Source organism: Microtus oregoni, unplaced genomic scaffold (assembly GCF_018167655.1).
Source record: "Microtus oregoni isolate MIOR12 unplaced genomic scaffold, Mior012 000037F_ref0000500, whole genome shotgun sequence".
In the NCBI taxonomy this organism is placed as follows: Eukaryota; Metazoa; Chordata; class Mammalia; order Rodentia; family Cricetidae; genus Microtus; species Microtus oregoni.
This window is the reverse complement of record NW_024543096.1, coordinates 4,705,316-4,849,494: the sequence shown is the minus strand read 5'-3', so window position 1 is coordinate 4,849,494 and position 144,179 is coordinate 4,705,316.

Genomic DNA, 144,179 nt, shown 5'->3' with positions numbered 1-144,179 from the left:
AATTCACTGACATATGAATCCACAAGTTTTGGAAACAGTTATTAATATTGATGAATGCACCAAATTAATCAGGTCAGTGTTTATTTTTGCTAAAGGCCATTTAACTCCAGTATGTGAATTAATGAGATTTTGTGACTGAACCTTTCAAAGACAGTTTCTGCAAGTGAACCTATAGTCTCCACTGCTATGAGAATAGCACATTTCATAAATAAGTGTTTTAGTATTCAAAGGACACAGGAAGCATCAGGATACAACTCATCACTCCTGCCTGCTGAGTCTCCTGTCATCTGGGAATGAGCCTAAGAGAGGGTGAGCAGGGGGCGGGGGGGGGGGAGAATACACCAAAGTGAAGCCATACCCACCAGAAGAGCAAATTTCAGGACTTTTTAAGTTTTTATTCCTATTTTTCCTTTATGATTTCAGTTTTAAAAACATTATAAAGCTCTGTATATGATAAGTGTCTGGAGCTCTGATGTCAAACCTCTTTTTCCTGCCCAGGTAGCCAGTTCTGTCAGACTCAGAAATGGCTCTCCCAGCTTCCTGAGAGGATGAGTGACATAATTTGTGAATATGATCACCAAAGGTTGCTTAGTTATCTAATTGTAAGAATAAAGTAACCATCATAGCTAATATATTTTCTCCTCTTTACCCTCCTGTGGGAGAAAGTGATTTGACATTTGATCTTAGTTTTTAAAACAGGAAGTTGAAAGTTTACCCATGGGCTATTCTAGGACTGCCATGAAAATTCCAGGCCGTGGATAACTGAAATAGATGTTTTGTTTCTTCCAGTCCTGGAGGGTGGAAATTCAAGGGAAGGATGCCAGGAGACTTAGTCTTCTGCAAGATATGAGAGATCTCTTGCTAGCTGGCAGGCATATGGCTGGAGAGAACAAGAGAATAAGAACATGAGAACAAAGAGAATGGTGCGTATGTGAGAGAGAGAGGGGGAGGTGGGAATGACAAATACTTTTTAAATTTAATTTATTTTATTTTTTTTTAAAGAAAAGAAACTATCTTTTTTCATTTTACATACCAATTCTAGTTCCGTCTCTCTCCCCTCCTCCCATTCCCTCCACCTATTTCCTCCATCCCACTCTCATCCACTTCTCAGAGAGGGTAAGGCACATTGCTTTGAGGAAGGTTCAATGCCCTTCCTATTATATCTAGTTGAGCAAGGTATCCATCCAAAGAGAATAGGTTCCCTAAAAGCCAGTACAAATAGTAGGTATAAGTCCTGGTGCCACTGCCGGTGGCCCAGCCATCTGCCCCAGCTGTCACCCATATTCAGAGGGCCTAGTTTGGTACTATACTGGTTCCTTCCCTGTCAGGTCAGAGTTGGTGAGCTCCCATTAGCTCAGGTAGACTGTTTCAATGGGTGTCCCCATCATGGTCTTGACCTCTTCGCTCATATTCTCACTCCTCGCAATCTTCAACTGGACTTTGGTAGCTCAGCCCAGTGCTCCGATGTGAGTCTCTACCTCTGTTTCCATCAGTTGCTAGATGAAGTTTCTATGATGATTTTTAAGATATTCATCAAGCTGAATACAGAACAAGGCCAGTTCGGGCACCCTCTCCTCTATTGCTTAGGGTCTTAGCTGGGGTCATCCTTGTGGTTTCCTGGGAATTTCTCTAGGGTCAGGTTTCTTGCTAGTCCCATAATGGCTCCCTCAATCACAGTATCTCCTTCCTTGCTCTCATCCCTGTCTTTTTTCCATCTTGACTATCCCATTCCCTCAAGTTCTCATCAACCCTCCCCTTCTCCCCTCCTCTTCCCCTATCACCCTCCTTTCTCCACCAATCCCCATGCTACCAGTTTTGTCAGGCGATCATGTCTATTTCCCCATTCCAGGTAGATTTATGTATGTTTTTCTTAGGGTTCACCTTGTTACTTGGCTTCCAGCTAGTGGATACCATGTTCATCTTTTTTTTTTTGGCCTAATATCTTTTTCATTACAGCTAGTGGATACCATGTTCATCTTTTTTGTTGTCTAGTTCCATCCATTCACATGCAAATTTCAAGATGTTATTGATTTTACCACTCAGTAGTACTTCAATGTGTAAATGTTTTTTTTATCCATTCTTCAGACGAGGGGCATCTAGGTTGTTTCCAGTTTCTGGCTACTGTAAATAATGTTTCTATGAACATAGTTGAACAGATGTATTTGTACTATGATTGAGCATCTTTTGGGTATATTCCCAAGAGTGGTATTTCTGGGTCCTGAGGTAAGTTGATTCCCAATTTTCAGAGAAACCACCATACTGATTTCCAGAGTGGTTGCACAAGATTACACTCCCACCAGCAATGGAGGAGTGGAAAACAACATCTTATAATAGGATTACTTTTATTATGAGAGTCATATTTTCACAACCTAAACCCAATATAATTATTTTCTATGAGTGCCAGATCCTGATATAATCAGGATCTGGGGTAATGGCTAAAGTTTCATTATTTTCAGAAACAAAAGCATATTGTCCATAATATGCATTTAGTTCGAGGAGGAACTCAGGTGGAAAGACTGTAGGTCTTCTAAACTGAGTACAGTTGGAGGAAGGTAGTATACCTCATTAGAGCCAATCTGGAGAAATGGGACAGTAAAATGAATGTTTACTCCATTTAAAAGTGAGGAGCAGCAACATATAAGGAAGGTTTAAGCTTCACTTCTTGGATTGTTTCATCCCCACAATACTGGATGGGAGTTTGCTGCGGTAAACATCAAGGCCAAAAGCCACTTGTGAAGAAAAGGATTTATTTGACTTATATTACAGTCTATCACTGGGGGGAGTCAGGGCAGTAGAAACTCAAGGCAGGTCCTGAAGTCAGGAACTGAAACAGACCATGGAGGAACAATTGCTTAACAGGGCTTGCTCAGCCTGCTTTTATATTCAACTTAGAGCCACATGCTGAGGATGGCCTCAGCTGCAGTGGGAGAAGCCCTTCTAACTCAGAAATTATTAATCCAGAAATTGGCCTACAGACTCACCTGCCAACCATTCTGATGGAGTTAATCCATCCATAATGATCATCTCTTAACAGAAGCACCTGGATGATGTCAAGTTGACAACAAACCTAATCAATAAAATAGGAAACCCCGGGAACTTCTTGACTTCAACTCTCAGTTTTCTTGTCTGTAAAAAGGAGGCAATTTAACATCCTTCTTAGACTACTGTTAGGAGAATGACATGAACATGTATAAATTATTTAGAACAATGATAATAGATTAGTAACTCTTTGATAAATGGAGTGATTATTTTTATTCTGACATTTCTCCTTCCTGTCTCATTACAGCCATGTTTGCTTCAGCGGTACAAAAATAATTATTTTTATTCAAATTAAGCATAGCTTAACATCTATGCTTAATGGTGTGTAGCATAAGAGCTGTTATACATATTATTAAGTATGTGTCTGATTGACTTTGTAATAATTTTAATTGCAACATGAAATTCCTTTCATGCGTCCTCAGTCATCAAAGCCCCCTGCTTATGACACGTGGTTGGCTGCTTTCAAACTGAAAGGATTACAGAGACCATTGGCCAAATATAGTATAACTAATGGACCTGAGGCAAGCAGGACATCAAAGAAAAAAAACATGAGGTTAGGGATCATGTCGATCTCAGACTGAAAGGCTGTAGTTCCATTACCACAACTTACTCAACCTTCCAAAAGCTTTCCTGTATAGAACAAGGCTAGTAATAGCTAGGACCAAGGGTTTTATGAGGAATAAAAATGCAACCAAAAAAAGATGATTAATGCCAATCTGGGACTAGAAGTAGAGGGATATAGTAGACAGACAGTTAAGCCAGTTATTTCTATTTCATCATTGTATACTTTTTCTTGAAATCTATTGCATTGACCACCCCAGTTTTGCTTATAAAATGTTATCCTCTCCTCTTCTCTAAATTTCTACAAAGGCAGATCAATAAACAGCATCCCAGCCTGGCTGGTATTGTGCACTTCGTAGACGAAGGAGAGCTGAGGCTGTAGCTGTCGCTCCACCTCTTTCTTACCTTTCTGTTTCACTCTGCAGTTGGTAGAATGTCCAAAGTTACACATTCCGGTAGAGTTGAAGTCACTAGTGCTTTCTCAAAGAAAGAAAGCGCTTTTGAGACAAGAGGAAATGAGACTGTCAAGTAGGAAAAGAGCTCAAAGAATAGACAGTCATTCTGTGTTGTATAATAAATATGTCAAAGGCCAAATAAGAATGTTTTCTTTTTGAAACTTTTATAATCTGTGTCTGAGTCTGTGCTACACTTCCAACAGGGAAACTGAGGCTTCTCCTCTTCAATTAGAACATATTTTCTCCTAGTTTGACTATCACATTTTCAAAACTGTGAGTATATATTATGCTAGCCTGTGCACAGTTAGATTGGGTGGTATGAGTTATGAAGATGCTGACTCTAAACTGTCATCGAGGGAGAAACTCCTCACTAGGATGGCTGACCTTGCAGGAGTAAGCCTGTCTAGGAGCAGTCAAATACTTCTCAAGAGGCAAAGGCTTCCAGTTTGCACCTTGTCTCAGAGCCTCTAACTGTGTGTGTATTTGACCACTGTTTGTTTTCCTGCTCATCTTGACCAACTCTTCTCTCTGAGATCTTTGAAATAGTGTAATATGATAGTTTAAATCTCAACAAATCTAGTTGCTTAGATGAATGACCAAGAGTACCAGTGAGATATTTTTAAAGATTTATTCATTATATGCATATGATAAACTATATCTTCTTGTATGTTTATGTGTATCACATGGCAGAAACCAGGAGAGGGTGCTAGATCTCATTATAAGAGGTTGCAATCTCTCAGATATAGGTGCAAGAAACTGAACCTATGTCCTCTGCAAGAGCTGCAAACACTCTTAACCCCCGAGCCATCTCCCTAGCTCTGCCAATGGAATATTGCTATCTTTCATAGCTGTGACTAACACTTCTTACATAACACAGTGAGAAAAGTTGCTAATGACCTCTAAGATTGTTTTTTTTAATGTATTTCCTTATGCCATTTCTGTTTCTATAATAGAGCACTGGGGCTTGATTATTTATAATTTATGTGGGTGTGTTTGTTTAGCTCACGTTTTAAGAGCATGTGATCACATTTTGTGAGAGCATAGTGAAATATTACAACGTGCTGAAGAAGCAGGTAGCCAAGTGTATACATTCCAAAGAGACAAAGCACTAGGTGTTGACTAGTTGCTTTATAACACGGAGTGGAGCCGGGGGAGGAGAGGGAAATGGGAGGCGGGGAGAAGGCAGAAATTTCTTCAATAAAATAAATAAATAAATAAATAATAATAAAAAAGGATGTTCTCTGGAGATAAAATTCACACTCATGAAAGAGTTGAAAATTCATCTTAGTTAGCAAATCACTTTTTAAATCTTAAATCTTCTAAACACTCAACTGTACAATAATACCAATCATATTTCAACAAGTTTTCAAGAGACAAACCTTATTTATATCATAGGAAGCGTAGTTGAACTATTGGACTGAAAGATTTAGGGTCATGTGTAAGTGTAAATGATGTGAGCCAAAAAAACATGTTTCTTGGGGACCATCAGTGTTTGTTGCAGTGGTGTTCAACTTGAATACCAACAGATAACAGAATAACCTGTTTAGATTAAAATCACCTGAGGGCAAATGCTTTTATACACTCACAAATTCCACTGCAGCATCCATGTTAGTGTTTGGCCAAAAGAGGAGGAATTGTAAAACTCAACAGATGCAATTGTTATGAAAATGCCAAAGGCTGAGAACAAATCTTGGGGCAGAAGGAATTGTTTTCCCAACCCTTTACTCTTGAGTAGATGTGTTGTGGTTGAGGTGTGTTTCTTGTAAACAGCAGAATGTTGGATCATGATTTCGTATCCAATCTCTTAGCCTGTGCCTTTCTATAGGTGAATTGAGTCCATTGATATTAAGTGATATTAATGACCAGTGGTTGTTAACACCGGTTATTTATTTATTTATTTATTTATTTATTTATTTATTTATTTTTGGTAGTAGAGTTTGTGTGTTTCCCTTTTTTGAGTTGTGCTGGTGACCGGTCACTAGATGTCTGAGTTATTGTGGGCATTGTTGGACTCCTTGGTTTGTGATTTTCTTTCTATTACTTTTTGTATGGTTGTATTTGTGGCTACGTATTGTTTAAATTTGTTTTTATCCTGGAATATTTTGTTTTCTTCATTGATGGTGAACTAAAGCTTGGCTGTGTAAAGCAGTCTGGGCTTGCATTCCTAATCTCTTAATTTCTGCAGAACACAAGACAAGGTAGGAGAATTCTTTAAAATTCCTGCTTCACAGAAAAGTCTGTCTGAAATTCAAAGCCTGTAGGCCAAGGATGAATGCCCCAATGTTGCAGAAAAACCTTGGGTGACTGTCCAGTCAGCTGGATATCTCTGCCATTTCTTAATTTGGTAAGTTGCTTGTTCTGTACTTCCTGATTTTTCAGGTAATATTGTATCCTTTTCAGGTCTGGGTTGGAGTGAAAGACAAGATTGTTATAATTACAGTTTTTCTTCTTACCGAATTTGTGGTAAAAAAATCTGACAAAAGAGGTATAAAGATTATAAGGTTGAAAAACATAAAAGTTTAAGTTGTTTATCTAAGAAGATGTTTTAAAATTTAGAAAGATATTTTTAGGATGGTATCAAAAGTTATGATAGAAATTGGTTCAGGTATAAAACTTTGGACTCACTAAAATAGGTTAGATAATATATAGTATTTCTTCCAAATTTGCCCAATACAAATGTATTGGACATTGAGAATGTAATTCTTACCTGATAATTTTTCTATTATATACAAGTTTACTATGTTAGAATTAAAAGCTTTCCCTTTTATTTAGACAAAAGAGGGAAATGTTGTAGGAAATATGTACATTGTGAGAATATATATTGTTGTGACTGGTTTAATAAAAAGCAGAACAGCCACTAGCTAGTCAAGAAGTATAGGAGAGACTTACAGGCAGAGAGAGAAAAAAGAGGAGGAATCTAAGCACTCAGGAGGTGAGACACAAGGAGAAAACAGGATGGGCAGTCTGGAGATAAGGTTAAAAGCCATGAGGTAAAACATAGATTAATTAATATAAATTGGTTAATTTAAGTTATAAGAGCTAGTGGGACAAGCCCAAGCTAAGGCTAAGCTTTCATAATTAATAATAAATCTTCATGTTATTATTTGTGAACTGGCTAGCAGGATGGAGGATAATTCATTATAGATAAATCTAAAGCCTTTGAGCATTCCAACAGTCAGGATACTTAGAACTCTAAATATCTTTTCTTGCTTGGGCATGTCCATTTTTGCTCTATGAAGACCTTCACCCAGTGGGAATGGACAGTGACATTTTGAATGAAATTGAAGTTAATCTAATGTGTAGAAAACCTCTCTCATATACTCCTGCAGAATAATGTTTGACAAATAGCTGGACGCTGTGTCTTAGCCAAGTTGACCTCTGAAATTAGCTCTCTCAGAGTCTTACCTGATTTAAACTGTAAGGTGAAGTAATTTGTAGAATGCAAATGGGAGCCTCTAAAGAAGAGATGAGAGGTTAAATATGCAGCTCTTCTGAACTGAAAATCATGTTTTGTTTTCCAAGAGCTTTTAGCGCTCTTAAGTATAAATATAATTCTAATAATAAGTACAATAAAAAGGTCCATGTAAAAAGAAAATGAGGGTGGAACACCAGTACAACAGTGTTAGTCCAGGAGACAACAGGTGATCCTTTTTAGCTGGCAAAATGGTGATATTCATCTCCTCACTGATGGGTACCCTTTGTGCCTCTTCTTCCCCAGTGAGTAGAGCTGCTGAATTATGTGTGATGCTCCATTCATGACTGTTCTACACCTGCTTGCCTATCCTGACAAGACTACAGTAAGGTAGGGGTTGGTTTGCCTGTGTCTGCAAACTGGTAGTACCTTCCATAGCATAGGAGGTGGCTAAAATCACTTTGAAGTTCTGGGTTTCCTCCCATGACTATTGCAGACCATCCTGGCTCCATATTGTGTTGTTAAACTGGCTGCAGTGAGTTATAATGATGCATTCATTTTTCTACCACTAACTACAGTTCAAAGTCATAATGGTAAAACATAATAATTGTAATCAGCAAAGACAATTGCTTACTTACCCATCTTCCTGGGGTTCTTCATTTTCTCTATCTATCATCAATCAGAAACTGAAATTGGATGAAATTTGGAGAGCCTCCAGACTTCTGTACCCTGGAGAGTTTTGCCTTAGACAAAGAGGGACATCTGTTGAACACGTTCATCTCCTTCACTACCATGTTCCTCACTCCTGCCAATTTAAATACATGCATAGAATAAATGAAACAGAACTCATCAGAGGATTAGAGTGATAGTTCAATGGTCTAGTACTTGCTAAGGATGTGCAAAAGGTTGGTTTCAAACCTACCTATTGAGGATGAGGGACAATTACACAACTTTTCAAGATCTACTTATCAACATTCACATAAAACTTCTATGCAGACACATTAAGTTATTGACTTTTGTCAGCATATATTATGCATCATGGAAAATGAATATGGAATTAGATGTCACATCAAGATCAGTAGGGTTTTCTTCCTTTTATAAAAAAAATGATTTAGTTATATCTATGAGAAAATTCAAGGATGCTTTAGAACAATTTCTGCTTGCACTTCTTTAATGCCCTCCTGTAAGTACTTTAGTGATAAGAAACATGCATACATTTTGTGCTATATAAAATTAATTAACCAGCTGAATTTCTCAATAAAAGTAGTTAATTTAACTAATGGATTCTCTCTTAACTAATGGATTCTCTCTTAACTAATGCACCAAAGCAGCCTTGTTTAATGTACTTACATTTATTCTTCTATTCCCAAAGCTGATTGCATTTTAATCTCCTTTTTATCTTACCAACTTGTATTAATGAGTATATTTAAATACACAAGACATTAAGTTAGAAAAAATATTATCACACAGATAGTTATTCATAATTATCTAGCCATAGTTTAACTACCATCCTTTGTCTGTTTAACTGACCCTTTTATTAACACAAGGAAGTTTTTGCAAGGTGAGTACAAAGATGGATATTTCCCCTATTAACAGACTTTTATTTTACTGAAAGATTTCCACACACAATTTGATTGTGTGTATGTGTAGTGTGTGTGTTGTATGTTGTGCCGGTGTCATTAAGATTCAAGTGGATAGTACAAGTAGCATCCTAAGGGATGTTGATTCTGAAATACAGACTGGAAAACAGATATTATTAGGGAGACTTTATGACTGTTTTTTAGTAGAAACATGGAAGAAACAAAATTGCCCTTGACTGGTACTCTCTCAAACCCCAGGCAATTTCCAGTGATGATTCGTTCACAAGTTAAAAATAACAGACAAGTATAGAAGAGACTTTCAAATATTAAAGATTCAGTATCATGGTTTCCCTTTGTTTATTTTAGATTTTGTGCAAATAAAATTCTATTTAAATTCTTAGTGCCCTTTCCAATGTTCCGACTTCATCTATTTATTTTGGGCATATATTTAGATGACACTAATAGAGAAGCTGTCTGAACATCCTGAAATCCGAAACCCAACTATTTAAGTGACAAAAATGATGATATAACAGTCTGTATAATCTTCAAATAATCTTTGTATGAATTTTACTCAACAGCCTATGATTTTGCACATATTTCTTTTCCAGTTGATCAAAACATGCTACTGAGTAAATTTGATGATATATTTCAATATGATTTATGCATTAAACTATAATATTAATATTTCTGAGTAACAAATTTAATTATGAGTTTTTAATAACTGTTAGTTAGAATACAATTATGCCACTTCCCTTTTACTTTTTACATTCTTGCCACTCCCATATCTCCTTCCTCCAATTTCTTCCATGTCCTTCCACACTCTTAGATTGATAGCCTCTTTTCTTTGATTATTATTGTTACATATATACATATGTATGTGTACATGCACAAATATATAAAGATTGATTTCATTTTGTTGTTTATATGTATATGGCTGCAAAGCTGTATTAGATAAACAATAAAGGGGCTAATTCCTAAGAGGTGATAAAAATTTTCCCAGCTGTCATTAGTTGCCTGTAGTCATTTGTCTAGTGTTGGGGCACTGTGAAATTTCCCCCTATCATGTTTGCAGTCATATTGATATTGCCCTTGTTCAGGTCTTATCTTTTCAGCCATTTCTAGGAGAAACTGTTTCACTGCAAAGTCCCTGGTATTTTGGTTCTTTCCCTTCCTCTTTAAAATAAAATTTAAAACAATCTTATTTTACATACCAATCCCAGTTCCTTTTCCCTCCCATTTTCCCACTCCCCCACCTCCCCCTACCTTGCCCTCAGTTTACTTCTCAGAGAGGGTGAGGTCCCCATGGGGGAGTGAAAGTGAGTGGAGAGAGTCAAACAGGATTATTTAGAAAGAGGAAAGGAAGGGAGAACTGTTTTAACTAAATTACAATCTCAAAAAAAAAATGTTAAAACTTGTTTAGAAAAAGATGATATATTTTAAATACATTTACTTGAACAGTACTTAAAATATATATTTCCACTCAAATCTAACACATTTTCTCAATTATATAAAGTTTTGAAATTAGAATAGCAAAAAGATTTATACTTTTATCTTCTCATTGGACAAAACAGGTGCTTCTGCCTTGCCGAGGGTGAACAATCAGGAGAAATTAAGTAAAGGATTGTTACAGTAGAATAAAAATAACTTTATATAAGTAAACTTCTATAAAGGGAGTTTCCATATGTCTATTGATAATACTTATCTAACACTCAGTCATGACTGAGACTATGTTAAATTGTTGAAATTATCAACACAGTTAAAATTAAAATCAATTTAGTATATTGGTAAAAAATATGGGCAAAAAGGACACCGACAGACTATCAGTGTTGGAATTAGAATACAGGACCTGTCTTTGCCTTTGAGAGGCATCAGGTAATATTATGTACTGGAAATAATAGTGGAGTTGTATTTTTCTGGATAAGAATCAAACTGTCCCAGAAAGAGGAGAATGGAGATTTCATCCTAAATCACAGTATGCATCAGCAAACACTACTAAGGATAATCTTATGCAAATCAAACAATAAGCACTATTTTTAGATCAACTTCTAAAAAATGCCTATTTTATGTCATCTAAAGACTAATCTTGTAATCTGTATTACAATTATAATATTTGTTATATTTTCCTCACTTTGATGTTGTCTCTCCTTTGTTGGAAGTAAGTAATTTTTCTCCAGTCAACATTTTTAGACATCTTCTTTGTGAATACTCCACTCAATAATTTACCTTTTTTTTATTTTTTGTATGTACTAGTTTCAATTAATTTTCCATTAGCAGAATCAGTTCATTAAATGTTTCTTGCTTAAAGATGAACTGTTTATACATATATTGATCTATACTTTCCCAATATCAAAAATAATATTTTGTCTTAATAATTGTAAAAGTTTTACTAATATTTCAAGGGTAATCTCAATCTCTATTAGGTATTATGTTACCATAGTGTACATTATTATTTTTTTTTTTGTCATAAAGGAAACCATTTAATTGGGGTGGCTTACAGTTCAGAGGTTTAGTCCATTATCATGGTAGGACATGGCGGCACATGGCAGCATGCAGGCAGATGTGATGCTGGAGAAGGAGCTGAGAGTTCCACATCTTTTTTTTTTAATTAATTTATTTATTAAAGATTTCTGCCTCCTCCCCGCCACCCCCTCCCATTTCCCTCCCCCTCCCCCCATAAATCCCCCCTCCCTCATCAGCTTGAAGAGCAATCAGGGTTCCCTGACCTGTGGGAAGTCCAAGGACCGCCCACCTCCATCCAGGTTTAGTAAGGTGAGCATCCAAACTGCCTAGGCTCCCCCAAAGCCAGTATGTGCAGTAGGATCAAAAACCCACTGCCATTGTTCTTGAGTTCTCAGTAGTCCTCATTGTCCGCTATGTTCAGCGAGTCCGGTTTTATCCCGGGTTTTTTCAGACCCAGGCCAGCTGGCCTTGGTGAGTTCCCGATAGAACATCCCCATTGTCTTAGTGTGAGGGTGCACCCCTCGTGGTCCTGAGTTCCTTGCTGGTGCTCCCTCTCCTTCTGCTCCTGATTTGGACCTTGAGATTTCTGTCCGGTGCTCCAATGTGGGTCTCTGTCTCTGTCTCCTTTCATCGCCTGATGAAGGTTAATATTCAGGGGAATGCCTATATGTTTGCCTTTGGACTCACCTTCTTATTTAGTTTCTCTAGAATCGTGAATTATAAGCTCAATGTCCTTTATTTATGGCTAGAAACCAAATATGAGTGAGTACATCCCATGTTCCTCTTTTTGGGTCTGGCTTACCTCACTCAGGATAGTGTTTTCTATTTCCATCCATTTGTATGCAAAATTCAAGTAGTCCTTGTTTTTTACTGCTGAGTAATACTTAATATGTACATAGTGTACATTATTATAGGTAACACAACACTTAGTCACTTATATTAATAAGTAAAAGGGATATATTTATTCAAGTGTGCCATGAGCCAGTTTTTGCCAATGATGGAAATGTGGTTCCTATTGAATTTGTAAGTAAAGATACATAAATAAGTATGTTAACATGTTATTTAAATTCAGATCAGTACATAGAAAAATAAGTGACTGAAATTAAACACATGAAGATACTGAAAAATCATGGAATGAGATAAAGTTAACCACTTCGTTATCAAAACAGAAAGAAAGAAAGAGAAAAAGAAAGAAAAACAGAAGATAAAAACCATTGCAGTACTGACACTTCCCAATTGAATTTATTATTTTCATGGTTTACTTAAATAATTTACCTTCTATGCCAAATTCAGTTACTATCAGAATTTACAGAGCAGAAGTTTAGAATATCTTTTGCTATCTGCATATAACCTTGAAAGTAAGAGAAGTTCAACTTATTCTGAAGATGTTAACTACGCATTGATTCAAAGCCTCTGGATGATAAAACTTGAAATCATCCTTATGCAAGTACTAACAATGTGTTGCATGAAACTTTAAGAAATCAGATTTCAGAACTATGTATATCTGAGTGGTGCAGTTTTGTGTGTGCATGTTTGTGTGTGTGTGTGTGTGTGTGTGTACATACCTGTGTTTATATTAAACTCAATAACATTACAAATAATGTGTGCTAGCTTTGGTATTTGTAACAAATCTTTTGAAGCACAGTTACATGAATTGGGGTGGCCTAAAGGTTCAGAAAACCAGAAACTATGAAATGAAGTTCAAGCAAGTGCAATCTTTCTTGGCTGGCAGAAGAACAAATATAGTGGGTAGTTTGGTCATCATTTTCAACAAACATTTTAAAAATCTTATCTCTATATAAGCATTTTAGTACTGAACTGTTGTGAATAGTGAAAACTAGGTGTCTCAGCCATCATACACACACACACACACACACACACACACACACACACGTGTATATATCTATCATGGGGATAAAAATCACCCAGTTATTGAATATGTTTGCTAACGTTACTGCCAATTTGAAATGGATTAATAATTGATGTAGACTGGATTTACTACCTTTCTTTGCAAATACCTTTGCACATTATACCAGGATTATGGGTTCAGAAATGAAGTACGTATAAAGCACATTTCAAAAATCCATCCTATCATACGTTATTCCAAATCTTCATGTGCATTTCTTTTCAAAAGTTTAATTCAATCATGGAAATAAGACTGAAAATAAATCTATCTAAATTACTCTTCTATTATTTGTTCTGTGATTCTTACAGGTTTTTTGTTGCTGTTTTGGAAGTAAAAGTTTAAAATCAAATCCTTTGAGTCAAATTATATCTTAATTAGAGCTAAGGAAAAATTCTTTTGTATTACCTGTCATTCAACAAAAGTATTTTGACATATTATTGCTGTGGTATGATGGTCTTTTATCCTGTCACTTGTATTATTTTTAATAAAATGCTGATTGGCCAGTAGCCAGGCAGGAAGTAGAGGTGGGGCAATGAGAACAGGAGAATTCTGGAAAGGGGAAAACAGTCAGTATGCAGTCATCACCCAGACAAAGAGCAAGCAAGATGTTACTGCTTTGTCAACAAAGGTACCAAGCCACGTGGCTAACACAGACAAGAATTATGGGTTAATATAAGTTATTAGAGTTAATAAAAAGCCTGAGTTTTATTGCCGAACAAAAAGCAGGAAGTTGTTTGGAAAGAACTATGCCCAAATTCCTAAATATTGTTTATAAATGTTTGTTTACATTTAAAGGGGATATACTATAGAGATAAATACTTTGCATTGGTATGAATCATGGTTTATTGATATAAATTTAAGGTCAATTTTGCTATATGTATAATTCTGCTCTTTATTAAGGTATTATGTTTGGACAGTTCATTTAAAAATGTAACATATAATTAAGACATACAGGTTAATAGATAGTCATCTATAATAGTCAAGCTTGTAGACATGTTAGTTAGGTTTTCTAGTTATATAGAGATATATTTCAGTTAGATAAATAATCTACAAACCTTTCAAAGACTAACAGAATATGGTATTTAAGATATTTTAAGAACTTAGGACTTTTTATGACAATAAGGCACATCTGCTCCTAGCAGCACCAAATACCTCAAGAGAAAGAAAGGCATCAAAGAGGCTCCTTATGGAGTTTGTTAGCCATTTGGACAAGAAACTGTTCTTGTCTGAACTGCTTGATGTTATTCTGTATGAACTGGACATATGGCACCCACAAAACATTGACTGCTGAACTTGCCTAAAGGTGAGATGGTCCTTTGGGGTTCCTGTTTCATGAAAGAGTATACCCGTAATTCTGCAGGTCACCGAAGAAAGTGATGGACAAACTGTCAATATAGGCAGTCTGTCTTTGAAATTTCCTGCTTCATGAAAAAGCCTGCCAGATATTGTAGGCCTATAGGCTGAAGATGGATGCCCCAATGCTACAAAAGAACTTTGGATGACTGTCGATGCAGAAAGATGTGTCTGTCAATTCTAGAGTTTTGGAAGGTGCTTACAATGTATTTCCTGTTAACTTACATAATATTCTATTCTTCTGGAATCTTTGATAGAGTTTAAGAATAGATAGTTACAGTTTTCCTTAGTTATATAATATAAAATGAAGTAAATATAAATAATATAACTATAACTCTTGCCTTATAACTGGTTTGTCATATGTAATTTTACTATATTAAAATTAAAACCTTTCTTTTTATTTCATCAAAAATGGGAGATGATGTGGGACTCCCCTCTGTATTCTGTGAGTGTAATTTATAGCCCTGTGCCAAAATGTTGGAGACAAGTCATCATTCAGAAAAGTTTTTCCTCTAATTGCACATGCTGTGAATGTAGATGTCATTTTAAAATATCATTGTTTTCCTTTTTGATTTTAAGTGTTCTATCTTCAAGTATCTGATAACCTGTTTGTGATAATCCAAAAGAAACCAGAGAACAAAGCTCTGGAATAGCGTGTGGGAAATCCAAACCCCTTCTTTGAAAAAGAAAAAACAAAAGGCCTTAGAACAAACAACAGGTGTGACCATGCCACAGGGGGCCTATGGAAATTCCCACATTGGCTTTTAGGTGTGAAAACCTAGGAAGAATTAAAATTTTGTGTGTGTAATAAAATCAAAGGTCTTTAAAGTGCACAAAACCATTCCTTTATGTTTTTTGGAATTTTAAAGACTAAATAATGTATTTAGGATAAGGGAAAGAAATAAATAACATAATGGGAGACGTGGAGAGAACTTCAAAATGTTTCGGCAACTCAGGACAGTGAATTCGTATTTTTTTTTTTTGTGTGTGTGTGTGTGTGTGTGTGTGTGTGTGTGTGTCTGTGGAATATTGGGAGAAGGCAGGTGAGCACAGACCACAGATTTCCTACGTGTGAGATATGTGTGAGGTCCAGACTGCTGTAGGAAGCAGCAATTCAAAGAAGAGAGATGTTAACTACACACAAATGAGGACACCGATATTGACAAAATGAAAGGGATCTCAGGAAATGTAGACAACATTTCCAAATTTTTTTTTCATGTTAACTTAATTGATTTACTTTGTTCCCCAGTAGATGTTTTACCTTTACAGTTGTTTGCCCAGGGCTATACCACCCTGAAGTGGGATCTTTTCAAGATTTGTAGATTGAGAAAAGCTTATTCCAAAGGTAGGTTGCCTGGGGAGAAAAAGACCACCTAGGAGAACTGGGCATGGATTCACTTATCAGCAACATAACTAATGCAATAAGAAAGACAATGAAGAGCATACAGATAGGAAAGAGAAAGTCCAAAAGGGGGAAGGGAGGAAGGGAGGAGGGAGGAAGAGAGGGAGAAAGAGAGAGAGAGAACAAACCAAAATAATGAAGTGGCCCAAGAATACTAGCATAGTTAGAGAGAAGAAAGTTGGAGAATTGGTTAATAGGACTTAACTGATGAAACACTATTATATTTAGATAGTTAGACTGTTAGGAGTCTGATGACTTTAGAATAATATACAAGTTGTTTTGGGTTGTGTAATTAAGTGAGTGTGCTCCTGAAAAGCCAGCATTTAGACAGAATGTTTTGAAAATTATTTGGTACTCTGAAGAGATGATGAGTCTTTCTAATTGCAAGGGCATGAAGACCTCACGATTTATGCTAGTCTCCACTTTATCTAAAATTCTTCCCACAATTTCATCATGTTACCAGCTCTGACTGTGAATGAATGAGTTTGCAGAGTTACAGAGAATATTGCTGTGCCATTGATCAGGTGCGATCTTCAAAATATCATAAATTCTAGTGATCAATGCCAAGTCTCATTTGGAAGACTTGGGGACGACACCCATGGATCAACTTGACAGAGACAAATAAAAAGCTAAACAGGGATGTGATAGTCTTGTCAGAGGTGATAGTGACTGCTAGATTTTCAAATGTGTCATTCGTAAAAGATGGTAAATAATTTAAAATTCCACATGTCTATCATTTGTGATTCCTTGTGCTTCAAAACGAAATTTTGTGTCATTCCTAGTAGATTTTTATTTACTTTGGATTGAAGCCCCCAGTATTATTGCTCAAATAGTTATTATTCAAAGCATATGTTATTTCTGCCTAAGCTTTGAATGAATTAGAATTAAGAGCACTACCAAATATGTACAACTAATTTCTTTCTTATGGTTTCTCAATTTTACTTAGACATTCAATGAAATGATGAAAATGATTCAAATCACATTTTTCCTGACAAGACAATTCTTTTGATAACTGAAAAGTTAACATTTAAAAACAATGGGAATTAAAAACATATCTGACTTTAATATTGTTATCATAATATTACAAATTTTATGGATATTTAAATAAACATTTAAAATGCACTTAATTCAGTCATAGACTAAAAATCTGTGGCAGATGTCATGTAACTTACCATGCTTTTTCGTGTGTCAGTCATCACTTGGTAAAGAACATAGAAGTTCCTAATTATGTCTAAGATGATACCCAAATGAAAAGTAGTCTATTTGTATGAGATTCAAAAATGAAAGTCAGAGAATACTACAAACCTTCAGAATGAAATTTGTGGGTTTCTAATACAAGTTTACAAGCTGTTTTGGATCACACCTGCTTCTAAGCACCTCCAAATAGTCATACCTGTTCTTGGATAAGTGATTTCTAAGAAGAATTGAGAGCAATCTCAGAGTTTTAGCAACCTCTAAGTGGGTATTGTGTAGAAGTTCACCCTGAATTAGTTTGGAGTTTTATATCTGATATTCACTCATTTGCCTGGTTCAGTACAAAAAAGATTTTTTCCCTATTACCTTCCAAAACAAGGGAGAGAGTCGTAACTATACAAGAAAACATTCTGGTGAATGATATCCTCAATGAAAAAAAAAAACTACTGAGGACCTGACAATGTTGTTAAAAGCAGTAAAACCTAACCAATCTACCAATATTTATTTTTATTGTTACTATATTTTTAATGACTCAAAACAACTTTTTAAATTTAAATGTATTTTGGTCATATTCTTTCCCTACCTCCAAGTCCTTCCAGATCCCCTACCCCTCCAAAAAACCCAAATTCCCCCTACTCGAAAGCCTAATACAACAAACAAGCCCCCAAAACTCAAGAAAACGATACTTAAACATAAAAACAACCATGAATCCCCACCAACTTGTGACAAAACAAAAACCCACCAAATAAAAACATGCGGGTACGCGCGCGCGCACACACACAAACTGTTGAGTCTATTATATGCTGATTATCTACTGAGCATGATGCCTTTATTGTAGAATATTATTTTAATATGTGTTACATTTGTTAATGCTGTGGAACATTTGTTTAATGATGTCAAGATGGGTTGAATTTTTTTATGTTGCTTTTGGTTAACTCTGTGAAGCTGTGTTACTTTGCTCATTAAAACACTTGATTGGTTTAATAAATGGCAGAATGGTCAACAGAGAAAGAGTATGTGAAGTTGACAGGCAGAAAGAATAAGGAGAAAGAAGAGAGAAAGGATCAAAGAGCAAGAAAACCAGGAGAGAAGGACACTATGGACCAACCACACAGTCAACCATGAAATAAGAGTAAAAGTAAAAAAGACAGAAATAAGAAAAGGAGAAAGCCCAGAGGCAAAAGGTAGGTGAAATAATTTAATAAAAACTGATTAAACAAGCCCTTCAATTGAAGACTGGTTAAAGAATATATGGTACATTTACACAACGGAGTATTACTCAGCAGTAAAAAATAATGATATCAGGGGCTGAGAGATGGCTCAGAGATTAAGAGCACTGACTGTTCCTCCAGTGGTCCTGAGTTCAATTCCCAGGAACCACACGGTGGCTCACAAACATCTATAACGGGATCTAGTGCCCTCTAGTGGCCTGCAAGGATACATGCAGGCAGATGCTGTATAAATAATAAACAAACAAACAAATTAATTAATTAATAATATCTTGAAATTTGCAGGCAAATGGATGGAACTAGAAAAAACTACCCTGAGTGAGGTAAAGCAAACCCAATAGGACAAGCACAATATGTACTCACTCCTAAGTGGATATTAGACCTAAAGCAAAGGATAACCAGGCTACAATCCACAACTCCAGAGAAACTAGGTAATAAGGAAGACCACAAGAGGGAAACACATGGAGGGCCCCACGAAGAGGAAGTAGTTAAGATTTCCTGAGAGGCCAGCAGAAGAGAGAGGGTGGGGGATGGATGGGAACATGAGGGATCCAGAAGACAAAGTTGGGGGAATAACAGAGAGGGAGAACAATGAAAAACATATATTGATAGAGGGAGCCATTATGGGGTTAGTAAGAAACCTGGTGCTAGGGAATTTTTCAGGAATTCACAAGATGATCCCTGCTGAGACTCCTTGTTGGAGAAGGTTCTGTAGTAATTAGGGGCGGCGGGCTGCATCCCCAGCACCCCAGCCGCCTGCTCGGCTAGCTAATGCCCCGAAATAATTATACGGACACTGTTTTCTTTTAGACACTGCTTAGCCCTTTAGCTCTAGCCCTTACTGGCTAATTCTGATATCCCGACTCCACAGGTCTCCTCTCGGGAGCAGACGCCTGAGAGAGATGCCATGCTCCGCTCTCCCGGGCAGAGGCACGCGATGAAGCAAGCCACCAGGTTAGACATGCTGAATCTTTCCCGGTAAGACCGGTGCTCACAGATTATTAAAGATGGGTTGATCGGGATATCAGAATTAGCCAGTAAGGGCTAGAGCTAAAGGGCCAAGCAGTGTCTAAAAGAATACAGTGTCCGTGTAATTATTTCGGGGCATAAGCTAGCCAAACAGGCGGCTGGGGTGCTGGGGATGCAGCCCGCTGACCCTAATTACTATAAGGTTCCTGAACAGGTCTTCCCCTAAGATAAGATTAGTGATTACCCTAATAGGCATTATAGAACCTAGATCCAGTAACTAATGGAAGCAGATTCAGTGACCCACAGCCAAGGGTTAAGCTCCTAGAGTTCAGCTGAAAAGAGGGTGGAGGCATCATATGAGCAACGGGAGCAGTCAAGATCATGATTGAGAAAACCACAGAGACATCTGACTCGTGCTAGCTCGAGCTAGTGGTAGCTCAAACTCTGGACTGACAGCTGGAAAAACTGCATCTCAATGAACTAAGATCCTATTAATATGAGTTTTGGGCAGGGGGTTGGGCAGGGGGTTCCTGGCAGTGGGACCAGTACTTATCCCGGTACATGAAGTAGGTTTTTGAAGCCCATTCCCTATAATGGGATACCTTGCTCAGCCTTGATACAGGGGGAAGGGCCTTAGTCCTGACTCAGTTTGGTATGCTAGACTTTATTGAGTCCCCCAAAACTTACCCCCTCTGAGGAGGGAAGTTGGGAGGTGGGGGGAGTGGGATAAAAGGAGGAAAGGGGATCTGGGGTTTGTATGTAAAATGAAAAAAAGTAAATTAAAAAATAACTCTAAAAACATGCTGGCGAGAAAGAAGGCTGGGCATTTATAATAACAATAAAGATTCTTGGGCAGCTGAGGAGAGGGAGCCTGAAATGGCCCTATCCTATAGCCATACTGATGAATATCTTGCATATCATCATAGAAACTTCATCTGGCGATGGATGAAGCTAGAGACAGAGACCCACATTGGAACACTGGACTGAGCTCCTAAGGTCCAAATGAGGAGCAAAAGGAGGGAGAACATGAGCAAGGAAGTTCGACCTCGAGGGGTGCCACCCACTGAGATGGTGGGGCTGATCTAATGGGAGGTCACCAAGGCCAGCTGGATGATGGAGCATGTGATCAAACCGGACTCCCTGAATGAGGCTGACAAGGAGGGCTGACTGAGAAGCCAAGGACAATGGCACTGGGTTTTGAATCTACTGCATGTGAAGTAATATGGGCGGCAGCGGGGCTGCGTCCCCAACACCCCAGCCGCCTGCTCGGCTAGCTTATGCCCCGAAATAACAACACACAAACTGTATTCATTTAAACACTGCTTGGCCCATTCTCTTCTAGGCTAATTCTCACATATTAATTTAGCCCATTTCTAATCATCTGTGTGTAGCACCCCAAGGTGCGCTTACCGGGGAGATTCTAGCCTAGTCCATCCTGGGTCGGAGCTTCATCCCGGGAGCGGGGCATGGCGTTTCTCTCTGGCGTCTGCTCCCGAGAGGAGAGCTGTTGAGACTCTGAGCTCACTTCCTCTTCCTCCCAGCATTCTGTTCTGTTTACTCCTCCCACCTATTCTTTAACCAATAAAATGGGCCAGGGCAGTTCCTTTATTAGCCAATGACCTTCCTCCATCATGCATGTAATGACTTTGTGGGAGCCTAGTCTGTTTGGATGCTCACTTCCTAGACCTGGATGGAGTAGGGAGGACCTTGGACTTCCCACAGGGCAAAGAACCCTGACTGCTCTTCAGACTGAACAGGCAGGGGAAGGGGAATGCGGGAAGCGGGAGGGAAATGGGAGGAGGGGAAGAGGTGGAACTTTTTAATTAAATAATAAAAAAATAAAAGAAAAAATCATTATGTGTATTTTCTTGGGAGCTGGGTGATGGGCCCCTCAAAACAGCCAAGAGTAAAGGGTAAAAGAAAACAGCAACAGGATTATCCTGGAGTGTTTAATAGACTGGGTGTCACTCATTTGGAGAAAATTAATTTTTTCCTCTCCCAGCTGGTATAAATGATAGCTCAGTTGTTAACAATTTCCCTAGTGGTTAGGTTTTCATTAATTTATTCTTTTTTAAAAAATAAACTATATTATAATAAAATAAAAGGAAAAAAAACTATCATATGAAATTTTGACAAAACAAACCAAGAGAAGGAAAACAGCTCAAGAGAAGGCACAAGAATCAGAGACCCACTTGTTTGTTTATTCAGGAATCCCATAAAAATATTAAAGTGGAAGTAGATTCTGATTCAGTCCCTGTACAATCATAAGAGCTTTGCTCATGTTGATTTAGAGGATTTTGTTTCCTTGGTGTCCTCCATCCCTTCTGTAGCTTAGTCTCTTTCTGCCTTGTCTCTGGGGTCTTCTGAGCTCTGTGTGTAGAGATTGCATGGGAAAATCCCATATATGGCTAAGAGTTCCAAAGTCTCTAACTGTCTGTGTAAAGTCTGGGTGTGGTTCTCTGTATTTGTTCCCATGTGCTGAGGAGGAAACTTCTCTACTGATGGCTTAGCAAGAAATTGACCTGTGAGTATAGTAGAATATCATTAGGAGTCATTTTATAACTACTTTTTCAATTTTTTTTCTTTTTTAGGCCAGTATTATTTGGTTCTACCATAGGTGCCTGGGATATTTAGTTTCTGTTTCTTGATTATCCAAGGGTATCACATATGTATTCTGTCTATGGAGTTTGCCTTAACTTGTGTAACCATTGTCCTAACATCTTGCAGGCAGTAAACTACAGATGAAGCATGTGTCTGATTTTGTGTTTGCATTTCTCTTTTTCAATCTACCTGGTTTTTTTATGATTTAGAACCTTTATATTCTTTATGTCAAACTTCTGACCACCACCTTGACCAACCTTATTTTTAGTATTATATGTGTACACCAAGTACAATTTGTTGGGAACAAAGGTGGATACAAATTCCATCATATATGTCGCCATGTTCATCTCAAATCATATTCATTTTGTTCCTGTATGGCTCAAATCTCTATTTTATAACATGTCACCTGAAGAACAAATTTTTGAACAATGTAGGTTATAAATAAAATCTCTCTGAGAAGATATGATAGAAGAGTTTTTAATTAGTCCTGCTTTGAGAAAACTTCACCTGGAATTTCAGAAGAGGCAAAGTTCAGAACTCCTGCACAGTGGTCTTGAACTGTAACTGCATGAACGGATCCTTTCAGAGAAGTCCAGTGTACTTGCAACAAGGAGGTGTATTTCATGAAGGTCTAGTGTCTACCAAAGTACCAACATGACAATTTGCTTATCTTGTGTTTTCAGGTGAGGCTTGCCATTGTTTTTCTGTCCTGAAGCTCACAGCAGTGATGTGGACAGTCAGATACTAGAAACAACCTTTGCCTTTGCCTACGTATTTGTCAGAACAGAGACCAAGAAGTCTTATTTCTCATCTTATAAAATTTTTCCCACTTAAAAATCTGAGGATCATTTGCCTTCCAATAGTGTGTGTCCTGAAAAGAATCAATATTCTTTATTCAATCAAATTAGGGTATGAAGAGACATCATGACCATGGTAACTGTTTTAAAGGAAAAATATTTACTTGTGAGTGTGTGCAAGTACCTGAGTATCCTAAATCTTTACTTTCAGGCAACAGGAAGTGGTCTGAGATACTGGGCACAGCTTGAACATATATGAGATCCTGAAGCCTGCCTCCACAGTGACACACTTCCTCCAATAAGGCTGTACTACTCCAACAAGAATAATCCTCCTAATAGTGCCATTCCCTTTGGGGGACATTATCTTTCAAACTATTGCAACAAACTTAATGCTGGGAGCACAACACGAAGGTCCATGATTCCATAGAACTCTAGGAAAACCAGGAATATTAAGTGAACAGTGTTGTACTTTCTAAGGAATGAGCATAAAACCTGTTCTTCCATTAAGAAAGCTAGAAATAGAGGTGATTAATAGTCACATGTTCTGCACTATATATGGGCCAGGCCAAATCAAGTTCGTACAACCAGGACTGTAGGTAGCTAGTAATCTAAATCATTCTTACATTAACTGAATAGCTGGGGACTCCTTCAAGCTTCCACAGCCAGGACCAGACATAACTAATAGCCCAAATGACGTATCTACTATCTGTGTGCCAAGACAAGACCATATTCTTCTTTGGGCAGTTAAGCTAATACAAATTGCCTATCTCTAGAACTGATCTTCTTGGATTATATGGCGGACACCATCGGTTGAGTTTCAACGTATTTCTGCTTCCTTTTGCACTGGGGATTGTATTGCACCAGGAAATTTTTTCCACATTATACCATGTTTAAATACACTGGCAACAAAGCCTGTGGCTTCAGACTATCTCAAAGTTTTGATCCAGATTGACAAAGTCAATCTGAACTGAGTTTTCATTTTCACTTCTTCACGTTTCATTTCTCTGCCTACACCTGCAGGGTCCCCATCAACCTAGATTTAGCATTGGCTTTTCTGGGAAGTACACTGATGTAAACTACATGGAAGATTAATCAAAAGAGTCAGGTCGTAATAGCCACGCTTTATACTCAAGTTTTGAATTCCAATTATGAGCTATACAAAGTGGTTATTATAACTACCTAATAGATTTATTATGAGGTTTAATCAATATGTCAAGGACAAAAGTTGCTAAATATATAAATTGTTTTCAATATTCGTCTTTATTAATTTGATAGGTGTCTTGAGTCAGGAACAGATTTAGTAGTTATTATTTAACTCCATACAGCAAGCATGCGGCATGCTTCTGCCTTGTTTTGTTAATTATTATCAAGAATATATGCTGAGGGTCAATGGAAATTCTTGTCACATGAGTGGTTTAAAATCAAATAGGAAGTGTGTGAAGATAATTTTTATATACTAATGAGAAGATGTGAGAAAGTTGTCTCCTGAACCCCAAAAAGATTTCTTGAAATGTAAAAAGATAGCAATTCTGGTTTTCATTTGACATTGTTTCTGACAAATGCTTTGAATGCATATGTTTTAGTTTTAATTTGGCATCTGTTATTTTTTTCAGGGAAACGTGTGTCCAGTTTTCCTAATATTTTAAATTTATAAATAGAAAATATTTAATTGTCTGAATATCATGGCACAATTTTTCCCTCTGTACCATCCCATTTAACTCTGTTTTTTTGTAAAAGATAAAATGGAAGTTTTAATAGCTGGCAGTGTACAACAGGCCGTGGTTTGTAGCCTTGGCACAGGGATGTCTCTGCAGGGAATATTCCTCTGAATCTGACTAAAAAGACGTAGAGCATGAAAACTCCTTTTCTAGATGAGATGAAACCCATCAAAAAAAAAAAAAAGCAAATAAACAAACCACTCCAATTGTTGGCCTCCTTAAATTCCCAGAGAACAGAGAACACCAGTCAGGAGGCCGTGGTCTTCCTAGTTATCTCTAAATTGTAAATGGCAGCTTGTTTTCTCCATCACAGAATAGTTCTCTAAATAGATCTTTCCTGATTTTTGCTTCTGTCTGAGGGTTTGATTGCTTCAGTAGAAAGAACTTGCAGTTGTGAACTAGCTCCCTGACCAGAAGGGAGGATTGCGTTTTGGTTATTACAAGGTGAAAACCTGACATGTATTAACAGTTCCATTCCCTGTAATTGCTGTCCCTCTCTAGAAGTGTAATAAATCCTATGTATGTGCCACCAGACAAAATTCTGGCTTATCATAGTATATAAAATGGCTTTCCTTCCTGAAAAATCTTGCAATCCTTCGATGTTTTCTTCCTAGATGGGATCTCACAAAATAGCCTTGGAGAGCCTGGTCTCATTCACTATCTAGGCTAGGTTGGCCTCACTCTTGCTGAAATCACACTGCCTCTGTCTCCTGTGTTAGATATATGCCAGCACACCTGGCTGGAATCTTGGGTACGATTTCTATCTTAGATTATATTAATAGGGTTTAGAAATATTTTGTAAGCATTTGAGATAAAATATTCATTATTAGTCAACTAAAACCATCAGTATATTTTTATGCTATTTTAATAACTGCATTTATTTGTAGTAATAGGAGCGGCAGGGCTGCGTTCCCAGCACCCCAGCCGCCTGCTCGGCTAGCCTATGCCCTGAAATAATTACACGGACACTGTATCCTTTTAATCACTGCTTGGCCCTTTAGCTCTAGCACTTACAGGCTAATTCTCACATCCCGATCAACCCATCTCTAATAATCTGTGATAACCGGTCTTACCGAGAAGATTCTAGCCTATGTCCATCCTGGGTCGGAGCTTCATCCCGGGAGCGGAGCATGGCGTCTCTCTCAGGCATCTGCTCCCCAGAGGAGAGCTGTCGAGACTCTGAGCTCACTTCCTCTTCCTCCCAGCATTTTGTTCTGTTTACTCCTCCCACCTATCCTCTAACCAATAAAATGGGCCAGGGCAGTGCCTTTATTAGCCAATGACCTTCCTCCATCATTTCCCCTTTTTTGGTTTAAACAAAAAAAAGGCTTTAACAGCAAAATTACATATAACAAAACAGTTATCAAGTAAAAGTTACAATAATCTTTATCATAACTAAGAAAAACTATAACTATAACTAACTATTCTTAACTCCATCAAAGACTCCAGAAAGATATAATATTACCTAAGTAAACAAGAACTAAGAAACTTCAAACTCTAGAAATGACAAAGACATCTCGCTGCCTGGACAGTCACCCAAAGTTCTTTTGTACCGTTGGGGCATCCATCTTCAGCCTTCAGGCCCATGGTATCCAGCAGACATTTCCACAAAGCAGGAAAATTCAAAGTCAGTTCAGTCACTATCTGTTGTGTCCTGCAGAATGTCTCGCAGACTCTTTCAAAATGAATCAGGAACCCCGAAAGATCATCTCACCTTAGGCAAGTTCAGTAGTCCTCTCTCTGCGGGTTCTCTGTGTCCAGTTTATGCAATAGTCCAGGCAAGAGCAGTTTCTTGCCCAAATGGCTATCAAACTCCATAAGGTGCCTCTTCGATGCCCATCTTCCTCTTGAAGTAGATTGGTGCTGCCAGGAGCAGAGTGTCTCATTGTCATGAAAAGTCCTAAATTATTAAAACATTTAAAATGCCATATTCTATAATCTTTGAAAAATATGAAGAATGCCTATCTAAAATATATCTATGTACATCTAGAAAATCTTAACTAACATGACTACAAACTTGACTATTATGATTATCTATTAACAATCTATATTTCTAATTATACATTACATTTTTAAATGAACTACACAATCACAGTTCCTTAATCAAGATCAGAAACACATATACATATAACAAAATTGACCTTAAATCACTAAAACAAAATCCATATCAATGTAAATTATTCACACCTATATCATTTCCCCCTTTAAATGTAAAAGAACATTTATAAACATTTTTTGGGAATATGGGCGCAGTTATTTCTCTCCAAACTGCTTCCTGCTGAATGGGGGCGTCGTTAATTAGGTCTTTCATGGTATAACCTGTGTACTAGTTTCATCTCAATTGGCAGTTGAGCGAAGCAATTTTCTGAAGATGTTCACTGCAACCCTTCAGGAGGGCGTGGTCCATCATACCACATTGGAATAGAAGAAATGAACAGCATCTCATCCTCTGTGAAAACAAAATAAGAAACTCCTCTCCAAAGTATCATATCCTTATATCCAAATTCAAAATATCTATGTTGGGTTAGTTCAGCAGCATTTATAAATAAATATCTTTTAGCAGCTGTTGCTCCTTCCTCAGCATTCAAATAATTTAAAGAGAGCATAATAGCATACAGTATCAAAATTCTCTGTTTATTTTCCATCTTTGTACGCTTTATTTTAACCTCTATTTTGTTTATTTTTACTTTTAACTTTTTGCTTTTTGAGACAGGTTCTCTGTATCTTTGACCTGAAGTAACTCTGTAGACCAGGCTGTCTTTGGACTCTCAGAGATCTGCCTGTCTCTGCCTCCCAGGCATTCGGGATTAAAGGTGTACACTATTACACCTTGAACTCACAGAGATCTGTTTGTCTCTGCCTTCTAGGCACTGGGATTAAAGGCGTGTGCTACCACACACAACAACTCTCTTCCTTTTTTTGTTTTTTACTTTAAGAACTTCAACTTTTAGTTTGCATATATTTTTAACACATTTAAAACCATTTAGAAATTTTCTTTGTCTTTGAATCTCTCTTTACTGTATATCTCTTTTTCTGACCACAAGAGTCTTTCATTTACCAAGCAATATCAGTAGGATTAAAGGTGTGGCTTTGCCAGCTAGATCCAGTCCATTCCTTAGCTTTCCAGCCTCATGGCGATTATACAGGCTGTAGCCATGTTTACTTCAACAACTGTATGGCATTTCAAGGTCCCTGCCAGCAAGTGAGCTACAACAGACAACACTCAAGTCCTCTCGGTAGCAGGCCCTCCTGCCTCAAACAGTCAGAGTTTGCCCTGGCAGGATGGCCCAGAAAGCTGGCATTTTTAAACGGCGCAGCTTTTTTCCTGCTATGGCTGAAAACCGAAAAGCATGCGTTCAGCTTTTCGTCAACACCGTTTAAGTGTTTCGTGGCAGGACCTCTTAATGAGCTGCAGGCTTTGCAGCTAAAGCTGAGTCAGGAAGCCTCTCTTAGATGAGGCGCTTGCTTGCCTCTGGCAAGCAGAGCAGACCCGAGAACACAGCGAGTCTAGTTGCCATCAAACAAATCATAGCACTTTACTCCAAATGCTCTATTCAAAAGCTCTGTCTCCGGCAGGAGCCAGACAAAGATCGCAATGGTGGCACAGCCCCAGGAAGTCACGCTTTAAAATGACACAGCATTTTTTCTGCTACTGTTGCCAAATCAGGAAATCTCTCTACAGCACGCCACCAACAAACAGCAAAAATCTGTGTTAAACTCTCTCTCCCTTATTTTTAAGCCTTCTCAGGTTTTTTAAATGGGTTTTAGTTGTCCACACGTCTGGGCGCCAACTGTAGTAATAGGAGCGGCGGGGCCCCAGCACCCCAGCCGCCTGCTCGGCTAGCCTATGCCCCGAAATAATTACACGGACACTGTATCCTTTTAATCACTGCTTGGCCCTTTAGCTCTAGCACTTACAGGCTAATTCTCACATCCCGATCAACCCATCTCTAATAATCTGTGATAACCGGTCTTACCGAGAAGATTCTAGCCTATGTCCATCCTGGGTCGGAGCTTCATCCCGGGAGCGGAGCATGGCGTTTCTCTCAGGCGTCTGCTCCCCAGAGGAGAGCTGTCGAGACTCTGAGCTCACTTCCTCTTCCTCCCAGCATTTTGTTCTGTTTACTCCTCCCACCTATCCTCTAACCAATAAAATGGGCCAGGGCAGTGCCTTTATTAGCCAATGACCTTCCTCCATCATTTATTAGTTTCAGAGAATTGTCAAGATTTTTCCTTAGCAAACTTTGATATTGAAATAACAATAACTTTTTATTTTGCTAAATGTATGTCTCAAAATGAGACTTCTGTTTTTTTACTTAAAAAAAAGATATGACTTTTTAAGTATTGACAGTGAAATGTGTTTTCAGCTGTAAGATACAAATTTCAGGTAATTTCCATAGAATTTTTAATTTAGATTGTAGCACAAATAAATTCCTTGCACTTTTATTCATTTAGCTTTATATTTACAGTGTTTGATTTTTTTTCAATTTGTATTTCTTTGGGGGGGCAGGGTTCCTTCCATATATGTCTGTGAATTGCATGAATGTAGTGCCCACATAGGCCAGAGGAGAGTGTTGGATTCTCTAAGACTTGTGTTACAGACAGTTGTAAACTGTGACATGTCAGCTCTTTTAGAAGAATTGACAGCACTGTGAATCATGTAGCCATCTCTCTTGCTTTTGATCTTATTCCTAACATTGCTTAGGAATAAGCACTTCTTCTCTGTTTGTGGTCATAATATAAAACCATTATTATGATCTTAATTAAAGTATTATGACCATAATTCAGGATACTACTGAATTACTTATAATTCTCTAGGGATATAAGTCATCTACATTTCTATCTAAAATATATTTTTCAAAATGTTTATGTTCTAAATAATATCATAAGTCATTATGTCAGATGCTACTGGTAGATAATGTTCTACATCCCAGCTATTGAGATGTTGGAAAAATTGGGCCGTGTAAAGGGGCTGTCTTAACCCTACATCTCCCCCTTTTGTCTAAATAAGGCAGAACTAAACCAAATATAACTATAAATGATAATAACAAGTGATAAATATAACAAACAATATTGAGAACAAAAGTTTTGCTAGAGAGTAACTACAATTAAATAATCTTCAACTCCATCAAAGATCTGAGAAGGGAGTAAATATTACTTAACAAATGAGAGATATCCAAAATGTGCAACAAATGACAGAGACAACTGACTACCTGGGCAATCACCCAAAATCTCGTTTGCAATGTTGAGTCAACCAACTTTGGCTAAGGCCTAACATAACTGACATACCATTATCAAATGCAAGGAACTTTCTTAGAATTATCCTACCCTGTCTTGGCAAGATAAGACAATCCTGTTTCATATTTTAGTCAGTAGTTGAGGTATGGGCTTTTCTTAACCCAAAGGCCAGTTCTGCCAAGAAGACAAGCTCCCAGTGGAGTGTCTTTGGTGCTCAGCGTTCTCTCGGGAGTAGAGTGGTATTGCCAGGAGTAATTGTGTCTCATTGGCACAGAATTCTAGGTTAGATTAAAGGCCATTTTCTACAGCTCTTCAAAGAGGCTGAAGATTATACTATTTATACTAAAAGGAATCTCTATGTATTTAAAAGGTCTGATTATCCTAAGAATAAATATGACAAACATATAATTCTCAATACCTACCTATTTTGAAACTAAGAGAATAAACAACTGTGCAATATATGAAGACAATTATCTTCACCTGTAAACAATGTCATTACTTATCGAATGTAAACAATGTTATTACATAAATAGTACCAGAGGTAGAAATGTACATTGTGATATGATAGATGTATCCATACAATATAAGCATACTCTTATACAAAAGTAGAGGTAGGAACACTCATATTCAATATATCAATATACAAAAAACAGCACCAATATAATTTTCTAAAAACAGTAAATCACCAATACCAATCATCCCATCAAACAAGTTAATCCCCCTCTTTTTTTTAATATACCCCTAATTCCATACAATATCTCCCCATCCCCTCAACCCTAAACCAACCACTAAAAGATGTCCCTAACCCTGTGGGCAAACTCTGTTGGGAGAGGGGACGTCGTCCTCTTAGATTGCTTCCAGCTGACATGGGGGCGACGTTCCTCTTAGGGCCCCCTGTGAAGGCAAATGATGGTAAAATTCCCAAATTAACCTTTGACTTAAGAAAATTATAACTAGTCTCTGAGTGTTTTGAGAAGGTCCGGTCAGAGCGTTGTCAAAAATGTGCATCATACGAAATTGTCTCTTGCAGTTGGTACCAAAAAACAGGTCTAAAATTAGTGCTTAAAAAAAAAAATTCATGATGTCATAAAAACCAGATTGAGTTGATGTTGTGGGGCCCCATCTTCATCCTGGAAACTTCAAAGATTACTGTAGGAAAGTATGTTGCTTGTTATGGGAAATTTAAACATTAACAACAAGGACATATACCGACATATAAAGAAAGACAAAGATATGAGGAAAGGCAAAGAAAGCTTATAAAGTATCAAAATATTCTTATTCTGTCCCATGTCATGGCTCCTGACCTGAGACAGAAACTCTGAAATATCCCTTATTAACAGGCTTGGAATTGAAGAGGGACTGAGCCATAGTCCAACTCCAAAACCAGCTCTACACATTTATAAAGAAGTGTTCAATAAAACATATAAATATATATAAAAAAATCAATACTTACAATATGTATAGAATTTTCTTGTTGATGTTTAGTGGGTCGTAACTATTTTCCATCCATCAGTAATTAAATATTCAGGGTCCTTTAAATTCTTTGAAGATGAATATTTTCCTGTGGAGATAAGAAAAGAACCCTGCCCCCATTCTATCAGTAATCCTTACCATCTGAATGCCGGTCATCCTTGTGAATGAATTGTTATCTATCTTTTCCAAGTGACTTCTCTTCCTCAAACCGAACCTTTATTAATTTTGACGGTATCCACAATTTTTCCTCACCTGTGGAGATAAGAGCAAAACCCCTTCCCCAACGCAGCACATCTCCTGGCTTCCATTGTGAGGTCAGCACATCCTTGAAATAAACTGGTTGATTTAGTTCAGCAGACTTTTCCATTATCCAATGTCTTTCTGCAGCTGTCGTTCCCTTCTCATTAGCATTGAGAAAATTCAAGGTTAACAAAGCATTATGTAACCTATTTCTGGGGGTGTTTTCCACCCCTTTCTGTTTGTTCAACATATCCTTTATAGTTCGATTAGATCTTTCTATGACTGCTTGACCTGTAGGATTGTATGGTATACCTGTAACATGCTTGATATTGTAATAATCAAAATACCGTTTCATTTTTCTAGAGACATAAGCAGGACCATTATCTGTCTTTATTTGTGTAGGTATACCCATGATAGCCATGACTTCTAATAAATGAATGATTACTGAATCAGCTTTTTCTGAACTTAAAGCAGTTGCCCACTGAAAGCCTGAATAAGTGTCGATGGTGTGATGAACATACTTCAATTTGCCAAATTCTGCAAAGTGGAACACATCCATCAGCCAGATTTCATTTCAATGGGTGCCCTTTGGATTAGCCCCTGCTGGCAGTGGCGTTTGGTTATAGAAAGAGCAGGTAGGGCATTTCTTCACAATCTCCTTAGCTTGTTGCCACGTAATAGAAAACTCTTTCTTCAAACCTTTGTTATTAACATGATGTTTTTTATGAAATTCAGAGGCTTGTAGCACACTACCAATCAATAATTGATCAATTTCTGCATTACCTTGTGCTAGAGGACCTGGCAGACCCGTATGGGATCGGATGTGTGTTATGTACATAGGGCAAAGCCTGTTCCTGATCAAATCTTGAACCTGGATAAACAATGAGGTTAGTTCTGTATCATCAGGTATAAATTCAGCAGTTTCAATATGTAAAATAACTCGTTCTGCATATTGTGAATCAGTAACTATATTAATAGGTTCTTTAAAATCTCTTAGTACCATAAGAATGGCATATAATTCTGCCTTCTGGACAGAATCATAAGGACTTTGTTCCACCTTACCCAAGTCTTCTGATTTGTAGCCTGCCTTCCCCGATTTATTGGCATCAGTATAGAATGTACGGGCTCCAGTTATTGGAGCATCACGGACGATTCGAGGAAGGATCCAAGAAGTTCTCTTTATGAAGTTGAGCCGCTTGCTTTTTGGATAGTTGTTATTAATGTCTCCCAAAAAATTAGCACAAGCTCTTTGCCATGGTTCATTATCTTCCCATAATTTCTTTAGTTCATCAGCAGTGAAAGGCACTATAATTTCTGCTGGGTCTATGCCTGCTAGTTGACGAAGTCTCAGCTTGCCTTTTATAATTAACTCAGAGACTTTTTCCACATAAGTTTTCAGTTTCTTACTTGGTTTATGTGGTAAAAAGATCCATTCCAAGATAATATCATCTCTCTGCATTAAAATTCCTGTAGGAGAAATTTTTGATGGTAATATGACAAGAATACAATCGAGCTCTGGATTCACTCTGTCCACATGTGCCTGTTGTAATTTCTCCTCAATCATTGTCAGTTCCTTTTCTGCTTCAGCTGTTAATTCTCTGGGACTGTTCAAATCTTTATCACCATCCAAGGTTTTGTTCAAATGAATTATTAGATCAGGTGTTATCCCAATAGCTGGTCGTAAACTGGAAATATCTCCTAACAGTCTTTGAAAGTCATTAAGAGTCCGTAGGCGATCGATCCGAATTTGTGCCTTCTGTGTCTTAATTTTTTGCAAACCTATTTTATAACCTAAATAATTAACAGAATCTCCCTTCTGAATCTTTTCAGGAGCAATTTGCAATCCCCATTTAGGTAACAGTATCTGTATTTCTTCAAACAGTCTGTTCAAGGTATCTATGTTTGAATCAGATAACAATATGTCGTCCATGTAATGGTATACTATAGATTTGGGAAATTTCTTGCGTATTATTTGCAATGGTTTGTTCACAAAATATTGGCACAGGGAGGGGCTATTTAACATACCCTGGGGGAGGACGGTCCAGTGGTACCTCCTTGAAGGTTGAGAATTGTTATAAGTAGGCACTGTGAAGGCAAATTTTTCTCTATCTTCTTTTTGCAAAGGTATAGTGAAAAAACAATCCTTTAAATCAATAACTATGAGAGGCCATCCTTTTGGTAATAAAGAGGGCAAAGGAATTCCAGATTGCAGAGGGCCCATAGGTTGAATAACCTTGTTGATGGCCCTGAGATCTGTCACCATTCTCCATTTACCTGATTTTTTCTTAACCACAAATACAGGGGAATTCCAAGGGCTGGTAGATTCTTCTATATGTCCAGCATCTAGTTGTTCTTGTACCAGCTGTTCTAAAGCCTGTAACTTTTCCTCAGCTAAAGGCCATTGCTTTATCCATATTGGTTTCTCAGTCAACCATTTTAGAGGCAAGGCTGTTGGTATTTCTGAAGGGACATCAATTGCTTGTTCTTGCACAGCCTTAATGGCCGGTTTTCTCCGTTTGTAATGACTTTTAATATTATTTTCAGAAATATGGGCTCTGGAAGTAGCAGGAATGTTAATTTGGGTATTCCATTGTTGTAATAGGTCACGACCCCATAAATTCATTGCAATATTGACTACATATGGCCTTAATTTTCCTATTTGTCCCTCAGGCCCTATACATTCAACCCATCTCATGCTCTGCCTTACTCGAGATAGGGTTCCAATTCCCAGGAGCTGAACATTTACATTCTGAAGAGGCCAATATGGATGCCAAGATTCTGGGGCAATGATACTTACATCAGCACCTGTGTCCAGCAGGCCAGTAATAAAAATGCCATTTACACACACTCTCAGCTTAGGTCTTTGATCATTTATAGAAGTTTGCCAAAACACACGTAACTCATCTTTGTGATTACTATTGCTTGTAACAGTAGGCGTGTGGCTTTCTAATTGTCCTGACGAGGCATGTTCTCTGCAGAAACTGGAAATGACTGAACCATGTTTGCCATGGGGGCCTGAGAGGCCCCCCCTCTCACGTTTCCCGTCTGTATCAGGTTGCCTTGTCTATCTCTTGTAGACCTGCATTCATTCGTCCAGTGTCTGCCCTTTCCACATCTTCTACATAAACCTGAAGGCTGAGTCCTTCTATTCCTGTTATTTCTAGAAGATGCATTATTATTATTTCTGAAAACCCGTTGTTTACATTTCCTTTTCATATGACCCATTTTGCCACAATTAAAACATTTGGTATTCTGGTGTCTCCTTTTACCATTGGAAATTGCTTCTTCTACCCATGCTTCAGTGCCATAGTCAAATGTGTCAACATTTAGTGTATGCAAAACCCATTCTTCCAAGGACGCTGATCTGAACTTTAAAGGCCCCAAGATCTTTTTGCATTCCACATTAGCATTTTCGTAAGCCAAAGACTCTATTATTATACGTCTTGCTTCTGGGTCAGATATCCCTATTTGTACAGCCTTAGTTAATCTTTGTAAAAAGTCACTAAAGGGTTCTCTCTGACCCTGTTTAACTGCGACAAATGATTCCATTCTCTGTCCTGGGTCTTGTACTCTGTCCCAAGCCCTTAAGGCTGCTGTAGTACACATGGAGAGTATGTTTTCATCCAAATTAGCTTGTTCCTGAGGGTCGGAAAAGAGCCCTTCACCTAGAATTTTATCTAGGGAAACGTCAATTCCATTCACCTTTTCCTGCTGTTCTAAAAGTCTAGCCTCTTGCCTGAATAAGCATTTCCATTTTAATTGCGGTCCACTCTTAAGGACCGCGGAGCTCAGCTGGAGCCAGTCCGAGGGGGTTGCTCTGCTTGTTGTGGCCCAAGATTTTAGCATCTCTTTAACAAAAGAGGCGTGCATCCCAAAAGTCATGACGGCCTGTTTAATTTCTTTGAGATCATTCATACGGACAGGCTCCCATGTATCTTCCTTGATGACCCTAGGGTTTCTGGAACCAATCACCTTTTCTGTTGTTATTACAGGAAAGGCATGTAGAGCTGTAGGTAGAGCTTTGTGGAAATTGTCCCGGAGTGGTTTATCCACAGATGTAGTTAAAATTCGCCTTTCTACCCTTTGCTCTTCTTCATCAGAATTTAGAAATTCCTCAATCTTTTCAATCCTATTCACCATTGCTTTTTGTAATGTCTGAATCTCCTGCCCAGAATTATGTTCTAAAGCTTTCATTGAGGATTGTAAAGTATGAAATTTGTCCAGTAGAGATAACTTGTCATCTTTGGACATAATTTTTATGGCATAAACCGTGCCTTCTTGTATTGACAATCTTTCCGCCAATCTGTCATAAGCTTTAGACAAAATCTGATTGTCACATTCAGCAGTTTTGATTCTCTCAGTTAATGTTTCAGTTCCTACAGAAAGGGACTGCTGGAACTTATGATCTAATTCAGCTGTTCCTTCTTCCATCGTAATGAGTTTCTCCTTAACATCAGCCTGTACCTTTTCTAGATTTTGCTCAGTTAACCGAGTCATGTTAAACAAAGATTTGTTTTCTTCCTGGAGAACTTCAAACTGATTCTTGAGAAGATTGTTGTCATTCTCAATAGTTCTTAAACGTTCAACCTCTGCCTTAAGAGATTTGATCATTTTCCTATTATCAAACCAAATAGTGCTAAGGAAAATTAAAAATCCCAGGAATATCCATAGGTGTGGGGTGGTAGACACCTCTTGTAAGATCTCCCAAATGGTGCATTCAAAAAAACTGTTGAAATTCGAAATTGTCACGTTGTCAGACATTATTTATAAAAGAAAAAAATTCTCTTACCTGTAATGACTGGTTCCTGCCAGTGGTGGCGAAAGAGTCCAGTGGAATCTACGTGTCCTAAATCTGAAATGAAATGACTCAAAAACAAAATTGAAACAGACACCAGGCTGATAAGTAGCAATTGGGCCAGAAAGGGAATAAAGAAAAGTCAGCAAAGTAAACAAATCAAAGGGATGCTGGCGTTTTTGTGCCGGGGCTTGCAGGCCGCTGTCATGTGACCCGAGCGCAGGTGGAGGTGGGAGGTGAACGGAGATTTAGGCGGTGTTAAAAAGGCTCTGTAGATTTTAAACCTGCTGCTTGATTCTCTAGCAAGCAGCAGGGAAAATCGAGTTGCTCAGAATCTCAGCTGCTTCCATGCACGCCCAGAGAAACCGCCGCAGTGGCCCGGGGTGCAAGAGACTCCGATTTTGGGCCGGTTCTCGGCAAAGCCCCCCCCCCCCCCCCCCCCCCCCCCCCCCCCCCCCCCCCCCCCCCCCCCCCCCCGGGGAGGGCGCCAATTGCCTTTAATTCTAGCATTAGGGAGGCAGAGGCAGGTGGATCTCTGTGAGTTCAAGACTACCCTGGTCTACAGGGTAATATTGCTGCTATGCTTAAACTTTGTGAGTTCAAGGCTATCCTGGTCTACAGAGCTACTTCTAAGACAGCTGAGGCTACACAAATAAAACCTTGAAAAAGCAATAACAACAAAAATGTTTTTAAATAAAATTTGTTCGATGTTCATCTTAATAATACTTTTTAGTACTAATAGCTTAAATAATAGTATGACAAAATTAAATTATGAAAACTAAAATTATATCATAAAATACTAATAGAATGTTGACATCTCTTTATGTAATAGCCATGATCAGCTATTTAAACTTAAGTGCCGAAGGGTGTACTTTATGTTTTATTTGTTTGTTTATTTATTGTGATGAGATTTGAAGTTAGGATCCTATGAATGAATGCTATTATTGTTCTACATCCCAGCTATTAAGAAGTTTTGAAAAGCTGGGTTGTAGTGGCCTTTAATCCTAGTATTAGAAAGGCAGAGGCAGGTGGATCTCTGTGACTTCAAGACTACCCAGGTCTACTGGGAAGTATTGCTTCTATGATAGTTAAAACTACACAAAGAATCTCTGTCTTGCAAAATATGTTTTTAAAATAAAAAATGCAGAAGCTTTATTTCCAAGAAATGTGAATGACTATTTTTGTGAAAGGCAATCCTGGCAGAGAAAAAACTATGGGTCAATTAAATGAATTAAGAAAATTTGCTGAACCTTTACAGTAACATGACTATGTTTACTATTTTCTTTGAAATTAAAATGTACCTATATATATTTATATATGTATATATTGCTTTAAAAAAACTATAAGGAATTTAACTCTGGACTAACCACAATAGTATTTGTCTGGGCTCTGTTCATATGAAATTTTGCTTCTATGTAAAATTGCAAATACTGCCCATTTTTCTTTATTCTGGAAGGAAAAATCTGAAGTAAAAGTACTCAGAATTCTCAAGATTGGACAAATCATATTTCTTAACTTGTTTGTTTTTTTTTTACTACGATCTTATTTTGAAATCCTGACACATTCTTCAAACTTAGTTTTTTTTTATTTTTATTAGAGACATTGTCTAACAAAAATTATATCAAGTCCAGCGAGTAAAATTTAGATTTATAGGAAATCTGTGATGCTTAGTAAGATAAAGCTTTTGAGGTTTAAACCATAATTCATAAAGCAGATTATATCATTAAGATATAGTCTTAATATTGACAAAAAAAGATATTGACAAAAATTATCATCTTGAAATTAGCATGATGTTATTAAAGGTAACTCCATGAGAAATCAGCATTTGTTATGAAGAACACCCCAGTCACTTAGAGATGTTCTGAGTATTCTAGTGCAGGTCCCAGTGACATCTTCATCCATGAGGTGACAGAGGTGAACTCTGAAAGATGACGTTTCTTCTTGCTTCTTTACTTCTGCTTTGGATAGACAGAAGGCTCATTGCCCACCAGGCATCATACAATGACTTGACAACAACTTGTCATTTTAATATTTAATTTGATTCATAAAGACATTTGGTCATTTTCATAATTGGCTAAACTTCTTTTCAGATATCATGGCAAGTTCAATTAAATGACACCAAAAAGTAAACATTCTTATTCTTTGTTCAATCAAGTATAATGGAATTTAATTATTTAACAGTCGGAGTGGAATAGTGTTAAGAAGTAAAGCATGGCTGAAGTTTAATAACAATGAATGAAATACAAAAATGTCAAACCATATCTTCTTTATTACTTGCTAACAAAGAATATTTCAATTTCTCCTACACACCGGCCACATTCTAATGAGTAAATACATATATTATTTTTTTAAATCCACATGGACACATAATAAGGTCACTAATAAGCCAGTGTTCTCTAGAGAAACAAAATCTTGTGTGTGCGTGTGTGTGTGTGTGTGTGTGTGTATTAAGCCAGTTTATGTTAATATAGCAACAATAGATTAATCATACCTGAAAGGCTAAGAACCCAGCCCAGTCCAAGAGGCTGAGTGCCTCAACAGTCCAAATATGCCTCTTAAATCCTGGCACAACAGACGCCTGAAATTGTCCTGGTATCAGGACTTGAATCAGTAGCAGCAACAATAGAATAAATTGACAAGGCATCAAGAGAGAAGACCAAGAAAGGAAAAGATGAGTGACTGTCCTTTTCTGCCATATCTTTTCTACCTGAAATACTACCAGAAAGTCCTGCCCAAAGTCCATGTGGAAATCCTTCCATTTATTGAGTCAATCAGGACTATCTAAAATTAAAGTTTTCTCTTCAGTTGGTTCCAATTTATGCTATGATGAAATTAAAACCAGCAAAAGTAATCGATCCTGTCAACTAGACACATAAATACATCTCTTTAAAATCTTATGCACACCATCCCCTGCAACCTCAGAGGAACTCTGAAGCACAAACTACAGATGCAATCATAACCAACAGAATACAAGAGATAGAAGAGAGAATCTCAAATGTTGAAGATACTGTAGGATAAATAGATTCTTTGGTCAAAGAAAATGTTAAATATAACAAATTCTTAATAAATAAAAATCCAGGAAATCTGGGACAACATGAAAATACCTAACCTAAGAATAATAGGGTGAGAAGAAGGAAAAGGTATAGAAAATATATTCAACAAAATCATAGAAGAAAACTTTCCCAACCTAGAGTAAGATATCACTATAAAAGTACACGAAGCTTACAGAACACCAAATAAATTGGATAACTAAAAGTCACCTTGCCATAAAATAATCAAAAGAAAAAACATACAGAATAAAGAAAGAATATTAAGAGCTGCAAAGGAAAAAGGCCAAGTAACATATAAAGTCAGACCGATCAGAATTACACAGGACTTCTCAATGGAAACCATGAAAGCCAGAATGTCCTGAACAGATGTACTGAAGACACTAAGAAATCATGGATGCATGCCCAAACTGCTATAACCAGCAAAGCTTTCAATCACCATCAATGGAGAAAACTAGGTATTCCATAACAAAACCAGACTTAAAAATTACCTAAAACCTAACCTTACACAAAGTACTACAAGGAATTCCAACCCAAGGAAGCTATCTGCACCCATAAAATCATGGGCAACAGATTACTTCACACCAGCAAATCTTAAATCAGGGAAACACACAAACACTACCACCTAAAAATAGCAGGAAATAACAATCACTGATCATTAATATCTCTTAATATCAATGGACTCAATTTACTTATAAAAAGACACAGTCTAACAAAATTGACACTAAAGCAGGATCCATCCTTCTTCTATATAGAAGAAATACACATAAACCTCAAAGACAGACATCACCTCAGAATAAATGGTTGGGAAAAGGTTTTCCTATCAAATGGACCTAAGAAACAAGTGGGTATAGCTATTCTAATATCTAACAAAATAGACTTCAAACTAAAATCAATCCGAAGAGATAGAGAAGGACACTTCATACTCATCACAGGAAAAATCCAACAAGGTTAAGTCTCAATTCTGCACATCTATGCCCCAAATACAAGAGCACTGAAAAATGTAAAAGAAGCATCAATAAAGCTTAAATCACACATCAAACCCCACACATTAATAGTAGCAGACTACAACACCTCACTTTCATCAGTGGACAGGTCAACCAGACAGAAACTTAACAGAGAAATAAAAGAACTAAAAAATGTCATGACTCAAATGGGCTTAACAGGCATCTATAGAATATTTCACCCAAACACAAAAGAATATACCTTCTTCTCAACACCTCATGGAACATTCTCTAAAATTGGCCACATACTCGGTATTGAAGCAAACCTCAACAGATAAAAAAAAAATGGATTAACCCCCTGAATCTTATCAGATCAGCATGGCTTAAAGTTAGAATTCAACAATAACACCAATGTAGAAAACCTACCAATTCATGGAATGGAAATTGAACAGTGCTCAACGGAATCACCCCGGGTCAACGAAGAAATAAAAAAATTAAAGACATTCTTGAAGTCAATGAAAATGAAGGCACAATGTATGCAAAACTATGGGACACTATGGAAGTAGTGCTAAGAGGAAAGTTCATAGAACTAAGTGCCCACATTTAAAAAAAAAATGGAGAAATCTCAAATTAGCAATTTAACAGCACACCTGAAAGCTCTAGAACAAAAAGAAGCAGACTCACCAGGAGGAGTAGATGACAGGAAATAATGAAATTAAGAGATGAAATCAATAAAATGGAAACAAAAAATACAAAGAATCAATGAAACAAAGAGCTGTTTCTTTGAGAAAACCAACAAGATTGACAAACCCTCATTCAAACTAATCAAAAGGCTAAGAGAGACCATTCAAATTAATAAAATCAGAAATGAAAAGGGGGAATATAACAATGGACAAGGGAAAAAACCTAGAGAATCATTAGGTCACACTACAAAATGTGCCACAAAAATTGGTAAATTTAAAGGAAATGGATGGGTAACATATCAGAATTAAATCAACCAGGTGAACAATTTACATAAACCTGTAACCTGCAAGAAAATAGAAGCAAGTATCAAAAGCCTCCAAACCAAAAAAAGCCCTGTGCCAGATGATTTCAGTGCAGAATTCTACCAGAATATAAAAGAAGAGCTAATACCTATACTTCTCAAGTGGTCCACATAATAGAAACAAAAGGGTCGGTAATGGAAACAGCCTGGTATTGGAATAGAAACAAAGAGGCTGACCAATGGAATCAAACTGAAGCCCAGGATATTAACCCATACAGCCATGTACACCTGATTTTTTAACAAAGAAGCTAAAGTTATACAATGGAAAAGAAAAAGCATCTTCAACAAATGGTGCTGGCATATCTGGATGTCAACATGTAGAAGAATGCAAATAGATCCATATTTATCCTCATGCACAAAACTCAAGTCCAAATGGATTAAAGACCTCAGTATAAATCAGACTACACTGAACCTTATAGAACAGACAGTAATGCATAGCCTTCAGTGCATGGGCACAGAAGACCACTTCCTAAATATAACCCCAATAGCACAGACATTGAGAGCTACAATAAATAAATGGGAAATTCTGAAACTGAGAGTGTTCTATAAAGCAAATGACATAGTCAATAAGACAAATAGGTAGCCGTCTGAATGGGAAAAGTTCTTCTTCACCAGCCCCACATCAGACAGATAACTGATTTCCAAAATATATAAAGAACTCAAGAAATGTTTTAATTGATTTTATTGAGCTATACATTTTCTCTGCTCCCCTCCCTGCCTCTCTGCTCCCCTTCAATCCTCTCCTGTGGTCCCCATGCTCCCAATTTACTCAGGAGATCTTGCCTTTTTCTACTTCCCTTGTAGATTAGATCCATGTATATCTCTCTTAGGGTCCTGATTGTTGTCTAGGTTCTCTGGGATTGTGTTTTGGAGACTAATCCCAGCACTTGGGAGGCAGAGGCAGGCGGATCTCTGTGAGTTCGAGACCAGCTTGGTCTACAGAGATAGTTCCAGGACAGGCTCCAAAGCCGCAGAGAAACCCTGTCTCGAAAAAAACCAAAAAAAAAAAACCCACTATGAGTGAGGACATATCATAATTGTCTTTCTGGGTCTGGAAGAAATTAGACATCAAAATTTCACATAATCTAAGTTAAAAAAAATGGGGTGCAGATTCAAACAGAGAATTCTCAACAGAAGAATTCCAAATAGCTGAAAGAAAGTAAAGGAAATGTTCAACAACCTTAGCCATTAGGGAAATACAAATCTTACACCAGTCAGAATGACTAAGATCAAAAACACCAATGACAGATTATGCTGGAGAGGATGCAGAGATGCAGAGTAAGGGGAATACTCTTTCGCTGATGGTAGGAATGCAAATTTGTTCAACCACTCTGGAAATCAATATGGTTGTTTCTTCTAAAATTGAGAATCAACCTACCTCAGGACCTAGCACTACCACTCTTGGGCATATACCCAAACAATCATACTACAGGGTCCTTTGCTCAACTATGTTCATAGCAGCATTGTTTGTAATAGCTAGAACCTGGAAACAACCTAGATGCCAATGGTAGCTGATGTGCAGAGACTGAGCTGGTAAGTGCATTTTTCTCTACAGCAGTCCCTAAGTACCACCAGAAATAATTTGCTTTCTGTTGGCAAGGCTATCATTGTACCTTAACAGTTATACCTCAAGGGTGTATTGAACCTCTAGCCTTATGTTACAACTTAATTTGAAGGGAGCTTGACTGCTTGACTCTTCCACAAGGTATTACATTGATTCTCTATATTAATGACATAATGAAGATTGGGTCACATGATCAGGAGGTAGCAATTTCTTTGCACTTGGTGATAAAATATGTGCATATTAGAGGATGGGATGTAAAAATCCAACCAAACTTCAAAGGGCTTCAACCTCAGTGAAATTTCTAATATTGTCTGATTTTATTGTTTAAATATTTAACATCTCCTCTCTGAGTGATATAATTCCTGTACATTGTCTTTTTATCATGCTTTTCTCTCTTCCACTTGATCCAGTTTATTGGTGAGGATTTTTTTTTCTGAGCTTTTAGTTTGACTCCTTGAATTTTTCATGTTGATATTTATTTCAGCTTGACTTTTCTTAGAAGCTTACTTTTTTATTAAGTTCTATTTTCTATCTTGAATTGTTTTCATTACTTTATTCCACCCTTACTGTTTGTGTTTTACAGTATTCATTCGGGCATTTATGCATATCTTCTTTGAGTTCCTTGAATATATTTATAATTGCTATTTTGAAGTCATCATCTTGTACATAAACTAAGTTGTTTTTCTCGGAGACTATTATGATAGGCATGCTATTTCTGGGGAGACATACTGTCTTGGGTATTCCTGTTTGTATTATTCTGATGGGGCCTAGGCATCTAGAGTTAGATTATTGGTAGTGTCTCTAAGTATGGGTGCTTCTGCTTTGTTTGTTGTTATGCCATCTTGTCAGGTTGCCAACCAACTGACTGGTGCTTGGGGTTCAATCTTGAAGTTACTGTCTCTTCATGTGAGAATGGGATGCCAGAAGAATTCATATCTCTGCTAGGGATGTATGTAACTTCAGAGCACTAGAACAGATTTCTGTCGGGCCTATAAGGTACTATTCCTCTTCAGAAATCTGTGAGGACTGTTTGCAGTCTTTGGGATCAGCTGGTGGGGTAACAGTAGGATTGGTGGACGTGCTGTTAGGGTTGCAGGATACTACACAATTCTCAGGTAAAGGTGAGTATGGTTGAGGTCAGGGTGGGGGGATCCTATATGGGCTCAGGGATGCAGAGTGTCATGAGATCTCTGAACATCTTGGTAGGTATAAGGAAGGGCTACCTTTAAAGATCTCTTCCTGAAGTCATGTTCTCAGGATACCACATGGTGCCAAGAATGAATTCTGGTGTGTTAGCTGGATGGTAGGTAGGCAGATTGACTCTGGGGATCTCTACCTTGCTTTTAGGACTCCACCATCTTTAACTTTTCTAATTGCCTAGAGTTGGTTAAGAATAACTGAGCAACTTCTTTGTAAGTTATCAACAGAATTAATTTTATGGTTGCTGGGTCAGCTTCTGTGTAAGTGCATTCTGTGTCTGTTGGTAGTTGGTTACAACTTTCTGATTGCCCTTCAAATTCTTAGTCTCTTGTTATTTAACCTATTTATCTTACTTTATTCTTTTCAAACAGTCTTTGGTCTATGCCAAATATTATTCTTCATTTTGCTTGAAGACCACATATCCCGGCCAATCTATGAATTCTTCACTTCAGTCTTTACCAAATCTGTATTTTTCAAAGTCTCATTTGTTCCTCCATATCCTATTTCATTAATGTAAACTAATTACTGCCTCAGCCTGGGAAGTATATGTGTAAACTGGCATTTCTGCATTATTCTCTTCTACTTGTCAATAATATATTTCATTTATCTCACTTTGAACATACAGAACGTTTACTGCACCACAAAATGATTAGTGTAAAAAATCAAAATTACTTTTGGGAACTTAGAAAGTCTACTATTGATGATATTAAATGGTTCTGGAGAGAAAGAGAAAGATATGTTTATTTTTTAAATTAAGTGAGATAAATAGACTAAACATGTAATTTTTTAGCTTTGCCATGGAATAATTGATGTGGTTATCTTGAATTATGGTCTAGAAAGCTTGCTTTTCTATTGCAATGCAGAAACAATTAATAGAGTCAGTGTTAATAGTAGATCTGTCTCCAGGAATAATATAGCACTATAACAGAAACTTGGGCTTTACACAGAATCACAGTATCTATATAGGTAGATATAGACAGTTACCAACCTGTGATGGTTTAATTTACAAATTTTGACTTAATAGTAATAGTGACGTGGTTTCAATATCTTATATATCCTTTCCAGGGAACAGCACAATAGAGCACAGTATTCTGTCAGCATTTGATGAAAACCATACACTCATTTCGAATTTTGCTGAGGTATTTTAATATTGAGGGATGCTGACCAGCAGCAGAAAGCTGTTTTCAGATAGACACAAAATCAAGAGAAAAAGCAACGCGAGTGTGCTGTGTTTCTAAAGCTACAGAGCCTATTGGGTTAATTAGATTCTATGCGTTTTCATATTATTTTCAACATAAGGACAATTTCTCATCTAACTTTACCATATTAAAGGGACATCTAATCCAGGAGCTACCCTAGATCTCCTTTCATAATTTCTATACTCCTTATAGTCTTTCTTTTAAATTTTATTTTGTGTTTTCCCTTTAACATAATTTCTTTATTGATTCATTGGGAATTTCACATTTTGCTCCCTTATTCCACTCACCTCCCAGTCCTCCCATATCTTCCCCTCAGTCCTGAAGCACCTCCCACAAAGAAAAAAAAGCAAACAAACAAACAAGCAAACCAAAAGCTATATTTCTTATAAGAACTTGTTGTGGTGGCAGTTCTGGAACTCAGTCTTCTGTGTGAAGTCTAGGTGAAACTTGTCAGACAGGGTTGCTTTTCTTTTTTTCTTCATAAAATAAAAAACTTATCTGTTCCACCATGCATGGGGTGACCACAAAACTGTCATCATTATGAAGGATGGGACAATGGAGATCCATAATGGTGCTTGATTCATTGAGATTTTAAAATCCTGGTTAAAAAAATATTTTTCACCTCTGAATGGAATAGAACATGCTAATCACATAAGACAATAGTGTGCTCCAAAAAAGCACTTCTTTTGATATTGTTGTTGTTCATGACAATTGTCCCATTCATCTGCTTTCATCTTTGCCTCTGATATTTCCAACCTCTCCAGTTTCCCTCCATTGACTTGAGACTTTCTGGACCTATTTTCTGATCTCAGAACGTCGGGCTAGCAGAGGTCTTTTCACAATTTGACTAAAATTAATTCTTTTAATTTCAATTGATGACATTTTTATATTTATAATTTTTGTCAAATCGTGGATTTAGGCATACTTTGTGATACCTTATAATTATTTTTAAGTCAATGTTTAAATCATGGTGTCTATTTAGAATTCCTGATATTGATTTATGGTTGAACTTCTTTATGCTCACTTTTAGAACCTGGAGAAGCTGTTTTTAATATTGAGATAGATTATTATATAAATGTTTTTATGATTTTATATTTTTAAACAAAAGATTGCAGAACTGTAATCTCAAGTGATCATTTTTCTCGGTTCTCATCTTACATAGAAAAGATTTGTGACTAGAAATACTAAAGATGAGAAACAACTTTATTTTCTCACCCAGAAAATTCTGTACCCTCTGTATTCTCCTAAAATTCTCTTTGCAAGCTGGCCAGTTCTTTATTTAGAACTTTTCTTTCTTCTTATACCTATATGCAGCTAGGACCAACCATCTGACATTTCAAAATTCTGAAAAGGTCTCCCAAGCCAAAATCAAAAGGTCATTATATAGATTAGCTGTCTTTCATGTTCCTGGAGGCTCCGTGTTTGCTAATTGTTTTATTCTAAAACACACACACACCACCATTTTCCAACCTCCAAAAAACAATTTGCTTTATTTTCTTTCCTCTAGCATTTGTGAAAATTTTGTTTGCCATTTTTCATCCTCTGCTCCAAGCATAACTGCCAATGGCCCTTATTTTAGATCTTTGTTATGGCAGCACCTCAATTCTAGCAACCAATTATTTCTGCATCAGTTAGCTTTTGCCATATGAAAAGAAAACCATCAAATTTAGTGTCTTAAAACATGACAATTTCTTTTACATTATAGTTCCTATTCCTCTTGGCCACTAGCATAGGCTGGGCTCAGCTGCACTGTGTGGGCTATCAGCAGTCCATCTAGATGGAGACTTGCTGGTTCATAAAGGACTCAACTGGGACTGTACCTCTGGCTTATGTGCCTGTTATCATTCCGCAAATCTTGCGCTCATGCTGATTCACTAGGTTTCCAAGAGAATGAAGAGATGCAGGCTGAACTTTCTGAAGACAAGACTCAGAACTGGCACTCATCACTTGTATTGAATTGCATGGACTAAAATAAATTACAAGGGAAAAGTTGTAAGAATGGAAACTTGACTGTCACTAGTTCTTCAAGTTGCTCTAAGGCCAAAGAGTAAAGGTAAAGGGACTTAGAAAGATATAGAAAGAAGAGCAGAATGAGGGCCGTTTTTCAACAACCCATATGGTCCTTCCTCACTCTCAGTGACTTTTGCCAGAACTACTATGTTCACGAGAAATACGACAAAGTAATATCTTTCAAAAGGCATGACTATGGCCTCACTCGATCTTTATTTTTATTTGTATTTTTTACTATTTTCCTGGAAATAGATACTGACTCTTTGGCCATATATTTCTTTTTTTTTCTATATGTTCACTATCTACTTTTTATTGTCCTCATTGATATTTTTTATTTACATCTAGAATCAAGTCTGTTTTTTTCCATTCTGTGGCTCTTTCTTTCCATGAGTTGAGTGGGTCTAGCCCTTGGATGAACTTCTGTTTGAATGATTCCAGTGCTTCAACAGCCTTCATTGTGATGGCTAATCTTGGTTGTCAACTTGACTTCATCTGGAATCTTTTAAAACACAGTTGTGAAGGATTTTCCTAATCAGATTATTTGAAACAGAGACAACCACCCTTAATCTGGACCACACCTTCCTACGGCCATCCATATAGGAAGACACAGAGAAGGAAACTTTGCTTTTAGCCTTTTGGCCTTTGCTTTCACTCTCTTTGACAAGTTCATTTCTGTTTCTCAACTGGTATTACAGTCAACGTCTTCAGTATTCTAATATAAACTAAAGAATAGCATCACTCTGGGAATCCCTTTAGTCTCTAGCACCAAATTTGATGATAAAACATAAATTTAGGTACCAAATGTTTGTTGAATGATATATTAATAGCACCTACCTGCCCTGTCCTAGGTCATAATGTTAAAATAATTTATCTAATTTTCATAATTTAAAGAGTTATATTTTTACCTTTTTTTACAGTGATAATAATAAAGAGGAGGAAGGTAAAGAATTTGTTTGAAACAGGTCAGTGTTTCCCAATTGGGAGCATTCAGGCTGTCTCCAGTGCTCTCTCACCCATGGAGCCCAATGTGTATTACATCATTAAATGCAAATAGCTTGATCTCTCACATGCTGTAGGGTAGAAATGTCAAATCTTGATATCTTCAATGAAAATGTGAAGGCTTTAGAAAATGGTGAAAAAGGCAGTGGATTGAAATTTCAATGAGACAGCAAGGTTTTAGTGATGTCTACAGAAAGTAGGAGAGCACTAAGGAAAAGGAGGGTGGTTGTTAAGAAGATGTAGAAAGGCAGATAGCAGTGGAGGCATGGAATTTAAACTTTAATGAATTGAAGGATCTATAGTTTCCCTTTAGTAGTCTGGAAGCAGAAGTGAAGGTACGGAATTGATTAATCCAAATGTGTGTAAACATCATTAAAAGTTAATAAGCTACTATTGGATTTAAAATAGTGGATGGTATGGTTCTCTATATAAAACACCCTAAGGGTTCTACCAGGAAACCTTTATAGTTGATAAATATATTAGTAATGTAGCAGGCTGCAAAATTAATACATAAAAATTCAACAGATAGACAACAAAAATTTAATCACTTTCATAATATCCTCAAAAAACCTTACACTATTTAAGATAAGTATGATCAAGGATGTAAAAATCTTGTACAATGAAAAATCTTAGGATAATGAAGAAAGGATCTGGAGAAGATCTCAGAAAATCAAATAATGTTCAACATTCTTGGCTTTATATGATTCATATGATAAAAGTGTCCATCCAATCAAAAAAATCTACAGATTCAATGCAATACTCATCAAAGTGTCAGTGATTTTTTTTCATAGAACTTGAAAAAATTATATTAAAAATTATATGGAAACACAAAAGTCCCAATATAGCTAAAACAGTCCTGTACAATAAAAACACTGCTATAGAAATCACAATCCCAGTATGAAGTTGCACTACACATTACTGTCATAAAAAATTTCATGTTGGGCAATAGAATAGAATAGAGGACTGAGAAGAAAACCTATACTTCTACAGACACCAGAGAAAAACAATAGTTCCTCCAACCAATGCTGCTGGTCAAACGGGATAGCTATATGTTGAGAAGTGAAAGTAGATTATTAACTTCCCATCTGACACAAAATCTAACTCCAAATGGATAAATGACTTTAATATATAATCTGACATCCTGAATCTGTTATTGGCAGAACTAGATAATACTCATCAATTTATAGGCACACGAAAGGACTTTCTGAGCAGGATTAAGGTAGCACAGACATCAAGACCGAGAACTGAGAAATGGGAGCTCATGAAACTAAAGGGCTTCGAACAGTGAAGCAAACTAATCATGCACGTGAAAAGTTGACGGAATGCGGAAAACCTTTAGCAGCTATGTATCCAACAGAAAACTAGTGTCTAGAATATACAGATAACTCAGATGTAAAACACCAGAAAATTAAATAAAATAATTAAAATATTTGGGCATGTCATTAAACAGCGTATTCTCAGAAGTGGAAATACAAGAGAACAGCTTAATTTAGGCACCTTATTGTTGAATTTGATTCTGAATCCTCACCTTAAGCCTCTCTTCCAGGCCCAGGCTGGAGGTACCACGGGATCTCTCCTAATAAATCCAACTCTGTCTCTTTCCTATGTCTCTAGTGCAGGCCCAAGCCAAGCAAGCACCCTCTTACTGTATCTGAAACAGAACTTTAACACCACACTAGCCTATATTCTCCCTCCAGGCTCAGATCGAAGCCACATAATCAAGTTCGGTTTATGAGTCTGACTCAGTGTCCTCCTTCCACACTACTCTCACCCATGCCCAGGACCACTCCTGGACCTCATCCCTGTGTCCATTTGATTCAGAACCTCCTTATATGTCACCCCCCAAGATCCAGGCCTAACCACGAGATTTTTCTTCCCCAGCTGGGAGCCACATCCACATGATCTTTTCCTGAGCCAAGCTCAAACTGAGAGACATTCACACTGACATATCCAGGTCCAGCGGGGAGCTAGTTCTGTGGGCTAAAATGTGATTGCTGGCTCAGTCATCTGTCCTCAGAGAGAATCTGATACTATTTTTCTGCTAAGTGGACTTAATAACAATTTACCTCCTAAATTCTAATCTTTAAAACCGTAGAGTAGTGAAGCATGATTAATAAAAACTCAGAGAGAGAAATTGGGGTTCAACCTGAGGATCTGAAAAGCAAAACAGCCAGCCATTGACTCTTACCTCATCCTCAGTCTGAAATGATGATTCTTCCTCCATGTAGTTCAGAATGAGACTAAGCCTGAGAGCTGTCTCGTTCCACTTTATAATCTTCTCTAGGGCTGGGATTAAAGGCATGCACCACTGGGATTAAAGGCATGCACCACCCGGTTTCTATGGCAACTAGTGTGGCTACTGGGATTAAAGGTTTGTGTTAACACTGCCTGGTCTGCAAAGCTGACCAGTGGGACTGTTTTACTCTCTGGTCTCCAGGCAAGCTTGCTTGCTTGCTCGCTTTAATTAATTAATTAATTTATTAATTTATTTATTTAAATACAATTGAAATGCTACCACAAAGTACCAGATCTCTCCATAATCATAAGAGATGTTTATTTTAGCAGTAGATTATGATTAATACAAAATCCTTAACTAGTCAGCATGCTTTAAATGGAATATCTATATCTCACACCTCTTCCCTCCAAATCTCAGGGACCATCTTGTGGGTGGGGATATAAAGACTGCAAAAACCAGAGGTAGTGGCATTTACAGCAAAACAGTATTTATGACAGGATATGACCTAGTCATTGCAGCAATGGACTCACAGTTGCTATGACTTCATTAATAAGATCTGCACAAAATGATGCTAGTCAAAATCCCAACATGGATGGGGAAGGAACTCATAAAATTCTACACCTAACTGCAGAGATATTAATAACTGATTGTTGCAAAGAAAGGGAGAGTCGGTTTTTTTCAAGAATGCCATCTTTGAGAGAGGCCTTTGCTCCAGTAGATGATGCCATACCCATGCACTCACAGGCAGCACTAAGTGAATCAGAAAGTTAAGACAACAAAACAAAACAAAGATCATGAAAATTTCGAGGGAGATAGGGGAGACTGGATTGGTATATTTGACCAAAACATACGATATGTGAAATGACAAAAGTCTTTAAAGTAAATAAATTAAAATAATAAAAGAAAGAATTTTCAGATTTGACAATATTCTCAAAATTTGTTTTAAAAAGTTTTATATGAAGAGATGCTCTAGTCTTGGTAAGCCAATGGTTCTTTAGCAAAATACACCAGATGACATTGTAACAAACTATTTGATGCAATAATGAACACAGAAACTAAACTTAGACTCATATAACGGTTTAACAGTTCTTATAAACTTGATAAAGGGATAAAGTTATTTTAATTTTCATACTTATTTCTTTTATTGTTTGTTTTTTCTTTATTTTGGTGGCCAGTTATTTTGAAAAAAGAAATATGAGTTGCCCCTGAAAATTTATAGTACTTGAAAATAACATGTTTCTTACCAGCTATCTAAAAATTCAATTCTATACATACTTGCAAATAATTTTTACTGTAATTTTAAGAGCAATAATTTTAGATGACACCAACATTTAAATTAAAAATACGCACAAATTAAAAATTTATGGATCCTTTGCATGTTTTACATTCAGATATGGATATGCTGGTATACATTTATACCTCTTTCTAATTCATATTTGTTGCTATACAGTGTAGATGATGAAAAAGATATCCTCCTTCATTATTCTAAATAGCTTCTCTAATTTTACTAGAGTTTTAGCTACAAAAGAAGAGCAGGCACACACACACAAACCTTGGCCTTGCTTACTCTATGTTAAATAGCAAATAGCTTTACTTTTGATTTGTTTAATTGAATCAGATGATAATTACAAAACCAAAAATAGCAGCATTTTAGAAAGTTGGAAATTAGCGCTCAGCACAGTATATTCATTTTTATTTTAAGCAAATGAGTGTTTTATGTGCATGTTTTCTGTGCACTACGTAAGGGTCTGCTGCCAAGAGACACCAGAAAACAATGTAGAGAACTTGGAACTGAGGTTTCAGGAAAGCTGTAAGCCTTCGTTAAGGGTGCTAGAAATGAAATCCAGGTCCTTGGCAAGAACATAAAGGGCTCCTAACTACTCAGCCAACTCTCCATCTTTCATATTAAATTCTTATTCTTCTGATGTAATATTTACAAATAAATATTAATTTTTAGATTAGTGGTAACACAATCAATTTTTCTTTGGACTATATTTAGGTATATAACTTACAGAAATTTCTTGCCATGCTAATGCACCTACTTCAACATGAACTCTTGTAAAAATCAACATTTAGTAAATGCAAATGAAAAAAATTACTAAAGCATTTAAAAACTATATAAGATATTGTAAAGTTGTGTTTTGCCAGCAATCTAGCTAGAGACAGCTTTTTATTGTTTCCTAGAATAGACTGCATAGTCTTAAAATAAAGTTGCATCTGATTAAAAGTACTTGTTCTTTATGCATGTCCTTTAGTCACAACTTACATAAAATAAAATAACAATGTGAAGCTAAAGTTTGAAGAACCAGCCAATATTAAAATGAAAATGAACTTCTTAACCTTGTGAAATATACATTTTATACATATTCATGCAAGAACCTTTCTTCTCAAGTTTATAATGTCCAGGTAAGCTGAATCTAAACATTGACTTCCAGCACGGAAGCATGGAATCAGACTGCAATGAAAATGCGAGAAGGTTCTTCAGAAGTCAACCTCCCTCACATCCCTAGTCAAACTGTCTCTTAATAACTCCTAGATGAGACTCCAAAGTGCTCTCTGCTAAAATTATTAACAGTTTCCAATAAGTTTGTCTAAGAAGTAAATATTCTTTCTAATATTTTACCTATAAAAGAACTGTAAGGTCAGAATGATTACAATCTCTTTGACAGTGAAATATCTGGAAACGGAACAAAATTATTTTCAACTATTTGCCAGTGATCTACAGATGTTAGTGTAGTTCTTATCCTTTAGGGAATGAGCGAGATAAAGAAAGCTGGATGGCTGAGAGAGCTAAGCTACCATTTCTGGAATTACCATAAAAGGTTATACAGTATTCATGCAAAGTAGTAAACTGTTCTGAAGTAGGAAAGTTTGGAATTACCCGAGGCATGAAGCAATTTGCTGCTGCTTGAGAATTAACTGGTCTTGGGCTGTTGCTGGCTCTAGTCACACTCAGACCTCTGCTAGGTCAGGACAAACGGGCAAGGACAGCCCATCTCAGATAGGAACACTGTGAATTCATTCACAGATGCTTCTTGGCTATGCTATGTACTTTATGTCACAGATGTGTGACTATAAAAGGCTCCGTCCAAGGAACGTGTAGAGAATGCGGCATGCCATAACACCACATGGAATACCTGCCATGTTTTTTTTCCTACTAATATATGTAATGAGATGTGTTTGTCATCTTTGTAAAATTTTATTACCTGTTCATTTGGACTTATAAAATCAAACTTTTATACTGCATCATGTATATCATGTGAGAATAATCAGCCTTATCACCTGGACTTTGGGACTTACCAGTCAATATATTTTATTGAAAATATATCTAAATGTAAAGAGGGAGACTGCCATAGTATGAATGATTGTAGCAACAGCTATTATTTCTGGGGTATAATTTTATTATACATATTTTATAATATCTAGGAATCTCCACCCACTTCCAGCAATTGGGCAGTATATTACAGTTTGATTACTTTCCACCAAGCATTGAAATCCACAAGAACATAAGTTTTTAAAACAAATATTAGGTCCCATGTAATAACTATGTTTCTGATAAATGTGTAATAAGAAAAAGCACAAATTTTGCTTGATCATTTAATTTACTAGTTTAATTATTCTCAAACCAGAAACATTTTGTTAATGAATTAAACAACCAAAGTGAATTGTTTGACACTTTAACATGTACTGTTACTAAGTGATTAATTATTTATTTATTGTGTTGTTTGTTATTTCTCATAGAATTTTTCAGGGACAGTCACAATACTTTCTTGGCAAAGCTCTTGTTGGTATCCACAGATGCTGCTTTTACCACTTTCCTCATTGCTGAGCTAAACTATCCACCGGAAAAAAAAACCCTAAGGTATGAAGAGTAGACTTTGGCTCACAGTTTGGGACGTACAACATGATAGGAGGTTGAAGCCACTTGTCATAATGTGTCTGAAGTAAGGAAGAAGAGAAGGGTGAACACTTTGTGCCTAGCTCTCTCTCCTTTAAGTATGACCCAAGACAGAGCAAGGTGCCGCTCATCATGTTAGAGTTTATTTTCTAAACACTATTACGTAACCAATATCTCACAATCACGACCAGAGACTAACCTAAACATGTTAAACATGTTAATCCCCACAAGTTTTTCTGGAGGCTTTTCTCCTAGGCAGTTCAAGGTTCTGTCAGGTTGGTAGCTAGCACTGACTATTGCGATGGCAATGAGTCTAGGGGAGCTGATCCCCGCTGCCAGAGTGTATCAGCATTTCGGCAGGGAGGGGATGAAGTCTAAGAATAACAAAAAAGGACTTTAGAGGCTTAACACACAGGGCTGGAGAAAGTGTTCGTCATCACTGTCCTTTGGTAGGAGAAATCTGAGGCATCAATCCTGTGATTTTCTTTTTTTTTTTTTTTTTGATTTTTCGAGACAGGGTTTCTCCGTAGCTTTTGGTTCCTGTCCTGGAACTAGTTCTTGTAGACCAGGCTGGCCTCGAACTCACAGAGATCCGCCTGCCTCTGCCTCCCGAGTGCTGGGATTAAAGGGGTTCGCCACCACCGCCCGGCTAATCCTGTGATTTTCTAGTCTTTTCTTACAGCAGATAATACAGCTGGAGGTGTTTAATGGCCTGTTTTCTTGAAAGGATAACATACATTGCCCATAACTTTCATATTGTCAGGCTTGGGATGAAAATCTTGTTATACAGTTTATTTTTATTTCTATTTGGAGAAGACTGGCTTGCTCTACACTTCTTGTCATTGAGAAGAGTGGCAATATTACAGAAAATATAAATAGAATAGATGTACTTCCTTTCCAGTAACTCATTTCTTTAAACTTTCTTTTTAATTGCAAACTTTTGGAATCATTTTAGCTATCTCTTTTTTTTCCCCATTAACTAAATTAAACTAACATGAAGTAAGCTAGCAAAGTTTTCCTTTGCGGTATGCATTTCATTTGTCATGAAATATTTAATACAAATCAGAAGTTCTAATTGTGTGAGTTGGTCTTGACACAGATTATCCCGCAATGACAAAATTGTAAGTTACTATCAAGAGAATTTTATATAATTAATTTCCCTGACAATGTTCAAAAAGTGTAAAAAAATTTCAAGAGTTTTCTATACAAACTTTTAATTACTTCTATAAAACTTTTCATATTTATATAACAATATAGCCAAAGGATGCTCAATCATGCCACAAGGACATGTGCTCAACTGTGTTCATAGCAGCCTTGTTTGTCATAGCTAGAACCTGGAAACAACCTAAATGCCCCTTGACCAAAGAATGGATAAGGAAAATGTGGTACATTTACACAATGGAGTACTACACAGCAGAAAAATAGCAACATCTTGAATTTTGTGGGAAAATGGATGGAGCTAGAAAACATTATTTTGAGTGAGGCAACCCAGATACAGAAAGACAATTGTCACATGTACTCACTCATAGGTGATTTTTAAACATAAAGCAAAGAAAACCAGCCTACAAACCCCAATCCCAGAGAATTTAGGCAACAATGAGGACACTAAGAGAGAATTACATAGATCTAATCTACATGGAAAGTAGAAAAAGACAAGATCTCCTAAATAAATTGGGAGCACGGGGTTCTTGGGGAATGGTTAAAGGGGGAGGGGAGAAGCAGGGAGGGGACCAGAGAAAAATGTAGAGCTCAATAAATATCAATAAAAAAGTCAGAAAAAAAACTTTTGTCATTTATTGATGTAGTTAGATTGGATATGTTGGTTTAATACAAATATAGCTAATAACCCACTTGATATCTCTGTCCCAAGACTCTAAATATTATTAACCATTCATCTAACCAGAAATGCTCATACATTGATTATGAATTGGAGCATTATAACAAGATCTCTAGGATAAAAGGGATTTAAGGGATTGTCCTGGCCCATAAGAAGCCATAATTTAAAAGAAATGCTGTCCATTTTTTAGCAATGAGGCAACTAAATTGTCCTCCTCTGTATTTTGCCCTTCCTTTTCCTCTTTTTCTTTATCATCTGAATTAAGAACATAATCACTTTTTAAAATGACAAAACAGCATATATTTTACTTAGTGCCTAAATGTCAAAACATTAGACAATTTAGATTTCTATTGTTTAACACATAAAATGAATAATTCTGCTCAGCATATATTGGAAGCTTTACAATATGTTTTGCTTTGTTTATGAGACATGGTCACACAATATAGCATTAGCTGGTATTGAACTCACAGAATTCTGCTTGTCTCTGACTCCCTCCTGTTGGGTTAAATACAAGGGCAGCCAAGGCTTTAAAAACTATTTATGGGGCTGGGCAGTGGTGGCGCATGTCTTTAATCCCAGCACTCGGGAGGCAGAGGCAGGCGAATCTCTGTGAGTTCGAGGCCAGCCTGGTCTACAAGAGCTAGTTCCAGGACAGGAACCAAAAAGCTACAGAGAAACTCTGTCTCGAAAAAGAAAAAAAAAAAGAATAAAAAAAACTATTTGTGGTATAAAAATGAGAACCTTAAAGTTCTTAAGATGAAATGTATTGATTTAACACATTTAGCCTTGGTGACTGTATGGAATACTTATGTTTTAAGGAAAGGTTCATCCAATCACATATTCTATTTTCAACTGTTCTAAGTGCTTGTGACTGTTACTTCCTGGAATATGTTGAGTTTGTCTTAATAATAATTTTGTGTTCATATAGTTTTCTTGCATGGAAATGGCATGATTTGTAATGATTGTAATATAATTTTTGTAGTGTTTTTTCACAACAGCCAGATTATATGCTGTGCTGCCTAGTTTTATGCCAATTTTATACAAGTTAGGGGAAGCAGGAAACACAATCTAGAAAATGGACCTGAACTATTTGCCTGTGGACAAGACTGTGGTGCATTTTGTTGATTGATGATGGATGCTACAGGTTTCATCTCACTGTGAGATGCCGCCCCTGGACCAGTGTTACTCGGTGTTTAAAGACAGCAGTCTGAACAAGCCATGAGGCTAAAGCCAGTAAGGAGCACTCCCCTGTGATCTCTGAATCAATTACTGTGTCAAGGTTCTTGCCCTGCTTGAGTTCCTTCAGGGGCTTTCCTGGATGATGACTTATAGTCATAAGATAAAGTTAATCCTTTCCTCTCTCATGTGCTTTTGGTCATGGTGTTTAATTCAGGAGTAAAGCTGATTAAATATATGTTAAAGACACAGTGTCAAACCTGAATGTTACAATGTAGTCTCCTGATGAATGGATTAGAAGGCCTAATTCCAAGGATTAGAAGAATTTCTCAGGAAAAAATGAGCATTTTAGATTACTAGAAGAGTAGCATGAATCTTTTTCTGTTAGAACTTTTTTCTAAAAGAATGCATAAAACTAAAAAGAAAAGAATCTATTACGTGTGGGCATTTTTAATCTCCTACATATTACCATTCTGCATTTTGTTAGCTGAAGGTGCTGATGGCTGCACAAAATTTCTACTTACAAGTATTCTTCTTGTGTAATTCCTTCAGATATGTACATGCCTTGTGACCGGCTTTCCACCAATATAAACGTGGAAAGGAGGAGGGATTTCACATCTGTGATAAGGTAGTGACAGCAGTTTCCATGTTGATAGCTAAGACTATGGTCAACATCTCAACATCTTGATAGACAACTTAAAGATTCTTCTCACCAGCATTGATGAAGTAACATATCTTTGGGAAGACCACATGGCAAGATAAAGTTTCTGGCTCACGGTCTATGATGAACTGTGATGTTCAGCTCCAGTGTTCAGTGAGGCAACAAGATTCTTCAGCCTTATGCAAGTGAGCTTTGAGATGAGCCCTTCAGACCAAAACAGTTGACAACCTGTAGGCTGCCTCGTGGAAAACCCCAAAGCAGAGGCTCAAGTTCAGATATACTCAAACTCCCGATGCACAGAAACTCTGAAATGATGTTTGCTACGTTGTTAAGTTTGTGTTTTTTTGTTAGACAATAATAGATAACTTGTAGATTTATTCATTCTGTTATTAATTTAGTGACCAATCTCTTCAGTGTGGCATGGATCCAAATATGTATTATCTATGCTACATATTTAAACAAATCTCAGGCTTATTAAAGCCTCTTACTGATCCTCGTCTTTATTCTTCAGACAGAGTAGGTTTTGGTTGGTTTGTGAGATTTCACACTTCTAAAAAGCTCCCAACTGTATTACTTTCCTGTTGCTGTTATGAGAATTTGCCACAAACCCCCTGATTTAAACAGCACACATCCATATTGCCTTACAGTTCTGGAAATAGATCTGTGCAAGTGAAAACAAGTGTCGTCTTGGAGGCTGTGGGGAGAGATCATAGGGTCTCTCATTTTCCTGCCTCTCCAGGCTGTCTGCTTTCCTTAATGGTGGCTCCTTCTTCTGTCTTCAGAGTTAGCATTGTAGCATCTTCAAATCGCTTTCTAACTCTGGCTCTTGTTGCTCCTGGTTCTCTCTTTCAAGTATAGCCACAGCTTACAGAAATTTCACTCTAAAGTCCAGTGGTTTGCTTCTGTTGCTGTTGTTTGTTTTGTTTGTGCTACATTTATGGCAGCTTAAATGTTCTTCTATCTGGACATTTTAAATGGTTTTCAATATTTTATGGCAGAAAAATTTCTTTTTCAGTTGTATTGTATTCTGATTTCTGTGGATAAATTTTCAAATAGGCTTTGAAGTACTTTACAACATTGCCCAGGAATTATATGAAAGGATTTCAAGGAAGGTTAATATGCCAAATTTGTCTACTGTAAAAAATGATTTCATATTTTCACCTCTGGTTTCCTGAAAGACTGTTTTCTCTTAGTGTATACACACAAGCACACATGTGCACACAGACATGTATATGTACCTATATTATTTCTGATTCTAAAATGTATAAACATGGAACTTGAGAGATGGTTTGGTGATCAATTAAACTTGCTGCTATTGTAGAGGACCTTAGTTCAGTTCCTAGAACCCATGTAATTCAGCTCATAACTGCCTGTAATCCTGATCTGATTCTTTCTTCTGATCTTTCTAAGAACTTACATACAAGTTCTTGCATGCATGTGTGTTTGTGAAGAGGAGAGAATAAATTAAAAAAATACCTGAACCATAAAGTATTTTCTTACTTCTAACTTTATGGGGAGTATAATTGCTAATTAGTTAAATGTTCTAGGAGGCTGCTGGTTTGTTCCCAGCTGCTCAGCCCTGAAATAATCACACAGAAACCATATTATTTGCAATACTGTTTGGCTAATAACTTAAATGTTTTTCTTCCTAACTTATATCTTAAATTAACCCATCTCCATTAATCTGTGCATTGCCATAAAGTTGTGGCTTACCAAGTAAAGTTTCTGTGTCTGTGTCTGTCTCTGGCAGGGCTACATGACTTCTTCCTGACTCTGCCTTCTTTCTCCCAGCATTCAGTTTAGTTTTCCCCACCTAGTTCTCTTTTGCCCTGTTATAGGCTCAACGCAGTTATTTATTAATCAATGGTAATCACAGCATACAAAGGGGAATCCCACATCAGTTAAGCATGTTAAGACTGAGTTTAACAATTGTCAACTGTTTTTATCAGTGACCTTGTATAATGGCACAGCCTTGGAATGTCGGGCACATGTGTGCCCTAGAAAATATATCCCAGCATTCAGGAGCATGGAATGGCCTTTAGTTTGACTTTTACCTTTATTCTTTCATCACATGATTCAGAGGCTATGGATTTGTGCCCTTTTAGGAAGTGTGCATTTAGCAACTGACTCACATTGTTATTCTAACTTCCAGGGTATTTGATAGATTCCATCTGGAAGTATTATGGATATCAAATGTTAAAAAAAAGAAACTTGTAATCGTATATGTACCACCATTATTTATCGCTTAAGGATCAGTATGATGACTGTCACTAAATTCCAGCTGTACAGGATCTAGAAGCTTCTAGGAGACAGAGTGGTCAGCATCATCCCATGAGTGGAGATCCCAAGCTGAATTAAAAATAAAGCAGGCTGAGCACCATCATTTGTTTCTCTCTGTTTGCTGACTGTTAACACAATGAGACCATGATGGAGACACCCTCAAATAGGAGCCACAATAAGCATTTCCTTCCTCTAGTTGCATTGTCTCAGGTACCTGGTCACCACAAAGAAAAGTCACTACTGCAATCAGTTTCTTACAGTTAGTGGGGTTAAGAACTGTGTCTTTCGAGAGAATCCCTTCATAATATGTCAGGCTGCAAGATTCAGAATATTTAGGATTCTGAGTTTTTGTTTTTGATTTTTTTTATCTATATCAAATGCTGGGAACCTTGATGGGCTCATTTGAATTCCTACTTTCAACTTCGTGGTCTTTTGTATTTAGAGAAAAAGAAACAATAGCCACATTTTGATTCCCAAAGTTACTAAAAATTTGGGTTTTCATTTTTTGTTTATTATTGTTTTATTGATGGCATGAAAATGAAAGGGACAGAATAAAATCTTCTCGTGTTGTATCAAAGAAAAAATAAATTATATTTAGAAATTCATGTCTCACTAAATATTTTAGTGTTTCCAGATGTACTAAGAATGAGAACATACATAGACATAGAAGAGGAAGACAAGACACATCTTGGTAGATTTTTAAATAATGTCAATAGCATGTCTGACTTTTTCTCAGAGAGGCAAAGTCCAAAAAGAAAGAAAACAAAGGATGTTGTCTACATCAAAAGGCATTTGGATGGGTTTAATGTATGTCTTGAGTGAAATGTAAATTTTCAATTAACTTTCTTTTAACTGGTGATGACAACATTTGAAAGATTCTTCTTTACCATTCAAAATTTAGAGGCTATAAGATTTTTGTTAAATATTCTTCTAAATTTTAGGCCAATATGTCTGCTTGATTTCGTTATATTGCTCTTTGAATGCATTGATTCTACTCCTTCCCCTTGCTGCCTCCCAAAATAACTAAACATGACTAGGAAATTTGTTGTAATATCATTTATATTTTATGAAAATTTCCTATCTTGTGAAGTTATTACTGAATCAGGAAGCTGAAATTTTCTCTTACTAAAGCTTATATCATCAATAAATTTTACTTAAAACATACAAGAAATACACTCGTCAAAGGTATAGTTAAAGCTTTGTTCTTTTACACCTAAATAAATTATTTTCTGAATAAAAATAGATTTAGAGATACGTGATTCTAATGCATATATTATAATCCATCTCCAGGGAGTTTTATTATATTTCTGATTTATTGGATGTGAGACAATTTCTATGTTACAAAAATAAAAGAAATGGCACGGGTCACATTTGTACTAGAATATTAGTCACCATGTTACTGCATAGCATGGAGCATCATAGAAAAGAGACCTTATGATTATCACCAAAAATTGACTTAGAATTGAGTAGATTTGATTCCTATCTGATACAGAGCTTCTGTCTCTTGGTATATATCTGTCTAACGTTAGTTTCTTGCCCTTCTTGTCAATCATTGGTTAATAAATACTGACTAAGCACTGATTATGAATGATTTTTTTAAAGGGATAATCAAGGTGAATATTGCCCAGCAACATACAGATTGGAATGGCTGCTGACTGAAGAAAGATGCACACTGTAAGAGTACCAAGGACATTCTAAGGGAAGTGATTTTATAAAAATGGTTTACGGGGTACTTACAATTACTTAAAAAATTAAATAAACTAGAGAAGCTAAATAAGAAGGTGAATCCAAAGACAAACATATAGGCATCCTCATGAATATTAACCTTCATCAGATGATGAAAGGAGACAGAGACAGAGACCCACATTGGAGCATCGGACAGAAATCTCAAGGTCCAAATCAGGAGCAGAAGGAGAGGGAGCACGAGCAAGGAACTCAGGACCATGAGGGGTGCACCCACACACTGAGACAATGGGGATGTTCTACTGGGAACTCACTAAGGCCAGCTGGCCTGGGTCTGAAAAAGCATGGGATAAAACCGGACTTGCTGAACATAGCGGACAATGAGGACTACTGAGAACTCAAGAACAATGACAATGGGTTTTTGATCCTACTGCACGTACTGGCTTTGGGGGAGCCTAGGCAGTTTGGATGCTCACCTTACTAAACCTGGATGGAGGTGGGTGGTCCTTGGACTTCCCACAGGTCAGGGAACCCCGATTGGTCTTCGAGCTGATGAGGGAGAGGGACTTGATCGGGGGAGGGGAGGGAAATGGGAGGTGGTGGCGGGGAGGAGGCAGAAATCCTTAATAAATAAATAAATTAAAAAAAAAAAACTGGCCAGAGACATGGCTCAGCAGTTAAGAGCCATTGCCCGATTGCCCTTCCTACCAAAGGTCCCGAGTTCGATTTCCGCTAAAAACGTATGGTGGCTCACAGCCATCCGTCATGAGGCCCACTTGTGGCCTATGAAAAAAACTGAAATAAAAAATTGGATATTATATAATAGTATAAAACCAGGAAGAAAGGAAGCCAGAGATTTCTCCTAACAGTATGGGTATTAATCCATACCAGGAAACTATAATGTCATTATTCATTTGAATTGACACATTTTCTTTCTAAGTACATTGATTACATAAGTGACATATGATTACAATTGATGTCACACTTTAATATTTTAATATAATATGAAAACATATAATTAGAAATATTTATGAAGCATAGTGGAAATCAAATTAGGAGAAAGTGAATATTAGAAGAAAATGACTTTATTAGTGTTTTTCATGAAAACAGACCCAAACATGTTCTCCTGTGATTTCCTTTTCAGACTGTTAACTGAATTTCCTGCATTCTGAAAAGAGGAGAGTACCTAGATAATGCTCTGTGTGGAAGGTTTGGGGGCAGAGGGAGTAACACAGAGAGGAGTGAGGTTCGATGAAGAAAGTGTGTTACAAACCCCTAAAGACTATGTGTCAGTTTGTCATTCTTAGTCGAACAAGGGAAATTTGCCATGTAAAAGTCAGTTACCTATTTTTTTGAGTAATGTGTGTCTGTATATAGCTAGTGAAATTTTCAGGTAGAACTGGCAAAATTTGTCTGCTTTTAATTGGTGTCTAATTTTCATAATAGCTGTGTCCAGACTATGTATGGTTTCATGAAATGAAGTCAGCTGCTGTATCTACCCTGCTGTGGCACTGCCTCTTTGCTTGATCATTAATTCAATTTTGTGGGTGTGTGTGGGTTGTCAGGAAACAGTTGTTCCACCTCAGCTGTCCTGCTGCCTTCGCACTTAACATTCCGACAATTTATTTTCTGACATTTAAATGAAGTGCTTATATTAAATAGTAGCCAAATGCCATATTCTACAGCCATGGGTAGTCAGTGTGAGGTGGGCAATTTTTACTAGAGAGCTGGCCAGAGATGCAAACTGAATTTAAGTCCAAATGCAATTCACAATCCAAAAACTGTATCCACATATCAAATAAAAATTATTCAAGAGCCACAGGATGAAATATGGCTTTACATTTTTAAAATCACCCTAAACAGTAAAAAGTTTAAAATTTTTATTCCTCAAAATTTAAAAATTAGATAAGTTTGTCTATTTTCAATGCTTCTTTTTCAAATTATGTGAAACTAATTTAATTAAATAAAATTTTATCAAAATTTTTAAAGAATTTAAATTGTCCCTATTTGAAGACAACAAAATCTTTTTCATAAAATCCCAAAACATGCCAATAAAGTGTAATTAAAAGTGCTGAACAAATTCAGTAAATTTAAAAGATTTCAAAGTCAACATACAAAAATCTTTGGCATTTCTAAACATGGACAATAGACAGTCTGAAAAATAAGTCAATAAAATGATTCCTTCTCAGTGTGGTCAATTATGCCAACGCTAAAAAAAAATGGAGTGTCTAAGTTAGGTGGATCCTTTCTAGAGTCTTGGTAAACTTAGATCAGAGAGCTAGGGTCTCCACACACTCAACAACTACCAGCACCACCATAAGCCAGTGTTTGTGTCTTATGAACTTGAAGAATTATATGCAATAACTAGAGGATGAGTTCTCGAGTGATTCATATCACAGATCCGTAGATGGGACCTTAGGATAGAGATGATTCAGTCCTGAAGCAGGACTGGGTTCCCAGGGATGGTGTACATGCAAGGATTTTTATGTGCTTTATGGTAAAATCTGGGGTGAGACTTTGGGACTTTTGTCTTTCCTTGTTCATAATCTATTTTGAACACATGCTCTGATCTCTACTGGGATCACAATCAGATACTTTGTACAACATTCCGCTACCCTTGGTAGGTATATCATATGATTAGTATTAAAGTTAGAACTAAAATTTGTATGAGTTACATCTGTTTTCGAAGGTGACCATAATTTACATAAACAAGATACAATGCAAGAGGGAAGTAGGGAGAGATTTTATAACTTAAATTACAGTATAAGTTCTTAGAAATTTCATAGAGAATAATCTTAAAATTATAACCTGATTTGAAAGCTTTCTCCTATTTGATTTTAATAATCCAGTATATGACCCCCTGAAAAGTCCATATGTTGAGTTTGTGAAAATACTAGATATTATCAAAAGGAACTCCACATGGTTTCATCCTTTAATGATAATTACATTCAACAGATAGAATTAATGCTTTAAGTACTAAAAATTAGAAAACTATTTATAGAAGCCATCCTTATTGGACATATTTTATGGACTTTACAAGTGGGAGCCAATATGGTTATTAGCCTGGTGACCTTTTTGCTACCTCTATGACCAAGACAATATTGAATGCTCCTTCAGATCTTTACGATGTCACATGTAATCAATCTATTGAATCCACCTTTGTGGAAGAGGTCATATGTACTTTATAAAGAGTTTCAATGTAGCAATTCCTTAAACCTTATTGAACACATGGGTCTGAGTCAAATAGTATCAGGAAACTTTCTTTTTCCAAATCATGATGTGCTTAAATATGACTAAAGTAAACTGCCTAGTTTCACACTCTTAAAGGTTGAATCAATGCCAGCTTCTAAGTTTTGTTGAACTGGACTTCCTTTTGGTCTCACGCAATAAACACTCTGATGACTAAAGTATTTGCAGAGATCCCCACACAGGATCCTGGTGAGCTCTTTCTGAGACATGTAAGTGAGAATCACTGGAAGAAAGTTGTGTCTGCAAAGAGTGATTGACTTATTAGAAGTGCAGTGGAGTAGAGATGTTAGATAGAATGTTGTAAGTCCAGACAATAATGACAAATAAATCTAGGGAATAGGTAGGTATTCTTTGCCTCATTTTGTATGGGAATTAATACTCTGTAACTATCAGATAAACTAGACCTGATATCTTAAAAATAAAACCCTTTGAAATGTATTAACAAAACCCTTCCATTCCACCAACCAGAGGGCTAAGAATATATTCAGAGTTTTTTTTTTAAGAAAAGAATATTGTCACTGTCTAAGTCTGATAGAGTTCTCACTGCTTCCCTTTGTTTTTACTCATCAATCTGCTCTACTCACCAAAGTATTTGAAAAGTGTCTTGACTTGTTGATTTTTTAAATTGTGTTATTTTAAGATTTCAAGCTCATTGAATCATATCATATGGAGAAACCTAAATCTATGCACCTGAGATATTTTCAGCTTCTATCCTACCTGGTCTAGGAGCCATTCAGTACCAAAAAATAATATATAAGAAACACATAGAGGCTTATATTAGTTATAAACTGATTGACCTATTTACTCAGGCCTATTATTAGCTAGCTCTTACAACTTAAATTAACCCATAATTCTAGTCTATGTTGAGCTATGCGGCTTGGTACCTTTTATCAATGAGGCATTCTCATCTTGCTTCTTCTGCATCTGGCTGTTGACTGTGCTTCTGTCTTACTCTTCCCAGAATTCTCTTAGTATGGTTGCCCTGCCTATACTTTCTACCTGGCTACTGACCTATCAGTGTTTTATTAAACAAATACAAGCAACAAATCTTTACAGTGTATAAGAGCATTACCCCACAGCAGTCACACAAATTTAGCTCCAGGATAATCCATGTCTTTTAACCTTTTGAGGGAAGAGGTGTTTCTTTTATCAACAGACAATTCTTATGAAACTTTGAGGAATAAACAGAATCTGAATTATTTTCCTTATGTGGAAATGAATAATATGGGACACAAAATTCAACAAGTTAAAGCTACACAATGACTGCAAGTAACTCAATAAAATAAAATGATCTAGACTGATTAACATTTAAGTCCCTGGTTACACAGTTGCCTGGGGCATATTTGGTGGCAACAGAAAGGCATGTTTGTTCTTGAAATGTGAGAAAGAGTAAGGCATTCTAAAAATGAGGTTAAGCAATACAGTAACACAAATAATCCTATAGGAATTACGGAGACACAGCAATATTCACTATTTTTCTTTCCTGTCACTTAAACATGACCTGCATGCATGTTTGTTGTAATGAGGGGGTAGATATTTTGCAATTATTTCCTTTACATTAACCATAAGGTTATGGCATTTCTGGGAAGTATGGATGCCTGTGTCAACCTCAATTTACAGAAACAGAATAAAAGTGTTTCCTTTGCCTTACAAAATTAGCAACTGTTTCTTGATTTATCATCTAGCTACCCACTTATAACAAGAGCTTGCTCTATGAAACAAAAAAATGATGTGAGATAAATATCAACATAACCAGTCTCTTATGCTGACATCTATATATACATGTGTGTCTGTCTATAATCTATCTGTCTGTGTGTCTATCTAGCCATGTTTGCCATGTGCAAATGAGAACCAGGAAATCAGTGATTCAGTTCAAACTGAGCATGAAGACCGAGAAACAGATGAGCTGAACTGATTGTGTACATTTTACTTGTAGCTTGAAGTCTTGAGACCCAGGATCCCCAGATAAAAGCCTCAGAAAATGAGATCTGAGAAACCCAGGGTTTCTGTCTAGCTGGTTTTAGAAATAAAGCTTATATCCTAGCTTATCGTGGAGTTGAGGCAAGTAGAACAAAAGCTTTGGGCATATGTGCATTATAGAAAGAGTTCAATTGGCTCCTGTTCTGCAGGATGAGTTCCAGTATACGTGTCTGCTAAGGGATTCTCTGTCACAGATTCTTAACACTAAAGAGAATGCATATACCCAGGGAAAGACTTCTTCCCACTGTGCGAAAGTTCAATGTCCAGTATTGAAACAACAGCAAAATTCAAACAGACAGTAGTTACAATGTCCAAAGATTGAGGAAATATGGTTCTCAGTTGGAGAAAGTAAATTAGGAATTTGTGGCCTGAATTTTTTGTTCTGTTTGTGCCTGGAGAAGCTAAAAAATGCTTGCCATTACTGATGATATTGGCTCTTCTTTTTTTCAGTGTACTGAATGAAATAATTTATTGTGTGATTTTTTTAAATAAAATAAAAAGAAATACTAGTCTCTTCCAGTAGCATCTTCACAGACACTCCCAAAGATAAGGTTTCATCAGTTTTTTTTTTTTTTGTACATTCTTTATCCCAGTCAAGGACACTCATCCAATTGCTCATCAGAAGGTGATAAGTGATTTAAAAGAAAAAACAGGGATGGAGCAATACTGTGTGAGATAATGGAAATTTGTGGACTGATAGTATGACCCTGGGTTTAAAAATCTCAGGCTTCTCATTCTCATTGCCCAGCTGTCTCTCTAAACCTCTTCTAAGGATCTGGCAACACAAGACATGCAATGGTGGATTAAACAAGCCTAATCTTCAGTTTCATTAGAGCTGTAGATACGTGTGAAATCCAATACAATCCTCTCAATTTGCTCTGAAGATTGCAGAATCCCGTGGTGCCAGAACTTAATTTAGTTTGTGCTTATCAGCAGCTGTGGAACTGAAAAGCCGACTCCTAGCCTTCAAACTCAGAGCAGTCACCTTTCCCATAGAGAGGGGCCATGTTAATTCACTGCAAATCCAGCATGCAAGACTCATGGGTCATGTGCACAAGTTTCCTTTACACATCGTGTTCTTCAAAGGTGCCTCACCTCTTAATCCAGTAACCCACCCCTCAAGCTGTGCATACACAAGCAATGTCCTTAAACAGCTTTATTTGAGTGTTATTAAAAAATTTTCAAAAGCATTCTCTGTTCAATTTATTTTACAATTTGCTCCCCCTATTTGCGAAGGGTACCACATTGGAGGCAAAAGTTTTTTAAAGCTAAAATTTCCTGTTTAAAGTAAGTTACTAAAATTGCATTTTGCCAAAAGATAGAGAAATTTTTCCAGACTTTTGTATAAGAATGGGCTATGCCTGAAATAAGTACATGCATACTCTTCACATCTTGTGCGAACATGTTATAGCCTGGGAGGACATGGATCATAGCTTTAAAGTGTGTGCCCTTTGAGAGCTGGTTTTCATGTAGTTAATCGGTGGCAACATATATTGATCACATAGCAGAGTATAACTGTTTGCCTTCTTGTACTTCCCAGATGGGCATAAACTTTATTATTTTCTTCTTCTGATTCCTCTTGCCATCAACCATTACTCACTCCTGAGGCAGGCACAGCACTTCAACGGTTTGATCTCCTGCCTTTCCTTTTTAGCTGAAACACATGACCCTAGGCTACAAATGTTTCATGGTTTTAATGATCAATCTTCATTAAAGGGAAACTGCAAATTCCTACATGCCAAGCTGCTTTTGACTGGAAATGAAGGGACAGTGTGTCCAGGGGGCAACTTCAGGAAAGCACTACAAAGGATCCTTTCTCTGGAATACTATTGGTCACAATTAGTTTATCCCATTGTTTTTGTTGTTGATGTTAGTAGAAATTTTACTTTATGATTTTTCAGTTAAACATAACCCAGAGATTTTCATCTCTACTGCAGTTTCTTCCCCTAATGGCTAGCCTTGTCACAATGAAGGAAATTCCACAACGAGTTTCTTCAATATCCATGAACTTCTGTGAAGTAATTGGTGCTGCCAGAAGCAGGCATGTCTTACTGCCAGGAAAGTCTAAGTTCTTAAAACCTTTTAAATACCATAGTCTGTAGGTTTTTGAAGTATTGAAGATTATCTATATAATTGAAATATATCGCTGAATATCTAAGACCTCTTACTAACATGACTAAAAGTTTGATTGTTATCGATGACTATCTGTCAATCTTTATTTCTTGATTACATATTACATTTCAAATGAGCTGTATAAACATAATATCTTAAAGAAGAGTAGAAATAAATATATGCAGTATAACAAAATTCACCATAAGTTTGTATCAATAGGCCAAAATACATACCAGTATATAGTATTCATCTCTGTATCACATCCCCTGCTTTTTTTAGAAATTGACTGTGACCAGTCTAGAAACAAGTAGGCTGATGATATATCTACACCTGTGCTTCTGTTCCCCAAAACCAATTCTGCCAGTCTCATCACCAGCTCTGTGACAGAAAGCCTGCTGTGATCTCCTTTTCAACTCTGACTCCATTGTCAAAGGGCCACAAAAATAGTCTCTCCAAATTTCTTTTGCCCAAATCCTCCCATTAACCCCACCTCCTACACCAAGAAAAATTCACTGGAAACACAGCTGCTAAGTAAGCAAGGAAAGCAGGTAAGCCAACAGAGGACCTTCATTACTGCCTCTTCCCCTCCAAATCCCTCAGTCTCATCTCTAGTTCTGCAACAGAACACCAGATGCAATATTCCTTATTCCCCAGCCCAAATCTCCTGTGGGTCCTACAGACCACTTCTTCCTAAGCCCCTTCCCCATTGTTCATTTTACCTGGGACTCTAGCTCCAGTGGAGAACCCCTGCTAGCCCACAGGTCATACATGTCAGAAAACAGGAAGGCTGACTGTACATCTTCAAGTGTCCTTTAGTTGCTCCAGCTCTAATCCCCTCTCAGCCTGAAAGGCAGATGTATAGCAAAACATTTGTGGAAGCTTTCCCTGACTCCCTTTCCTGATCTCCAGTGGATCAATGGATCCACCAGATCTTCCCTTTCAAACCTCCTTGCCAGGCTCATTATTTTGTCCTGGAACCTCGCAGGTATTCCGTTTACCAAAGGGTCACTCCTGCCAGGGAAACATGTAGGCCAACAAGAATTCACATCTCTCCTTCTGCTTCTCCAGATCAAAATCCCCTCGTGTCATTCCCCAGCTTTGTGGCAGGACATCTGCTGTGTTCTCCCTTTTCTCTCTGAATCCATCCCAGGTAGATCCCAGAACTCTCTTTTCTACCACCTCATTCCATTATTCCAACCCCCACAAACAGCAGGCATACCCTGTGAATACAGCAGTTGAGCATGCCAAACATGTCTGCAAAATGATGGGAGCATGCTTGTTAAGGTTTCTGTCCTGCCCAGTTCCCACAGCCAGCAAGTCCTAAAGAAATTACACAAAGTCTATATTAATGTTAAACTGATTGGCCCATTAGATCAAGCCTCATATTAGCTCTTATAACTAATATAGCCCATTATTCTTATCTGTGTTAGCCACACGGCTCAGTACCTTTTTCAGCAGGATAGATCACATCTTGCTTCTTAGGTGGTTGAGACAGGACTGGGGAGAGAGCTTCCTTCTTCCCAGAATTCTCCTGTTCTCATTGTCCCACCTCTACTTCCTGTCTGATTTTCTCACCTATACTTCCTGCCTGGCTACTGACCAATCAGTGTTTGTTTATAACATAATTGACAGAATATAGACAATTCTCCTGCACCACATGTCCACAGAAAATTTCCTACCAAGCCACTCACAGCCACCACATTCTCGTAAACTCTAGAGTGGTAATAGAAACAAAAGAACAAAACACTCCATAATTTCTAGACAAAACCAGGTATCATCACCTAAACCTAAAATTATCCCAATTCTAGGTGCTTAGGTGTGAGCATGGAAACACAATAATAGCTAAAAGTTAAAGGAACAGTGGGGAAAGGCTATGTCAAGGCCCAGCAGTAATAATTAACAATAAGTCTTTGTGTCTTTATTTGGGAGCTAGTTGGTGATCCAAAGAAACTTCCAACTCCATATGTTCCTATTGGTCAAACTGGTTTTCAAATCATAGACCATAAAGATAATTTCAGAACAGGTCAACTTGACCTTGAATATAAGGCTTTCTGAAACCGGTCAACCACAATGATGTCAATATCATTTGACAATGAATTTGTCCTTAATGCTAACTATCAAAGTTCTATTTTATAATAGGTTTTGTTTGCTTGCAAAGTCCATGAAAGACCTATATAAGATTCCTCTTGCTGCAGCTGAGAGCTGCTTTCTTCTCTTACTCTAGAGTAGAGCAAGATGACCTGGACACAATAAACTTTTTGTCTCAGAACAGCTCTGTTTATGAGAGTTCAGATCTCACATTCTGACCCTACAACACATAGCTAAGCTTCACCATGAAAAATACAAGAGATGGAAGAAAGAACATCAGGCATCAAATATATGGCAGAAAAAAATGGATCCATCAGTCAAAGAAAATGCTAAATTTAAAATTCTTTTGATACAAAAAGTCAGGGCCTCTATGAAAAGACTAAATGCAAGAATAATAAGAAGGCAGGAAGGAAAAGTAACCCTGATTTAAGGTCCAGAAAATATATTTAACATAATCATAGAAGAAAATTTTCTTAACATAAAAAAGAAAAAGCCCATAAAGTCACAATAAGTATACAGAACAGCCAATAAAGAGGACAAGAAGTAAATACTCTTGATTTATAATCACCAAAACATTAAAAGTGCAGAACAAATAAAGTATGTTAAAGGTAAAAGGGAGAAATACCAAGTAATGTCTAAAAGCACACCTATTAGAATTATAGCTGACCTCTCAATAGATATGAGAAAAGCCAGAAAGTCCTGAGCAGATGTGCTTCAGACCCTAAGAGAACAAAAATGCCAGCTAAGACTTTCAAAAAGGACACCCACTAAAACTTTCAACTACCATACATAGAGAAAATAAGATAGTCCATGATTTAAAAAACCAAATCAATATTTACTTATAAATACAGCCCTACAAAGGTTACAAGAAGTAAAATCCCAACCTAAAGAAGTTAAGTACAACTGTGAAAACATAAAGAATAAATAATCCTTGCTCAACAAAATCAACAGAAGGGAAACTCACTGACACAGACAAGTACACACCATCACCACTAGCACAAACAACAAAATGATAGGTATCAACAGTCATTAGTAACTGATATCTCCCAATATCAGTCACCTCAATTCCCAATAAAAAGACACAAACTAACAGAATGTATGCAAACAAAGGACCCATCCTTTTGCTGAAGCTATAAAACATCAAAGCATTAAAGATAGATACTATTATATTGTAAAGTTTTAGATAAAGAGATTCTATGCAAATGGACCTAAGAATCAAGCTGGTGTGGCCACATTAATATCTAACAGAATAGACTTCAAACCAAAATTAATCAGAGGATAATGAAAGACACTACATACTCATTAATGGGAAAAAATGTTCCAAGATGATGTTTCAATTCTTCATATCTATTCCCTAAACACAAGGGCACCAAAATTTATTAAAGAAACTGTACTACAGCTTGAATAACATATTGACCCTCACACACTGATAGCTGAAGACTTCAATATTCCACTTTCATCAACAGACAAGTAATCTAGATATAAATTAAACAGAAATATTAGAGCTAACTGAAGTTATAAAACGAATGAACCTACCAGATGTTCACAGATCATTTTACTCAAATACCAAAGAATAAAATATATAAGGAACTCAAGCAACTTGACACCAAAAAAAACCAAATAAATAAACTAGGTAAAAATGGGGTTATAGATCTAAACAGAGAATTCTCAAGAGGAAATGCAAGCTGCTAAGAAACACTAAAATGCTCAAAATCCTTAGCCAACAGGGAAAGGTAAATCAAAATTATTTTGAGATTACACCTGTAAGAATGGCTATGATCAATTATACAAGTGATAGCTCAGGCTGGTAAGGATATGGAACAAGGGGAAGACTCATGCATTTTTGATGGAAGCGCAATCTTGTGCAGCCACTATGGAAATCAGCATTTCAGTTTCTTAGAATGTTGGGAATCCATCTACCTCAGATCTAACTATACCAATCTTGGGCATATATTGAAAGGATATTTCATCCTTTTGTGGAATAACCTTTTTCTACAATGTGAAGTTGTCATTCTGAATGGCTTAATAAAAAGCTGAACAGCCGTTAGTTAGGAAGGATTTTTATGCACAAAGAACACTGAAGAAAAAGTGCACGGTCACCAGATAAAGAAGGAGCAAGACACACAGGTGGATAGGTAAAGTCAAGAGTCACATGAAAATATGTAGATGAATATAATTGGTTAACTTAAGTTATAAGAGCTAGTGAGGCAAGCCCAAGCCATTGGCCAAGCTTTTATAATTAATAATAAATCTCTGCATCATTACTGAGGAGCTGATGGTCCCAACCAAAAATAAAAAAAAATCCGCCTATATCTTACCACAAGGACACACAGCCATTTCATTGCTGCTCTATTCATAATAGCCAGAAATTGGAAACAACCTAGTTGTCCCTCAACAGAAGAATGGATAAGGAAAATGTGGTACATTTACATAACAGATTATTACTCAACTGTTAAAAAATGCATCATGAAATTCGTAAGCAAATGGATGGAACTATAAGAAAATCATTCTGAATGAAATAGTCCAGAAACCCCAAAAGAAATATTGTATGCATTCACTTATATATTGTTATTAGCTGTTTAATAAATGACAACCAAGCTAGAATCCAAAGACCAAGAGAGGATAGACGTAGAAGAAGGGACTAGCAGGATCACATTGATCGCCCTGGGAGAGAGAAATAGAAAAGATTTTCTTTTTGGCTGGAATGGAGGGACACAAGCACAGAAGGACCAGGTGGGAGGAGAAGGGGAGATGGAACTAAAGAAGGGAAAGAGAAGACAGACAGCTAGAATTGAAGGGTAATTGAGGGACAGTATGGAAATTTTGTGCTGTGGAAAATAACAATGAAATAATGCCTAATAATATTCTGCTATACGAATATCTTGGTGCCTATTCAGTCATCATCGGAAAAGATTCCCCTTGCAGCAGGTGGGAACAAATAAGAGAGCCACCTCCCCACATTAATCAGAGAGAGAGGGAGAGACCTTGGAACTTACCACTCTAAACTAGATATCTCCATCAAATCCATATCCTGAGACAGGGAACCCTGTGGAAGTGAGGAAGAAGATTAGGGGAGACAGAAGGGAGGGAGAGGACTAGGATAACAAACCCCTCTAAAACAACAGAGCAAAGCTCCTATGAACTCACAGAGACTGGAGCATGAGTCTCAGGGTATACAGTGGTCTGCACCATGTCCCTTGCATATGTATTATAGCTTTTCAATTTAGTTCCTTTGTGGGACACAAGTATGTGTGAAGAAGTAGGTCTCTGATTCTTGTGCTTGCTCTTGATGTTCTTTTATTTTTCAGTTGACTTAACTTGTCATCAATATGATGAACTCTGTTTTATCTTATTACATTTTATTTCTTATGTTTTGTTGATATCTCTTTGTTGTTTTTCAATGAGAGGCAGAATGGAAGTGGATCCAGATGTGTGGTAAGAAATTGGGAAAAACTTTATTTAAATAGATTACATTGTATTAGAAAAGAAACTATGTTTAATAAAGGAGGGAGAAAAAGAAGTTACAGTCTGTTATAGAAAGCCAGAGCAAGAACTCAGGACAGGAAAAGAGATAGAGGCCATGGAGGAACACAGCTTAATGGCTAGATCTCTACGATTTGCTCAGCCTGCTTTCTTATACAACCCAGGTGATGTTGAGTGTGCATTGAATAGGAGGAACACATGTTCAATAATCCCAAGCTAACTCTGAATAGTGTATTCTAATGCTTTTCTTTATTAAAAGGGAAAATTCACATTACAGGAACAGGGGTCCAACATCAAGGCGTGGAGTGTGGGAAGAAGGGACAAGTTGGTGGGACCACAGTCTTTTGATACCCCAAAGCCACACCTAAACCTGGTCCATCCTCTCAAAGGCCATTGGCTGAGTAAACTCACACTAATCTACCTATTATCCCATTCAATTTTTCCTTTTTTTTCCAAAGTGATTTCCAAGCCTTCATAATTTTCACCCCAACCCCCAACACTATACCAGTAATAACCAATCCCTAAATAATGTCCTTAACCCTGAGGACAATTTTTTTGGGGGAAGAGAGGGGACATCATTTTCTAGAATTATTTCAGCAGTCATGGAGGCAATGCTCTTTCTATCGGATCCTGTAAAAGTAAGATGATAGTTGAGATTATATGATTATACCATCTGGTATAATTGTAAATAGTTTCTGAATAGTTAATAGGGGTTTTTAAGGTTCGTATTTGGAATTCTGGCTAGAACATTGTAAAAAGGTGCAGCATTTCCATTTCAGCTAACCAAGTTGTAATCATCTTGAGCAGCTGGTACCCAAAACTGGTCTTAACGTAGTGCTACCAGCATCATGACATCATATCAATGAGGTGGAGTCATTGTTGTAAGGCCCTATCTTTTTCCTGGAAACTTCAAAGATTACTGTAGGAAAATCTACCGTTCATTGTGGAAAACTTAGAGATTATTCATATAGACATATATTCTATGAAAAATATGATATAGACAAAATAGGTATTGAGAAAAATAATTTTTTCCTAAAAGCTTTCTTTTTTCTATTCTATACCCAGATGGCTCCTGACAAGAGACAGAAACTCTGAATTTTCCTTGTAACAACAAACTTGGATTTGGAAGACAGCCATTGTCCAAATCCAAAGCCAGACACACTGTACACACACACACACACACACACACACACACACACACATGATTTTTACCCTTACATAACTTGTCCTCATAAGTCATATTTCCTTTTGCTTGGTGATCCTTTGTGGATAGATCCAGACTTCATTGATGTCAGATAAGATCATGATAGGACACTGAAAAGGAAATTTTTATTATTTTTTTCTCTAGTTAACTATGAATGATAAGAAATGTGGATTGAATACTAAAAAACATTTTTTTTAAATTTTATTTTTTGGCACAGTAAAATATGAGTGATAAAAATGGGTAAATAACATTTTTGGAATTTTAGAAATTTACACCAAACAACAGAAACACATCCCAAAATAAAACAAAGTAAGGTCATGAACATAAATCAGTCTTCGAGAAGGTGAAAACATTTGCCTTCATATAATTGGAGCCCAGTTTGACTCTGAGGATTGTAATTCAGTTCACAAACTCTAATTGCTAACTAAGGAAGGACAGATTTAATCAAGAGCTCAAGGGTTAGTTGGTAGGTAAGATGAAAGGAACTTGAAGCCCCTCATTACATTCCATCCACAGCAAGGAGGGGGAATACTGATACTCGGTTCATTTTATGCATTTCATTCAGTCTGTTTCCAGCCCATGAGATGTTGCCACCCATTTAGGAAGACTCTTCCTACATTATTATATGTGATTGAAAAATTGCCATGAACTAGCCCAGAGGATTGTCTTTTAAGCGACTCAGAGTTATCAACCTGATGAACACATTTTACTTCTATAGGAATTGAGGGACTTTAAATTTTAATGAAGTATACTAAGGCTACTCAAATTAAGCCCTAAAGAAGTTTTGATGTTTCTTAGAATGGAGGTAGTGCACCAGTTTCTAGGACTGGGGAAGGAAACAATAATCTCTATAGAAGCAGTTATTCCTAGAGAATTTTGCTAAAAAGTTTAAGAGTTTCGAATGTAGTTCAATGGTGGTACATTTGCCTAGTGTGCTAGCGGCTTTGGGGTTGATCTCCACCACCACAAAAATGTTCTGATGCAATCTACAATGTCACATCACTAGAGAATAAATAAGAATGGCTAGTGATGCTTCTATTACATTGACAAGTCACAAAATAATCATACTGAGAGAAAGAAACTAACGATAGAAGAATCGATACTAGGATGTCTTGCTTAGATAAAATTCTAGGAAACATAAACTCATATATTATTTCAGAAAGCACTTTTTTTGCCTAATGTAGAAGGAAATTTTAAAGGCAAGGCTGTTGTGAGACGATAACAAAACACATGTGAATACGTGAAGATGATCAGAATGAGCCATCACTGCAGAATGAGGAAAGGATGTCAAGAGCTGAGGAATGGCTACACATGACACATAAATTTTATTCCTCCCTTATATCACTCGGGAAAATAGATCCTAAGTGAATTGTGCCATGAATTATAAAAGGTAAGGGAGATGCGGCACTGTATCAATCAGATGCTAACAAAAATTTTTGGTTTCAGTTACATGCTTAATACCTACAATTAATTTTCTTTGACAGTATACCATTATTTACTATAATTATCTCATGATATATCATCCCTGTTAAAAAGACAAGGAAATGAAACAAAGCCAGTGTAATACTGAGTAATTTTGACACTAATTTCTCTTGTGTCACAAAAGTTCTAAAGTAGTATTTTAATAGAATCAGAAATGTTAAATCCTAACTTGCATTTATACTTCTTTATTTCTGTGATAACAGATTTAAGATGCATAATCTTTCCAAGCCTCAGTTTCTTCACATTCAAACAAGAGTAATACATTTGGCTGATATTAACTTAAGGAGTTGCAAAGGTCAAATAAAGCAAGCTGTGTGAAAGAGATCCGTAACCACGTTCCCATTAATAATGGAAGACGTGTCAAAAAAAGTATAATAGTCACAGGATTAGGACTCAAAATTTCAACATTTGAATCTCATATGCTTCTCTTTTTGATGAGAGGATTTTGGCAAATTACCTGGTATGCTTCTCATCGATACATCCAGCTATAACTATGTGCCAGAAACTCTTTGCTTTACGTTTATCAACTCATTTAACTATTACACAGCCCTACATATATACACACATCTCAGTGTAAGTCTGCAGAAATAAGACAGAGATATCCTTCAGTATGCCCAAGCTCATAGCACTAATAGTCATCAGAGCCAGGATTTTTCAATCAGTGATGCAGTAAGACTACTATTGTTTCAGTTGTTAATTGTAAAAATTAAGGACGAAATATGGAAAAATAAATATAGTGCCCAATATGATATAAACAATAAATTATGACTATAATTGTTGCTTTAATCAACTAAGAGTTTGCATTTCAAGGATGAGAAGAGGTAATGACTAGCGCAAAACATAAACTGGCAATGAGAAATACAGATGAATTTGATTAAATGTAAATGAGCTAAACGGGTTAGATTTGATCTTAGAAAGTGAACAAAGAGAAGCATGCATATAGTCTGTCTTGCAACGATGAGCATCATTAGATGATGAAATATCAATTGGATAACCATATGAAATTAGACAAAGATATACTACCTGACACCAAGAGCACAACCAATAAAAATCAGTGAATGCATGCTAGTTGTCAAATCAGCTAAATAAACACCCTTCTTTGAGGTTGTTAAGGCTTGGGAGCTTGTCGCCATGGTTACTTTAGGCATGCATGGAGTATATCCTGATAAAGATTCTTAAATTAGCTTATCTTTGAAGCTTTGTGTACCCCATAAAAGTTACGTGACTCTACAGAGTGCTTATAAATAAGAATTTGTACATCAACCAATACTCTCCCAACATCTTCACATGAAGCTTCTTAGATTAAACGAAATAGAGCAATCTGTCGCTTGACTTTTCTATGACATTCAAGATACCAAAGTTTTTAAGAAGAGATTGATTTAGACACAAGTTTAATGGAATTAAAAATGTGTGATTAATGACATCTGTTTTTCAGGCATGATAGCTGCGGTAAAATTAATTATTGCCTCATATAAATTATACATTATACTGTACTTTGCTGAAAAAGAAGTATAAATTCGTTAATTCTTTTACATTAAAAATCATTATATCTACTGGATAGTAGATCATATAGTAGGATGATTTTAATTTTGTCCTACTAACTCCTTTGGACTACAGCATTATTAAAACATTACGAATCTATATTTTAGTGCTGTATCTGAGAAACCCAATAATATCCAGTTTTCTTAGCTAGCCAATGCAAAGGAAAAACTCAATAAGAGCCTTAGAGGTTTGGCCTCTAGGCAGCAGACTGTGCAGTGAGCTGGTGGAAAGGTGCTCTCTTTCAATATTTTTGAAGTATTTAAAAGAATGAAATAGAGTCCAGGGGATGCAGTATCCCGGTAAATGTCCATATACCACCAATATAAAATATACATAGAGTAAACAAAGCACTCATAATGTTTTAACTAAACTTCATTTAAAATCTGTATGAAGAGTAAACCTAAAAATACACACGTGCTATTTGATTCAGTATTAAATAACACCCTGATTTTATTATTACAGTAATAAATTTTCAATTTTTTTCTAACCAACAAATCAATGATATCCAGCACATTTGATTTGACATAATGAGAACCACCTGAAGCTTCTCAAGTTATAGGTCTTTGGAATTCTCACTGGATAGTAAGAGTGCTAATGCCCATGTTCCTTTATACTAAGAAATGATGTTTAACTCTGTACTAGTGGCAACAGATAAGGAATAATTACAATTTTTTTTTAGTATTGGTGCTTTTTAATGATGAAAACACTGTGCTTTGTCATATATATGCTATCAAAAGGAAGCTTCTACTTATAAACTGTAACAACTTTCAGAAAATATAGGTAATTTGTAGACATGCATTGTATATTATTAAGAAACATCGGCAGGTTCATTATTGGCATAAGGGCTATATATAAAATATGTATGACTAGGTAGTACTTTTAAGCATAAATCACTGTATTACATAGCTTTACAATTTTTCATAGTAGCCAATTTATTTGAACAAATTGTTTTGTGTACAACTAATTTGAGATTAAGAGTAAATAAGAAAATTGCATTTGTCTTAACTGATGAATAATACTCTTCTGTCTTCTGTACAAATGTACAGCATGTTCAATCTTCATTCATCAATTGATGGACATCTAATGTGTTTCCATTTGCTGGCAATTGTCAGTGAACACCAGTGATCATGGAAAAACAGATATTCCTAGAGTAGGATATGAATGAATTTCCTGACTCATTTGTAATAATGTTCTGCACAAGGGGAGAGAGATAAGGATGTATTTCATTCATCTACATAGCTATTCAAATTGCACCTGCATCTTTTGGTTGATGATGCTATCTTTTCTGTAATGTGTAATGCTGACTTCATTGTCAAAAGTTAGGACTATGGGAACTTGGGTTTTTGTGTGGCTCCCCAACTTGATTCTTTTGCCAAGGAGTCTGTTTTATGGCAATTCCAACCTGTTTTAAATACTGCAATTAATTTAAGTTTTGTAGTATGGTGTTACCTTTAAAAGATTTTTTTGTTGTTTTCCAGAATTATTTCTGCTATTCTGAGTTTTGTATTTTCATAAAAGTTTAAGGTTCCTTTTTATTAAAACAGAAAAGAGGAAAAACATACATATAAATAAAATGCCACTATAGGATGCTGTGGGATTCCCCTTAGTATGCTGTGAGTATGTTTTATTACCATTGGTTAATAGAGAAGCTGCTTTGACCTATGGCAGGGCAGAATATAGCCAGATGGGAAATCCAAACAGAGATATAGTGGGGGTAGGTGGAGTCAAGAAGATGCCATGTAGCTGCCAAAGGAAAACTTACCAGTAGGCCACAGCCTCATCATATTAGTAGAAATGGGTTAATTTAAGATGTAAAAGCTAGATAGGAATACACCTAAGTTATTGGCCAAACAGTGTTGTAATTAATATAGTTTCTGTGTGAATATTTGGGTCTAAGCAACCTGGAAATGAACGAGCAGTCTCCTTCCTACAATAGATAGTAACATCTGTTTGCTTTCTGAGACATATGACTAGAATGCTTTTGTCCATCCTTTCACACTAAGGTGATTCCTCACTTTCGAATTGAGATAAGTTTCCCATAAAAAGCAAATAGACAGATTTTTCTCTTGATCCATTCATCCATCTATCTTTTTATTGAAGAATTGTGTGTAGTAATATTTAATATTATTGTTGAAATGTGTGTATTGATTAAAGTCATTGTTTTAATATATGTTTGATGTCAGTGGTATCTGTTTCTGTTATTTACAGTTTTATTTGTTTTCTTTCATAGTCCCTTGTGTATGTTTATTTCTCTCTTTTGTCTGATATACTGTTTAATTTTTAGATTGTTTATATCACAGAGAGCTACTAATTCTTCTTGTACTATGTCAGATAGTTTTGCTGGATATAGTAATCTAGGTTGGCAATTTTGTTACAGTAGAACTTGGAATATATTGTTCCAGGCTCTTCTGGATTTTAAAGTTCACACTGAGAAACTTGCTGTTTTTATTCTGGGTTTTTCTTTATAGGTGGCATGTGTTTTGATTTTCTCTTTGTTTGCTGCAGCTTTCCATGCTCTTTATTTGTTCTGTACTCTGAATGTTTTACCTACAATATACCATGGGGAGTTTGTTTTCCGGTCAAGCTTACTTGTGTGCTCCATGTATCTCTATGGCTATGTCTTTCCTTCATTGGGGAAGTGTTCTTCTATGATTTTGCTGAAGCTCTACTCCCTTGACCTCTGTTTCTTTTACTGCTTAAACTTGAAGGGTGTGACATTTGATGGTGTCATGCATTTCCTGAATATTTCTTCCTTGTGTGATTTTTAAAATTGTTTGTTAGTTGTTTTATCTAGCTCCTTTAGGTTCTCTTTGAGTTCTAATATAATTCTACTTTGAAAGACTTCCTTTGAATTTCATAACTCGGTTGTTGAGTTTTGCATCCCCGTCTTCATCTCAGATTGAGTTCTTTTTAGTGTTTTTCTGTATTGAATCTGGTGTTCAGCTTCTGGCCCGTCTTAGTCACTTTCATCAGCCTTATGTTGTGTGAGTTTTTTGGACATCACTCGGGCTTTATTCCCTTCAAGTTCATTGAACTGTTTCCTTGTATCATCTTTATGTTTCTGGAGTTCACCGTGAATTTTATGATTATTTTTTAAAATTCTGTGTCAATGGGTTCAATGAGATAATTCTCCTTGGAGAACATTCCTATTTGAATGGTATATTTTGCAGGGGACACAAAGAATACTGCCTTGATCTTTCGTATTGATTGTATTTTTGTGGTGAGAGCTGCCCTTGTGGAGTTCTTGACTAGCTTCGTTTCTAATATGAACACAGCAAGCTCGAAAAGCCAGTTTGAAATTTGGGAGTTGATCTGGGCATGACAAATGTGTTTGGAGGGGCGATGCTGAATGTGGGCCCCCTGTGAAAGCTGAGTGTTACAGAGGTCATGGGAAGGAGAATCAGGCCAACTCACCCAGCTAGGTACTGGCACAGGATGTGGAGGATCTGACTGGAAGAAGGGGATTTGTGAAGCATGAACTGTCTGAGGGTTGTCAGCTGGTAACACAGATCCTGGCCAGAAATGGACGGTTCAAAGTCCATTTTTAGATGCTTGAATAAGCTTCATTAGCTAGTCAAAATTTTACTGGTGGTTCAGAATTCTGTTACATTATAGCTATGGAATATAAAGCTTTTGTTATTAAACAATCTTTTATTATTTCATATATTTACAACTACCATTTTTGTGCACCCATGTCATCTTAACTCATTAGCTTTTTGGGTTTTGACTTTGGAACCTAGCTTTTAAGAAATTTGCATTTGGTAAGCTATATTTGTGGATGTTATCATTGTATGCTATTATAGCCAACATGCAGCAATTTTTGACAGATAGACTATAAATATAAAACATGAAGTTAAGTTATAAAAATTAACTTAATGATATTTCCATAGATTTATGTGTGCTTAGATTGCTGTTACTTATTTCTAAAATGATAAAGGATTCAGTAGAAATGAATTACAAAAATAAACCAACAGGACAGTAATGAAAAGATTTACAAGAATCTATCAAAGATTAATGTGAGCTAATTTTAGACTAGATCTTAGAAAATATTTCTATGAGAACAATCTCATAATTACATAGCAGTAGAAGAGGATAGTTTTTCAAAATTCAATTTGAAGACTATAAAATCCGTAAAATGTTTTTTCAATAATCTTGAATAATCTTGAGAAAACACTGGGTAAATGTTTGCTTTATATATCTATTTTGTACACCGACATATTCAGGATCGTGTAAGAACTGCTCAGATGGAAAAGATTTGTAAATGGAAAAAGTTTAAGAAGCCTGATGTAGGGAAAATGAGTTTGCCCAGCAGGTGAAAAGTGTTTGCCACAATGGCATGATTGTGTGGGTTCAACCCCCTTAATTCATGACAGAGGGGGACTAGTTCCTAGAAACAGCTGTCCTCTCTCTTCCATATGTGTGTGCTTACTCTCTCATTCACACCCATAGCAAATTAAATTACAAATTAAAAAAGAAGCCCTGGTATATTTATACATTGAAGGCAAAATAATTCTGCTCCCAATAATAAGAATTTCAGACGTTGTTCAAAATTTTATATTTTGAATATAAATGGAGTGTTTATTTTATTTTTTGTGTTCTCAAATCCTAGCAAAAAATGCCAGTGAGACACTTAAAACATTGAGATTAAGGTAGATCAAGAAGAACTTTTCTCCCAAATAGTTTCTCACTGCTTAAAATTGTGCTTTTTCAAATTTTAAACTTTTAGATAGACTGGAAGAGGAGTTGTTCTGTATGTAAAAGTCTCATTTAAAATTTTTCTGACTGATACTTTATTTTGTTCTCATCCAATAGTCCCTCAAAGACAAATTTAAACAGATCCTTAACAAATGAATATTAAGCAAAAAGTTTTGTTCTCTTACTATAAAATGTATCTTAATTTATAACAATCATCTTGTAGTAATTGTATATTAACTTGGTGTAATGCCTGCACCTGTGTTACTCTTGGTACAGTTCAAGCGCCACTGTACCATACGTGAGTTGGGCAAGAGCCTGGAGATTTAAAGAACACACAAAAGACCTGGGTCATTGGAAAGATCAGCCAAATGCCGTTTATTCAAACTTAGGAAAAACCTTAAATACCTAGCTGCTGCACAATGAAATACCCCCCAGGCAGGTGGGCAATTACCATGCCCAAGATGTAGTCAACAATGCCCAATAGCTGATCACCAGGCAGAACAGAGAGAGCGTAGCAACGAACAGGAAACGCTGGCTGGCCAGAAACTTCCTCAAAATGAACCTCAGAAGCAGGGGTAGACCCATGGGCTCTACAACTTGGCACAAGCTACAGACATTTTTGAAAAGGTAAACTCAATCTAGAAAATACTCCCAAAGATTGATCCCTGGGTATGCATTTTCTTGATTGATGATTGATGCGAGAGGGCCAAGGTCACCGTGGATAGTTCTCCCCACTGTGTTGGTGGTACTGGGTGTTCTAAGGAGAAAATCTGAGGGAGACTTGGGGAGCAAGTCTGAGGGTAATGATCTTTCACCACCTCTGCTTGAGCTCCTGTTTCCAGATTCCTGCCCAACTTGAGTTCCTGCCCAATATTCTTCAGTTGTGAACTGTTACCTGGAAATATAAACTAGAATAAACCTTCTATTACCCAAGTTTATTTTGGTCACAGTGTTTTATTGCAGCAATAAAAACCCTAAGACAATAACATAAATCTATATTGTTATAATTGGTTATTCCTTCAATTTTTGCAATTGTTTTAAATTCTGAACTCATTTTCCATATTTCCCAAGAATATGCATGAGCCATGGTTTTATGGTGCTTCTAAAGGTGTTGTCTCTGATGTCAGTCTTTTTCTCTCGCAAGTGCTTTTGTTTTGGTTGTTCTGGTAGCGAGGTGGTAGTGGTAGTAGTCTTGATTTTTTTTTTCTGAGGTGTATCAAGTGTGATTATCTTGAAGAAAATATGAGAAACCTTAGTGTGACTGTAATCAAGAAGCTGGGAAGAGTGCACAATGTTCCATTTGTCTCTGATTTTTCACCAGTTCAGTTTTGGGGCAGATTATTCAAACTTCCAGGGTATATCAACTAGTTACATACACTAGATCAGGATTCCCGAAACTTTTCCCATTATAATCCCTTTTATCCTGACAATTTTTTTACATGATCCTTGACATACATGTAAATAAAAAAAGAATATATAATTCAAACACTTACTGATGCTACACCACAGAGAAATGTATTTCTAACAATTCATTAGAATACACTTAATTTAATCATTTATTGAAATCACATACTGTATAAATGTGCTTGTTTAATTTTACACTAATGATTAAAATCTTAGCTGAGTATTTTATACAGCATCCTTAAAGTTGTTTGGAATTTAGCATTAATTTATGGTCATCACCTTGGAAAATGCTGCTTTGTAAGAATACATACTATGAAGAATCAGAAGTATGTTTACGGTCATTTCAGAAATCACTGGAAATTCTGTACCCAAAGTAAAATCCACTTAACAAATTTTCAAATGAAACTGAATTTAGAAACTTTACAAAGCAATTAAAAAATCAAACATTCTGACATTACAAACCAAATATAAACTAATTTGATACATGGTGAGGAATAAAATAATCTTGTTTTTTCACAAGTAACCCATTATGCTTTTTTAGAGTAGCAAACTTGGTATGTGCAATATCAACACAGCAGTTCATGGCACATTGTAATCCAATCTGAGCCGAGGTATTTCAGGCCGTGTTCTCTGGCAGTGTGCGGCACGACAGCATGCATACATAGAGCAAAGTGTACATGTTTCATGGGCAGGACCCATTCTGCAGTGAAGCTCTGTTATGCAGCATGGGCAAGGAAGCTGAAATACCTAGGATTTGTTATATGTTATAATTTGAGTTAATTTTTGTCATTGTACAGTCATAAATCTTTTGCGATTGCCAATTTCCTATGACACTCACATTGAGTTATTGTCCCTAGTTGGGTTCCCAGCCACAGTTCAAAACCTGAGTAGTTGCTGTGGTTCACAGGAATCATGCAGGGAGATTTCAGCTGATAAGGCAGAGGGCTGACCCACCGGAATGAATGAGGCCCTGGGTCTACCACCTTTTGGATATAGACTGAGTCTCACAGAGGATCTGTTGTGAAGCCATAAGCATTCTCCCTTGGTGCAAGATTCAGTAGAGTGTGGATAAGTAGAAATGACTTTTTCCCCATGTACTGGTATATGGGGTCATCCTCTACATTCTGTGGAGCTTCCAGTGGGAAGTTCAGTCCTTCAGTCGATAACCTTAGTTCCCACAGCCTAATCTTGCTTCATTCCCTAAGATACGTTAGAAGCCACCTCCCTGCAACTATCTTCCTTTTGGCAGAACATGCATTCAGGAAAGGCGTTTTCTGTATAGATCACATTTGGGACCTTCAAAGATAAAGGGATATCCAAGCTCAGAGAATTGCCTTTTTGGCATATATCTATAAACAGAAAACTTTATAGAATAAGAGGAGAATAGCAGGAGAGGAATAAAGAAACTGATGAAGAAAAGAAGGTAGTGGAGAATTCTTTTCACCCTCAGATATAAGTCTCACGTTTTCTGTAAGTGGTGTAGGATGTCCTTCTATCCATGTTTTGCTTTCATTGGTTAATGAATAAAGAAACTGCCTTGGCCTAGTTGATAAGGCAGAACTTAGGTAGGTGGGGAAGACAGAACTGAATGCTGGGAGGAAGAAAGGCAGAGTAGGAAAGATAGACCATGGAGCCACCAGAGACAGATGTGCCAAATCTTTCCTGGTCATTGCCACGTGGTGATACACAGATTAATAGAAATGGGTTAACATGAGATGTAAGAGTTAGCCAATAATAAGTTAGAGCTAATGGGCCAAGCAGTGTTTTAGTTAATACAGTTTCTGTGTGGTTATTTCAGGGCTAAGCTAGCAGGGTGGCCAGGTGAATAAGCGGCTTCCTCCTTGCAACATGTAAGCATTCTTCTGGACCCTGAGAGAACACTGAGCCTGGCACTCAGAGGTCCCTGATAGGTAGTAGACTAATTTGATTAGGATCCAAATTCTTTATTCAAATAAACTCACAGACTGTATCATTGTAGCTTGTCTTCCTGTTGAATTTGTCTTTAATTTGATACAATTAATGTGACTGCTTTGCAGCAAGAGACCTTTGATGTGTTTTGTATTTAAGACTTCTGTGAACTGGGTTGTTTCAAATCTTTCAGAAGTTCCTTGGTTCAGTGATAGAAAGTGGCCAGTGTGGAGAACTCTGGCTCCTCCATTAATTTGTCTTCACAGTTGAGTGAGGACAAGAACTGTGCTGTCATTTTGGAGATGGACATACATATCCCATCCTCCAAGACTCAAATATTTAGAGCTGCTGAACTGGAACTACTGGAAAAAAAAACAAGTTTATTCAAAACATCTTCACCACATAAAGATGTTCTCCATAAAACTTTCCTTTCAGAAACAGCAGCAACAGAGAAACCCTGTCTCAATACACACAAAAAAATGCTGGATAGAGAGCATAAAGGAAGATTGTGACACCTTTGGCATGACAGTAACACAAGCATCTAGGACTGCCAACATAGAAACAACTGGAGAGCAGCCATAAATGAGCTGCCCATGCATTTATGTTTATGCGTTTCTATTTATTCCAAATCTTTCCTTCTTAGACCTGTATCCTGAACACTGTTTCCCTGTGAATAAGATCCCATTCTTATGGCAAAAGTCACAAGGGAGTTTCTGTCCCTGAAGCTTTGTTGTTTCTACTGTGTTTAAATATGTAAGAAAAATAAACCACTTGGTCAGACTCTGGACATTTTGACCTAGCATCTGCTAAAGAGGTGGTGACTTGAAGCGAGTTTCATTCTTTACCTCACATGGATCGTTTACCTGCCTGCTGGGACCTCCAGGGACCCCCCCCCCCAACCAACACTGCAATCTTACCTTGCCTCTGTACTTAATTTTTCTCCGTGGCTTATGTTATTGTCTAACTTATGAGAGCTAGGCATATACACATACATAGCAACCCTTCTTTACTGGCGTAGAGATGACTCCTGCATATCTTGTTCATTGATCTACCCATAACTCTTTGGCATAGTGTTGATACAGAGTAAGCACACACTAATCATTTCTGAATAAATGTACCTGTATAGAAACAAGTGAAACCTAAGAATTTAAACAGCTATATCCAGGGCTAGTGACACAAGCATGAAGTGCCAGCTACTTGAGAGGTTGTAGCAGGTTTACCATGAGAAAATACAAGGCCTACCAGGGTAATTTGAGGAGGCTTCTCCCAAAATAAAGTGTAGAGAAAAGAGAGATCATAAAGGTAGGTGGTAAAACATATAACTAGTAGATGCTGGATCCATTATTTATTGCCTAAGATGGTAAAAAAAGAGAATATATAATTAAATAAGTAAAATAATATAAACAAATAAATAAATGTACAGCTGTCCAGTGCCTAACAGTCATCATGAAAACATAAATACAAGTAACCTTATACAGACAAAACCAGTTATTTTTAGGAATATATATGTATATACATATAGGCATGTAATAATGTGAGAAAAGGGACAATAAATTTGAAGGAGATGGGATTTTATATAGGAGGATTTGGAGAAGAAAAGGGAAGGGAAATGTATTGATGTTATAATCTCAAAAGAGAAGTCTAAATTAAAATGTTCATTATTCGAGAGAATCTAAGAAAAAGATCTGGCTCACAGGAATGTGTTCCAGAGGAAAATGTGCAAAATATTCCAATTTTTTTTGTACAAGCAAAACAATTTCAATTTTCAGTCATATCTTTGAAAAGGGTAATTGGAAAACAATATTCCATCAAGAAGATTCTAAAGACAATATTAAAATGCATTAAAACCATTTAGAGATCATAATTAGACTGAAATAATAAATTGAGAAAGTTAAAGAAAATTAATGTGCCCTACACTGCTAAGGTGTTAATAAAAGTAAATTAAACTTATAATGAGTAGATTCAGGGAAAAAATCCTAGCAGTAATGGGGGAATACTGCCAATGTAAGCTGAATATCTGAAGCCCTGTTTTCAGTATTCTATAACAATTACTATTTAAAATTGCTTACTCTCTGTCAGTCATTAGGAAACTTCTCGTACTGGACAATACTGAAGCCAAGTCCAGATGGCCAACTGACATGTTATATCTCATGACACTAACATCCTCTATCTTTTCCATTCAAAACCATGTTATATGCATCACTATATTAGTAACTATAGAGTTATGTTTCTATGTACACATAATTATAAATGACTATATATGCATTCATGTGTAGATGTATGTATGTGCATACCATATGTGTACATACGCACATATGTAAATATCGGGTTTTGAACTTTGCAGATGTACATGTTATCCTAGAAAGCCCTGCATTCCATACAAAACACATCTTGCGGCATCGTCTTTTGTTTCATGTTCAGAACTCTGGAATTGCAACCCGTTCTTCCTCATTATTTGGCTTGAGATCAGAACATGATCTTTTCCATGTGCAAAAGCCTGAGAATGAGGAGCTAACTTCGGACCTTTGAGATTGGGACAGAGCACCAGCTTCGTGTCCTTGCCCTGCCTTTCACACAGTAAGAGTCTATTGGCCAGGGTAAGACACAGAGAGATGCTATTTTACCCAGAACACATCCTCAACTCCCTCTCCCACCACACCGTAGATCATCTATATTTTGTACTTTACCTAACAATTTATGTAGAGCCGTACATAAAGATACCTTTATGTGTGTCTGACTTGTTCCTTTAACTAAATAGAAAAAAAACAATTCATTGATGTCAAAATCTAGACTCTCTCCTTTTTCCTAACAACAAGTGTTTATTCTGACAAGACCATTTCTGTCCTCCAAAATGTAAAAGGATAAAGCAGAACAACTTTTCTGGCTGAAGCCAGCTCACTCTGGTCACATTTATGGTGAGAGTGCGCCCTCGTGTGGCAATAAAATGTTATCAGTAATCTGAAAATTCGCTCTCTAAAAAACCTCAGACTTTTCTTTCCAACCCTAAAGATGAATGTGTAAGTCTGCAAAGACGGCTGCACTCACTGGATTTTCACATTTGCAATTGGATATTTTTCAACATTCAGGCCGTTGTCTCCAAAACTCTGTTAAATGACAATGTAAAACTGTATCATATTTAGCTTATGGGGACACATAATCTGTCAATTCAACACAACATTCTGTTATTTATCTAAGTTTTTATTATACCCATAATTAACTTTTCTCAAATCATATGGAAAATATATAAAGAGTTCTAATCTTATGGAAAATTGTACATAAAACTAGGTAGTTCAAAACAAAAGCAGTTGAAATGTGACATTATCTATTCTAAAATTATTATTTACATATATTAGCTAGGTCCATTGTTACAACATAATTGAGAAGTCCCACTAAAACGGGAGCAGCTAGAATTCTCCTCTCCTCATTATTTCATCATGTTTGGGGAAACCAATTTTCCTTCATTTGGATCTCATAATGCATGCAATAAGTTTTGTGAAAAATAGTCACCCCAAAGTGTCATTGAACTCTAGAACGTGTGTCCTGGAACTTGATATCCAACTGCCCTTTGCCCTTCCTTCCCATAACCAAATGAGAGATTTATTTATGAACTGGAGAGTAATACCCCCTGGTTGAAAATATTTCTGAGGGCACAGATTGTGGGAAATCTCATACTTTCTAATAAACAACAGCAATAACTAAAACTGAAAGAATAACTGAAAAGTTAAACATCAAAACAGTTTCAGAGCTTATTTGTCTAAATTGAAAGGGATCCCAGCACAATAATTGTCTATATATTGTATGTAAATTTATCAGATTAAAACAAGTGAGAGCACAATAATTTTGAGTACTTTTAATAAAACTTCTAGTCATTTACAATCAATATTTTAGCAATTATCCATAAGTGTTATACCAAGGGTTGTCATCTTAAGGTACACCCCCTCCATGAACAGTCCAATGGGGAAAACTTATCTAAGCACTGCTCTCTCAAAAATTATCAAAGGTTGTTTTCAGAAATTATAGAAAATACTGAAACTTGGATTTTTTTCTGTCAAATATAATTTCATGTTTGGAAAGTGAAACTTCATAAGGCATTATCAGGTTTTAATTTGGAGCATCAAAACTACCTAGCGAAGGACAATTACTACTGTTTTCTGCTTCATAGAGAAATGTGCAGAAACTTGAGTAAAGTCTGTCCCTTTCAGTAAGCTGGAAGCTGGCCTCATGCAGGCTGCAGTGTGCTGTGCTTTCACTTTCTGTTTCAAAACATTCTAATATTCAGAAAACAGACACATTATTGATGACAATAGTTAGAGAGATGATTATAGACCATAGGTACTGGCTAAGTCTCTTATTCTTCAAAAGAGACACTTGAATTTTAGTTCCTAAAATAGGCTGGTGGGTTCATTATCAAAATTCATTTATTTATTTTGTGGAGGTTGGGGGCAAGAGAGAGGGAGGGGGGGATTAAGGGAGGGAGGGAGGGAGGGAGGGAGGGAGAGAGAGAGAGAGAGAGAGAGAGAGAGAGAGAGAGACCTTTAAGGATTCATTGCTTCTACCACGCCATTTCTGGGAATCAAATTCAGGTGCTTAGGTGTGACAGCAAGCACCTTAAGTCCCTGGTCTCTTTTGAAAGCCCTGAGAAAATGTTATTAATCTTACAAATCCCTGTAGGATCTTTCAAAGGAGAACAAGTAGTGCTTTGTAATCTAGGTGATAGCATCTATATGATTTAAAACCTTCCTGAGAAGACTGGGAACCAGTATGTTACAAATCAACAGTGTACTTAATTGTTCCCACAGTTTATCTCCAAGGAATAAAGATCCCCGTGTCTTACACAATATATCAGTTCTCCTCTCAAAGGCTACTCCACACCTGCCAGTTAGTAAACTCTCATTGAACTAATTATTTGGTTTGCTAATTACACAATTAAAAAGTAGTGGGAAAATCTTTCCTTATGATTTTCAGTAGGGAAGAGCCTTGTACAGGCTGCCTTAAGATAAACCATGTTAATGTTTTGACACTAATTTAGAGTAATCATGTTCAGAACTTGACAATAACCAAACTCAAAAATAACCAAATAATAAAAACACCTAAAAGCAGGATTCTAGTTTGCAACCTGCCCTTCTTTCACAGAATGACAAGAGTCTAGCTAAGTGCCCTCCAGTTTTCCATCCGTCCCAGGTAGGTAGACTGAACCATGAGATGGGAGGGTTCACAGTAGATGGATAAATCTTTATGTGTCGATTCCTGTTTAAAGTTCAACATTCTGGGATATTGTGTGGGAATGCTCAGAAGGTAATATAGAAATATTAAACTTCACGAGCTTAATCGAGGCTGTCAACATGGCTCTTGCTTTCTGGTTTCCATTTGTTATTTATATTAACTAATGGAAGCAGAGGGTGGTCATGTGTACAGCAGCTGTATCAGTCAGTGGACATACACACACACACACACACACACACAGAGGGAGAGAGAGAGAGAGAGAGAGAGAGAGAGAGAGAGAGAGAGAGCTTCTTCTCGATTCAGTATCGCAGGACTAAGCACAAAATTTAAGGGCAAACTTGTTTGAAGAAAATTTGAACTAAGTGACTTTGGAAATCTTGAAAATTCTACCACATTTTTTTTTGTCTTGATATATTTTTTTCCTTTGTGCTCCACTAACTATGGAGAAAGGAATATTGATTGGATTTAATTGTCGTATGTGTTTTCTACCCTTCCTTGTTCTCTATGCTTGAGAATTCACCAAGTCACTATGATTGTGCTCAGTTTTGCCACCCATGCCAGAGTAAAATAAATAAATTTCCTGAAAGTCTGTCTCGTTTATAAAATATAAAGTGGAGGAAAAGCGTTGAGTGGAGACACAGTAAAATTTCACTCTTTAGTCACACTGTTGAATATTGGCCTCTCACAGGAAAAGGTAATTGGCTGTCTTGAAGGTCTGCAGATGCCATGCTTTGTTGGAGAATTATCATTGGAACAGTCACCTTTGAGATAGGTCTCCTTGTCTCTGCATTAGCTTGAAATTCTGAGCTCTGTTACAACCACAGACATCTTCCGTTCATGTCTTGTGCCTCAGTGCCTAAAATGGGGCCTGGCAAATATTAGACACGGTGTAAATGTTTGCTGAATGAATACTGTTATGACTTAGAATGATCAAGTTCTACAAAAATTGTAATTATTAGTAATGATGATAATCAGACATGTTAAAATCCGGGAGGAGATGATAGCAAAGGTGAAGTTTCTGACAGCTCCGCTAATGGGAAGATGTCAAGAGAATCTCAGCTAACATAATCAAACGTGTGACACGGAAGGCAGGTGTAAGAGCTGTGCCGGTTAGCACTGGCTTTTCACGTGGGTTCATGACCTTTTCCTTCAAATTACCTGCATCTTGCCAGTACAAATAACTTCTCATATTTGAAAATGCAAACACAAAGTCACATCAAAAAAAATCATTCAATGATATAACCCAGATTAAAGGGCAAATGTCTGCTTGTATAAAGGGGCAGGTACACCCTGAGTATTGATTGCTTCATGATTGATTTTGTGTGCTTTCACACAGAAGTAAGTTTAATACCCTCATCGGTACTTAACACTCTGACTCAGCGTTTTCCAATGTTTATCTCACTTTTCAGATTGGTTATTTGCCCTTCTTTGCTTTTATTTTTAAAGCCATACTTTGGTTTCTGTCATGCAATTTCTATGTACTTTATGCATTTATAGCAAAAGCCAAACCTTCTGTGGGCAAATTTCAAGCATGCATAACAATAAATTCATTATTAGCCATGCACTACTCAACACTTGCGTCAATCACTCCACTCATCTGAAGCACATGGGACGACTCTGTACTATTTAGTCTTAAGAAAGTCCATACATTACATTGGCCATTAGGTCCTCTGAGACTCTTTAATATATAATAATATCTTAATATGTAACAATAATAACTATTTCTCTTTCCTCCTGCCATTGGCTAGTCAATAAATTCTAGTTTAAATTTTTAATTTTTCTAATAATTTTGTGTCATTTAAATAATATTTTTATTTCTTTCAAGTCAATGTACTACAGAGGTGGAAGTTGTTTTCACACCCCGACTGAGGTTCAATTACATTTGTAACGTTTGTAACATTCTTTATTAATTACCAACTTTTTATGTAATGTTTCATCAGTGTTAGGTTTCCTCTATAGAACTTTGAAATGTGTATTCAGTGTCTCTTTATTTTCACCTTCATATGTTAAGTGGAGTTCTCTGTTTTGATTTTTCTCGTTTTGATAGACAGTTACCGAAAATTAAGTTTATAAAATGAAATTTGGATTAAATATTTAATAATTTTCTTGTTTTTTGTCACTCCCCAGAATTAAAGACTGACAGGTAAATTTGACGCCCCAAATTTTATTTTCTATTATGCTGAAATAAAATATTATGTTAAAAACAATTTTGTATTAACAATATTCTGAATAGGAAAGGGGGGATGTTGTTTCTCGGTGGTTCTCAACGTGTGGGACGTAATCCTTTTGATAAACCTCTATCTCAAAAAATATTTGCATTATGTTACATAACAGTGGCAGAATTATAGTTACAAAGTAGCAATAAAAGTAATTTTATGATTCATGGGATTGCTACAACATGAGAAACTGTATTAAAGGGTCACAGCATCTGGAAAGATGAGATCCACTGACTTAGTTTATGCTTACAATCTCAACTTCTCAAAACATCGGCAATCAAAACATTGTGATGTAAATCACTTATGGGAGAAAGCTTTCTAATGTATGGCTAATTTTATTCACATGCATTTGTTTTATAAATTGGGGTTTTATAAATTGTATTTCCTATAATTTTATGTTTGGAATAAAAATTCATATTTACAATGTTAAAGTTTGTGGAAAGTTGTAAGAGAGCATCTCACTCTTAGACCTTGTGAGTCTTTCTCCCAAGAGAATGCTCTACAATATTCAGATATATTCATGCTTTGCCAAGGCAATGGTCACTCTGCCTGTGTTGCTCTTCAATGCTTTTATTCACTTACCTGTGTGTCTGGATTATCATTCTATTTCTCAGGATATATTGGTGCTTCTATTTTTGTTTTTTTGTTTTGTTTTATCTGGTTTTTCTTTCTTTTTTAAATGCTTTTAATTGAAATAAAATTCCATGTCTATCCTCCTCTAATCACTCTTTTTTAGTTATACTCCCTCATTCCCAATTCATTCTCCCTACCCTCAAGTCAGTAGCCTCTGTTTGTTTGATTATTACTGGTACATTTATCTGTCTTTCCACCTATATCTATCATCTATCTTTCTATCCATTCATCCAACAACTATCTGTCTGTTTATCTATCTATAGCTATCTATATCTATATCCATATCCATATCCATATCCATATCCATATCCATATCCGTCTCTCTGTCTGTCTGTCAGTCTGTCGGTCTGTCTGTCTGTCTATCTATCTGGATGTACAAGCACACACACACTCAGACATACACTGACATGCAACATGCTGAGTTGGTTTTCAGTGTGAAATGTGTCATTCTTAGGAGACATTAATTTTTTTTCACCCAACTGGCATTAGTTGTCTGTAGTATTTTGTCTGGAGTGAGACAACATAAATTTTTCTCTATTCTTCATTAACCTGTATACTGATATTGATGTTGTTCAGGTCTTTTGTTGAAGTCATTTCTAGGAGAGATTGTTTCACCATAGGCTTCCTGGTATTCTGTTTTTTTTCCAGTTTTTTAGCTTCCTGCTTCTATGAGTTCCCTGAAATCTTAGATGTGAGAGTTATTTTGTAGATGCATCCACTGGGACTGGGTTTCACCACTCTGTAGGTTAGTTGTTTGTACTTTCTGTAATTGCCTCAGACTACTGCAAACATTTTTATTGACTCTCCTTAACAAAAACTATTTTTGCTTTGTGTCAGTTTGTAGGCCAACTGAATATATTTCTTGATTTTAAAATTGTTTTTTCAATGTTTTGCTTTGTTTGTGACTGGAAATTAATTAAACCTATTATTGCTATTTATGGTTAATTATTGGTATTTTCAGGTAAAATTTTGATCTTAATTGGCTACTTCAACAATTTTCTTTAATAGTTGGCAGATCAACGTTTTTGTGCCTAACTGATCTGTTATTCTTTATCATTAATGAGGCATCTTGAGGTCATTAAGTGCTTTTGATTGTTCATAGCATTATGTTTTATTTAACAATAGTGTTATATTTTAGAAAGTGACTACCATTGTTGATTTGAATGATACTTTATGGTCTTTCTTTCTTTCTTAGTTTAAATTTTTATTAGCTTTTTGAGAATTTTCAGTTTTGTAGAGAGTGTTTTGATCATATTTACGTGCTAAAATCTTCCCAGATTGACCTCCTTCCTTCTCTACATAAATTTGCGTTCTTTTACCTCTACAGGTATATTTTTGCTGCCTCAAATGGTCAACTTTTCTCTACCTCTTAATCCCTCTCATATTTATGGCTTTTTTCCTTTATTATTCTAACACACACACACACATACACACACAAAACATATACACACATAGAGTCTCAATGAAATTTGACGTTTTCTTTTCCAGACGTAAACTTTTTGACAGACAATTGATCCATGATTTGGTTTTTGACTGTGTGTACAACTACCCTCTCCATGCTCAGGTTTTGCCTGACTTAAATTTGGGAAAGTTTTCTGCATGCTCTCCCAACCACTATGAGCACATGCATTCAGGTACATTACTGATTCCAGAATATATATATATATATATATATATATATGTATATATATATGTAATATTCTAGAAAAGTTAAATCTATAAACCCAAAATAATAATAATAATAATAATAATAATAATAATAATAATAATAATAATAATTAGGGGCTCACAAGAGCTAGTGCAGGGAGTACAAAGGATCAACATGGATGTTGCTATGTGTGTGAGATATACTGATAGGTGTAGACCCTATAGGTTTCTTTAAACTGCTAAGAGTACAACAAAAAGTTAAAATCATTACATGTATTAGTTTACAACAATTATTTAGCATAATTAGTTTGTCAAAAGTAACAATATGTAACTTATTTTAATGGGAATTTAGTAACAAAAACTATGCAAGTGTTCCTGCATAATAGTGAGCATGTGAGAACTATGTTCAGGCTAACCTGATGTTGTAAAAAATATGTCAATTAACTTTTTTAGATGAAGCTGACTTGGATAATTTTACTCAAATGTAGAACCCTCTTAACCATACCTTAAACATTTCCAGACCAAAAAAAATCAAATAATGGTAGCCATATCTTAATTTCAGTTGATGAAAGTGAGAGGTCTTCTTTGATCAACTCTTATTTTTCTTAACCAAGAATGAATCCAGAGCCTCTCATTTACTGTAGAAACTAAAGCAAAACCTCTTCTCCAATGTAGCAAATCTTTTGACTTAAATTTTGAAATCAAGTTAATTAATTACAAAATAAATATTTTTGATGAGTGGGTTCAGTGTTCAGAAATTGTTAATTTAGGAAAATAGCAGTTGTAATTCTTTCTTTGGGGTCTTTGACCCCTCCAGCCATGGATAATGGGTTGTCTTTACAGTAAGAGACAAGAATTATCATTTAGTATGCCTCAAGTCCAACTAGACAGCTGTTGGTCATCCTGAAGATAAAGGGGCCTGCAGCGCACCATTGGAGATATCTTTCCAGGTCAATCATTGCTGTGGTTCAGTTCACAACTAGGTAAGTTCATTCATCATTTTTAACACTTGGAAGCTTGCATAGTACTCTCAGGTTCTGAGCTACCTATCAGAGTCAGATGTTCTCAGGAAGGAGGCTTCCATGTCAGTTATGCCTGAAAATTTTCAAGTACTTTGTCTAAAGTATGGAGTATCTTCAGCAATAGGGTCTTTTTAAAGTTTATATTCCATGAGAAAGCCAGGAAAATTGAAATAGCTCTCATTGTTTGGGGAGACTTTTGGACTTCCCTCATCACTACCTCAAAGGAAGGTATCCCAGTCCTGACCCTAGGATTTTTGGAAACATTATCAACCCTTGTATCATAACCCAATTTATGTAGATTTTAGTGAACTTATAAAACAGTACATTTCTCTATATGACCTTTGTAAAGCTCCAAGACCTTTATTTGTTTCTTTCTCCTCTCCCCCTCAATATTTTCTCCTCTTTATTTAGAAATTCTTGTGAAGAATTTTCAAAAAGCTAAAAGCAGATCTTTTATATGACCCAGCTATACACCCACTCCTTGGCATATGCCCAAGGAACTTGACATGCCACTTCACAGACATTTGTGCGGCTATGTTTGTTGCTGTTCTCTTTACAATACCTAGAAAAAAAAGCAAGCTAAATGTCCTTCAACTGGAGAAAGGATAATGAAACACATTGCTTCTACGCCACAGAATTGGGTTTAGCTGTATAAAATAAATAAATAAAATCATGGATAAAACTTGAAAATATGCTCAGTTAGGTATCCTAGATCAAGAAAGACAAACACTACATGCTTCTTAAATGTGATTTTCAGTTATAAATCTTTGAATGTCAGTATAGAATCTGAACTTGAAAAACAAAAAAGCATAACAAATACAATGACAACATACACACAGACACACAAACAGAGAGAGAGAGAGAGAGAGAGAGAGAGAGAGAGAGAGAGAGAGCAGGAATATAGAGATGTGCTATGGAGAATGTGGAGAAGAGGAGCTCTAGGGAGATTATGGTTTTGGCATTTCACAGTGCCTCTGTTTCTTATCAATTTATCCTCCTTTTTTCTTTCTTTATTTCTCTCTCTCTCTCTCTCTCTCTCTCTCTCTCTTCTCTTTCTCCCTCCCTCCCTCTTTCATAGGGCTTCATATATCTAGACTGGCTCCTATTATGTAGCATCAACTTCTGATGTTCTTGACTCTACATCCCTGGCATTGAGATGATGCTCTTGAACTACTATGCACAGCTTATGCAGTGCTGGGGATTAAAAGCTCTGTTTTATGTATGCCATTACATTACCAAGTGAGCTACACGAGTAGCTCCTGTACTGTCTTTTAACAGCAGAATGTTAAATTTCAAATAATCTTTCATTTATTAGTATTTTTTTAATTTTTGATTTTGTTACTATATCTAAAGTTTCCTTTCCAAATCAGTCATTTAAGGTTTTTTCTATGCTAATTTTAAAATTAGGTTTAGTCTCTGATCAAGGCACTTTTTTAAATTTCACATTGTAATGTTATTGAGGAAATTTATGTCTATTTCATAAATTTTAATACAATGTAAGGTGAAAAAGTAGTGAATGGCAATTCTAAATTTCTTACTTTTATAAATAATGTAGCAATGATAAACCTACACTCAAATCCTAGGTACTAATATTAAATAAGTTCTCCCAAGAACCAAAAGAATAAACTATCTTCCCTACCTTGGATATTTATGCAATGTAATGTTTCAAGAGTAAGAATAGCTAACCGTAGCAATATACTTGGTATTGGGATTATCTTTTGCCTTATGAGAAATCAACACTGAAAATAAATAAATCAAAAATTCTCACAACCTATAAAACTATTGGTTTCAGGCAACAACACACACACACAGGATGAGACACGTGTGTGTATGTGTGGGAGGATGTGCTGGACTGATCATGTGTATATGTGGTGGTTATATGTACATGTAGGGTTCCAGAGATGATGTTGGAAATCTTTCCCATTATCTACCTTATTTTCTGATGCAAGGTCTATCAATTAAATCCAGAGTTTAGCAATTAGTTTGTCTCATCAACTTACTTTGAAATTCCTGTGTCTCCTGATTCTGGAATTTCAGGCAGGCCACCAAGACCACCTGGCACTTTCATTTTACTGTACAGCAATTGCTTTAAGCACTAACAAAATTCTTGCCTTAATGTTGTTTTCTTCTTTTCTTGTGTGGAAATACGATATGTTCATGTATGGATGTCTTTTAAGAAGAGGAAACTGAAAGTAGATGAGGAAGGTGGAGGGCTATGTGAAGAGCAGGTGTCCGCTATCTAGAAAGAGAAACTTGAAACACAACCTTTCTTTGTGAAGTTTGATGGAAAGCAGCCACAACAGCATGATAACCTGGGATTTCCTATGTCCTAAACCGTAAGAAAATAATTTCCAACTGCTTAAGCCAATCTGTGGTACGTATTGCTGTCCTAGCAAAACAATTAACCTGCTTAGTGAGAAAGGAAATTAAGAATATGAGTTATATATTTGTGTAACTGGATTATCTTAAGGTTTTGCCATATAATTCTGAAAACAAAATTACACATTTGTCAGTTTTGCGACTTTATTGTTCCCAAACAGGTTTTTAAATTATTATTGTGTCTAACATCTGTCACTATAATCTGACCTATTTGACTTCTAAGTACAGATGTACATGCTTTATTTCACTTTATTGTCTCATAAAGAAAAAAAATATTCTTTTCCCACTTTAAAAATGAAGACATTGAGGGTCAGAGACTGATGACCTGTCTTTGGAAGCAGCACAGATGACCTAACTGGTACTGTAGCTCCAGACTGTTTTCTTTTTTTATTTATTGCTGCCTTCTCAAGTATTAACTCTGGAGAAACCTCAAACATCCCTTACCCTCTTCTAATTTAGAGGGATTTGAACTTCCAAAGAGATTGTCAAAAGAAGGTTTGATTTCTTTACAAATTGTCTGTTCTTTACCTTCCAATTTTATAGATCTTTCTTTTAGATCCACATTACTTATTGACTATCTGATTAAATATCCTTTAATTCTGCATGTCAAATTGAAGAAAAGTTTATCTGAAATCTGTTACAAACACCTTTTGTTGATATGTTTTATTTTATTTCTATTACTGATATTGTACAGCTTTTTTTTCTTACATAGATTTTTATCATGGAAAGAATAGTGCACATTATTAAGTACATTTTTTGATTCCATCTCCCCCCTTTAATTCATGACACATAATAATCTTCTTTTATTCTATAATTTTTAATGTCAAAAATATGATTAAAGTAAAAGTAAAATCTATATATTTTTGATATTGAAAAGTCACCAATTTGTTGGTTGCATCTATAAAAGGTAAAATTTCTGAATAGAATCCAATGAGTTGGACATGCCAACTTACCATGAGAATTATTGTACAGCTTTTTAAATCTATGTGACACCAAGCAGCAGACTGAAAATGAAAGCAGTTCTGGAGAAAAGCACTGAGACATCTTTTGGAGCTCCATGCAGGGGCCTCCCTTCATATACCAGCACTCAGAAGAATGGGATGAAAAGATCATGACTTTATGGGCATTCCAAGATTGATGGGGATGTCTCAGAAAAGAAAAAAAAAAAGAAATCTGGTCAAAAATTAAAAAAAAAATAACCTTAATTAACTGATTGTTTGCTAAGAAAATAAACTTTATAAACTTTATTATTTACATGTTTATGACCCTTGATCTCATAAAACCAGTTACTGTTTGACACAATGTACAGTCTCATCCCCAACTTATATTTTTGTTTGTCATCAAGAAAGCAAAACAAATAATTTTGTTCATGTTGCTTCTTGACTCACTCAGCAAACTGAATTTTTAACCTTCAAGAAAACTGAGTATCAACAAACATAACAAACAGAATATAATAAGATAAAGCAAAACCCAACACATCAAGGCTATACAAGAAGCTATGGGGTGGTGGCACATGCCTTTATTCTAAAAGGTAAAAGCTGACAGAGCTCTGTGGGCTCAAGGTCATCCTGGTCAAGAAGGCACAAGAATCAGAGACCCATTGGTTTACACACTCAAACGTTTTATCAAATATTATGGTTTATTTTACTGTGTATTTTTATCTCTTAGAAGCCTGTACTTTTGTAATGAGAGAAAGAAAGGGAGTAGAATGAGAGGGAATGTGGAGAGGAACTGTGAGAAGTAGGAACAGAAGAAACTGTAATTAGAATACATTGTATGAAAAAAGAATCTAATTTCAATAAAGGGAAGAAAAGACCAGAAATTGGAGAAACAAATATTGGTATTATATTTACCTATGAGCAATGACCACACGCAGAATTTCACTAAACTTTACAACCCACATGTGATTTATTGTTGTTTATAAATATGTAGGTTTTATGATGCTATTGCTTGTTTCTTTGCATAGCTAGTCACACACCTTGATTAGAAAACAAAAGCATAGTTTTCTTATGTCCTGGTTATCTAGAAAAAAAATCTGACTTTCATACCTCTTGTTAATTGTTCTTCCTATATAACTTAGTAAGAGGTGTTTTCTGAACAAAACAATTAGGCTATATATATTAGACATATTCAAAACATTCAATGTTATCCAAGTTGGAAGTTTTTAATGAGAACTTCTATAGATGAGAACACTTATATTTTAAAATAAGTAAGAGTGATAATAACATTGGTGAGTTGACAGTGAGTATCTAGTACCAGGAGCGAGGTATAATCTTACACATTTTAAGTAAAAAAGCAACATACAATATTTACTTAAGAAAGACCCTGTCCATCAGGTGGCTTCTATCTTCTAGCATAATGTAGACTGCAAAACACTCAAAAAATTGCTGTGTAGAACGTTGGCTATCCATGCTACCATTTAAAACTTTAGATTATGCAATGGTTATTTTACTGCCTTGAAATATGTTGTATTTTCTCCGTTGATGATTTTATGAAACAATTGCAATTGAAACAATTATTTCAGCTAAAACTGTAAAATTACCCAGTTTTTATTGACTAAGTATTGAATGCACTTAGAAAATTAATGAGACACTTTTAGAAATAGAAAAAGAAAAATTAAGTATCTACAAAACACTTTACAAAAAGAAGGGCATCAATATTTAATTTGCTTGCCCAGAGGAAGTATTAACATAACACAAAAACAGTTTTTGGAATTGACCAAGTTTTTGGCCTCCTGATTAAATGTAGTTACACTTTATCAGTAGGAACATTATATGTTAGATTTATTATCTTAAAAATTCTAATTAACCTTTAGTAATTGCTGAGGAACTGAAACAATTTCTGGTGTGCATTGTTATAGTTCTCACAAATGTGCAGAAAATTAATAGAAAAAAAAACTAATACTAAACAAAATTTAAGTCAACTTAGTTTTCATTGTATTTGAAAAAAAAAAACACAAATACACCCACATAGAAATGTTTGTAAAGAAAAACGTATCAAAAGGTTCTCAGGAATCCCCAAATTCAAAGTCTAAACACACATCAACATGATTTTTTTTTCATCAGTTTTCTTTACCAAATATAAATTCTGAATCATTTGTGTCTAGCCTTCTCTTTGGTGCTCAATGACACTAAACACATTATAAAGGGCATGTGTTATGAAGATGCATGCACCAAATCAACCTAAATAAATGACTGAGATTAATTTTAACTTCACTTAGTTTCATAGAATAATACGATGTTACTCAGTAGCCATTTGTTTATGTCATAAAAACTATTACAGTGTTTTTTTTTTTAAAAAAAATATTTGCCTCAACGTTTTTTGAAAGCAGATATCTTCAAGATAGAGATGTCATTTATAGGGTTGAACTGGATTGAGTCATTTGAAATATAATAGTAAAAAATGACAAGGAATACTTGAATGACTTGGCTAGAAACAAAAACAAATAAAATATCAATACTTGACTGATTTATGATTACTTTTGAAATACGAGTATAGTTGTGATGGTTTGAATAAGAATGACCTTCATAGACTCACATATTAGAAAGCTTGGTCATTAGGGAGTGGGGCTACTTGACAGCGGTTAGGAGATGTGGCTTTCTTGGAGTAGGTGTGGCCTTGTTCAAGGAAGTATGTCACTGGCGATGGGCTATGAGTTTTCAAATGTTCAAGCCAGTTCCAGTGTCCAAATCTTCCTCCTGACTGAAGTTCTAGATATAGAATGAAAGAAGCAAGAAAAGGAAAAAACTCAGAGGCAGAAGATACAGATACATGAGATAATTTAAGATAAGGAAAACTGGCTAGAAACAAGCCAAGATAAGGGTCTCTGCATGTGATTTATTTGGTACCTCGGTGGTCAGTTCCCAAAAATCCAAAAGAGAAAGAAAAGCAACAACTATTTAAATTTAAAACATAGCAGTGAAGAAACATTAACCCAATCGATACTTGAAATGTGCAGGACTAGTGTAGGAGGTCCTTCTATTTATGTGTTGCTTTAATTGGTTAATCAAGAAAGAAACTGTTTGGCCTGATAGTGCAGAACTTAGGGTAGACAGAGAAGACAAAACTGAATTCTGGGAGGAAGAAAGCAGAAAGAGGGAGAGCCACCATGGAGACGCCAGGTCAGACATGCTGAATCTTTCCAGGTAATCCACAACCTTGTGGTAATGTACAGATTAACAGAATGGGTTAAATTAAGATGTACGAATTAGCCAATAAGAAGTTAGAGCTAACAGGCCAGGCAGTGTTTAAATGAATGCAGTTTCTGTGTGATTATTTCAGGTGTAAGCTAGCCAGACAGCTGGGACAAACAAGGGGCCACCTCTCCTTGTAACAATTAAGGGACCCTCTCTCCATCAACACAAGATAAGAAACTTTCCTTGTGGAAAGATAAGCCAAACGTTTCTTATTCCTACATTTATTATTTACTTTTTTAATTGTTGTGGTCAAATACCAAAGAAGAAAACACATAAAGAATTTACTTTAGTTTACAGAATGAAGCTACCATGCAAGATGCTGGAGAGGGCCTGATAGGGGGTACCTGAGGCAGATGGCTACACTCTGTTAACTGAACCATCTCACAGCCATTGCCAGCACTTTTCTTAATTGTGCCGTTATCTGCACTTGTTTTGTTTTGAGCAAATGATACCATTTAAAATTTAAGCCTAAACTCTAAGCTTTGAGATATAAATTTTCATTAGCTCTCATAGTTTCTAAGTGTTTTATTTTTCTTTACTATTCCATTCTAAGGGAATGTTTTCTAAGGATGAGAAAAAGAAATCTATTGGTAATTGAGTCATGTTGTGAGTCTTTTACCCATAGATGTTAGTCAAACAAAGTCAGCCTTTTGAGTAGATGATCTTAACTTGATCTCTTGGGTAGATGATCTTCTTGATCTATCAGTGAGAATGTCAGTTTACATCCAAAGTTCTCTTAGAAACTGAAGGGCTTCTTAAAAATGCTTTTGAAAATTGATTTTGCTGACACAAAGATAAAACTGAGAATGAAGACTTTCAAATCTCCTCTCCGTGTCTTGATGACTATCCATGTGCATTTTATATATGTGTGATTTTTTTCCTCTAAAATGTGTTAATGAGCCCTAGTTACTTGACTTTAAGCAGATAAATATTTATAAACTAATTATTCTCTACAACACTCAAAAATATACAGAACGACAGTAGATTCATATGCACACAAGTACATCATATTTGATGACTAAATACTATTTTTAGTCTGTCAAGTTAATTTATGATGGCATTTCAAGTTCTCAACATTGAATTAATATCTGGATGTTCTTTGTAATTTAAGTAGAATTACTGGTAAATTAAGTTTATTATCATAACTTGATGTTTAAGATTGCAAAGCTATAAACTAAGCTTACTAAGTAACACAAAGCTGCAGAACTCATCTGGCAATAGACCAAACACTGCACATGTATTCAATATTTTAGCATCTTTGCTTTTTGGATGACTATTATGGACATCCTATTAAAAGAGTTTGAAGCAAAGACTTTGAGATGATAACTAGCTTTGTCTAACAGCTCATAAAACCATCATGAATAATCCAAACAATTGTTAAAAGATGTGATTTAAATAGATGTCAGAGCATAATGGCTCATGAGTATACTTTCCAAACATAATTATATTTTTTTACAATTAAACTTAAAAAATAGCTTAGTAAATATCTTTGATAATTTACATTCTTTGAATTTCGCTAAAATAAATAATAGACATTCACTGAGCGTTTAGTTCATTTCCAAATCAAATAAAGTATTGAATTATTAATTACTAATCATGAGCCTGAGCATATCTACTTTTGAATTATTACAGAAGAGCTAAGTAACACTTGGCTATGGGGAAGAATTTGATTGGGGAACCTATGAAATATACTTGTAGACTTGCCAGTAGACAGAATGTTGCATATCGCTTATCTATTTATTTATTTTTTTATTGAAAATAGATTCTTTGCTCATCAATATAGCTGATGACAGTATTCTCTCCCTTCATTCCTCCCAGTTCCCCTGCCCATTGCCAGATCCCCTCTTCCCCAGATAAACCCCTTACTTTCCCCTTCAGAAAAAAAGAAGGTCTCCAAAGGACTAGAACTAAACACGAAGAAATAAATTATAAATAAGATAAGGCAGAAGTCCTCATAATGAGGCACAGTAACCCAAAAGGAGGAAAAAAAGAGTTCCAAGAACTTATTTTCTAGTTTTCTCAGGAAAATAAATTTACCGTGATTTAGAAAGTCTAGTGCACAAAGTATAATTAAATTCCTAGAAGAAAGTGGAAAAATAATTCTTTTTTTTTTCTTTTGGTTTTTCAAGAAAGGGTTTCTCTGTAGCTTTTGGGCCTGTGCAAAACTAGTTCTTGTGGACCAAGCTTGCCAACACTGCCCGGCTAGAAAGTGGAAAATAATTCTTACACAGTGACATAAATAATATAGTTGATACACACTAATTACATAACTTTCGGAGAAATATTGGTTTTCCTGTTTCTATTGTTTTAAGAAAATAGTTCTAGGATCAAAAACCCACTGCCATTGTCCGCTATGTTCAGCGAGTCCGGTTTTATCCCGGGTTTTTTCAGACCCAGGCCAGCTGGCCTTGGTGAGTTCCCGATAGAACATCCCCATTGTCTCAGTGTGTGGGTGCACCCCTCGCGGTCCTGAGTTCCATGCTCGTACTCTCTCTCCTTCTGTTCCTGATTTGGACCTTGAGATTTCTGTCCGGTGCTTCAAATTGGGTCTCTGTCTCCATTCATCAGTACTGCACGTACTGGCTTTGTGGGAGCCTAGGCACTTTGGAAGCTCACCTTACTAGACTTGGATGGAGGTGGGTGGTCCTTGGACTCCCCACTGGGCAGGGAACCCTGATAGCTCTAAGGGCTGACAAGGGAGGGGAACTGGATTGGGGGAGGGTGAGGGAAATGGGAGGAGGTGGCTGGGAAGATACAGAAATCTTTAATAAAGAAATAAACGGAAAAAAAATAAAAAAAGAAAATAGTTCTATTTCTGTTAAAGTAGAATCTCTTGATGTTTCCCAATAAGGAACAAAACAACAGGAAATAGCCTGAAGAAAGCTGTAAAAATCTTATGGAAAGGACTTCTTGAAAAATGAATGTTACTTGTCTTTTGCTGCCAAAGAGTTAAATGAATTTATTTTTAAGACTTATTTAATCAAGTTTCAATATTAAAGTATACTAATTGATATGAAATAAAATTCACTGTTTTGTTAAAAATAATGGAGTTTCTTGACATATACTTTCCTCTTTTTATGGATTCGTCTAACGTTTTTGCTGGCATTTGATTATTGAAGAAAACTGACTCTCATTATTATCGAGAGATATATTGTCTTAAATATATCTCTGAAGTTTAATGCTCCCAGGAGTTGTTTCACAGTGAGTTATGGTGATACTCAATCATTTTTAAACACTTAGAATTTTGAACAAAATTTTAAAAGTCAAACTTTTAACCCAGCATTTATTTTAAGACTTTGTAGATGAGTCTCTGCATTGGAAGCACATACTTACATTGTTTGTATTTTTTTTCTTTTTTAGATCTATCTTATGTGATTGAGCGTTTTGCCTCATTGGCACAGATGTATGTATGTATAGCATGTTTATGCCTGGTGTCTGAGGAGGTACAATGAGGGTACCAGAACCTTTGAAACTGCATGCGGTTAAGGGTAGTTATGAAGCCATAACAACATAGTGAAAATATGGAGGAGCTTGTTCCTGCCTCAGGCTTTTTGACACCTCAAGAGAGGACTTACCCTCTCTGGGGAGTAAGTAGTTGGTGTGTGGGGGCAGCAGGAGGAGGGGAAGGAGGGGTAATTGTGGTAGGTATGTAAAATGAATATTTTTTTTTTAAAAAAAAATGTGCTAAAAGCCGGGTGGTGGTGGCGCACGCCTTTAATCCCAGCACTCGCGAGGCAGAGGCAGGCGGATCTCTGTGAGTTCTAAACCAGTGTGGTCTACAAGAGCTAGTTCCAGTACAGGAACCAAAAAGCTACGGAGAAATCCTGTCTCGAAAATCCAAAAAAAAAAAAAAAGTGCTAAAATATGCCAGCTTGCATGAAGGAAAAGGATTACAGATCAATTTCCCTTGTGAACACTGGTGCAAAAATGATCAGCAAAGGGGCTGGAGAGATGGCTCAGTGGTTAAGAGCATTGCCTGCTCTTCCAAAGGTCCTGAGTTCAATTCCCAGCAACCACATGGTGGCTCACAACCATCTGTAAAGAGGTCTGGCGCCCTCTTCTGGCCTTCAGGCATACAGACAGAATATTGTATACATAATAAATAAATTAAAAAAATGATCACCAAAGTATCAGCAGACTGAATAAGAAGATACTGAAAAGTCATCCAGCACAATCAAGTAGGTTCCATTCCAGAGAGGCAGGGATGGCTCAACATGTGAAAATCAATCATTGTAATCCACCTTGTAAACCAACTGAAGACAAGGCCTTTGACAAATTCCAACACCCTTCCATTAAAAAAGTCCTGGAGGGATTAGGGATACAATAGGTAACTTTCTTGATTAGTTTCACAGAGGTAGTAATGCCTACCACCTTTGACAGTCTAGAGATTAGATTGAGAAAAGCTTTGTTCTTTTCCTGCTTTCCTTCATGTCTCCTGGATGAATTTATCTACCCTTTGGGCAAATTTATCTCTTCTGCTGCTGCCTTTGTCTCTGCTGGAACTGCTATGACCATCATCCCTCACTTTCACCAGAACCCAGCATATTCATCTTTCCAGCACAGAGGGGCTCTCCAGGAGTCTCCCAGCCCTTGAGCACTATACTGGGACAGGTGAGGAGTTCAATCTTCTGTGCTCCACAGCAATAGGTCAGTGTCCCCACTGTCCCTGCAGCCATCATTAAACTACACGGATTGTATCATGTAAGTAAGTCAGTTCAATGCATGCTCTTTTAATAGATTCATTCAATGGGTTGCCCCCTCTAAAGAATCCTAATAAAATCTTGATTAAAAAGTTCTGTTATAATTCCCATTATTGTATAAGCTGGTGAAAGCACAATGGCATTCTCTCCAACTCTAGTGTAAAAAACACTCATATAACTTCCCACTATGCAACAGCATTTTGTTAATATAGTCTCTTGATCTGTGGGTGGATGTAGGCTGGCAGTGGCACCAGGACCTAGCCCACGTGTGCAAACTGGCTTTTTAGAGCTCATTCCCTATAGTGGGATACCTTGCTCAACCTTGATATAGCAAGTACGGGCTTTGATGTGCCTTAACTTGGTATACCAGACTTTGTTGACTCCCCAAGCAAGGTCTTATACTCTTATACCCTCTGAGGAGTGGTGGGGGTTTGGGAAAAGGGGAGAAGGGGGACAAGAGAAAATGAAAAATATAAATTTTAAAAAATGCATCAAAGTTAAGGTACCAAGAAAAAAAAAAGCTTTTTAAAAATACTAAAACAAAACAAAATGGAGATTCGTAGGAAAGATGAGGAAGAGACCTGGTCAGTCATCCTCATCAACTTAGACCATGAAACCCAATATAGACAAGTTCAAAAAAACCACCTATAAAATTTCGTAGGAAAGACTGATAAATGTTTTTATGGCCAAATAATTGAACTATATGAGGATTTCAAAATTCTAATAGAAACATTGGATTTATAAAGCTGCTGTTCATAGACGAAACAAGGTGAAAATTTTTCTTCAACCTGTTCATTCCAGAACTTAAAAGTCACAGTATTTTTTTTCCTAACAGTGTACTTACATTTATAAATTCACTAAGAATTATTTTTAGTTACTTTTTGTTGGGAGGTATGTAATTTGTGGGCTCTGGAAAAGCAGTATGTGCTATTACTGCTGAGACATCTCCCCATTCTTTCATTTTATGATTTAACTGTGTGTGCATGTGTGTGAGAGAGACAGAGAGAGGAGGGCAAGAGAGGGAGAGAGAGTATGTGTTGATGATGTAAACAGAAACAGAAGAATCTCCTATTGAAATAACAGTGCACATTTGGAAACTAGAGTGTACAGGAAGGCTTCAGTTATAGTGACCTCTTTGACAATATGCATAGGATGGTATGTGCACAGACATCATCATAACAAGACTAACTCTATGGATTCACTAAAACCCTTTGGATAATAAAAAGCTTGGCACTATGTTATAGCATTCTGTGTCATACAAATTGATAAGAAGCTCACTTTCTGATAGTTCCATGAATATTAGGTATACTTTGAAAACTTGGACAAAACAGAAATTTATCTACATCTCAGGGATTTATTACATGGAGTGAACTGAGAGACTGGGTTAACAGTTTGTTCTGGCCATTAGCTATCAATTTGCTTCATCCTCCTAGGTTATAATAATTAAATTTTTGGTGTTGCTCTATTAATTTGTGAAGATGTTGCATAGGGGACATTCTGCAGCCTCTGGTATGATCTTCTTGACAGTTATCATTGTAACCCTCCTGGTGTGCTATGTTCCCTCACCAGTTTGAAATGTCTGTTTTCATCCATCAACAGTAAGCCAGATGGTCTTTCTTCTAGTTGAATGAGAAAACAAGGGCTTGGTTTTACAACTTGAGTTCCAAATAATGACAAAGAAACCAAGCCTGATGATGACTGGCAGGCATGACGTTTATGCTGGACTTTTGATCAATGGTCCATGAGGGAGGGGCTTGACTGTAATAGTCTATTATCTGCGGTTACAACAAAGTATCTGAAGTATACCTACCTTTTTAACAGGATTGCTTAGCCCACGGGATTAGATATTGAAAAGAACAATGCTAGCATTTATTCAACAACTCTTGTAAGGAATTCTTGTTTGGGCCACAATACTGTGACAAGCAGAAAAGAAAATAACACATATAAAAGAGCAAAACATGGCATAAATATTCATCACAATAAAACACTCTCGAATTAACCATAATTTCATAACTCCTTTCTAAGAGAAATTCCCCTGACATAATTAGCTTATTTTAGACCTGAACTCTTAGCTACTCCTCCACCTTCCAAAACTTCAGCACCTATCATTTAGAATAGGAATGTGGGGAAGAAACACATCTGAACTATAGCATTGAACAAAGTAAGAAGAGATTGTGAAAATGGTAAATTGTGAGGATGTTAAACTGACTGAGAGTCTCTAAATTGTTCACACCCACACAATTAGTGTTGCTCATAAGCATATATGTTTAGGATTAATCAAGGGATTGGATATTGATGGAGGAAGGTCATTGGCTAATAAAGGAACTGCCTTGGCCCATTTTATTGGTTAGAGGATAGGTGGGAGGAGTAGACAGAACAGGACGCAGGGAGGAAGAGGAAGTGAACTCAGTCTCAACAGCTCTCCTCTCGGGAGCAGACGCCTGAGAGAGACGCCATGCTCCTGGCTCCTGGGCAGAAGCACGCTATGAAGCTCCGACCCAGGATGGACATAGGCTAGAATCTTCCCGGTAAGTGCACCTAGGGGCCCAACACAGATGATTAGAAATGGGCTAAATTAATATGTGAGAATTAGCCTAGAAGAGGCTAGATAGAAATGGGCCAAGCAGTGATTAAATGAATACAGTTTGTGTGTTGTTATTTCGGAGCATAAGCTAGCCGTGCGGGCGACTGGGGTGCTGGGGACGCAGCCCCGCCGCTCCTATTAATACTACAGGATATCTTATCAAGCACCTTGTCGTTGGAGAAAACATATTCTTCTTCATCTACTATTGATTACCTGACGTTTTCCATCTGGACATGTGGCCTTGTGAAATTCCCAATTCCCTGTGGCATTGTGACTCCTGTGCTCATTGTTAAGACTTGTTTGTTGAATTACATTTTTGTGATTTCATGGGTGTGGCATTCCTCTCAAGTGTTCTTGTCCTCCGGCTCTGACTATATTTCTAGCTGTTCCCCTATAATATTACCCAAGATGTATATGTGAGTTTTATGTTATAGATGTATTATGTGTGTCTGGGAACTGCATGATCATTCATTTTCTGCATTTTTACCAGTAGTGGGTGTCTGAGTTAGTTTTCATCTGCTGAGAAAAGAAGCTTCCTTGATCTGTGGTATAAGATCTAGTGTTTAAAATATAGTTGGAAGCTGGAGGCTGTATTGTTTTTACAAAAGGATTACTCACAGTTCATCCTCTAGGATTTTTGAGCTCTTCAGCCATAGGTCTTCAGGTGGCTTTGTAGTGCCAGGAATGAATACCCTTGCACTGAGAGGACTTTAAATCCATTTCAACATCTCTTGGTTAACCCCAAGTGACAAAAAAAAAATACAATTGCACCATTGGTGACATCATCCTCGGTTGTTCATTGCTGTTATTTTCAGAGTGAAAACTTTCTTTGTTGGAAACTTCCATAACACTTTCTTAGACTATGCAAGCTGATGTTAGAGGTTTCCAGGTCAATTCCATTTTGATTTTCTCAGGTCTGTGCCCAAAGTGGGCAGTTTCTTCAGCCACAGAATATCAGACATTCTTTAAATACTCCTTTACGTTTCTCTAATGAAAAAAATTATTCTGGAAAGCAAAAGCACAGGGGTTAAGATACCTGGAGTCATGCAGTGTGATTTTGACATAGTAAAGGGTTACATTGATAAGAACCAGCTCCACATGTCATGTCATATCTGTTGCTCCTATCTACACATTCTGTATTTCTGGAAAACACAATTATTGTTTTTGTTTGTTGGTATTTTCATAACAGCCTGTTTATGTATATTTAGGTAGAAAAACACATTCTTTATAGGATGGAATTTGAATGCAGACAGCTGTTTCTCCTAGATGCTTTAGATTTTTCTTTCTGTAATATATTTAAATTGCATGATAAACTTTAGGTTGTAGAGAAAAATACAAAATAAACTTGTTTATTCCTATGGCCTAAATGGACTAGTCTTAGCAATGTATCACATGCCAAAAGATTGCAATACAAGAAGATTATAAACTGATGACTAATAATGGTAACACAAAACATTAAGGCAAATGACATTTACATAAGTATCTTGATCTTAATACATGTAATTTACATATGAAAATTTAATCACCATAGAGATAAACAGCTGCAATGTTTAATTAAACTCTCCACACAAAATCAGCCTGCAAGACGTAGTTTGCCACTGCTAATTCATCACAATTCTCTTAAGTGTTCTTTAAAATAAAAATGCAAAATAAACGACTCTTATTGATAATTTAACTTCTGGTTACTTTGTATTTTAATTGTATCATCAAAGCCTGTTGAGAATACGATAAAGATTCTGGGGTCATTTTCACTCTGTTTAGAAGGCAAAAGCATAAATATATAGAAAACAAATGTATTTGTTTACCAACTTGTAAGGGTCATCAGCAAAATAGCACAAAGGGTAATTTAAGGAATTTTAATGCCAAAATAAGTATGGGTAGCGAACGGATGTAAATGTCCTTCTCTGTGGAGCTTTTAAAGTAAGAATGTATTTTATACGGAAATTAATGTCAGCATTAGGAGAGAGAGAGAGAGAGAGAGCATGCTTGCTGTGAGCTTAGAATACATAAACATAAAAACAGACACTAATTGCACTTTTAGAGTATAAAAGCAGTATCAAATGGAAAGGAATAGCCTATCATATAAATACTTTAGGAAGTCATCTTTAACCAGACATTGCAAAAAGAAAACTCATATTTTGCTTCTGGTACATCTTACTTGTCTAAGAATATTATTTGTCCATATATTTATTTGAAAACTAAAACATGTCCTTTATATTAATGAGATACATCAAAGTGAATAGTGCCTTGTAAAGACAATTAGCTAGAATTTGTATTGTTCAGCAACAATGAAAGTGTCTTTATAGAGACAGAAGGAAATATGAGGTAGTCAGTTATATTCTTCACAAAGCAGTAAGTTTTCAGTATTGAAAACTATGCTTCAAATCTTTAAAGTTTTGCATGGAATTTTAGGTGGTAGGGACATAATAAAAACAAAATGAACACATTCTTTCCAAAAAAAAAAAAAAAGACAAACCCAAACTAAACCTTGGAAATTACTTTTATCCTTTGGTTGCTAGGATATGCTTTGATGTTCAAGCATCCAAGTTCTCTCACAATATGTTTCTAAATTGGTAAGAGTTGTCTAGACTAAATAAAAGTTGTCTTTACAAGTATATGATGATACATTTTTGATTACATAATCAATTTCAATAATATGGTTTTCTCTTGAAATGACCATTTGCAAGCCCCATGATGTGGGATGCACTTACAATCGCATCACTTGAGAGACAGAGTCAGGTAGCACTCTCGGAGTTTTAGGCCAGCCTGGAAAACAAGGCTGTCTAGTGAGATCCAGTCTAAATGACCCTTTGCCTTTGTCAGTCATAAGCATATAAGATATTAGTCTTATATCTGTGCTGTAATTAATCCCCAATCAGAAAGAAGAGCAAATCTGGAAGAATAGACTATACAACTTAGTGTGCAGCAGCCAATTATATGTGAAAATCATTATAGTTACTCATATTGATTTATATATTTTATATAATGCAATGATTCTTGGAGCTAGGTGACTTTCAGTTTATCCTTTGAAAAACATTTCTGTGGACTCAGATAATCTGAAACTTTATGAACATAATGTCCAGAATTTTATACTTCCTTGCATTTTAAATATTCAAAGCCACTTTTGGGAAAATAGACCAAGACAAATTTGTGATATACCATATATGTCACTCTTACGTTTTCCTAGAAGTTATTCATGTCTTATACAAAGGGTTTAAAATCATAATATATTTGACATTACAATCTATCCTGTGTGGCTATTCACATGTAAATTTAAGGAAGTAGAGAAAGTGAGAAATGAGTATTCTAAATAATTTATCTAATATATATTTATTCATCTTTATTTTCTTGAAGTTTTGATGTGGAATTTCCCTCTGTATGCTGTGGTTACCATTGGTAAATAAAGGAACTGCTTTGGGCCTATAGCAGAGCTATAGGGGAACAGAACTAGGTGGGGGAAACTAAACTGAATCCTGGGAGAAAGGAGGCAGAGTCAGAGAGAAGCCATGGGACTATCACTGGAGACAGACACACTGAAACTTTGCTGGTAGGCCATCCATGACCTTGTGATGATGCATAGATTAATGGAGATGGGTTAAATTAAGATGTAAGAGTTAGCCAATAAGAAGCTAGAGCTAATGGGCCAAGAGATGATTTAATTAATACAGTTTCTGTGTGATTATTTTGGGGCTAAGAGCCTGGGAACAAACAAGCAGCCCGTCTTCCAACAAATTTTCTCCCTCCAACAAAGCTTAAGCATGCTAATTAGAATACAAAGTATACTACACGAACAAATGCTTTGATAAATGTAGCATAGATTCAACTCTTTTCTTTGGATGTAGGTTACTTTTAAATATACCTACTGTAATATGAGTAACATATTTCTTCATATTTTCCAACTTATATACATGACTTTCCCACATCCAATTATGCATGTATACCCTCATATTCTAGTAGTTTATTTCCTTATTAGCAGAAGCACCCACATAATAACAGAGGTATAATACAGAGAAGGCTGTTCTTAGCTGACATGGCCTGTAGTGAACAAGGGACTCACATCAAAGCATGGAGGATAAAGGCTTTGACAAAGGTAGATCACCTCAGAACAGATTGTTATTGCACTTTTTCTTTTACTTGGCTTATGATTCAACACATTCCCAGGCATATTAGCCCACTCACATAAGATTAGGAAATGATATTGAGCTTTAGAAAAATGTCAAAGGTATATGCATTTCCCAGTAACACAAAAATAGGCATACGTTAAACTCCATTTATTTAATGAGGATCTATTTCTAACTTAGATTAATAATTTGAATTTTCAAATTAATCCAAGTAAAAATGTATACGTCTCTGTCTTTCAATGATTTCCAATCACAGAAATGGAATCACTGATGAATTATAGAGCTATACAATGTTGAACCCAGTGTTAAAATAGCTCACGAGAAATTCTGTTAGGTTTAGTAGCTTATCCTCTTCCAGATTAGCATAAGGAAATTGAGGAAAATTATCATGTTAGTGATATATATATATATAATCTCACCACAGAAGGTGAAGGCTTAGGTGTAAAGTTTTTTATATTTCATTTTAGAAGATAATCTTACAAATTGGTGCTAATGTTTTCACAAGTATTTAGGTTCATAGCATTTTCTTGCCTTTCGCCTCAGTTGGATCTCTCTCCTCTTCCCTCTGCTCATTTGTAGAAATTGAACATGCATGAGAACGTGATCCATTTTAGATTCATTCTTAATTTCTACCAGTTAACTTTTCTAAATTATAAAATACAGTTTTTGAAGATTTTGTAATTCCACTTTTAATTATATTCTAAGTCTCCTGGTATCTCCCTGAAATCACAGGGTAGTGTAGAAACGTTTTAAACTATAATTTTCCTTACACATAAATACTTACAAAGTTAAATTTATGATTGAATTAAATTAATTTCAGTAAAAGATAAATAAACCTTAATAAGAATTCAAATATAACTACACATTACACTAAATATATGCAGTAGGATCAAAACCCAGTGCCGTTGTCCTTGGCTTCTCATCAGCCCTCATTGTCCATCATATCCAGAGAGTCCAGTTTTATTCCACGCTTATTCAGTCCCAGTCCAGCTGGCCTTGGTGAGCTCCCAATAGATCAGCCCCACCATCTCAGTGAGTGGGTGCCCCCCTCGCAGTCTTGACTTCTTTGCTCATGTTCTCCCCGCTTCTGTTCCTCATTTGGACCTTGGGAGCTCCGTCCATTGCTCGAATGTGGGTCTCTGTCTCTATCTCCATCCATCTCCAGATGAAGGTTCTATGGTGAGGGAGGGGGAGGGGAGTGGGGCGTGGGAGGAGTGGGGGGAGGGGGAGGGAAAAGGGAGCCTGGGAGGAGGCGGAAATTTTTAATAAAATAAAACAACAAACAAACAAACAATAAATAAATATATGGGTGGAGACTGTTTTTGTAGTGGATGGCTTTTTGACACACTTTATTAGAGAAGCACACATTTTCTGAGATACTGGGGTGCAGCTCATGTGGTAGATCTCACAAGTCTACATACTTTGTGGTTTGGTCTTGATCCACAGCACAATACAACGAAACACAATTGCCAGTCCCATCCTCTATCCACAAATTTAATGCGTTTTTGCCTCCTAGCTAAGCATTTGATTACACGTTGTGACTCTAATTTTTCCATTTGAGATACACTAGCATGTGTCTCTTTTTCTTTTTATATTCTATCATAGAAGATTTGTCCTTTCCAGAAATTTCAACAGTGCCAAAATGTTCTTATTTACTAATAACTAAACCATTTGATGAGGTCTAGGCAAGTGGAAAATGCTAGGTCAAGAAAACACAGTGTTTGAGGACCACTACTAAAAAAAGTCCTTGCCTGTAAACATGCATACTGGAGCATTCAAACCCATATGGGTATCCACACATATGTGGACATCCCTTCACATACATGAATATCTTCCTATTCATGAACACCCCCCCACACATACAGAGAGAGAGAGAGAGAGAGAGAGAGAGAGATCAACAGACAGAGACAGAGAGAGTTCATCTGAAAAATTTAAACAAGTACTTGATGGCTTTAATTTAATATTTTTAAAGTCACCACACTTCTTGCACTTTGAGGTTATTGTTAAGGAAAATCAATGCTATTTGAATATAAATACTGTAACGTTATGTGATAGTCACTAGTGGGTAGGGAGTATATACTACAAGGACACTCTGGACAAGAGATGATTCATGTTCATGAGTAAATATAGGAAAATGCTGTTGTATCACATACCATGAACACAATTTAAATTTACCTATTGTTTATTTCTGCTATCTTCTACATAGGAATTTGCTATGCTTGAGCATAAGTAGTAGGTGTTCTGAAAAGAAAATCACAGGCAAAGGCTGACTACTGGAGTATTCAATGAGACAAATTAGCCTGAATTAAATGTTGATTGTTTATCTAGTGTCAGATACTTAGATTCTCTTTGACCTTTCCTTCTTGATAAATGAGGATAAGACTAACTGAAGAAAAACTACAAGTGTCAATGCCATGACAAATATTATTTTCTGTATTGGTAGCTAATTTTTGGAATTATGTTAAAATAATGGTGACTCTCCATGAATAGAATGGTTTATTTGTCTATAACTACTAGATCATTAAGTGATGGCACTGAAATCTCTGTTTATTATGTTTTTCTCCCCAAACATTTATACTAATAGCTCTTGGTGTGTGTGTGTGTGTGTGTGTGTGTGTGTGTATTGTTTTGGTATATGTGGCACCTGTGTGTGAGGTTTGTGGATCATGTAGAAGCCAGAATGGGATGTTGGTGTCGTCCTCTATCATTCTCTGCTTTTTATCTTTAGGCAAGGTCTCATATCAAACTGGAACCTCTTTCCTTTATCTAGGCTGACAAGCTATTGAATGCTTGGAATCTATCTGCAACCATACTGCTATGCTGAGGTCACTGGCATAGTCTGTCATGCTCAGCTATTTTTGTGAATGTTGGGGATTCAAACTAAAGCCCTCAGCTTGCAGAGAAAGAGTTCTTATTAAGTGTTCTGTCTTAATTCACCCTTTTCGGATAGTCCATGTAATACATTGCCCAAAGCAACCTTTTAAAAGTTGGTTTTACATAGATTGTCAAACATAAAATTTATATTGTAAATTCTTGTCTTTCTTTGGTAGACTGTTACCTTCCATTTCTTTGGGGCTCATTTGAATTTGTGTGAACATTTCATGGTGTGTTTGAGATGACTTCTCTGAAAATGGGTGAATTATTAGGGAATTTATTGTATCGGCAACTCTACCAACTGAAAACAAGAGAATACTTTATTCTGCTCTTTTCACATTGGGATAAATATGAGTCATGGCTAGAAATGCTTTATAGAAAAGAAATATTGCTAAGCTTACATTCCCCCCTCCCTGGATTACTGAGCCAAGCGTTACAGCTGCCCATGCTGTCAAAATGCCATAGGAGAATTTAGTACAAGAGAAGCCAATAGTGTAGTCAGTTTCTGACATTTAAATAAATGTTTTTGCTGTTCTGTCAAAATTAATCATTAACTTTAGCATTAGAAGCTTGTATTTCAGTAGTAGAGGGAAATTTTCCCACCATTACTTCAGAGCAAATGTAACCCCATGGTGTTATAAATATATATTTCTGACTTAGAGAAAAGATGGATCCCGCAGGACATCTTCCTCTCCATCCATTGATGATGTCAGCGACTCTCTGATTAGCTACTGACATTTGAAATTATGGTGGGTCAGGAAGGTTAATGAAAGTCTTCTTTATATAGCCATGGTTCCTTTGCCTTGGTGCCTTCCTGAGGTTTTGGCTTGTTTGCTGACCTCAAGACACAAGGCAAAATAAGAATAAATATCAACAGTGCTATCGTCTGAACACTCTACTGTTGTTGATTTTAGATGCTGCTGTTTAACACAAAAGAAAAGGTTAATGCATAGCGGCTTATCTGGGAAAGGCTTAATATAAAGGCAACCTTGAAGAGCTTGTGCAGCGGAGGCTCTGTTTGCATGAAAAGAACAGTGAAAATGGGAGCTACAATTACTCCTCTAAGTGACAGAGTATCATGAATTTTTCAATTTGTACTATTGAGTCATCCTCTGTTGAAGCAAAGAGGGGGTATAAAAGTGAATTAGATGTCCTGACCCAACAATCACAGAGTTTTAGTGCTGGAGTGAGCCCAGTCCAGCATTTCAACTAGCATTCTATAGCACTGCAGAATTCCCTGGAGAGGACCGGTATCACTGTAGGAGGGAAGGCATGCCTTGGCCTCCCATTTTTGCTAACTTTGAGCATGTCACTTAGTCTGTCACAGAAAAAAAATATATTTCTGGAAAAATATTTTGAAAACAACTGATACATACATACATACATACATACATACATACATATATGTGTGTGTATACACATATATATGAAAAATTCATTTTATCTTTCAGAAAACTGTTTAAAAGATGAAACACGGGTGATTTCAGTATTCATTGGACTGTACTACCAGTATTGTTCTGTGGTTTCTGTATTATTATTTTTCATTCATCTTCATATTCTTTAAAATATTTCTAAATTCCCAAGCCCCTACCCTTGCAAGAGGTGTTTTTGTCGAGGCCGGTCCTCAACATCAGAGAAAACTATTTTTTTTCCTTTTTGTCATTTATCAATTAGAGATAGTTTTTGGATTAGTGATAGGAATTTGTGTCTACTTCTGTTCTCAGTGCGGTTCCCCATCTGACTTAGACCTGTGAAGGCCCTATGCATGCTGCCATAGTCTCACTGATTCAAATGTTTGCTGGTACTGCTGTGTCTCGAAGACCTTGATTCCTTTGTGCCCTCCAACTCCACAGGCTACTACAATCTTTCTGCATTCTCCTCTGCAGAGTTCCCTGAGCTCCAAGGGGAGGGATTTAATGGACACATTCTATTTACGACTAAATGTTCCAAGGTCTCTCTCTCTCTCTGCACATTGTTCACTTGTGGTCTTTTGTATTTGTTCCCATCTACTGTAGCAGAAAGCATCTCTGATAATAACCGAGTAAGATACCCACGTGTAAGTAGAGCAATAGGTCCTTAGGAGTCATTTTATTGCTATACTCCTTTAGCAGAATGGTGGTATTTGGTTTTTCCCAAGGCTCCTGGCCTACAGCTTTCAGGTTTTTGACCACCCAAGCGGTGACAGACATGGGTTCCATCTCATGGAATGGGGCTTCCTTCCTAACAGATAGTGGTTGGTTCTTTCCGCAACTTTTGTGCCACTACTGAACAGCAGGAATCTCTTTACTCGAGTTTTCTCTGAAGGCAGAATGTTTATTTACAGTATAACTCTATATAAAATATTTTAATTCCTTACTATGATAGAAGCTGATTTTGGAAGTAGAGAAATTTTCGTTGCCTCCAGTAAAGACCACGTGGTTCTCAATTGCTAGACACCCACAATACATGAACAACATCTCACTGTAAGATCAGGGAAAGCAGGTGATGACTCGCTGTTAAAATGGTAGACTCAGATAATGGGGAAGTACAGATTGGAAGGTAACTGTGAATCACCCACATATCCATATTTGGTGAAGTCAAACTGCAATAAAGGACTTGAATATGCCTTATGGGCAGATGTTGGTCCGGTGTGTTGACATCAAAGGTCATCCCCTTTTCAGGTTGGCAATATTTTGTACACAATTTACTACATATAACATTAGTTGCTACATATTAAGTGCTGTATATTTGGGTTGTATTTTTGATAATGTCTTTATTTTGCTGCATAAATAATTAACCCTGACCAAAGGGTCAATCACATTCACATTTATTTTCCGAAAATATTTTACAAGCAAGTATGCAAAGGTGTCCTCAAAGTATTTTACAATGGAAAATAGAACAAAATCTTGCAGGCTCATGGAATAAAAAAGCGTACACGGTTTTAGTTTATAGCAGGTATGTTGTAGGTGGTCATCAATTGGAGATTGCTTCTGGGTATGGTAAGGAGGCAAGTGCCCATTTCTCCTTTGATCTTCAGGTCCCCAGCTAGTCCATACCCATGTAGGCCCTGTGCAAGCTGCCTCAGTTTCTTTGAATTTATACTTGAATCTATACTATTGAGAACCCTGCTTGCTTGGTTCCATCCCTTGTGGCACTTACACACTTTCCACCTCCTCTTTTATGGAGCTCCCTGAGCCACAAGGGCAGGGATTTGATGAAAATGTCCCATTTATGGCTGGGTGTTTCAACGTCTCTTACTCTCTGCAATGTCTGGCTATGAGCCTCTGTATTTGTTCCCATCTGTTGCAGGATGAAGTTTTATTATAATGACTGAGCAAGGCAACAACAATTTATGAATATAGCATGACATCATTAAGAGTCATTTTATTGCTGCAGATTTATTTTCGTTTAGAAAAAGTAGTATTTAGGTTCTTGATGCATCTAACCTCAGGCTCTTTGTCACAGAAGCAGTGTTAGTTATGGATTCCAACTCCTGGAGTGGGCTTTAACTCAAATCAGATGATGATTGGTTACGCCCACAAGTTTTTGTCACTAGTACACTATCATATCTTACAGAGAGGACAACATTGAAGATCAAATGGTTTGTAGCCATCATGGTGTTTTTGTTTTCTGTTAGTAGCATTCAGAATATCTTCTTGCACTAAACAAACTAGTCCAGACAGAAGAAAATTCTTTGTAGGCATTAGCTCAACTTCTTCATGTTCAACGAACTCTTTAGGTATAGTCTTTGGCAATGAGGACTTGCTAACAGTTTGTGGTGAACAAACTACAGCTTTGGCAACAGCCCTGTTTGTTTGGAGGTTCCTTTGGAGCCCCTCCACCAATAATACAATTAGATGTAAAGCCATCTCTGTATAGGAAACTTGATTAAGTTTCAAGAAATGTCCAGTTGTTTTGATGTCTCCTCCATGATTTAACAATTTCACTTAGATAACTTTTATAAATGCACATATTTTGGGTAACTTAAACCATATTAAGGCTGAATATTATCCCTACAATGGCCTTTTAATATTAGCTGTCTCTTCCCATAATCCTCTCCCTCATCTCTCTCTTCCCTTAATCTTCCCCACTTCACCATACTCTTCTAGTCACCCCAACCATCTACAACAAGCTATTTTTATTTTCCTTTCCTAGAGAGATCTCCCTGTGTCCATCTAGTCCCTTACTCTACATCCAAACTCTGTGGTTCTATAGATTTCAGTTTGGTTATCATTGGCTTAATAGTTAATTTCTACATATAAGTTAATAACACTATATTTCTCTTTCTGGGTCTGGGTTAACTCTAGTTACATCCATTTACTGGTGAATTTAATGACTTTATTCATTCTTTTAATGACTGAGTAATATTTTATTGTAGAAATTTAGCACATTTCCCTTATCTGTTTCTCAGTTAAGGGGCATCTAGGTCATTCCCAATTTTTGGCTCTTATGAATAGAAAGCCGTGAGCATGGTTGAGTAAGTGTCACTGTGGTAGGATGAAGTGTCCTTTGGGTATATACCCAAGAGTTGTATAGGTGGACCTTGAGGCAGATTGAGTCACATCTCTCTGAGGAACTGCCTCACTGATTTCCATAGTAGTTTTACAAGTTCACACTACCACAAACAATGGATGAGTTTCCCTGTACTACATATCCGCAAAAATCATTTGCTTTATTGATCTTGGTCTTTGTGACAGAAATAAGAATAAATCTCAAAGTAAGTTTGATTTGCATTCCCCTGGAGGCTTAGGATACTAATCATGTTGCTGTGGTGTCTCATCTATATGAGTTTTCTTTTTTGTCTTTAGATCTGTACCCCACTTTTGTTAGGTTTCTTGTTTCCTTGATATCTGGTTTTTGAAGTTTTTTATATTTCTTGATATTAGCCCTCTATCAGAGGTATGACTGGTAAAAAAGCTTTTTCACATTCTGTAGTCTGCCACTTTATCTAAGTGATGATGTTTGTATCAATGCAGACATGTTTCAGCTTCATGAAGTCACATTTATTAATTGTTGCTTTAGAGCCTGTATTAATAGTGTTCTGTTCAGAGAATCATTTCCTGTGCCAGTAAGTCAAAGGCTATTCCATATTTTGTCGTCTATCAGGTTCAGTGCTTCTGGCTTTAGGTAGAAATCTTTGATCCACTTGGACTTGAGTTTTGTGCAGGGTGTAAATATGGATCCATTTGCATTGTTTACATGCCAATATACATTTAAATCAGCACCATTTTTTGAAGATGCTGTCATTTTTTACCAATTGTATTTTATATATATATATATATATATACACACACAATGCACACACAGAGTTATCCATATGTATATGCATTTAGATGTATCTGGGTCTTTAGTTCACTTTCATTCATCAACATGGCTGTTTTTGTGTTAATATCATGATGATTTTTATTATGATATCTCTGCAGTACAACTTGAAGTCAGGGCTAAATATTCCTCCAACAGTTCTTTTATTATTCAGATTTTTTTCTCTTAGCTGTCTTGGGTGTTTTGTGTTTCTAGATAGGTGAAAATTCTCTTTTCAAGATATGTGAAGAATTGGATTAAAATTCTAATTAAGGCTACCCTGAATCAGTAGATTGTTCTTGATTGTATGACCATTTTTAACTATACCAATTCTTACTGATTCACTAATATCAGGGATCACTCAATTGTCTGATTTCTTTTTCAATTTCTCTTCTTAAGGGCTTGAAGTTTTATTGTACAAGTCTTTCACTTGCTTGGAGTTACCCCCCCTCATATATATATATATATATATATATATATATATATATATATATATAGTGGTTATGGATAAAGGTGTTGTTATCCTGATTTCTTTCTCAGTCCATTTGTCATTTGTATATAGGAGGGCTACTGATTTTTGCTAGTTAATTTCATGTCTCCCTACATTGTTTAAAGTGTTTAATAGTTTAATAGTTGTAAGTATTTCCTAGTCAAACTTTTAGGGTCACTTATGTATACTATCATATCTCATATCATCTGCAAATAATAATACTTTAACATCTTCCTTCCCAATTTGTATCCATTTCATCTACTCCAGTCGTTTTATTTTTCTCACTGAGACTTCAAGTACAATATTGAATAAAGATGTAGAGAGTGGACAACCTTATCTTGGTCCTGATTTTAGTCTAATTGTGTTGAGTTTCTGTTCATTTAAGTTAGTGTTAGCTATGGTCTTGCTGCCAACTATCTTTATTATTGAAGTCTCCACAATCTTTCAAGGACCTTTATCATGAAGGGGTGCTGGTTTTTATCAAATGCCTCTCTGTGTGTAATGATATGGTCACTTGGTTTTTGTCTTTCAGTTTGCTTAGATGGTGGATTACTTTTATTGTTTTAAACATATTTAACCATTCTTGCATCGCTGGGATAAAGATACATGATCATATTGGATGGCCTTTTTGATGTGTTCTTTGATTTCATTTGAAAGTATTTTATTGAGAATTGTTGCATCTATATTCATAAGTGGAATTCATCTGTTTTTTTCCTTTGTTGATATTTATGTGGTTTGATATTTATGTGGTTTGGGTAACTTGTGAACTCATAAAACACACTGTACAGTTTGTTCTGTTTCTTTATTGTGGGATAATTTGAAGAGAATTTGTATCAACACTTCTTTGAAGTCATGTAGAATTCAATGCTAAAACCTTCTGGTTCCGAGTTTTTTGTTTTTTTTTTTTGTTTTGTTTTGTTTTTTGTTTTTCTTTCTTTCTTGGTTGGGAGATTTCCAATTGCTGCTTCTATTTCACTGGGTGTTATAGGTCTGTTGAAATAGCTTGTTTTGATCTTGTTTAACACTTTTGGTAAGTGGTATGTGTTGAGAAAATTATCCATGTTTTTGTATTTTCTAGTTTGACAAAATGTGGAATTTTAAAGTATGTCCTTGTGATTTCCTGGATTTCCTTGGTGTATGTTATTACCCCTTTTCATCTCTAATTTGATTGAAATGAATCTTCTTTCCAACTTTTAGCTATTTTGGATAACAGTTCATTAATTTTATTGATTTTGTCAAAACTAGCTTTTTGTTTCATTAATTCTTCTTATTGTTTTAGTTTTAACTTCATTGATTTTGGGTTTGAATTTGAGTATTTCATTTGAAATATTCCTTTTGTATATAATTTCTTCCTTTTATTCTAGAGATTTTAGATTTTCTGTAATCTTCCTAGAATGAAATCGCTACCATTTTTTAAAATGTAGTCACTTATTTCTGTGAACTTTCTTCATATAACCAACCTTCAATGTGCCCCGTAAGTTTTTGTATGTTATATATTTATTTTCATTGAGTTTAGAGAGTCTTTAGTTTCTGTCTTTACCCATTTCTCATTTGGTAGTGAGGTTTTAAATTTCTATTATTTTACAAGTTTTCTATTGCCATTGACATTCAAGTTTAATCCATGGTGGCCAGATAGTTCCAGGGTATTATTTCAATTTTCTTGCATTGATACTTGCTTTGTGTCTGAGTATGTAATCATTTTTAGAGAAATTCCATGAGGTCCTGAGAACAGGGTATATTCTTTTGAGTTTGGGTGAAAACTTGTGCACCTAACTGCCAGGTCCATTAGTTTCAGCATTGCTCTATTTACTGTTTTTCTGAAAGACCTGTCTATTAATAAGATTTTTTACCATGATGTGATGACTATTCTTGATGATAAGTTGTATTTCAGGAGAAGAACAGATCTTGCTGGGTTTTTTTTTCTTTTCTTTTTTTAAAATTCGTTGTTAGTCTGTATCTCTTTATTAGGGAATTGAGATAATTGATATTGAGGATTTTAATGAGTAGTGTGTGTTGATCCTTTTTGTTTTGTTCTTGTGGTGTGTGTGTGTGTGTGTGTGTGTGTTTCACCTCTTCTGATTTGCTTATTGTTGACAAATTTGACACTTCTACAAACGAGGGAATTGTGTTGTGTAACATATTATCCAAAGGAAAACATAACAAGCTATAAAGATACTAAGCAACATAATGGGAAAATGGAAAAAAAAGAATAGTGACCTGAAATATAGTAGATGAAGCTCATTTTAAATAAATGTAATTAAAAATTGGTTTTCAATGCATTGTCCTTCCTGTTGTCCATATCCTGTGAGATGTGATAAATCAGCTATTTGGAATGATGCAGAAAAAAGGGAAGTCTAACTGTGAGAGTCTTTCCTATCGATCTTCTATAGAACATCAGATCCTCAAAAATTCTCAATACAATAACATTTGGAGGTAGAACACAAGCTAATACATTTCTCATATATTTAGTTTAAATAAATCCTGTAATGCAAATTTTCAGAAATTCAAGGTAGCAAAAATGCTTTGTGAGTCTTCTGGAAATAGCATACATGTGTGCCCTCAGTTTGCCGGCACTAATAACCACGATGATGTAGGCATTTGTCGCTTAATGGTTAAAATTCTCTTCTTACCAGATGTGGTCTTTTGGAAAAGCATTCTAGCCACTTGGCAGGTCAGTGAAGGAAAAGCAAACTTGTCACTGCAAGGGTCCAACCTCCTTTGGCTGTAAATGAATGACTACTTCCCAAGGTTGTCAGTCTTCTTATAAGAACTTACATTTAAGTCCAAATAATGATGCCACTTAAACTGAAGTTCATTCTGCCAGCGCTTGATTAGTAAGCTACTGAGCACAGTGATGGAGAGGAAGGCAGGTCTTCATTTCATCCAGGGTGTCATTAGAGCTTACCCTGGCTCCTGTATTACCATTATTACTACTGCTAATTATTATTAGTAAAAGCTGAAAAGATTTCTGCCATTATCGCCAATAGAGAAGATGGCATTCTTTTTTTTTTTTTTTTTGCTTGGAAAGTTCTTCCTGGTCTAAGTTAAATAAATGTAGACATTATTCTAAGCCAGATTTGAATAAGAAAGCTTTGATTCTGATATTTGAATGCAGAGGTCTGAATTTAAAAGAGCTAATTTTGGATAATTACACTCAACACATGGAATGCATACATTTTCAGAATCATATCATACATGATTGTATATAAATATTTACTTTGACATGTAACTAATCCTTCCACTTGTGCAGATAGCCTTTGTGATAGCAAATCACAGTCCACAACCATCAACCTAAATACAAACAGACTTGACTTACACCCTTTATCTTGTTACAAACGTGATGATAAGGTAGAGTTAATACAGTAAATGGAATTTTAGTTCTGATTTTAACCATTGTAAATGTAGTGGTGTGAGTACTTTGGAGAGTCACTGGTTGAAGATCACCAACTGGTCTCTTCATTTGTCACTCTGAACAGTTACAAGGACATTTTATTGCTTGAATATGATGAAGTTCCTAGTTCCTCCTTTACTAATTTTCTTAAAGTAAATTTGAAACCAATTTATTACATGTATTTCCCAGATAGGCTCATATTTTTGTTAATTAATGATTTAAAAATGAGTTTTTGGCTTAGAATTTTTTTAGGTGCTGGGTAAATGACTCAGTGCTTAGGAGAACCTTCTGCCATCAAGATGTCTGATTACTGTTGGTGCCTCATAATGTGGCATAGTCTCTCTCTCTCTCTATTTCTCTCTCTCTCTCTCTCTCTCTCTCTCTCTCTTTCTGTCTCCCTTCCTCTCTCTCTCTCATGTGCACACACACAAAATGAAAGACAGACAGACAGACAGGAGAAACATGGGAGGCAGAAGAAAATACCTAAATTAGCATTAATGTTAAAATATTGATCCTAAGTGAATGACATGGTACCAATATCTCCTCAGCCACGTAAATTCCCATTTCAACATCTTGCATTGACACGGTACCCTTGCCATCAATGATGAGCCAATGCTAATTCACTAGTAAAAATGAAAGTCTACAGTCTGTGTTAAGAGCTCACTGTGTTGTAAGCTCTATAGACTTCGACACATATGACACACACACATTTTTATAATGTCACTGAAAGGTAGGACCGTAATTTAGAGTACTGAAGGTACATGTCCTGTCTTTCTTCCTTCTCTCACTCCAGCATCCTGCAACAATGTTCTCATCATTTTGTTTCTGGAAGCTTCCATATAGTTAGAAATTGTGTAGGTCTTATTTTATCTGGCTTCTTTCACTTTGTGATACCCCATTAAATACTCCCCTTGTATTTTTGTGTCTTAAACTCATTTATTTAAGGATTTTGCTTGCTTTTATGTTTCAGTCATTATGCATAAGAGTTTTACAGATATTCTTTTGCAGTTTATTATATGGATTTAAGTTCTTGCTGTCTTCCAAGGACAATTGCTGAGTTCATATGAGTATGTTTGATTTTTGTGGGAACCTGACAGAGTACATGACAAAGACAATGAAGCAGTCACCGTTTTGCACTCTGCCAACACCAAGTGAATGTGCCTGTTGCTGCTCTCCAGGCGTTCTTTTGACGGTGTCGCTGTTCCAATAGACATTTTGGCATTCTAGTAGACATTTCCCTTTATCTCTTTGTTTAAATGTGCCATGCTCTAATGGCATTTTATGAACACACTAAATTGTTTGTCTTCCATCAGAGTGTCTCCTTTGGTTGAGAGTCTGTTTGGAGGCTTTGCCTATTTTTTGAGTTGTTTGGTATTTTTAAAGTTGATGTCAAAGATTTTTTGGATAGTTCTAGATATTTTTTGTGGGATTTGTAATATCAGGATAAATATTTTGCAAAGTTTCATTCCCATTATATGTAACCCCTCTTGATTCTTACCACTGTTGCTTCTTCTTCTTCTTCTTCTTCTTCTTCTTCTTCTTCTTCTTCTTCTTCTTCTTCCTCTTCCTCTTCCTCTTTCTCCTCCTCCTCCTCGTCCTCCTCCTCCTCCTCCTCCTCCTCCTCCTCCTCCTCCTCCTCCACCTCTTCTTCTTCTTCTTCTTCTTCTTCTTCTTCTTCTTCTTCTTTTTCTTCTTCTTCTTCTTCTTCTTCCTCTTCTTCTTCTCTTTTTTACAGAAAAGAACATTTTTATTATAATGAAGTCTGGTTGTCATTATTTTTCATTCGTAAAAACACATTTTTAATTTTTTAAATTAAAATTTAAACAAAGACAAAAATAAAATGGGATTTATTTAGAATTTCTCCTATGTTGTCATATCAGATTTTAATAGTTTTAAATTTAACATTTTGATCTGTAATTAACTCTTTAAAGTGTTATCTATAGTTGCATTCTGACATGCAGAAATACACAGGAATATCATATTTGAATCCTCCATTAACATGGTATAAAGTCATCACAAATAATGCTGCTGTGTTTAAGTCAGTGGAGAGAATATATATATATATATATATATATATATATATATATATATATATAAAGCTACTGCGTATAATAGATACCCATTCCCAGTAAGCACTCCCAAAGTCAGTTAACTCTCTCTGTGTCACATAATGTATGATATGCAACTAAGGATAATGTGTCTCTGGTTTCCTCATGGAGCTTCACGACAATCTTACAAATGATAAAAGCATGCTGCAAATTTAAAAGAGAAAATAGGAAATCAAAGTGTTCATTGGGAGCTCCTAGATTTCCTTTACTCAGCAAAGCACAGGAATAATTAAAATTGAAGTTATAGCATATGGCTAAATAACCCAAATAAGAAATATATTCTAATAAAGCCCAAGTGGCCAGTGAGATGTTTTGATAATTAAGTTTAATGTAATTTAAGTAATAAATCAATTATTGCTATTGAAGATAATGGTGATTTAGTAAGAATAATTTAAAGATGCAAAATCTTTTTTAGGTTATAGGCATGTTTGGCTACTATTGAAAGATAAGAGAACACATAAATAATACCTGAAATATAAATAGATTTAATCGGTAATATATACAAAACCTAGTAACATATACATAATTGCTCAGTTTCATATGATCAGCCTATGGCAATAGACACATTAAGGTGGAAAGAGGAATCTCACAGAGCACCACCCATAGACAAAGAGCTACAGACAGCTAATGAAAGTGGGAGAAAAGTTTCTCTCTTGAGTATGTGTTCCTTGGTTGGTTGTCAGTTTCCAAGAGCTCAATTCTGAAATTATATACATGAGCAAACATTGGATTGAATTGTTTGACTGTATCTATGTATGTGAATGTGTATATTTGTGTGTGTGTATGTGTGTGTGTGTGTGTGTGTGTGTGTGTGTAAAACAATAGCTGTTGAAGAGTAAGGGGCCACAAATTTGCCGGGAGTGTTAGTTGCACATGGGGCTTGGGAGAGATTGGAAAAAGAAAAAGGAAGAAATGATGTATGCAATTATGTTATAATTTTGAAAAAATTTAAAAGAAAAGGAAATTTCAAACTTTGTATGATGTATGGAAATTATCATTGCCTACAGAATAGATTTATTTGTGTTCCAAGCCCTATTTCAGAAATGACTAATTGTTCTAATTGTTGATCAAGTGTTGAAATAGGAAATTTTTAAATATATAAAAAACTGGGATGATTAAAGAACTCAAATATAGGCTAGATCACTTAAAGTGGTATAGATTATAAAATAAGTTTGACATGGTATTGTGTACATTCAAAGCTTATCACTGGCTTTCAAATTCAGGGGCTTTTAAAGCATTCTTAAATATATATATCAAAAGCCCCATCACAGTCCTGGGAGATCCATACTCCCTGAACTCATTACAATAGAAATACAAGAACCCACATTGATCCTTAGAACCTGTGTTTAAAAACCAAAGGACAGATGTGGCAGAACTTGCTTGCAATCCTAGTACAGCAATAGTGGGGCAGGAAAATCCCTGCTTCCCTAGCCACTAATCAGAAAATTCTGGGTCTGTCTAATAAAACAAAAGAGATGGTGCTTGAAGAATGACAATCAAAGTTGACCCACAAGTCACACATACCACACACACACACACACACACACACACACATACACACACACATACACACACACATACACACACACATACACACACACACATACACACACACACACACACACACACCACACAAACTTTTGATGGCAGATCCTTCCTCTTTATTCTCCTTCCAATTATGACAAAAATATTCCTTTTCCCTCCCTTTGTCTTTATACTCTCCTTTCTCGCCCTTCTTTTTTTTTTCTGTCCTTCTCTTTTCTCCTTTCGTCTAGCACACAATACACTCTAAATATATGATATTCAGACTTGATAACTTCCATGTTAAATTATTATATAGTGCAAACAACATAAATTACAAATATTAATACATCAGTACAGCCATGTGGCACAATGGTCCATCTACTCTTAATATATTCCATCTCTTTATGTAATCTTTTCTTATTTTCTGGGCAAAAAAAATCTTATTCTCTATATTTTTGTCATTAAAGAACATTGACTATATCAAATCCCCACAGTTCAACTTTTAAATCCATCTGAGAATTTCTTTAACTTGGTTTACTATCTATAAACACCAGAAGTAAAAACTTTCCAACATGTTCAAAGCTATTGTTTGAACATTGTAGTTGACGGGTGATCACCTGGGCATTGACAAATTAGTTGAATAAATATACTGCACTACTTAAGTGATGCCAAGATGCCCTTGCCCTGATGATGTTCAAATGCAGTGCTGATGTCAGAGAATAAACATTGTACAGTCTGAAGACTGTACATTGGTTTATGGAGTCAGGGCCTACAGCAATCATGGAGACAAGAAACACATTGCTGGTGCTGGGGAAACAGATGTAGTGGTGCCTTTGCCTACGCAATAGAAGAAAAGCTGAGAGAGGTCTGCGAGGAAGAGTTGTTTTCTTTCAGTAAAGGTCTTAAGCACAATCCTGTTTTAACAGGATTCCCAAATTGCATTTTGAAAAGCTGGCAGAGTTTCCTTAATAAGGCTATTTACTGATCTTGCCCTTTTGCTAACATTACTATGTGTTTGTACTGAAGTCTATTATTAAATGAATAAATAGTATGAAAATGAAATATTAGATTAAAAAGTTGGACTTTCAAATGGCAGACAAATGTGTTTTTTTTTTAAATGTCTTGCTATTTGAATGATGTCTTGCTATTTGAATGTGGCTCTATGGGCTTCTGAAAGACCATAAATGAAATCAAAGAAAATCTCCAAAGCATAGATAATTTGTTATGTGGCTCTGTGGGCCTCTCAAACAGCTAGTTTATGGAAATATGACAAAGGTTTTCTCTGCCAGGTACAAAATCACATCATTCATGTTAGCATATCTATCTCTATGAGAAAAGTTACTGATGGAATTCTGCTTTGGCAATCCCAAACTGGTTAAAAAAAACCCCATATTTTAATGCCATTTTGCCTCTTTATCAGTATAGCATCTTTGATTTTCTTTCTTTTTAATATACCAAATCCCTTTTGATAACATAATCCAATCTACAAACACATCTTTCTTACTCAGATTACAACAAGCTACTATGTGACTTGGTAAGCAAGAGAAAGATGGCTACTGAAGGCTGTCCTCAGAGTCTGTTTGGCTGTTCCCTGTTTCTGATTGGTGGGCTGATGGAAAAAAATCAGGGCTCAATTTTATGCCGATTTTGTGCCCCAGTTAGCAGTGCTAATTGGGGCACACAAGTAAATTGCACTCTGCCCTGTGGAAGTTTTCAGTTAGCCAACTAAATCAGAAAATCATTGAGAGCGTTAATCCATCGTGCACTCCCTACTTAATTAGGTGCAAAATCTATGCTGCCTCTAGGAAGGACAAAGTTCAGACATAGTATTTCAATGACCGGTTCTTTGGAAATACGTATAAATAGATATGATATATGTTACTTTTTGAAAAAGAAGGTTGGGTTGGAAAACAAATATGTCCTTTAGAGGTGTAAGACCACTAGGAATCAACATTTTAAGTTTTATTAGAGGTGACAGGAGAAAAGGTCATTTGGTTTCTCCCACACTTCAAAGGCAAAATTTCTGGAAGAAAATAAAATTATCTTACCTATAGAACACGTAAATTCCAGAGAGAAATTTAAGAGCAAATGTTCCCTATTTCATAGTTCCAAGCAAAAGCTTGGGCGAAACTCAATGCCGATATTAGAGCCATGTAGATATGAGAGTTATTTTCATATATCTGTTTTTAAAATGTTTGTATTCATTACTTGATAATTCCATCCAGTGTATTTTGAGGATACTCATGCCCCAACTCATACATCTACCTCTCTCAACACTCCCTCTCTCCCATTCTTCCCAGTGAACTTTGATTTTATTTTGGTTCTCTCCCCATTGATTTCAGTTCGTGTTTTCTGGCTAGCCCTGAAGCTAGAACATGCTTTGGTGTGTGGTCAATATATCATGTATGGGTCACATTCAAGGAAACTGACTCTCTTTGTGCCAGTAACCATAAATGCCAGTAGCTCAGCCAGTGTTTAGGATTATGTGCCCTATGGCCCCACTTAACCTGCTTTATAACATCTCCCATCTTGAGTGTGAGAAGGTCTTGTGCATGTCGTCATAAGTGCTCTGAGTTTGTAAGTGCATCTGCCCTGTAGTGTCTGAAAAACACTATTTATATAATGTGCACTGATGCCTATTAATATATAAGAACTATTTTTAAGTGAGTAAGTGAATGAGCAGGAGCATATGCCTATGCAAAATTTTTTAGAAACAGTGTTTACACTGTGTTGTTAAAATATGAAATGAAATGGGCAGTGTACATGTTGCAGTGTTGCTGGTGCTTAATGTACTTTTATATTTGGTAAATGTCTCAATAAACTACTTTTTGCTAAAACATAAAGCAGTAGTTTGAAGGGCGTTGTGTTAAATTAATCCCCAAATTCTGTCTTAAATACATTTTTAAGTTAAATATAGTTTTCTAAAATTAAAATTCTATTTTTGAAACATGTTGTTAATAGCTTATTGTGAACTTGAAATTTACAGTGTGTAGATGACTTTTTCATGTATAAATATTCCTTATAATTCTAGAATTGCTAGCCCCATAAGAAAAGAGATTGCCTATTCTATAAGATTCTCAAGTTCATCTTTTAAAAAAGGACTGGAAGATGGTGTGATTTGAGCAGATACATTTTCTTTCTCAGCATCAACTTGATTTAATAAGCAATTCGTAAACAAACACGACGGCAACGCCTGGGTGAGTTCACAAGCAGTGCTCAAAGGACCTTAAAAACCTTCATTGTTTATCTCAAGATAACCTGTGCATTAAAATGATATCACTGTCAAAAACAGGGTCTCCCAATTATTGGTTAGATTATTTACTCTTTTAGTGTTTAAATTTTTAATATTGTTGTATAGTCTAGACATTAATCCCATGTCAAATGAAGAGCTGGTAAAATTTTCTTCTATCCTGCCTCATTTTACTGATTATTTCCTCTGCACTACAGAAGAAGCTTTGTAATTTCATGCAATTCCATCTACCAGTTCTTGCGATGACCTTATAAAAACAATAATAAAATTTAAATTTATATTGTAAAGGCTGGAGAACAATGACTACTCTTCCAAAGGACCAGAGTTCACTTCCTAGCACCCACATGATGGCTCACAACAGCCTGTAACTCCATTCTCAGGGGAATTTGATGCCACCCTTTCCTTGTTTCTCCAAGAACTGCCTGCATGTGATACAGAAACCAACATGCAGGAAAAATATACATACACATAAAATAATAAAGTATTTAAAATTAAAAAAATAAATCTAGATTGTAACATTTTAGTGTTGTTTTGTTCTTTGTATTTTAAATTGAGTGAAATGTCTCTATAGGTATTTAAATGATCATATTTGTTCTTTGATTGTGTTGAGACATAAGGACTTCCAGACCTGTTAGAAACCATTGACAGAGCAATAAATAATTTTGCTGTCTTAAAGATAAAGTAAATATACAGTCATATGTATATCAACAGTGAGAAATCAAAAGTGAAAAACATCAAAAAGAAAAGCTGTTCATAGAGACCTAAAAGTGATTTTGTTTTTTTAAGAGCTAGTGGTCATGAACTATAGTAAAGTAACTAAAGCAAAAGGTCTTTGCTAGAAATTCTAAAAGTCATTCCTGATTCTGTGACATCTGTGACATCTTGCATTAAGAGTGATAAAAATAAAAAAATCAAATGTCAGGGCATTTTTGTTATTGTTTATGATTTTGTTTTCACCCAGATATCTAAGTTCCCTAAATATGGAGTAGGCTGAGAATTTTAATATATTGCAATTTGCTGATCGCACTACCTCACTAGGTCTCACAAATACTTCTTGCATAAAATCCTTTCCTTAAATAGTTCAAACAATCAGTGTTAAAAATAGAACAGGGCGAGGATGAAAGTTGTCTCTATATGCTGACTTGCTCTTAAAAACTTTGTTAAACTTTATGCAGCTATACAATAGTTATATCCCAATATTTTTATGTCATTTCCACTCAATTTTATAAGAATGCATATTTCAAAGCTGTTTTTCTAATGTAGATTCTAGAACTTAAGTAGATCCTTTGTTCTAAATAATAGCAATTTGTTCCTTTGTTTACAAACAGAATTCAATAGAGCTGATTAGTCATGTAGGAAGTAATTTAGAATATATATTGTTTCTCCACAGCAGAAATAAAAGAAATGTTTAGTTAAAAAAAAAAAAAATGATATCACTGGTCTTATCTTTTATATGCTGCCAATTGCTCTGTACACTTTCTGAAGTTTAAATTGAATTGGCTAACTGTGATGATCACAAGGTCTTGAACGAGAATTCATATTGTATCTGGGAAGGCTGGCAGTGACAACATCCATCTGCATGCAACCTTTTTGTCACTTGAGCCAAGATTAGGTACTTTGTAGTTTTTTAGTCCCCCAATTATCAGGCTGAGTGCCAGTGTTTATTATTGAAGCATATTAAAAGTATTAAGTCTCGAGAACATACTGTGCTTTATTTTTCTACCTTCTATATGTGTTAAACTATTCACTAAAATACAAACAATTAAGTTCCTACAGACAGCGTGCTCTTAATGACAGCATCAGCCTAAATCTTCATGGAAAACTGTTCATGGAGACTCACAAAATGGTCATACCCATAAGCTGAAGCTGAGAAATACATGTGACTTCTGGTGCACTTAAAACAAATACACTGCATTCTCTTACAATGAGATACAACTTATGTAAGATTTTGCACATGCTACGTTGTATTATATGCATTTATGCACATGTATATTTCTAAATCATTTCTATATGTTTATGGAGAAGACACCATACATACAGTGAAAAGCACTTATAACAGTAATTGAACATCGTCAGTTTAATAACTGTTATCTGAAAAATAAAGAAATCCTCATGAAATTTAAGCATCCCAATGTCTCTCTTTGCTTATCACACTAAATCACAGCTATTTTGCTGTTATAGGAGACCAGGATTTAATTTTAGGAAAGTAGAGTTTGAAGCTCATCCCTGCTCAGCCCCACAGTTGAGAGCTTTGGGGAGTATAGGAATCTCTCAGAACTTCACTCATGCATACATTTAAATGCTTCATTTTCTGTATGTCTACAATAAGAATAATTTTTCCAGAAGTGGGTCGAGAAGATTCTACAGACGGTCTTACAATAACCTCCTGGGTGAGTGCACGTGTTATGTCCACAACTTTTCACCCAACGATCAGCAAATTTTTCTATGTGTGTCTGCTATACTGCAGCTACATTTCTCTATAAGGCCCTGAAATCTCATTATAGCAAGTCCCTGATGAGCACTTTGATACAAGCCCCCAAAGCTGAATGGACAAACTTCGTGTGTTGATGCCTTATTACTACTGTCAGGAATTTGGCAAGTTCTTTATTTGTCAGTCTTCATTTTTTACACTTGTGCATGAGAGAAATATGATTGAATTGATAGATTCTTGTTTATGTCAAAAGTTTTAATGTGTTTAAACTGTACAAACATGCTTTGTGTATGATAGCTATATATAGATATAAATATGTATGTTCATATGAAAATAAACTGTGGGAAGTGATTCCCTCAATTTCCATTTAACCTTGGAGCCAGGTGGCTTTGAAAGATTGCATAGTGCCTGAAACCTGTCTTTTGCTATGATAAAATAAAAATGATCCTGTAGTCATTCATAATGTGCCCTTTACATATTACCAAGAGTTTTAACAGCTGTATTCAATTTTTACTTTTTAAAAAACTAAATGTGTTTTGCACGTTTGTATGGTGTGTGTGTGTGTGTGTGTGTGTGTGTGTGTGTTCATGTGCGCTCTCTCACCCCTAAAGGCATAGAGGCCATAGGTTGCCAATAAATGTCTTCCTCAATCACAGATGAAATAGATTCCCTAAGCACAGACTGGAGCTCCCTGTTTGGGTTGGACATTAAGTCTATGGGATCTTCTCTTATCTCCCGCCCTAGCACTGAGGTTGCAGGCAATCGCCTTCATATTTTGCTGTGGACCAAGGTGCAGGGGACTGGAGCTCACATCCTCATTCCCAGGCACTTCACCTGCTACCCATTTCTTACACTCAAAAATCTTACTCATTGGAAACATGGGTAAGCAGTTTTATAAGTTTTGAAATGCTGTTATATTTTGAAATCGGCTACATCTGTCTAGTTTGTTGCTATCACAGTATCTAAAAGAAGCAATATCAATTAAGGTTTTTGAAGATAACCTTTATGTTGTTTTTCCCAACCACATTTAGGAAAGATATCTATGTGATGACTTCCTATTTTGCCTTTTCTGCCCAGCAGATGCAGAGCATTCCCGCCTCTGTTGTCTCACACCCCCAGGTGAGGGCCCTTCTTCATCAGGATGGAATCCTAACTGGGTTCTGTGGAAATTTGTGCAAACTTTCGATGTGGAAGGGCTCTTTGCTTCTTTGTCTCTGCTTCAGTTTCACTTGCTGCCATGTAAAACACCACTAGATGGTGTTAAAACCACAAGCTATGTACTTTGATTTTATTTTTTTTTAAAAAAAATCAGTTATCAAAGGAGAGTTCTTACAAAATTTCAAAGGCTGTGTCCTGTCCATTTTATTAACCAGAAAGTGAGAAAATAAAATACAATAGTATTTTTTTCCATGCAGCTCAATTGTCATTATGACATGGAACACCTTTTGGCCCTCAATTGTTTTCCAATATGCTGCTTTCAAAATTAAGATGTTTGGTCAGGATAAATACCAAGGAAAATGGTTATGAATCATCCTGGCAAGTTTTAATGCAGATCATAAAGTAAATGAATCCAACTCTGTCTGACTCATCATGTCGCTTTTTTTTCTTCAGATACAAATGAAGAGTAAACAATGCTTTGGCAATTCTCAGGTTAATCATGTGGGACTGATTACTCGAGAATGCTATTAACATTTAGTCAATTTATAGCCTTCAATATGACAAATTAAAATTAATGTTGCTGTTTTTAAGATATCAAATGGGTCATGATTTTCAGAAAAATGAGAATTGCTACAGAGAGACAATACGACTTTGTCCGTAGGTCTAGTGAATCCGGTGATGTAAAATACCCGCTTAAACCTCTCCAAGAAAACAGCAAAATAATTAAGCAAACTCTGATTGAGTCCATGTCTGTCTTTACTTTAAGCAGGTTGCCTTTTGAAGTGCAATGAAGAAGAATAATCAATTGTCAATGATTCCCTGTGGAACAGCTGTGGTTAAATCTTGCCAATAGCTTAATAACAAAAGAAAGATATTCTTTTTTAGATTGAGTGTGTTTGCCTGATGAAGCTCCATTTGATATTTTTTTCCAGTGTTTATAATCAGTTGTTCCCTTTAGTATTCATTTAATTAGCTCATTTCAATACTCTTACTTGATGGCATATGTATGTAAGTATATATTTGAAATCATCATTCCCTTTATTTCCAAAGTAATTGATGTAATGAAAATATGGAGCTATTAACTTTGAATCAGGTTGAAAACAATACAGAGAGCACATTTTAATATAAACTACATTGTGCGAGAGGTTTCTTTTTATTTTGCACAATTAAACATCGCGATTACCTACCTGCCACCTTTCCACAGGATGTACGCCAAAGGTTCCCAAGCTCCCCTGAGTGTCTTACTTTCAAGATGCATTTGATAATGATTAGAATCATCTGAGTGTCATAGCCATTGACCTTTCTAAATTGTCAAAGTCACAAGTGTCCCCTGAGAGATAGTCTATGTTTTCTTCCCAGCCTGCTTAGGAACAGTATCCATTTTAACATAATCTACATGATGCCATGGTCAATGACGAGTGATGTCATCTTTGACAACATCACAGCTCCTCCATGACTTGACAGACTCAAGCATTTTTAAAGCCCTTCAGTTGTAACATTTTCAGTGTTACTCTTAAACTTAGGAAAGAAGCCTGGAGTTGCCCTCTTGTTCAAGGTGGTGGCTGAAGTTTTCCATAAAGACTCTGTTGATCAGCAAAGCTTTTCTGAAGATACTACTCAACTTACTCAAGCCTATTCAGTTCTGAATAGATGGCATACATCTAGTCCAAGGGAGAAAGTGAAACATCTTGGATCCTTCTGGAAGAGTGACCACTGCTGTATGTTCTAATGATGCAATAAACACAGCAGTAGGATACTGCCATTGCAACTTATTCAAACACAGGATTAGGAAGTTTCAGAGATTTTATTCATTTCAAAGAAGTCTTGTATTTCTCCTATGTTATGGGTTTGGAAAAACATTATTTTATGTCTTCAAAGACTGCCTGTTCTGAAATTAAACATAAACAGAATTATACAACGTACTGTCTTTTGTAACTTGCTTGTTTCTCTTAGCAGAGTGTTTTCAGGGCACAATGTAGTTTGTGTTCATGGGTGAGTAACACTTCACCATTAAAAACAAAATTCCAAAAGTTTTTCTTTGCACCTCTGGTCATATATACAAATGATTTTGTAATTCTATATGGTGCAAATGCTTATGCGTGTCACTATTCTATTATTTTCATGCACATTTTAACCAAGGAGTGTTAATAATCAGGAATGGAATCGGTGAATTTTAGATTATCATTAGCAAGAGTATAGTGACTCCCCATCCTCACAATACCAACAAAATTGTTTACATTACTCTATGATTGTCATTTCCTTGTTACCTTAAGACTGAAACCAGTAGGTTTTATTAAGCACACCACTGAGCTTCTGTGTAAACGTGCTCCTCTGAAACAACAGATGAGGGAGGAAGATCTCCCAAAATGTGAGTGCAGTGTCCCATGGGCTATGGGACTGGCTGTGACAAAGGGGAGCAGAGGAAGGTGTGTGAACACAGACACACTCTCTCTTCCTGTACCAAGACATAGTCTGTTCTCCTCCATGGCACCTCCTTGTCTTTACAGACAGAAACCTAGGAAACTAGGAGCCCAAAGAAACCCTCTTCTAACCTTCCTGACTCAAATACTTTGTCTCAGTCCTGAAAATTCTGACCTGAACACCATACTGCTATTTATGAAGTGGTATCTCATTGTAATTTTGATTTGCATTTCCCCAATGACTAATTATATTCCGAATCTTTTCATGCAGTTATCATCTATTTGCATATCTTCCTTGGAGAAATGTCTGCTGAAATCACTTGCCCATTTTCCAAGGAGCTTTTTCGTTGAAACAAATGCTTTATGTCTTGCTGATGTGAGTCTATTATGAAATAATTGTTTGAAAATGCTTTTCCATCCAGTGGTTTGTTTTGTTTCTTTTTGATAGCACAATGACTTTAATTTTGATGAAGTTTAATTAATCTATATTTTCTTTTGTTCTTTTTTGGTGTCACATCTAAGGGAACATGGCTTAACCCTAGGCCATGAAGATTCCCTGCTATATTTTTCCACAGCAGTTATACACTTTCTGTTTCTAAATTAATAAATAGACTATATGCAGAAGCTCTTCTTTTTGGTGTCCTCCATCTCCTCTGGCTCTTCCATCCTTTCTGCATCTTCTACAACAGGGTTCCCTAAACTCAGAAGGGAGTGGTATAATAAAGACATCCCATGTAGAGCTGAGCATTTAAGGTCTCTCACTCTGAATAATGTGAGGTTGTGGTTCTCTATATTTGTTCTCAGTTGTTGCAATAGGAATCATCTCTAACAATCATTAAACAAGGCATCAGTACATAAGTACAGCAGAATACCATTAGGAATAATTTCATCATTGATTTTTTTCCCCTTTAGAGCAGTATTATTTGATTTTACCCTAGTTCCTTGTGCTATCTAATCTCAGGTTCTTAGTCAATATTGGGTATTTGCTCCATCACATGGAATGGGACTTAAGACAAATCTGTCATTGGTTGTTTACTCCCTTTAGTTTTGTACCACCATTGCCCTAGAATCTTACAGGCGGTGTCCCATTGTGGATGAAGGGTTTATGGCTGGCTTAATGGTTACATTTTCTTTTGGTAGCAGGCAGAGTACACTCCTATACCAAGGACCCTGAAAAGCAGGTGTGGAGGCTCTATGTAGACACTGGCTCAATATTCATCTTCACTGAGTCGGGTAAGTGTATGTGTTGTCTGTGTATATGTCGGGGTTTCCAGTTCAGCATTTGGATAAGATTCCTGAGTGTAAGGATGAATGGGTCTCTGATTACTGTGCCTTCTTTTGGGCTCTTTTCCTTCTGCTTATTTGCCTTAACCAACTTTGAAGTGATCACGTTGTTTTATTTATTTATAAGTAAATAAATGAAAACCTAGCCACCAGGATAAAGGCTATCAACTGAGTTTTCACTTTTAAGTGTGGGGATTGGGAAACTCCAATTGAATTTTCTCCAGTAGTGACACTGGATCTATTAACCATTCCAGGGTAGGCCTAGTGTTAAGGAATAGGTGACCAACATATAATGGATTTCACAGTTTGTGTGTGTGAGGGTGGTGGTGGGTGTTTGTATGTGCACATGCTATTATTTGGTTACAGTTTGGTGTTTTGGGGGGAGAGGATGGTTATTTTTTCTCAGTTTTGATTGGTTTGGTTGTTGACTTAGATTTTTGTTTGTTTTTTCAGAAAAAAACTTAAAGTTAGTTATGGAGGAGTCAAAGAGTAGCTGGAAGGACTTGGAGGAGGGGAAGAATATGATCAAAGTACATTTTAAACTTTTAAAAATTGTTTTAAATAATGAAAATTATACAAATAAATAAATATGTACATGTTTTAAGACATAGTATTAGTTTTTTATCCACACTTATTGTGTGGATAAAGTATTACATCATAAAATGCTATAAATTGATGTCATACGTAAACCTTTTTATTTCACAATGCTCTCTCTGTTGGAGTAAAATATTTAGACTGCTAAAAATGTAAAAATAAAAATATTGCAAAATCTAGTTTTGTACCTACTCTTCATTTTCATTTTATTTTTAAATGTATTCCTATTTTTTAGATTAATATAATTTAATCATCCCATCTTCCCATTTTTCCCTCTAAACCCTCCCATATAACCATTACATCACTTGTTGTTATGGTCACACAGACACATGTAAACATACACACACACACACACACACACACACACACACACACACACACACTCCTAAATACTTAAGTACACCCTGCTCAGTCTTGATAAGATTACTTGTATGCATGTTTCCAAGGATGACTATCTGGTGTTTGGTAACCAACTAGCTTGCTTTTCCTTGAGTAAGACTACTTCTCCTCAGGTTGAAGATTTGTTCTTTCCTAAATAAACTTGAGTTGGAATTAATTCTTGTAATATCCAGGCTTAATAATGAAAATATCTGTATTTATGTTTGTTTGTTGTTGCAGAAATGCTATACTTATCTAAACTGTGGTATTTGATAGAGAAGATACAGATAAGCAATACAATCTATGTAATTTTTTGTTCAATACAGGGTTTTTCTGTGTATCTTTGGCTGTACGGGAACTTACTTTGTAGCCCAGGCTGGCCTTGAACTCACAGAGATTTGCCTGTCTCTGCTTATTATTTAAGGGAGCCACATCTTTGTAGATTTAGTTGCAATTATATGCGGACTTCCTGGGGCTCCAGAGGAAGGGTTGCACTGTAAACTTGCCCAAGTTTCACAGAAATATAATGGATTTTATTATAAATATAATATCACCTGATATGTAGAAACACAAATGACTCCAAATTGAAGGAACAATTGTATTTAAAGACCCGGCTCTCTTACATCATCTCATAAGTTTTTCATACTTATAATGATAATGTTTATTATTAATCGGTGAAAAGTATTGATTGGGGAATTTTGAAATGTGAACAGCATTTGAAGTAAAACATTGTCAGGACTTATGAGGCAGGCAGTTTTTTTATATAGTTTTCTATATTAAGCATAAAACTTGGAACACCTAATGTATGACACACACACACACACACGAGCGCATACTCTTAGTGTTCTACTTCTTTTCTGGGTGTTTAGAATTGATTGTTTAATATTTGGATTGAACAGAACATCTGCCATTTGAACTCAAATGTCTC